This window comes from Tenrec ecaudatus, chromosome 12 (assembly GCF_050624435.1).
Source record: "Tenrec ecaudatus isolate mTenEca1 chromosome 12, mTenEca1.hap1, whole genome shotgun sequence".
In the NCBI taxonomy this organism is placed as follows: Eukaryota; Metazoa; Chordata; class Mammalia; order Afrosoricida; family Tenrecidae; genus Tenrec; species Tenrec ecaudatus.
In genome coordinates this window covers 26034273-26176968 of record NC_134541.1, presented here as the reverse complement: position 1 = coordinate 26176968, position 142696 = coordinate 26034273, and the positions used below count along the sequence as shown (strand labels likewise).

Below are 142696 nucleotides of genomic sequence, written 5' to 3'. Positions count from 1 at the left end.
GGATCCGGAGGGAGGAAACTTCTTAGAAGCAGGGGTCAGGAAAGCCTCCAAGGAGGTGAGGTTCGAACAGAGATGCAAATCAACAGCCAGTAGGGAGTGTGAAGAATGGAGGGGGAAACATGCAGGCAGAGGGAATAGCATGTGTGATGGCCCTGTGGCCACCAGGAGCTGGAGGCGTTGGAGAAATAGCTAACAAGCCAGCCAGAAAGAGGAGGCTGTCATTTTGTCTGAGGGCCAGGGGGGACCCTGAAGAGATTGCTGGAGCCCACAGGCACATTGGTTAAGTGCTCAGCACCTACCCGGAAGGTCTGTGCTTCAAACACATCATCTATTCCGAGGGAGAACGATGTGGCAGTCTGCTGCCGTGAAGATCACAGCCCGAGAGCCCCTGGGGCGGGGGGGCGGGGGGCATCGGGCAGTTTGGTTCTGCCCTGTAGGGTACTATGACTTGGAACCAACCCAACGACACAGGGTTGGTGTTGTGATTCCATCCAGGACTTGTAAAGGGTGGCTTTGTGGTCCTCCTCTGTAGTGCCCTTGTCCTGGGGGTCTAGGAGCCTTCAGTTCTTTGGGTCTGTGTGTCCTTCTGTCTTTTCCGTGTCTTCCACACAAAGATGAGCATTGAGCATGGAGGGCCCTCTGACCTCAGAAGCTCCCACTGAAACTTCAGTGGGATGTGTTTACTCAGCAGCCGGTAAGCAGCCGTCACCACCTGACCCCAAATCCATGCCCCTTTCCTAGAAGCATCCACAGGTACTGAAATTTGGCTCTGACATTGACCGCTCCAAGCGGAGGAGGGGCTCCCCGGCTGGACCAAGGTTGGCCACGGGTGCCCAGCAGCCCAGGGCGAGGGGTGTCCATTCAAGCCATTGCCTGCTATCTTGTTGGCCAAACAACCACTTAATTCAATGGCATACTTTCAACCAGTTGCTATGGACACAGACGAGGGCGGGAAAGAATTTGGACCTTGACTACATCAAGCTAACGGAGCTGTGTGAGATGAAAAGAATCCTGGGAGTTGAGGCTGACCAGCAGGGCTGTGGAGCGTGGGCTCAGGCCTCAGAACAGATTCCCATCCAGCTCCACCCGCTTCCGGCAGCAGGGCCTGGAGCAGGTGACTTCAGCCAGCCAAGCTGCTTTTTAACATCCAGCCTGCATGTCTTGGTTGCCTGTTGGTGCATACAGATCACACTGGAAATGGGGTTCTGTTCCTGGCCTTGTCCCAAATTAAATTACCTCTCCCAGGTTAACAGGTTAGCTCTGGCTCCAAGAGAATCAGGGAGGAAGGCAGGGGCCCCCATTCTGTGAAGGTGTGGGTAGTGGCTGCAGAACCAGAGGCACCATGGGGCAGGGAGGGCTCCCGGCACGGCAGTAGCTCTATGTTGTTTCCATGCAGGCAATGAGGCTTATATTAATGAGCGGTAATGATGGGCACCCGATAGGCCTAAGTATAGCTCAGAGACAAAGGCAGGATAAGGCAGCCAGCTGGTTCCTGCTGTAAGACCGAGGTCTGCCTATTTTAAGACCTCCCCAAGGTGAGGTTCAGGCCACCCTGGGGTGCTGAAGGGGCTGGTGCTCACTGGGCCAGGAACCCCAAGTGAAAGAAAGCTCAGATGAAATCAGTGTGACTAGACCCTCAACCCTTCTCACTGAAACCCTCTGCTCCCAGAGGGGAAACTGAGGCTCACACAGGGGAAGAGGCCAGTCCAAGGTCACAGCAAGTGAATAACACAGCCAGGATTCGAATACTGGTCCAACCCATGCACTCTCCACTCTGCTGGGTAGCACCCCTAAACTGGAAGCCTTGGGTAAAAAGAGCCTGGCTGATCACCAAACAGTAGGTTCCAGAAGCTTCCTGTGACATCACAGCTAATGCTCCCCCAACCCCATCCCACAGCAAGTCCTTCCGAAACCACTTGACCTTCAACAGATCTCCAGCATCCCATTTCTCACACCTCCACAGACCCACCTGGGGCCAGGTCCTCAGGGTGTGTCACCTGGACAACCTCAGTCACCTCCTAACCGATCTCACTGCTTGGGTCCTTTGCAAGACTCCTGCGGTACAGAGATGAAAGGCCACTCTTCTGGTTTGTGTGTTTGCAGGCTTGTTTCCTGCGTCCACCCCTGGCCTTCCTTCTGTCCTTTGAGCAAGGCCATTGGCTCCCACCATAGGGCATTTGCTTTCCTGGGGCCCTCGGCCTGAAATGCTCTTCCCAGTGCATCCGCATGACTGCTCCTTCATTTCATCCAGACTTCAGTGTACAGGCTTCCTCTGCCGAGAGGCCTTCCCTGACCTCCCCATCCAAAGCAGCTCTGCACCTGTCAGCTCCTGTGCTGCACCACCTGTGGTTATGTGGGTAGCCATCTAAGGTACAACTGTTGTTCTCTCCTAGTCCAAAGCAGAATGAAGAAAATCAAGGATGCATGGAAACTATTGGTCCAGAGGACTGATGGATCATGAGAACCCCAGCCTCCACAGCCCTTAGACCAGAAGAACTAGATGGTGCCTGGCCACCATTGCGAACTGCTTGAAAGGGAGCACAGTAGGAGGTGGTGGGGAGAGTGGGAGAAAAATATGGAACAAAACTCAACAAAAAGGCCTGGCTGAGACTTCTGGATGCCCTGAGTCTTGGGCCCTTAGACACCCTTCAACTACACTCACCCCTGTGACTTCACTTTCAGCCAAACAATAGATCGGCCTCCATGTTGTACAAACTCCTTCGAACAATCAACCACATGCGATCAAGAAGGCAACATTTGCCCAGGGCTGGTGTAGTGGTTATACGTTGGGCTGCCAACCACCAGGTCAAGTGTTCAAAACCACCAGGAGAAAGATGAGGCTTTCTACTCCCACCAAGAGTTACAGTCTTGAAAACCTGCAAGAGCAGGTCTACCCTGCCCTACAGGGTTGGCTTGAGTTGGAATTGACTCCAGGGCAGTGAGTTCTTAAGGAGAAAGCTCAAGAGGCGGGGAAAGGCTAGCAAAGGAGTGGGATGGAATTGGTACACCGGGGCCAAGTGGGAAGAGGGCTATTGCACTTCTGGGGATTGATGCACTCAGTGTCCAAAACTAAAACCCATATGAATTGTTGAGTAGAAACCCAATTTACTTTATAAATATCCAAAAATACAGTTAAAAGTTGGAGGGGCGAAAAGGGGTTCATTGGGAAGTCTGGAGACCCTTGGAGAGGCAAGGGGAACAGCCTTAAGTAGAGAGAGGAGTTGAGCAACCATGGCACCACAACCGCTACCGCTCACTGCCGCTGCCAGCTAGTCCGTTCTGTCTTGTGACCGTCGTTCTCCCACGGGGCTAGCTGGTGGATCAAAACTGCAGACCTTGCAGCTCACAGCCCACCTTGTAACCACTATGCCACCAGGGCTCTGAGCCACAGCACAAGGCTCGGCTAACCCTGTGGGCAGCTCTAGGGCTGGGCTAGCCCTTCCAGGTTGTTCTGAACTAGGGCCAGGAGGCCAGGCCTTTGTAATGCCACATCCCCTAGTTACGGGGCACTGCTGTCTCCAGGGAAGGAGCAGCACTTTGGAGGGGACATTTCTCCCTGGCAGAGCAGTTCCCGGGCAGGACCCAGCTGTGACCACCGTCCTGGGTACCAGGGCCTGGGGACTGAACACTCAGTTGGGGGTGGGCGTCAGGGCTGGGCGCTCACCACAGCCCCACATGTGCTCTATTGCATTCATCATCTCACCCATTTAAAGAGTACAGCCGGTGGTCTTCAGTCTTTCCATGGTGTTTTGCAACACGACCTAGTTCTAGAAAATTGCCATCATCCCAAAAGGAATCCCCACACCCATGAAGCAGTCCCTCGTGCCTCTCCCCTCCGCCCACGCCCCCGGGACCACCCCTCTGCTTCGGGCCAGCGTGACTTTCCCTGTGCTGGACGCTTTATAGAGACGAAATCCTACGGTGTGCGTGCGGCCTTTGGGGCCGGCCAGCTTTCATTTTACGTAATGTTCCGAGGCTCATCTGTGTGGCAGCCCTTCAGTTCTTTTTTTAAATCACTCAATAATATTAATTGCGTGGATGCACCTCGTTTTCCATGCCCACTTATCCATTCACGGGCATTTGCACTCTGGCTATTGTGAACAAGCTGCAGTGGCTGAGTTGGAGAGGCATGTGGACAGAGCTTGGGTGTGGAGGCAAGGGTGCCCTTGCATCGAGTGGCAGGGTCAGAGAAAGGAAGGGATTGAGGTGGGCAGCTCCCCCTCTCCACCCACCCCACCCCCATACCACACCACCAGGTGCCAACAAGGAATTCAGAAGAGGCCAAGAATTCTGAGTGCAAGCCTGGTTTTCCAGGTAACTGTGGAGGTACACATACTCATCAAGGTCGCCAAGGGTGCGCACTGCATCTCATAATTTGTCCACTTGATCTGAAGATATCGTAGGGGCCCTTCATCGGTGCTCCGGCCCTGGGCCTCCAGGGTCAGAGACAGCCTAACTGAGATCTGTTCCCTCGCAAGCCAGCCCACGGTCTGACCCTTGTCTGTATTCTCTCTCCAGGATAGCTGCTGCCCTGGAGAGGTGACCCGGGCGCCCTGCTAGGGCGACAGCCCCAGCCCCGAGGACGGGCCGGGATCATGAAAGGCCTCGGTGACAGCCGCCCCCGCCACCTCTCTGACAGCCTGGACCCACCACATGAGCCCCTGTTCGCAGGGCCCGACCGCAACCCCTACCTGCTGTCGCCCACAGAGGCCTTTGCCCGCGAGGCTCGCTTCCCGGGACAGAACACTCCGCCCGGGGACGGCCTCTTCCCACTCAACAACCAGCTGCCCCCACCCAGCAGCACCTTCCCCCGCATCCACTACAACTCCCACTTCGAGGTGCCAGAGGAGAGTCCCTTCCCCAGCCACGCCCAGGCCACCAAGATCAACAGGCTGCCTGCCAACCTCCTGGACCAGTTTGAGAAGCAGCTGCCCATCCACCGGGATGGCTTCAGCACGCTGCAGTTCCCCCGAGGCGAGCCCAAGGCCCGTGGCGAGAGCCCCGGCCGCATCCGCCACCTGGTCCACTCGGTCCAGCGGCTCTTCTTCACCAAGGCCCCCTCCCTGGAGGGCACGGCAGGCAAGGTCGCTGGCAATGGCTGCAAGAAGGGCGCGCTGGAGGACAGCAAGGGCCGGCGGGCCAAGAGCAAGGATCGAGCCAAGGCGGGGGAGCCCAAACGCCGCAGCCGCTCCAACATCTCCGGTTGGTGGAGCTCAGATGACAACCTGGATGGCGAGGGCGGCCCCTTTCGCGGCAGCGGCCCCGCCTCCGGCCTGATGACCCTTGGCCGCCAGGCGGAGCGCACCCAGCCACGCTACTTCATGCACGCCTACAACACTATCAGCGGCCACATGCTCAAAGCCACCAAGAACACCGCCAACGAGCTGACCGCCCCCCCACCCCCACCCGTGCCCCCAGCCGCCTGCCCCACCCTCGGGGTGGGGACTGACACCAATTACGTCAAGCGGGGCTCCTGGTCCACTCTGACCCTCAGCCATGCCCATGAAGTCTGCCAGAAGACATCAGCCACCTTGGACAAGAGCCTGCTAAAGTCCAAGTCCTGCCACCAAGGGCTGGCCTATCATTACCTGCAGGTGAGTCTGGGCCAGAGGAGGAAGGGGGTGCCAGATGGAAAGCCTAAATGGGCCTGTGACTTGGGTGGCTCTATACCTGCTAATAAGGGACTTCCTTCCACTGGCCATGTTCTCAGGAAAGCCACTCCCGGCCATCAAGGTGATTCCATCTTGATAGCAACCCTGTAGGTCAAAGTAAAATTACCCTCTGCGGGTTTCCAAGGCTCCCATGAGCCTCTACGGGAGCACAGAGCCTCATCTTTCTCCCAGGGATGTGCTGAGTATTCGGCTTTGAATTGCTGGCTTTGAAGTTAGCAGCCCAGCTTGTGACCCACTCGGGCTCTTCTGAGCCCAGTCGGGAGAGATGCTGTTGGGGCTGAAAGGTGTCCCTGCCCTTTAGGAGATAGACGCGGAAGCTGTGCCGTGCCAGGCTGGGCTGAGTGTCAGCCTCACGCCTGGTCTGCCTCCCCCACCGGATTAGGGGCTTCTTGCATGTCTCCTTTCATGCAGTCATCTGTCCCTAAGGCCCAGGACAGGGAACTATGAGAGAGGTGGCAGGACTGGATGGACAGATGGACAACAAAGTGAAAGAGTTAGAGATCTCTAAGACACCGTCCTGATTCCAAGGATGCTGGGAGGAGAAAGAGGCTGGAGCAGACCACGGTGTCAGTGTGATGGGGACGCGCTGCTTTCTGATGCTAACATCTGTTGAGGCACCAAGGCCACCGGGTCCAAAGTGCCCAAAGGCTCAGCGAGGCATCGCCCGCTATACACCTCTGAGCAGCTCTCAAGGCCTGAGCATGCCGCTGTGGGCGGGAGTTCCAGGAAGCCAATTCTAGGATACCTCAGGATATGGAAGGATCTGCTTCTGTAGTAGTGAGCACCTTATGGTGGCAATGGCGGGCGGAGGGGAGGGGGACGTCACAGGCAGGCCTGGGCAGCCTTAGAACCCCCAGTAGGCTGCCTTTTGAAGCCAGTGAGCTTTAAGATTTGACAAGTTACTTGTCCTCTAAGAATTCCAGAGACAGTGAGACTATGGGGGAGAAGGCAGGTTTTTTGTTTTTTTGGTATTTTGGTACTAGTGGGGAACTACACTGGGCAATGTTTTCCACCATATTTAGGGCTTTTGTGGTTCTCAGATCCCTTCCTTCGTTTAGATGTAGAAACATCATAGAGGGTGATGTGTGGCCCGAGTCCCTCTCAAAATGGTGTGCGTGGTCTGATGGGGGAAAATGCCCAGAAACACAGTGAGCAGACAGCCCTGCTCAGCTATCAGGACAAGGCCACGTTCTCAAGGGACAGCTGAGGTGATGGGGAATAAGTAGAAGCCACTGGCCCTAATGATGAGCTATTGCCCAGGTGGACCTATGACTTAAAGCACTGGGATGCTAACCACAAGGCTGGTGGTTCAAACCCACCAGCTGCTCCAAGGGGGAACGATGAGGCTGTCTGCACCCCTAGAGAGTTAGCCTCAGGAACTATAAGCAGCTTCACTGTGTCCTGTAGGGTCACTATGCGTTGGAATCCGCTCAGTGGCTGACGGTGAGTAATGATTGCCTCGCCAGTCCACTGGGGTTTCCAGGAGGGCTGAGGGCGTGGTCTCAGAGATGGGAGCATCAGGAAGGGTGCAGCACCTGTGCACGTGTGGGACGAGCTGTGCGTATGTGTGGGTGGTGAAGCATGTGCACCTGGGTGCCCATGAAGAATGTCTACACCTAGCAAGAGGTGAGCACTCTGTAGACATTGAGGCAAGCACACAGTGAGCTGGGGTCATGTGTTCCCTCCCATGCAATGGTTGTGGGTGTGTGTGAGGAGGGGTGTGGCTGTGGTGGGGTATGACTGCAAGGCAGCTGTGGCTGTGAGCTCTGTGACACATTGAGGGGGTGTGCATTAGGGGGCTGCCACCCTTGGTGGGAAGTCCCATGATCTTTTTGTTCTGTTTTCCGTGAGTGTTTCAGAGCCCCTTGTCCATGGTGAAGTGGCTGCCAGTGTGTGTCCTTGGTACACCGTGAGTGCCTGCTGAGGGCGTGAGGGAAGGGGATGCTGGCTCTGTGTTGAGGTGTGAGGAAGCCAGTGTTCCCTCTGACTGCTCCTCTCACTGCTAAAATAGGTGGCGACTCCATCATGAGGGGGATACTCCACAGTATCAATGGGAGGAGGGTGTAGCCGGGGCGCTGCCTCTCAGCATCCAACAGAGTTTGGTTGGGGAGGGTTGGGGGCGCCTCACGGCCATCATCACCTAGAGGACTTGGAGATGAGGGGCCCCAGGCCCCTTGCTAAGGAGCCTTCGTGGCGCAGGGGTTACAAGTTGGGCTGCTAACCATGAGATCAGCGGTTCGAAGCCACCAGCTGCTCCGCAGGAGAGAGACCGGGTTTTCTACTCCCTTATAGTCATCATCTTGGACTCTCACAGGGGCAATTCTACCCTGTAGCTGAGTCGACATCAACTCAATGACAGTGAGTTGAGTTGAAAGCGCCTGCTGTCCTTACAGCTGTGACCTCATCACAGCCCCATTCAGGGCTCAGATGAGGGACCACCCCTTTCTATCTCACCCAGGGGTTGCCTGACACCAGGCTTGGTGCACTTGTGCCGTGAGGAATGTAGTAGGCCCCACAGACCACCCAGGCCCCTGTTGATGTGTGGATCCGGGAGCATACCAACCCTGCAGCCTCCACGCATCAGGCTGCTTTCCGCAGGCCTGCCCAGGGGTGCCTGCTCAGGGGTTCTTTGCACCCCCTGAGAGTGTGGGCACACCGAGGGCAACACAACTCGGGAAGGGCAGTCTCAGTGGACGCTGCTGCCTTCATAGCCCTGGCTCCATGGTGAACTCTGAGGGGGTGAGGGGTGGAGGGAGAAGGACTTGCTTAAGGCCACTCAGGGAGGTTATGGAGAGGCAGCATCAGTGCCCAGGTCGCCTCCTTCCCATCCCAGGGCTCTGTTTTGCTGCTGGGGGTTCAAAGCTGGGGAGCAGGGGCCTTCAGGACTCAGAGTTGGGGGGCTCGCTCCCTGGGCACTCTGCGGTAAGCTGCCCCACCCCACCCCCACCCCATGTCCCCCTTGCTGAGTCCCTCGCGCCATCTGCAGGTACCCGGTGGCGGGGAGTGGAGCACCGCACTGCTGTCCCCTCGCGAGGCGGATGCCACCGTCGAGGGCCCCATCCCATGCCGGCGCATGCGCAGCGGTAGCTACATCAAGGCCATGGGCGACGAGGACAGTGATGAGTCCGGCGGCAGCCCCAAGCCCTCACCCAAAACGGCTGCAAGGCGTCAGAGCTACCTGAGGGCCACGCAGCAGTCACTGGGAGAGCAGAGCAACCCCCGCAGGTGAGCGCGAAGCCCCGCCCCTGGCCCCGCCCCGCCCACAAGCAGTCTGGCCCCAGGAAAGCACCTGTAGCTAAGTCCCATCCCGGAAGAATTCCCTAGCTCAGGCCAGTCCCTGGGAATGAGCCCGCCCCACCAGCAAGCCCTGCCCACTTGTGAGTCCTGCTGCCCCTAGCCGGACCGCCCTTCATCCCCTCCCCAATGAGAAACTCTGGCCTTTGGAGCCCCGCCCCTTCAAGTGAGCCCCGCCCTCACCTGAGCTCTGCGCGTGCAAGCATTGCCCACACAAAATCCTGGTCCCTTAGGTGAGTGCCTCCCAGGTATGCCCAGCTCCTGGGCGCCTCAACTGTGGTGAGCCGCTCCTTCCGAGCCCCCTGCCCTCCTGCCTCAGCTCCAGGTCTGGAGATCCTTAGCACAGCCCTGGAGATCCTTGCCCTCAAGGTGGCTCCATCACTCGATGAATTAACCGCAGAGACCTCTGCCCTTTGGCAAACTACCAATACCCCTCTTCCCCCCCCCCCCCAATACACACACACTCTTAAGTCCCAACCCCTATCCTTTGGTAAGCCCTGCCCACAAAGAGAGTCTGTCTGGTGGCTGATCAAGCAAAACTCTGTCCACAGGAGCCATATCCCCCACGTGAGTTCCTTTATCAGCGAGGAGCTGGCCCCCGGGACCCTCCTCTCCAGGCTAGGAAAGCCCTGCCCTTAGTGAGCCCATCATACCGCTCAGCGCTGGGCTCCGAGATTCTGGCGGAGGGAGAGTGCTGTTCCCGAAAGCAGACAGACAGCCCCATCACCTTCTGCCTTCTGCCCCCAACCTGTTGCTTTGAGATTTGGAAGAATTAGCAGGAACAGAGTTTATTGCAAGTTTGCAAGTTCTTCAATTAACACTGAGCAGGGAGCGGGCAGTGTGGTTAGAACAAAAGTGTAGTTGGCTGATGTGGAAGGCAGTGGAAGGGGTGGGACCCCACTGGCCAGTCGTGGGTCTGGCCCTCTATAGGCCTCAGTATCTCTATTTTAAGGAAGGGGGCTGAGCTAGTTGACCTCTAACACTCCTTCTAATCCCAAGAGCCTAGGATTCTGTAGTGGCCATATCATATCCCTTGAATGACCAAAAAAAACAACCCTCCAAACTCACTGACATTGAGTCAGTGCCAACTCAGAACAACCCTATAGGACAGGGTAGAACTGCCCCTTTGGGTTTCCAAGACTGTAACTCTCTTCAGGAGTACAAAGCCTCCTCTTTCGCCTGCAGGGCTGCTGGTGGTTTGGAACTGCAAACCTTGCAGTTAGCAGCACAACTCATAACCACTACACCATCCGACCCCCTTCCTTGAGTAACAGGACACCAATAATAACCGCAGCTGTATGAGTACCTGCTACTGTGTATTAGCATTTGCTGCACCTTGATCAGCATCACTGATACCTCTCCACAGCCCCAGCGAGCAGCAGGCGGTGCCATCAGGCTCAGCCAGGGGTCACAGCTGGTCGGGATTACCCAGCAAGGGAGCTGGATTCCAATTCATTCTCTTTGGGCCTGAGCTGTTGGCTGCCTGAGCTTTAGCCCCAGAGAACGCCTCTGGTAGGAGGGGTTAGAGAGATGCAGGAAGCAGGGCATGGGGAGAGGGATGAATCTTCGGGGACCTGGTTCTTCAGGGACCTGATAGAGTCCATCTGTGCATGGTGGCAAAACTGAGGCTCTTTGGGCAGCCCTAGGCTGAGGCCAAGATCGACAACCTCTGGGATTGCCTCAGATGGACAGAGAAGACTAATGAAATCTATTGTCATCAACACAGTCGTGACTCGTAGCAACGCCATTGAACAGCGTAGACCTGCCCCAGAGGGTTTCCCAGGAGGTAGTCTTTATGGATCCTCATCTTTGCCACAGGAAGCAGCTGGGAGGTTTGAAAGGCTGGCCTTTTTGACAAGCAGCTTAACTCTTAATTATGGTACCACCAGGGCCTCTTCTGGAAGAAGGCCTGGAGGCTACAAAGTTGAGCTGGGCTGGGTTTGGGCTTGGATGGTCAAATGCGAGCTGGTGCTGCCATCTTGTGGCTGCATCCGGCATGGAAGGTGAGAGCGGCCTCTAGCCTTCAGTCTTCCTAAGCGGGGCCCTCTCTTGTTCTTCACGCCACCGATGTCTGGGCAGGCAGTGACTTCCCTTTGGCCCTCTGCTACCGGATGACTCTGGCCAGTCTTACCCACTCTTGCTGAGCACTGGGTGGGCTGAGCCCCCGTCTGCTCCCCACTCCCCCACCCCCACCAGGAGTCTGGACCGCCTGGATTCAGTGGACATGCTTCTGCCCTCCAAGTGTCCAAGCTGGGAGGAGGACTACAACCCCATCAGCGCCAGCCTCAACGACGCCAGCTGCATCAGCCAGGTGAGGGTGGTGGGCTTCGGAGGGCCCGAGCCTCTGCCCCTCAGCTCGCTGACTCCCACCCTAGAAAGAGACAGGCCTCCAGGCCCCATTGAGCAGCCCCCGATGCTCGCCCTGTGCTTCCCTGTGCTCTTTGTCCTCAAGGCTGCTTGCGTGTGTCAGTCTGCCCCACCTGCTATCCGTGTGGCTGCTGAGCCTGACAGGCATGGCCTCTTGAACAGAGGGCCCTGAAGGAGCGGCCACCCCACCAAGGTTAGCCAGGCTGCGGCTTGAGGCCCCTAGGGCCTTGCTGCCCCTCCTTGGTCTCTGAGGCCTGCATTCAAGTCTCAGTCTTATCTCTGACTGACCATGAGGCCCAGCCTAGGGCTCCTCTCCTCCCTGAGCCTCAGTGTCCTGACGTGGCACCAGAGGGTGGCCTTTCCTGTTAAGAGACCAGAGGAGGGGAAGGACTAAAGTGCTCAGCAGGACACTATTGCGAAGGCCTCCTGTCTGCCTGCTGGGCGACAGCAGAACCCCGTGGCTCTCCTCTTAGTGAGGAAGCTGCACTCTCAGGGCCCAGCCACCTCGGCCATAGGAGCCCGAAGCACTCTGTGCTGCCCTTTGACCTTCCAAGGTATTCACATACCCCTCATCTCCTTAAGCCATCAATATCCTTTACCTCCCCATCCCCCTACCCCCAAGGAAAAAAGCAACCCTACTGCCATGGAGTCAGTTCCAATGCAGAGGTGCCCTAGAGAGGGTTTCTGAGACTGTAGATCTCTCGGGGAGCAGACAGCTTCATCTTCTTCCCGAGGACCAGCTGACGGGTTTGAACCAACCGCCTTGTGGTTAACAGCTCAACACCTCACCCACCGGCACTCCCAGGAGGTTTTACTATGCACATTCCCTTTTTCAGGCAGGAAACTGGGGCTCAAACGAGGCGGTGGGGTCACACCCCTAGGGGGAGGCAGAGCTGGGCGGGTACAGGAGGTTGTCCGAGCCCAAGCCCAACCTGGACCTGGACCCCAGCTGCGTGCAGTGCACAGGACTTGAGGGCTTGCGAAGGGCAGATCTGCCAAGGTTCCAGGGTTCCACGATCTTATGAGTGGGAGAGGAGGCCTGCAGCCGCCAGACACTGTGGGAGGGCCTCAGCCAGGCAGCAGGGTGTCCAGGTACAGACCAGCTTCCTCTGGGCAGGAGCAGACCTCAGGCCCCAAAGGAAGGGGTGGGCCCGTGTCTCCTTGCCTCTCACAGTTCCCAACCCTTCCCAAGGGTTCTTCCCCCCGACCTCAACCCTGGTACTGCCCTTCCCAGATTCCTGAGAGACTGACATCAGACGTGGGGAAGGGTAGAGTGTCCCAATCCACAGGACCCTCTGTGCCTACCACCTTCATTCAGGCCCCATCAAATCTCCCCTGAGCGGCTGCCTGGCCTCCATGCCTGTCACCTGCAGTCCGGGGCCCAGGTCACGTCACTCCACACCTTCCTTTGGCTCCCTTCTCAGCCAGCTGGACCGTCCAAGTCTGACTAAGACATTGATGCCCTATGGTCCAGGCCCTGCCTCCTTCTCAGGCCCCATATCCTCTGAGCTCCAGCCCTCACCCCTCCATTCTGCCCCTCACCCCCAAACACACCACCCTACCCCTCCCACAGGCTCGTGGAGTTTGCTGTTCTCTGGAGCTCTCTTCTCTCAAATCTTGGCGAGAGTCAAATGGCATTACCTCGGAGAGGCCTTCCCTCCTTGGCCTAAATTCGCTCCCACGTACTGTTCCGCTCCCTTGTGTCTGTACTCTCTGAAATGATGCCTTTGCTGATTCACTCAATGGCTGTTTCCCTTTCCCTCCTAAGAGGGCGGGGGCCGTGCTGTCCTGTCCCCATGGTGTCCACAGCATCTGGCTCAGGCCTGATGTTTGCTGAACAGCCATGCCCACCATCGCCCCCCTTCTACCAGGTCCTCCCCCCTTTCAGCCTGGCTGTCTCTGCCTCTCTCTGGTTTTCTCTCTGTGTTGGACTCTTCTCTGAGTCTCTCTAGTCTGTCTCCATCTCCTTGTTTCCCAATCTGTCCCTGACCACACCCCAACTCCTGGCAACGGGGACAGTTTTACCCTTTGAGGATACAAAGCTTGTGGAATCAGCCAAGCTTGGGGCCCCTACGGCTCTCTCCCACTACCCTCTTAGGAACTATGAGCCCACATCCTCTGGCCCTCAGACCCCCACCCCCACCACGTACTTACAACTTGTGCTAACCTGAGCTGTGTATGTGGTCCCCAAAGTTGAAGATGGCCCAGCTTGGGCTGTGTCCATTGCAGAGGGAGCCCCTGCCCTGCCAGGCACTGGACGATGGCTCTGGGCTCCTTCCCTAATCAATAGATCCTGGTGAGTTACAACAGATGGGGTATCCATGGCCCCAGGAGCAGGCCAAGAGAAGGACTTGTATGGCAACATGGAAGTTTGTAGCTAGGCCCTGACCCAGAAGGAGTGAACCTCCTACCCTAGGAGGAAGCCAAGTGAGACATCCTACCATTTGGGTCTTACCCAGTGGGTCCCTGATTTCCTGGTTGCCCAGCCTGAATGCTGCATTCTAACTCCCAACCCTGGACTCCCCATAACCCTCCCCCTCTCTTTCCTGCAGATGTTTGGACAGGCCTCCTTGATCCCCCAGTTGTTTGGCCACGAGCAGCAGGTCAGTATGTTTGCCATTCTCTCATACCCCATGCCCAGAGTCCACAGCCAGGTCTTCTGCTTGCGATCTAAGTGGTCCCAGATCCCCGCCCCCCTCCCCCAGGCAGGTGCACAGTCACCACCAGGAGAGTCACCACCAACGCAGAGAGTGGAGTTGGGGGGTCCACATCAGTCCCCCAATCTGTCCATCCCGATCCAAATCACTTGACTTCTCTGTGCCCCTGCTTCCTCGTAAAGATGGGAACCAGCATGCTGGGCTCTGTGCATGGGACCAGAGGTAACCTCAAGTTAATGGAAGGCACTCCTGAGAGCCTTCAACTCCATCCTCCCCTCCCCCAAAACCCGAGTCAGCCCGGAGAAGGGTTTTATTAGGATGGGTTAGGGCTGGCTGGAGCTGGGGCCGGGGCTAGGGGCTGCTGCTATTGACCTCCCACCCCCACCCACCTTCAGGGCCCCTGATGATTCTCCCTTCTAGGATCCCAGCAGGTGTTTAGGGCCTTGGAGTGTTAGGGTGATTGTGCAGGGTGTTTTACAAGAATGGGTACCAGCTCTGGTGCCCATGGCAGTGTCTGGCTGCCCTGACGATGCTCCTCCCAGCCTCCAGCCCCAAGACCAGAAAATGGGAAAGGAAAGGTGCCCGAACTCCATGCCCCAGGGTAGCATGGAGGGGGCAAGGGGCTTGTCCAAGGCCCTCTGTCCTGCACATCTCCTGATCCCACCCACAGGTGCCCCCGTCATCACTCCTCTGGAACACGTGATTCCAGAAGGTCTTTGGGGTTACCCCAGTGGGCCAGGCAGTGGGGTCTGTTCCCCTCTCTGTGCCCCTCAAAGGGCAGAACAAGACTCAGATCAACAGGCTTGGGGCGAGAACCACGTGTCTGTACAGAAAGCCCCGGGGCCACACCCCATCCCACAGCCTGTCCACGTGACACTCACACTGCAACCCCGGCCAGCTCAGCCCCCACGTATCATATGCAGGGAGCGCTTCCTCTCCCAGACACCGTGCGAAGCGTTGTTTTCTCCTGATAGCAACCCTATGAAATTAGGACTATAATTCGCCCCACTTTAGAGGTTGGGAAACTGAGACACAGAGAAATTAAGTGGCTTGCCCAAGTTCATATTATGAAGAAGGCGGTCTGGCTCCACAGCTGTCAGTTCCTTGCCACTCGCAGAGCCTTGAATGGGTGCCTGGTCACGCTGAGAGAGTGGCCTCTTCGCTCGTTAGTCCCCACGCCAGGCCACGCCACATGGCCCTATGTCAGTGCCTTAGCAGTGCTGTCCAGGAGAATGTCCTTCTGGACTGGCCACCTCCTGCTGTCTGTGTGGTTCACTTAGGTAGCCACTAGGCTTACATGGCTGTTGAGCCAGTGAAATATGGCTAGAGAGACTCTCCCAAAACCACACCTGTTGCCTTGAGTGGATCCCAACTCACTGAGCCCCTAGAAGACAGACAGAGTGGAACTGCCCCAGGGGGTTGCCGTGTCTGTAAAGCATTATAAAAGCACTTCCTCATCTTTCTCCTCTGGAGTGGCTGGTGCCCTTGAGCATCTGCCCTGTGTGGTGAGTCGGGGGGGGGGGGGGGGGGCACCTAACCCTTGACCCTCGGGCCTCCTGGGACAATGACAGTAGCCCCAGGTGGCTTTTTCGGGTCAAATTCATTGAAATAAAGGAAAATTAAAAATTCAGTTACACATTTTAATGAATGTAAACCTAAAGGGCCACCTGTCTCCATGGCTACTACATTGGCCAGCACAGACTTAGACCTTTCCGAGCCTGCCCTCTACATCGGGTGACCATTCATCTGTTCTTTTGATCTGATACTGCCCCTGACAAGGACAGTCAACTTCCATGTCAACTACCTGAGGCAAACCTTACCCCAAGAGGACAGTGATGGCCTGATTTCACAGGTCCCCAGGCCCTGCTTCCATCTTTAGCCCCATATGGTCTCCAGTCTAGCCCTGGACTTCCCCTCGCACCTTCACCCAGTGCCCATCCTTGGCCAGCTGACTCCCCTGGTGTTATACTCTGTGGTCCTCCATTACCAGCCTGGCCTGAGGCATGGGTCCGACAGACCTTTCCAGAACTCTTGGAGAGGATATCTTATAAAGGGGTAAAATAGAGTAGCAGTGCCATAAATTTGAAGGATCCCAAATGGTCACCTCTAGAGTGACACTTAGAAACCCTCGAGCTGAGGTTGAACTACTAGACGCAAGATGAGAAATAGCACACCTGCTGCCATTCTAAATCTTGCATATGGCAGACATCACTAATCAATCCTCACTGCCACTGTCATCATTCCAACCTTACCTTCTTTCATGGGACTGTCGTGTCTGCGTCATCTCTAACCTATTTCTATTTCACAACAGAGCCCCCAGCTCCCAGTCTCATATCTGTCCTGCGCACCAGGTGTGGGTGAATCATTCTTAAACACACATTTGGAGTGTTGGTTCTAGGACTTATTCAAGCCTCTAGCAAGAGCCTTCCCCTCGATGACCTGCTGTTTGTTGGCCTATAAAATGAAGAGCCTGGATGGTAAAGACCCAGCCCACCTGTTGTCCCCTCACTCTAACATTACTCATTGATTATATCCTTCTTTCCTGTTGAACTCAGATATGACCTCAAAGTCTATCGTTGACTAGTGCGGACACACAAGATATCATCTAGTGAACCCAAAACACCAAACTGCTACTGAGTCAGTTCTGACTCATAGTGACCCTCTGGGACAGGGCAGAACTGCCCCTGGGGGTTTCCAAGACTCACTCTTTGCAGGAGTAGAAAGCCTTGTCTTGTTTTCTGCAAAGTGGCTGGTGGTTTTGAACTGTTAACCGTATAGTTAGCAGCCTACTGCATACCCATGACTCCACCTAGGCTCCTATAGCTGAGTAGCATCCTACAATTTTCCACAGTCATCCTCCTCTTTAAAGATGGGCAGATTCAAACCCAGAGACGTGAAATGACTTATGGGTTCTCTCTGCCCATCCCCTGCCTTGAGTGAGATGGAGGGAGGGATGGGAGGTGAGGTTTCATGGCTGTCTACTCCTGCAGCTGAGCCCCTATTCCCAGGAGGGCCAGAGCTGGCCCCTGATACCTGCCTTTGCCGGGACAGGTACGGGAGGCAGATCTGAGCGACCAGTATGAGGCCGCCTGCGAGTCGGCCTGCAGCGAAGCAGAGTCCACAGCAGCAGAGGCCCTCGACTTGCAACTGCCCAGCTACTTCCGCTCCCGCAGCCACAGCTACCTGCGGGCCATCCAGGCGGGCTGCTCGCAGGAGGAAGACAGCGTCTCCCTGCAGTCCATCTCCCCGCCACCCAGCACTGGCAGCCTCAGCAACAGTCGCACGCTTCCAAGTGAGTCCCACCGTGGGGGCGGGGGAGGGGGGCTTCTTCCAGGGGACCCGAGGAGTGCTGGGGAAAAGCCAAGCCGGGTGCCCGGGACTGGGACTAGAGGGATGGCTGGAAACCTCTGGGCTGAACTGCAAACCTGTGACAGATGCCACCTGTGGTAAGGGATGGACCTTCTGCTATACTTGGTAACCCCTCCCACGCAACCCACTGAACTGGTCCAGGGCCTGGGCTTGGAGCAGCCACCTATTAGTGGGCAGGCCTTACTGGAACTCCATTACTACCTGTTTGGAGAATTTGGGTAGACAAGCCCTTAGGAAAAGGCAGAACCTGGAGGTGGGTGGGGCCTGTGGCTGGTGAGTAGGAGGAGCCTTCAGAGTGGGCAGGGCCTGAAGGAGGAGGCCTTCATCTGCACTGAGCTCTCTGCAAGGCCTGAGTTTACAGGTTTGCACCATAATCCATCATAGGAGAGAACTTAACCTTTCCTTCTTCTTCTTCTAAATCCCCTGGAAACAGTACTGGCTGATCAGAGAAGGGGTGGATCCTGAGCCTGAATGAAATAATTAAGCAGACAATCAAGGCTAAGACAAAACATAGGGGGTTTGGGGTTTATGCTCACGAGGCAATTCTCCTTGGCCTGATTTTCCCTCTACAAACTTAGGGGTCACCCGGACCCCGGAGAGCTCTGGGAGATGACACAAGACCATGCAGGGGCGGAGGTGGGTGTGGGAGTTGCACTGGGCCTTGCACATGGTAGCGACTTAACAAGAGGTTGTTGTAATGGCTGGTTCTCAGACTTGGCTGCACTTCCTTACAGCCAGAGCCCGTTGGGGTTGGACTATGAGAGGAAGAGAGACAGGCGTTTCAAGAGCTCAACTGGTGTCTGATGAAATAAATAGATAGATGAACATGAACCCACAGAGAGTCTGTACCCAGGCAGCCAGCTTATGGTCTGAGCCAACTGGTCTTGGCAGGGGACGGAGCCAGGGGAGGGAAAAACAAATATACTTGTTTTTGCTCTTGCTTTTTAAATCCACTCTGCTCCTCCTGCCCGGACTGAATTATGATGGCGAAACCTGTGTTAGACAGGATTCTCTAGAGAGAGAAAACCAGATTGCTGATAATTTTATATAGATAGATAGATAACACAAGAAATGAACAGTTATATTATAAACAGATAATATAATACAAGAGAGGAAGTTAAGTTATAAACAGATTGATATATAATACAAGAAATTAGCAGTTAAATTATAAAGCATACAAATGGCTCAGTGCAACTCACTCCCGTGAGAGAGTTGTGAGACACTGGTCATCCTGTAGTCTTGAGGGCCGTCAGGTAGGCCTCTGTAGCGAGAGAGAACTAGGCTGTCCCAGCACAGGCAGCAAACAGCCAGGCAGCTCACCAACTGTCAGTCCTCAGCTCCGGAGATGTAAATTTCAATCATGTGGCCTTAAAGAGACCTCAACTTACAGTGACACAGTCCACAGGCTAGGCATCCCACAGGTAGTGTGCCCTTTAAATTGAAGCACAGAACAAGCAAGGCAGCTGCACACTGGTCCGATGATTAAAGACCGAGAGACAAGAAAGGCGAGGCTCACTGAGCCACTTAGGTCTCCGCCCTTCCATCAATCCCACTTGTGTTTATCGGCCAGGCTGGCACAATAAACTATCTCAAGCCCCATCAGGCCTCTGTGGGACCCTGGCCTTGTGTTTTCAGGAAGCCCTTTTGACCAGTGGAGAGGCCCTGTTCAATGCTACCAGATTGTCTTTTGATTGTTCGTATTGGGTCCTGCATCCTCACTCCTAATGACGCAGACTGGTTAATGTACAAGGGAGCGTCAAAAAATTTGTGGGAAATTTTCATTCTCTTTCCAGTTCATTTCCCACTGACTTTTTGAAGTACTCTCACACCCCTGGACCTACTTGTGTTCTCTGTTGTGTGCCCCATAGCAACCCTCTAGGAGGAGGGGAACAGCCCCTAGGACTTCCTTGCCTCTGATCTTTAGAGGAGCAGGTTGCCAGGTCTTTTCTCCGCTGTGCAACAGGGTGGGTTCAAACCTCTGACCTTGAAGTTCAGAGTCGAATGCTTAGCCATTGTACCACCAGGGCTCCTTGGACCTACTTCTAGCTAGATAGGATAGTGGTACTGCTAGGCCTACACATGATAGGCAGACTGACCAGGCACAGGCAGCGCAGTGCTTTCCTGGCACCCATCCCCATCCTGTGTGCATACGCCTGTACTCCTGCTCCGGTAGTATGTGTCTCCTTCAAGGTTCGTGCCTCTGCCACACTTGTGGGCAAATTGGGACTCCAGCAGATTGGCGCCACCAAAGAGACATTTGTCATCTGAAGGCCCTTGGGTGGGTGGGTCCTCCCGTGCCACCCTGGCCAGGCCTGCTTCCAGGTGTCCTCAGAAACCACTGCGCCCTTGCTCCTTGCACCTCTGGTTCTCTGGGACTCAGTGAGCAGAGTCCCCCACCTCACATATCTGCAGGCCTGAACCCTGTGCTGCAGCTGGGCTGTGCCCAGTGCACTCGTTTGTGCCGAGTTAGCAAAGCTCACCCTCCTGAAGACATTTAACTGCCACCTGTTAAAAACTGTCAGCATGCACGGCTTTTCTGCGGACAGACCCTGGACTGCCATCTGCCAGAAAATTGATGCAATAATGATCTGAGTCCGTTAGGTCTGTGGTGAACAGCACCCCCACCTCCTTACACTTGGCCTCCTTTATCAGTGTCAGACGTGTACAAGGAGTCATGGTGGTCCTGTCTGAGGCCACCTCCCTCCATTCAGACACCCTCCACACACACACACACACACACACACACACACAGGCCTGCCCTCACTCAGCCACTGTCCTCCTGCAGGGACACCTCCTGAAGCTTCTGCCGCCCCCCAGTCTATTCTGAGCCCTCCAGTTGCTGAGGAGCCTGGAAGCTCTTTGCTGCTCCCACACAGGCACATGTGCACTCCTGCTGTGGAGCGGGTGGGCAGACATGGATGTGGGGTGTTATTGAGGCAGTGGGAGCCTGGCAGGGGCAGGGCTGCTCAGAGGGGCCATGGGCAGGGCATGGAACTGCCCACTCACCCACACAGAGCTGGCCAGCTTCCCTGCTGCCAGCTCCTCCTCCCTCTTTCCCTCCCTCCCTCCCTCCTTTCTGACCCAGATTCCGCATTCCAGAAATAGCTCTGGCAGGTGACTGGCAGGCAGGGGGCAGCTCCATCTGGAAGGGGAAGGGATGCAGCAGCATGGCTGTGTACACACACACACACACACACACACACACACACACACGCATGCATGCATCTCCCTGACCCAGGCCTGTGACCTGCCCAGGGGAGGCCCCCAGGAGGGGCAGCAGGTGCCCCCTCACCTCTCCACCTGCCCCGCATCCTGCTCTCTGCCTCAGGGAAATAAAGAGCAAGTGGGCAGAGGCCGCCCTCCTGCACCTTTCTGTCCCTCTGCCCAGCACACATTAGCCCTGCCCTTCCACCCTCTCCTCCTCGCCAGCCCTTTCTCCCAGCTTCCCGCCCTCCTGCCCTCTCTCCCCTTGCCTCCTTGGCCTTCTCTATGTCTCCTTCCATCTTCTGTTTCTCCTTCCATCACACTCTCCCCGTTTCTGGCCTTCCCCTTTGCCTTCCCTCCCTCCCATCTCTCCCACTCTCTCTGAATCACAAGAGACTGCACATCACCCATGGGCTCAGCACACAAGACAGTGGTTGGTGGTGGGGGTGGTAGTGAGCAGTGGGCTGTGTGGATGTGTGTAACAGGTACTCCTGTGTGGGGTACATAAGGCAGTGGACAGAGCTGGGGTAGATTCTAGGCCTGGGAAATACCCTTGCTGTGTTCTGTTTTCAGCTCTGCTGTTTGACTCTGGGTCGGTCCCTGCCCTTCTCTGGGCCTTACATTCTCCATAGATGTTTAAGGACCTGGGTGTGGGGACCCTTTAGCACATCTCTCTGTGACCATTCAAGATCCTCACAGTGCCCTGCTCCTCCCTTCCTTGACTTCTACCTTCTACCCCCCCTCCCCCAGAGTTTTCTTTGTTGCTTCTTTGATCCACCAATAGATCCAGCAAGGGAAGCTGACAAAACTCCACAAAGTAGGCAACCCTCCAGCCACCCTTACCCCGAAGCACCACCCTCCACTCAGCCCATTCACTACCCAGAGGCGAAGAGGAACCTCAGAGAACATCTTATCCAAAGAGGATGGGTAGATTTCAATCAACTCACCTGTCACCTCTGAGCCCTGGAGCTCGGGCTGAGATGAAGTTTAGCAGAGAAGTGTACCACCATTGATTAGTGATGTCTGCAGTGGTGAGGCGGTCATTCCTGATTTGGCCCAGTTCTTCCTAACATTCATAGCTAGGCACAGACCCATGTGGACAATTCACACTCAAACACTAGAACCGAGGCCAGTGAACTGAGCTTCCCAGGTGGAGGTTCTGCCTGCCTCGAAAGCCAAGCTGTCCTTCAGTTCCATTCTTCTCCAAGTGGGGGTGGGGTGGGGGCAGTCTTCTAAGTTCCTGGAAAAGAGGTGCAGTATGGTCACAGAATCTCAAGGGAATCATTTAGGTGGATGGGCTGGTGGCCACTTAGAGGCTGGGTCCAGACAAGGGACAAGGGGATCAGAGTAAGAACTGTGGCATCTGAGAAGAGTGGGAGGACCCAAGAGGGTGGGGGGCCGACATCCCCTTTGGCCCATCTTGCTGGGACACGCTGCTCCTCCCTGAGCACACTAACTAGAAGGCAGCTTTCTCCAGGGTGCCACCAAGCCCTTGGCCCAAGACATCCCTGGTTCACTGAGCACCAACTGTGTACTCAGGGAAAGGATCATCTCTCGCCTGGGTCTTCTCTTTACTCAGACTGGCTAAGCCTTCTTTGGAGAAATAGTGACAGGGCTTTAAGGACTGGTGGTCAGGCCTCAAAGACTCAGGGGCACCTTCCACTCTTGGAGGGAGAGAAGTGACTGCAATGGAGAAGAGACGGAAGGCTGACATTACAGCGGTGAAGGATCTCTGGGCAGCACAGTGGTTAAGGATGCGAGCGTCACGGTCACGCCCGGGCAGCCCTTTTTCTCAGCAGTGTTCATCAGTCACCTGCTATATGCGTGGCTGTGGGCCCCGGGAAGACATCAGTGACAAAATAGCTGAAACCCCTGCCCGCATGGAGTAGGCATTCTATTTGGGGAGGGGGAGGGAGGGAAGGAAGCCAGCCAAACAATAAAGACAAGGGTAAGTAAAAAAGAATCGTTATTAGAATCCCAGATCATACACGCAGCAGTTTATTCCAAACAAAATGTGCTTAACCACTGTGATCCTAGATGGCTACAGACGAATTCCCCCAGCAATACACTTGTCCTTGTTTCATTTGGTGCCTTTCAAGTGAACGTTAAAAACCATGGTTTTTGAAGGTATCTGCTGGGCGAGTTAAATTCGAGGCAGAGAGGTCAATTCAGAAAGTTCTGGCTGACTGTTTTTTGAGGATCCCAAGGGGAAAATCCCAATAGATTTTCTCAAAGGACTCAGGACGATCACAGATCACAAAGAGCTTCTTAGAAAGATATTTAAAGAAAACTGAAAAATGTATTAGTGAGAAAAAGGCCAGGACCATGTGCCTGCTCGTCCTTCAAGGGTAGCAAGGGCTTCCCAATGAAGCCAGCGTTTCATCAAGAAACATTACCTCACCCACCCACAGCCTGGATCTCACCCTATCAGGTTTTTACCTTTCCCCAAACTCCGCGTTTCCAAGGAACATGATTTGCACCCCCCTGAGGATGCCAGATCTGCACCCACTTGAGTTAAAGCATGTAGAGTGCCCCGGAAGGGTTGGAGATTTGGAAACATCGCTTTCAGAAGTATGTGCACCTAGATGAAGGATATGTCAAGAAACAACAGCTTCTCATTTTGATGTTTTTATTTCATAACGGGTTCTATGTTTTATAGCAAGACTTTTTGACTTACCTTTGTAAGCATATACGTTATTGGGAAATGTTAAAAGCTGTCTTTTAAAAAAACAAAAAAACCCCATAGCTCAGGGTAAGGGTTCCAATTCATAGCAATCTTAGAGAGGGTTTCCTAGGCTGTAACTCTTTCCAGGCACGCACAGCCTCATCTCCCCCTTCCCCCATCCCTGTGGGGTTAAGCTGTTGTTGACCTTGAGGTTAGCTGTCCACCTTTAACCACCAGGGCTCCTTTGTATCCAGTTGCTGCTCCATAAACATCTACGGGACCCTAAAACCTTGCCATTGGCAGGAATCACTGAAATCCCCTAGCTCCAGGAGCCTCAAACTTGATAAAAGTCAAACGCTGAGCCTACCTGAGCTCAGGCCCAGGCGTCTGCATTGCAGCTCATGTCAACCAAGGCCACACTTTGAGAAACCCTGTGCAGGTGCAGTTTCTCTCTGCTGGGGCACAAATGGACCTGAAGAGATGCAGAGGGAAAGGGGCCTCTCCAACATCACAAAGTGACTGCATTTGGAGGCCTGGGGGTGGGATAATGCAGTCTCAAGCTGTGCTGCCTTAGGTTGTCAGCGCCACAAGAATGTCTGCTTGTTTCTAAGGAAATCAGTTTACAGGTAAGTGAGCTCTACAGATATAACACAGTGACTGTGAGTAGCACAGAGTTAAGTTCTAACACTTTTAAAGTACTTAGCCCCAAAATGGCTGAATAACTGTCCATTTTTTAAAAATCGTTTTATTGAGAGCTCATACAACTCTCATTACAATCCATACATACATCAATTGTATAAAGCACATTTGTACATTCATTACCCTCATCATTCTCAAAACATTTGCTCTCCATGTAAGCCCTTGGTATCAGCTCATTTTTCCCCTCCCTCCCTGCTCACCCCTCCCTCACGAACCCTGGATAATTTATAAATTATTTTGTCATATCTTGCCCTGTCTGAAGTCTCCCTTCACCCACTTTTCTGTTGTCCATCCCCCAGGGAGGTTATATGTAGATCCATGTAATTGGTTCCTCCCTCCACCCTCCTGGTCTCACCACTCTCACCACTGGTCCTGAAGGGATCATCCATCCTGGATTCCCTGTGTTTCTAGTTCCTATCTGTACCATCATTGCTACACTGCACCCTGATAACTATCCATTTTTTACTGTAAAAATATTTATAACAAAATATTTGCCAATTCAATAATGTTTACATGTAGTTAGTTCCATGATTGTGATTACATTCATCATGTACAACTGTCACTTCCATATTTTTCAAATTATTTCGCTACCATTAACTGAAACTCAGTGGCCCCTAAGCAGTAAGTCACCCTTTCTCCCTTCCCACCCTCCAATAGCCACTAATAAACTTTGGTCTCTAGATGTTTGCCTATTTCATGTATAGGGGATCATATAAAATATGCTTTTGTGTCTGATTTATTTCACTAAGCATTTTGTTTTCAAGCTTCATCCAGGTTGCAGCATCTATTAGGACTTTGGTATTATGGCCAAGCGGTATTTCATTGGGTATATATGTGTGTAGCACATTTTATTTATCCGTCTGTGGATAGATTTTTCAGGTCGTTGCTGCCTTTTGGCTATTGTAACTAGTACGACAAGGATCAAGTTTGTTTGCATTTCTTCTTTCAATTATGTTTGGTCTATATTGAGTATTGGGTTTTGGGGACATCTGAAAGTTTTTTAAGGAACTGCTAACCTCAAGGTTGGTGGTTCAGATCCATCATTCACTCTGAGGGAGAGCGATGAGGCTGATCTGGTAAAGTCTCAGAAACCCTCAAGAACAAATCTATCCAGGGCCCCAAGGGTCGCTAGGAGCCACAGTCAACTTAATGGCAGTGGGTTTGGGTTCTTTCCGTAGTTTTTTTGTTTGACTTTCCTGTTTTCCACGGCAGTGGTGCTATTTTATTCCATCAGCAATGGATGAACGTTCTAAGTTCTCCATATCTGCTCCACCCCCACCCCCGTTGGTGTTTCTTGTTTGGGTCATTTTCCTCGATTGTCTCTCTTTTTTACCTGTTGCTTTTGCTGTTGTTACACCATCATGCACGCAAAACCCTGACAGTGGCATGGGAAGCACTCCTCTCCAGTCTTAGGGGGTGCCTGAGACGCTTTTCTCCAATTTACAGTTGGGAGTGGCAGGTGCACAGAGGAAAGGACTGGCTCACCCAGCAAGACAGGTCAGGGAACAGAGGACTTGACGTTTGGAGGGCAGGGGGAGGTCATTGTAGGTACTGCCTGGAGAAGAGCCCCGAGAGGAAGTGGCAGAGCAGGGACTGAGCGCGAAGCGGCGACGAGGCTTGGGGATCTGTGGTGATCTGGGAAGAAAGTGACATGTGGACTTAGGAAGCAGCGCCTTCAGTCCAGCTCGGTGCTCGGACTTTGTCCTTAAAGACTTGCTGTCCTTTATGGAGGAGGCCCAACAAGCAGGTCATCCAAGGTCACACAGGCCGCCCGAGTGGTTCGGTAAGAATTCGAGCCCTGTGGATAGAATTCCGGATGGAGAGCAAAGCCGGACCGTTGTGGACATCCAGAACCAGCATGTAGGACGTAGCCTTGTAGTATTTGAGAACCACTGGCGGTTTCAGGCTGCTTTCTCTGAGTTTCGTTTTCTAGCCCCCCCACCCGCAACCCCTTTACAGTGGGGTGTCCGATCTGTGAACGGGTCCAAACTCCCAGTCCGCCTCTCTTTCTGGGAGCATGCGTCCCGTTCCAGCTGGAACCGGTTTGGCGGGGCAGTACGAGGGGCGGAGCCCCCTGTGCTCGGGCATGCGCGTGCCGACGTGGGCGCGCGCTCCCTTTCATGGTCAACCAGCCGGGGCGTGGGCTGGACTGAGCGCCTTGCGCGCTTGCGCAGAGACCCAGCCGCGCGCGCGCACAACGGGCCACGTGCCCATGGGGCTGCGCGCGCCCCCGCCCGTCCCCGGGAGTCCCGGGCGACGCGCGCGCGTCTGACGCGAGAGGCGGGGCGGGGCGGGGCAGGCTCTGGGCTTTAACCCAGAGGCCCCGCCCCTCGGGCGTACAAAACCGGAGCCTCGGGCCGCGTGAGGGAGGAGGGTGAGTGCCCGCCGCTGGCCGCAGCTGCCGCCAGTCCGTCCTTCGCTCCGTCCGTCTGTCCGGTCCACGTCGTTGCCGCTGCCTCCTCAGCCCGGACGCCTGGGGCCCGCCCAGCGCCGCCCGGAGCAGCCGCGGCCCCGCGAGGAGAAGGGCGCCGCCCCCGCCCCGGCCCTGCCCCCGTCCGTCCGTCCGTCTGTGTGTCCACCCGCCCGCCCGCGCTTCCGTCCCTCTGTCCAGCCGCCAACCCTCCGGCCGGTCTCCTCGCTCCTCCTGCTTTGTCTCTCGCTGGATCGCTGTCTCTTTGTCTCTGTCCTCGCGCTCCCTCACAGCCCCTCCCTCGCTCCCCGATCTCGGGGTCCCCGTTCCGCGCGCTCCTCATCCCTCACAGCCTCCCTCTCTGAGCGCCCCTTTCACTCAGAGTGCCCGCAGGTCTTTGGGGATCTCCTCTTCAGAGCACCCTCCGTACTCCCCAGGGCACCCCTCTGCGCTTGCTGCACATCCTTTGGGGGTCCTCTCGTGCCCCCAAGCCCCTGGGGTCTCCTCCTCAGAGTTCTCAGCCCTTCGGGATTTTCCCTCTTCTGGGTGTCCTCCATATCCGCTTTGCTCCCCGAAACCCCTTGGGGTCACCCTCGTAGAGGACCCCAACTCTCCCCTGCACCCTGACTCCCCTTGGCTTCCCTGTCGCTGCTTCTCTGGCCTCCGAGCACCGTCGATATCTGGGTGGCGTCCCCTGCCCTCACATCCGTCTCCGTGGTCCCTACACTGTTTCTTACGCTGAAGACGGTCCCCCTTTGAGCCTGCTCCTTTGCCCAGCGCTCTTGGCTTCCTCGCTTTCTGTGCCCCAGCCCCTGTCTCCCCTTCTCTGCTCCCGTGTCTGCCCCTCTCCCTCTTTCTGTCTTTGCCGGTCTCTGGGTCTCTGACCCCTTCCGGCCCTCATGGCTTTGTGTCTGGAGCTCTTGAAGCAATGTGAGTGGTGGGGTGTCCATGTCGGCCGGAGTGGAGCGGAGTGGCCCGCAGGCTGGCCGCGGCCAAGGCTCCGGGGGGGCTGGCACTGGGGCGAGGGCTGATGCTGGGCGGGGGCTGGGAGGTGTCTCCCAACAAAGGGGGCCTGGGTGGGTGGGGCCAGGCTGTCTGGCAGTGGTGGGAGTGTGGGGCCTTCATGCCCTGAGGCTTCTGCTTTAGTTGCTTGAGTGTGTGTGTGAGGTTGGGGGGTGCCACTAACTGGACACCCCTGCCCGCTTGGCCCTGCATGGCCTGGCACTTTGTGATCGCATGTGGGCAGGCCTGGGCTATTTTGGAGCCTGCAGGATGTGATATCACTTGGGCGTTTATTTAGCCCAGCTTGGGGGTGGGGTGGGGGCTGTGCTCTTGCTAGCTTGAGTAATACCATTTTACAGGGGGTCAGCGTCCTAGGCAGCTGGACCATGGGGTCTGGGCCAGCATCTTGCAGGCCACCCAAGCGGGCAGTCGAGCAAGGTTCAGGGCTGCCTTAGATAGGCTGAGAATCTTGATTCAGGGTGAAGATGGGTGAGAGGTTCTTAATCTGACCACCTTTGAGTTCGGGTTAGAAGTTTGGAGTCTGAGACCTCTGAGGTTGGGCCACCTTACAGCTGTGTGACCTTGAATGAGACTCCACCACCCCAAAACTCAGTTTCCCCATCTGTAAAAAAAGGATGTCTGCCAACCTCCCCCGGTTGTTTGGAAGCATATAGATAGAAAGGCATGACATGTGTTAGTCTTCCTAAGTATCAGAGAAGGAAAGTTGCATGTCCTATGTCCACAGCTAGCAGAGCTGGGACAGAGATCCCCCAGCCTGGCCCTGAACCCGCCACTCCACTGCCCTTGGCTGTTCAGGAATACAGCTCATCCTTTCAATAGATCTGGGACTCACTGTGCCTTATTTAGGACTCAAGTCCTGCTTTCTCTTTTCCAGTTTTAAAGGTAGGCAGGTGTGTCCAGGGATGTGTGGGTGTGCCCACACATGTGTGAGGGAGAAGGAGCAAGCGTGAGTGCGCTGGGAGCCTGTTGGATTGTCCTTCTTAAGGCGGGTCCTGCCCGGCCAGTGGCATTTAGGAATAAAGTCTCTTTCTAGTTGGCTTGCCTGCTTCGCTCTAGAGTTGGTGAACAAAGGCCCCAGCTCAGGGAGGCTCCGCCGACAGCTGAATTCTTGCTGTCAGGGAGCCCAGGATTCCCTACGACTTTGGGGCAGGAATTGAGATCAGCTGTTGTAGCCTCCTTGTCTTACAGATGAGACAGAGGCCCAGAGAAGGACAGGGACCCACAGAATCAAGCCAGGACTCCTGGGTCCATGGCACTGTCTCTAAAGAGATCACTCTCAGGCTGGTGTTACCCGCCCACTGGTGGGTAATGACAGTCTCTTAACGCCCATTGGCCTTTTACTATGTGCCTTGAGCTTCACACATTACGTGATCGTGTGGCTGGGGGTGGGGAGAGAGAACTTGGCTCCTAGTCTGGATGTGAGCATGGGTCAGGGTTCTGGTTCCTACCTTCTCATCTGCTTTTGGAGATGAGAATTCCCCAAACTTCAGTGAGTTGACTTGTAAAATGAGAGCAAGAATCCTTGCTCTAAGCACTGGAAGCTTAAAGAAATGCTACAGGGAAGATGCTGAGGTTGAGGTGAGGTTTCAGACAAGTGTTCAAAACCAAACTGACTGCCATCAAGCCCATTCTGACTCAGTGACCTTATAGGACAGAGTAGAATTGCTCCCTGGGGTGTCCAAGACTAAATCTTTACAGAAGCAGACAGTCTTATCGTTCGTTCTCAGGCAGAGGAGCCTGCGGGTTTGAACCACTGACCTTCTGGTTAACCCATGTACCATAGCTCCTCCTCTTTCTCTCACGGGGTTTCGATTTTTCCATCTGAAAAATGACAGAGTTGATCTCTTGGGTAGCTCCACTTCTGACATCTAAGGAGTCTAAGGTAACTCAAAGGTCACCTGTTTGCACCTGGGTCTCATCTTATTAGTTAAAGATGTGCTTAATCACAGACAAAGGAGTAGTGCTCATGACCTGCGCTGGCACGCTCTGTAGGAGACAGGTCCTGGCTGGGCAAAGGGTCGGAAAGGCTGCCAGGAGAAAGGGGCAGTGTGTGAGCTGGACCGGGATGGCTTTTTAGGATTGGGACCAGCAGAAGGGAAGGGATGACTTAAAGGCCCGTCTCGGCGAAGGGAAGCGTGTGAGCAAAGACAGACCAGGAGCCACAAAGAAACCAACTTCGGTAGAGGAAGAGTAGCTGAAGGTGGAGTTGAAGGCATCTGTTGCAGTCATCCATGTCTTGGAGGGCTGGCTTCAGCTGCCAAGTGGAGTAGCCTGAATTTGGGAAATGCTGCTACCCAGCTGCTCCATAGAAGAAAGACCTGGGGATCTGCTTCCCTAAGATTCATGCCAACCTAAGCCTGTTGTCGTCCAGTCGCTTCTGACCCTTCCTATTACAGGACAGAGTAGGATTGTCCTCAAAGTATCAGTTAGCAGTGGAGCACTGGACCACTATGCCTCAGGACTCCTTTCCGTAAAGATTTCAGCCTGGAAAACCCTGTGGGGCAGTTCTGCTCCATCGCCTGTGGTCACTGAGGTAGAATGGACGCATCTAACAACAGCCATCTAACAATAGCGCCTTTTGCAGAGAAGAGTGACCCCACGGAGCTGGTCTGTGGAGTCCACCTAGACCTGGGTGAAGTGGGAGAGGTGGGGGTGGGGAGCAGATTCGGGTTGAGAGGAAGCATTGCTGAGGGGTCTGAATGGGGCAGGGGGCAGTAGGGGAGAAGGGGGTTGCGCGCTGCAGAGGGCATCTGTTGGGCCAGCTCTTGGCCAGGCCTGAAAATGATACCGCCTGGCTCAGCCCTTCCACCAAGCATGTTATGCTACTGACCCAACTACTACGCTAGGCTGCCTGTGGGAAGCCAAGGAAAAATATGTGTGCATAATTCTGCTCTGGTCTTTTACAAAAGCTTGAAATCTGTGCAGTTCAGGGACTCTACCATCTTAGGAAATAGACCATATGAGAACTCAAACCAAGACTTTGACTCTGCATCCTACTCCTTGCTTTAGGCTTCTTTGGTCAAAAGCCTGACCGCTGGCCCCTCAGACCATTCTGTAACTTCAGTTCACCAAGGTTCTACTGAGCCCTTACCGTTTGCCAGGCTGGAAGACAATGGGGATCAGAGGTGAACAAGCCCTGTAGGGTTTTGATCTGTTGAAAATCACAAGAGATTTCCTGTTCAGAGAATCTAAAACCAAGAGTGCCTATCTGAGAAACATGGCTGGTCACAGCTCATCTCTCGTTAAACTAAAACACCAAACCATTGCCATTGCTGATTCTGACTCACAATGACCCTGTAGGACAGAGTAGAAATGCCCCCTTTGGTTTCTGAGACTTTTAACTCTTTATCTGTCAGAGCGGCTGGTGGATTTGAACCACCCAATGCCTCACCCACCGTTGTCCCCAGGGCTCCTTCAGCACTCTGGTGGGGGTAAAAACAGCAAAGGCTTGGTTTTACTAAACCTCAAGGAGGAGATCCCCTTGCTAATAGTCAAACTGTACTAGAGAGTAGAGTGTGTGGGCGTTAGAGCCACCTGGTTTTAATTGGTTGGCATCACTCACTGCCTGTGTAATCTTGGGCAGATTACTGTCTTTGAGCTTCAGTTTTTCCTTCCCCTAGAAACTCAAGATAATCACATGTACGCTGTAGGATTGAGGGGATTAAATGAGATTATATGTGTATGTACATACATATGGATGTAAGGATAACTGATACATGTGAACTCCTTTCCCCTCCTAGTAATATCTGGGTCACTTCTCTCTCTGTGGAAACAAGACAGGGCCTAGCCTTTCCCCCAACCCGTCTTGGCTGGAGTTCAGGTAACAGGGAAAGCACCTTTGGGCTGGTCTGATAAATAAAGGGCATAATCCCATCTCGAGAGCTGTGTGAGGCATTGTGTAACCTGCCAGGCTCTTTCATGACCCTTGTTCCTAACAATGGTCCCAGAAGGAAGTCAGAAGCCCGTGGAGTTCTCTCTTCATGGGATGAGTAAAGAATGGGGACCCAGAGAGGCCATGCTCCGAGTCCCACAGCAAGGCAGTGTTAGTGTGGGGGGTTCAGAGCGCAGGCGCTTGATTTGTCTTCCCCGCCCCCCAGACCCACAGCTTTTAACTCCCAAGTGCACTGCTTCATGTGCCTGTTAGCCCACTCCTCACACTGCCTTCTCGGGCTTGCCATCTGTTCTGCAAGGAAGGATTGCTGACATTTCCCCAGCTTCTGAGGTCATCACACAGCTAAACTGGCCTAGCTTAGGCCTGAGTGGGGACTAAGTCATCCCCTCCCCTAGCTCTCATTCTGAGCAGCCAGGACACACGACTCCCAAGACCTGCTGGGTGGAGGCACTAGGCTCTGCGGTTTGGTGATGCCCTCCAAGGCCCACACTGTTAAATGCCACCTCCTCCATGAAGTCTGTCACTGCTGGCTCTGGAGTCAGACTTTATTGAGCCCCAGGTGCAGCTTGCTGAAAGTATGTTCTTGGTGGTCACTATTTCTCTGTCCCTAAAGTTCTTCATCTGTACAGTTCAGGTTCCGGGGCTGCCCCCTGAAAGAGTCACTCTGGTAGGTCTGGAGGCAGGAATCAACATTTAAACAGACCCTGGTTTTGATAGCTGCCACCTGGGAAGAGCTGGTGTCCTGGGTTTGTGGTCTAGCTTGGCTTATCTCGGCCGTGTGACCATGGGTTGCCCAAATACCTGAACCTCCGTCTCCTTCCGTATTACCTTGGAATGGAAATACCCACTTCACAGGAAGTGATAGTGTCACCTTTGTTTCAGGCAGTAGCCTTGGTGGTATAGTGGCTTATGAGTTGGACTGCTAACAGCAGGATTGGCAGTTCAAGCCCACCAGCTGATCTGCAGAGAAAAGATGAGGCTTTCCGCTCCCATACAGATTTATAGCCTTAGAAGCCCACAGCAGCAGTCCTCCCCTGCACTATAGGGTCACTATAAGTCAGAAATTACTCAATAGCAGTGTGATTGTTTTGAGTTTTGTGTCGGACAGGATAGCTTGTTTCCAAAAGTTGGCCACCCCACCCCCACTCAGCCCTGGCACCATCTGTCAGACCTGGCCAGGATGAGGGCTGTGGAATTGAACACCTGGGCAAAATGAAATCGAGTCATCAATCAGAATTGAATGGAGGTGGTGAGGTGTGGGGGGCCAGATTTCCAGCCCTGACTACAGTTGGTCCTCCAGTTGGTCCTTCCTGTTGTAGTCCCCTGCTGAGAACATTCTTCTTGTTTTTACTAGAGACACGCTAATTTTACCAGGTACCCAGATCCTAGCAGTGATGCTGGTGCACACAGAAGGCTTGGTTACAATGTAGATTCAGATTTGGTACCTCTTGGGGAAAATGAAAACCAGCTTCAAGGCCCTCTCTCCTCACGCAGCCTTGTTAGCATCAGCTGGAGCCACAGCTGCATTCAGGACAGCCCCAATCCAAATTCTACAGCAGATTCTTGTTTCTGTGTCACAGTAAGGAAGCTGATGCAGTAGGGGATGGGCTGGGGTGGCTGCACTTAGGATCTGAGAGCAAGACCCTTCCAGGGCCAAACTAGAACCTTAGCCCGGGCCCTCCCCCAAGGGCCCCCCCACCCTGAGTGCTGCTAGAGAAGTGAAGAGTTGCCTCAGAGGACAAGTGCAAAAGAAGGCAGCCCAAGTGGTTGGAGCTGGAATGGGCTCGGCCTGGAACTGATTCGGGCTTGAAAAGCACTTTCAGCCCAAGGACCTGCCCCGTCCGCCACCCCTGCCTTCCCCCTTCCCATCCCCACTCTGAGCCAGGCTTCTGAGGATGGAGAGGAACAGACGGGGCTGCTGGCCCTGGGAACGTATGGCTGACTGGGAGACAAGGCTACAATTATGAGAGACTGCATGACTGTGTGTAATTAAGTGTCTGCTGAGGGAAGGCTTTGTCTGTGAAGAAAGACTCCGGAGCCAGAGGAAAGGGAAGCCCTCTTTAGGGGGGCCTGGCCTCTTCCAGGCAGGGGGTGGGGCTGGAGCTCTCAGGATGGTGTGTGCAAAGACAGTGTGGGGGGCGGGCAGCAGGTAAGCAAGTATTTGGGGACACACCAAGGAGGTGAATTTTGCGGATGCAGCAGACACAAGATGGAAAGTAGGGAAGGGGCCAGAAAGTTGCAACCAGTGTTGGATACCAGCTGAAAAGCTGAGGCTTTGGGGAGCCATGGAAGATTCCGGCGCAGGGAGTTTTACCAGTTGAGGAATTGGGCCAGTGAGTTTGAGTTCGAGTGAATAAGAATGAAGACAGGGAGGAGGCTTTGCAAGCATCCAGATGAGAGAAGAGGGCGAGGTTGGGGCGGGCCCGTGGGAATGGGAAGGGCAGTTGGAGAGTGCTGTCCTTCCAGAGGAGAGTGTCCCAGCATGCCAGCTGAAGTCGCCCAGCCCGTGAGAGGGGCTGACTGGAGCAAAGGGAAAGATTTGGGTGTCGCTGGCTTGGGGGGGGGGGGGTAGGAAGTAACAGTCTGAACACATTCTCTATACACCTGCTCTGCCTAGGCTCTGCCAGAGCTTCTACAGGCACCCTCATGAAATCCTCACATCAAGCCCCAGGCAGGTGGCCTTACCATCCCCATTTTACAGATAAGGCCAAATGTGGCGCAAGCCCAAGGCCAACTGACCCCAAACCTGCCTCTTCCCACAGTTCAGTTCTGCTGCTGGGAAAGGGAACAGTTGCTCTCAGGGCACACAGAGGCAGTCCTCAGATCGTGCCCCCCCCCCCCCCACACACACACACCTGCTTTGCCAGCTAGCACTGAGGGTGAGGGAGAGTCAGGGAGGAGCCTGCATAGCAGCGTTGTATGTCACACTGGGAAGACAGCTCCAAAAGTGTCTCCCATTTAGCAGTAATGGGGGCCATGGTAGAACCCATCGGCATTCTCAGCCAGCTTCCACCATCGAGGATGTCCTGGCCCACCTGAGGAGTCCACCGCCTAGAGGCAGGAAGGAACTTGTGTTCCAACCTGTCTAACACAAGCGAGCCTGGTGATGAGCCTGGTTCCAATTTTCCAGACTGCAGTCAGGAATTGGCACTTAGCGAGTAATTGCTGTGGAAGGTGACAGTGGCTGGTTCCGGGGTATGGAAGGAGGCTGATGGCTTGGTCAAGGGCACCCATCCCATCATTCTCCCCTCCCCTCTGTGCAGCACCACCTTGATCATGAGGCAGGGCACCCACATGTCGGACACATCCTCCTGCTCCCTTCACCGCTGCTCCTCCCTCTACTCCACTAACACCCTCAGGGCCCCGTTTGCCAGTGTGGTCTTTGGCAAATAATCTCAGTGCCCAGCTGTCTGTAGTGTACTTAGAGTGGTAACCGTAGCCATGTGTGTCACATTGGAATCTGGACAAAGGTTTTGATGAGGAACTTTTGTGCTTCCTTAGAATAGAGACCTGAGAAAATATACTTTGGACATGGGAACGAACAGTGGACTAGAGTGACCTGTGTGTCTGCTTCAGTTGTAATTCATTTGATCGCTGCTTTCCCGTTTTCTAACTGCTTTCTCGCAGATTTGCTCAGTCTTGGTATGCGCCTTCTTTTTGGTTTAGCCTGCTTTGGATGTGCAAAGCACTCTCACACAACCTCTCTCCATGGCTCTTAGACATCCCTAGGAGGTAATTGCTGTTCTTCTTGCCCTCATTTTCCAGAAGAGGAAACTGAGATTCAGCAGTAGCAAGTGATTTGGCCAAGGGCACTCTGGGATTCAGTGGCTGAGCTGTTCATCTAGTCACCAAAAACAAACGTACTGCCATCGAGGCAATTCTGACTCATAGCCACCAGATAGGACAAGGCAGAACTGCCCCTGGGTTTCTGACACTGTAACTCTTTATGGGAGTAGAAAGCCCCATGTTTCTCCCTTGGAGCAGCTGGTGATTTTGAACTGCCAACCTCGGTGGATTTCGGCCCAGTATGTAACCACTGTGCTACCAGGGCTCCAGTGCATCTATTCGGTCGGTCTCTTAAGGGCTGCCAGGCAGTGCACTAGCCTTGAAGACACAGTGGCAGTCAGAGCAGACTTCATTTCCATCCTCCCAGAACCCACAGCCTCATCTAGCCATGTCCACCCAGGACACCTGCCCTCCATCCTGGACTCTTCCTACTGCAGACATTTAGAGCTTGAGCGGGTGGCATAGATCTACCGTCTTAAGAACCAGTGATCTGTGAGCCCCCCCCCCCCAGCACATCATGGTCAAACAAGCCAAGGCCACCAGTCTGAAAACAGTTATTTCAGAAGCAACAGAAAGGTCTCCAGTCATGACTTAATTATTAACAAGAAGGCGAGGGAGGGTGTCTCGGCAGAAGGCCATATGCTCCTACTCAACCAGAGACAGTCACCCCCAGGCTGCTGTACCTTCGAACCTGGCCTGAATTTTCTGGCGCCTCCAAATGCTTGATTACAGCCCTCACAGCTGTGGACTGTGTGGCCATGTGCTGAGCTGGGGGCCTTGCTCGCCTCCTTTAATATTAAATGAGAGCCAATAAAGGCAGATCTTGGATGTCAGGGCTGAAGCGACTGTAGCTCAGATCCCTCACTTCCCACAAGTGAAAACCAACCTCCGAGGCAAAGGATGGGACTCGTCAGGGATCACATTTTGAGAGCGCCCTTCCCCTTGCCCATCCTCCCAGCCTGACTTAATTTCCCCATTCTTCCTAGTAGGAACCCTCTCCTCCCAGGTGTTCACCCTTCAACTCACTGCCATCGAGCTGATTCCAACCTATAGCAACTCTGCAGGACAGGGTAGAACTGCCCCTTTCGATTTCTAGGACTCGAACCCTTTACAGCAGTAGAAAGCCCATCTTTCTCCTTCACCCTTCAAAGCCTTCTTTCAATCCTCCCTCAGTCCCAAGGTCACACTGCTCCCTAGAATCATCCTGCCCCACCCAGACCACAAAATCCAGGCACTGGAGCCCTGCCTCCTGCCGTCTCGGGAGAAGCTGGGGGGGGGGGGGTGTGGGGGGTGTGGGGTGTGTGTGTGTGTGTGTGTAGCCCTGCCTCCTGCCGTCTCGGGAGAAGTTGGGGTGTGTGTGTGTGTGTGTGTGTGTGTTGTTTTTGCATGTAAACATTACGCATTCATTGACAAGGCAAAACATGTAGTTAAAATTGTCAGACTCTGTTAAAAAGAACCCAGTGAAAATGTAGTCCCCATCTAGCTGCCTAGTCTCTCAATGCTCCATGAACACATACGCAGCTATGCCTGAACAAGGGGTCTTGGTGGGGTCATGCTTAAAGTGCATGGCTGCTAACCAAAAGGCCAGCCATTCAAACCCACCAGCCCCTCGAGGGGCCAATGATGAGGCAGTCTGCTTCCATTCCGCAAGGATGACAGCCTTGGAATTTCAGTTTGGAGCAGTTCTCTGCCCAGTAGCTTTTGAGTTGAGTCAGCAACACTGGGTTTTTGTTTGGTTGTTTGTTTTTCATTTCAGGGTCATCTCCTGTGTCACAGAAGGGTGGTATATTGCCCACACATGGTTCTGCACCTTGCCTCTTTCACTCCGGAGGCCACTCCACCCAGGTGTTGTTGCTGCGGGCAGTGCTGCGGGGCACACTCCCTTAGTACACCTGGGACACACAGCTCTGCCTGTGAGCTTGTCTCTGTGAAGCAGGTCTAGCAAGTGGCGTGGCTGCTTCTGCCTTCACACTTCAGTCATCTCCGCTCCAGACTGAGAATGTATGTTTTGAAAAAGCTCCTTTCCCCCCAGGCCCTGGCTTCTGATACAGTTCCTTGGTTAAGATAGGACAAAACCAGGGAGGGAAGGGGCCTGGCCAGTGTCACTTAGCAGTCCCCAGCCAAGGAGTCCAGTGCAGTGAGTGAAAGGAAGCCCTGGGCTGGAGGTTGACCCAGTGGAGCCAGAGTTGGGGGAGGGGACTTTGCCCCTGCTTTCTCAGTACCCGTTTGTGACTTTGTCTCCAAGGAGAGATGCCCCCGCCCCCATGCCAAGTCCTCTTCAGTGAGCCCCTTTGCTGTGTGTTGCCCCTGCTTGGCAACACTGGGCCAGTGAACTCATTTACCCAGCAAATATTTACTGAGCTGAGTCCCTGCCCACCTCGAAGCCTCCATTTCCCTCATTTCCAAGGTGGGGGAAGTCTGGCCCAGTCCTGGTGGGCTGCTGTCCGTCTTAGCAGATGGCCTCCCACCCCTTGCAAGGGCTGGGACTTCTAGACCAGCTGTTGGCGGTTGCCATCTCTTACTATGCCAGGGAAAGGTCAGGCTTGTGCTGAAGGCTTGCTGAATTTCCTCTGCCTCAGGTTCCCAGGGCCTGCCAAGGTGAGGGAGTTAGAAAGACATGTGGGGACACCAGACAGGCTCTGTATTGCTGCTGCCTCACCCTCTGGGAAGGTTCTTTAGGACCCTCCGCCCTCCCCCCTACCCACGGTCCACTCCTGCAGCTCCTTTTTCACACCTGGTGGCAGCAGAGATACTGGGTGGGAGGGAAGGAAGGAGTAAAGTGCTTTTTGTTTGTTTTTACTTTAAAATGATATTTGAGTAACTAGCCTAGTTCCTCCCTCGATTTTTGTTTGCTGGGGAAACAAAGCTGAACAAGGTGAGAGCTGACTCCATTTCAGATCGGAAGCTAGGTGGCCAGTCCCCCTTTGCCCACAGCCAGTAACTAGCTGTCTCCCAGCATCCCAGGCTGCTTTAGTTTCATTTTGGGGTTAAAAATCAAAGTGAAAGGAAAAGGTGAAGCAGGAAGCAGCAGCTCCTTCAGGCTCCGCCTGTGTAGCTGGGGTGGGGGTGGGGGGAGAGAACCCTCAACCTGTGCCAGCCACACTAGGAGAGTGAGCCTGGGCTACCCACTCCCATCCTTGTTCTGGAGGCCCCCTCGGGGCTCAGCCGCAGGGAGGCGGTGGCCAGTGGCTGTGGCTGTCTGGGAGACGGCCAGTCCGACGGGTTCCCTGATGAAGTCACCCTCACCTGGGTGTGGTTCCAGCCTGGCCCCCAGGTGGGAAGCTGCTGCCTTTTTAACTCCAGCCCTTCCGGGGCAGGGCTGAGCTGGAGCTGGGTCTATGTTGGCTGGGAAGGAAATCCTGCCCTTCCAAATCCAGCTGTCACAGAACAATTCCATGCCCTCAGAAGGTAAGCACAAACGCCCTGAGAAGAGCCTTTAAACTTTCTGTGAGTTCCAGGATGGCAGGAAGCCGTTCTGCCCTGGTCCCTGTTCAGTCCTGAGGACAGAGGCGGGGGGGGGGGGGGGGGGGGGGGAGGGGGGGGGGGAGGGAAGCAGGAGCCTTGGCGCCTCACAGCTCTTTCTGCCGCTGAGTTGTTGGGTGGCCTCGGGCAAGACCCTTCTTGGCTTTCAACCACAGAATCTTCCCTCCGCTCTGCCCCTCAGTGCGCTCTGCTCAGCTCCTGGGAATTGGTTTGGGTCCTAAGAGGCTGGTGAGAGAATAACGTGATCCCAGGTTGGTCGGCCAGCAGATTTTAAAGATTAGCTGTTATCTGACAAGCTGGGGTCTCAAGTTCCTGTTTCTCTGTGCTTTCTCTAAGGAAACGCTCAGCCTTGCCCAAACGGATATGGTATCAGTTTTGTTGCTTCAACAAATGCGATTTTTGTGTTTCTCCCCTGCACAAATCAGAGTCCCCAGGCACAGAGCTGCAGGTTCAAGTCATCTCCCTGAGTGCATAACCTGGGCACACAGTAGGTGCCACCAAGATTAATAGTCCACACCTGGCCAGCTGGGTGCAGGAAGGTGCAGGTGATAGAGCCGGGCTGTGAGTGCTCAGCCGTGCTGTGAGGAACAGCCCACACCACAGAGGTCAGCCAGACCAACAGAGCCCTGTGGTCAAGACAACGGGATCCAGGTCATGGGGGCTGCCGCCTGGAAGCTGAGAGACCTCAGACAAACTGCCCATCTCTCAGGGCCTCAGTTTCTTTACCTGCAAAATAGAGTGCTTGGTGACAGTAATCTTGGTGTGAGAACAAGGGAGAAGGTGTGCCCAGGACTGAGCACGGGATCTGGTATGAAGGGAGCACAAGTTTGCTGCAGTCACTGCTAGGGGTGGGAGGAAGAGGATGCTGAGAGCAGACTTAGATAACGGAAGACTGCTGAGTTCTGAGACTGAAACGCCATCAGTGGGCTGAGTGGGGCTGAGGAGGGGAGTCCGTCATGATGACAGATGACAGGGTTCTTTCTGGTGTGAGGTGTGAAGGGAGTTGAGGCTTTAGAAGGAGGCGACCCACCTTCCCAGCCGGACAGGCTCTAGTGGACAGAGATTAGGGAGGGCTGTGTAGGAAGGAGACCCACTGGACCAGCCAGGCGAGGTCGGCTGGGTTTCCATGGCTGGAGTTCGCAGTCAGAGCCTTCGCTGGGGGGGGGGGGCGGGGGGGCGGGGGGGCGCGGGATGCCGTATTGGGGCCTAGACCCCAGTAAGGTGAGGATTTGGACCTAACTTGAAACCCCATCTTGCCCCTCCCACACTTCCCAGGCTTCTGACGGGTTGTTGCTCTGCCAGGGGCGTGGTGGCAGTCCCTGCCTGTAGCCAGGGTGGAGTCTGGGGAACAGGGGCTTAGTGGGCAGCGCCCAGTAAAGGCAGGGTTGCTATCCACTGCTACTGCTCCTCAGCAGTTTCTTCAAAGGGGACAGCAATGTGTGGGAGCAGTTCCCTCCTTCCTACTCCACCCTTCCACTCTCCCAGACAATCAGCCATTCTTAAACTCCCAAATGGCAATATAAGTAAGATCCTATTCGATTGTGATAAGAGCCCTGAGTACACGAGGTACAGAGAGGGGCTGTTCCAAGGCTGGCTGCGTGGAGAGCTGTGGAAAAGAGACAGGCAGGGCAGACCTGGGAAGAGCCAAGGTGCAGCCCCTCCAGTGAGAGTTGGTAGACTGAGGGGTTGAGGGGCTGAGACTGGTCTGGGGAGCCTGATTGGGTCTGAGGCAATAGCTGTACTCGTAGCCGCCAAGGGCATCCCTGTATTCAGAGGTACAGTGATGAGTGAACTGAGAGTGGTTTTGGTTTTAACTGAACGTAGAACTCTTCCCTTGTATTGACTCTTACCCTGATGCTGTCCTCGGCACTTGGTATGTATTGTGAACTTCCCTTCCCCTACAGGGCCCTCCTGTTACTCCTCTTTTTATGGAGGCAGGGCTGCCGTCCAGGGTGCTGCTTTTAGGGGTAATACAATTTAGTCAGGAGGGCAGGGGTAGAGGGGAGCAGATGCCAGAGTGCAAAAAGATTCAAAGACCTTTTCTCTGTTCACGGTTCTCTGTTCTACCGCAGGACCTCTGCTTAAGGTCAAAGAAGCGGCTGTTTCTTTTTAACGGGTTATTAGCATTCTAGACGGTAATTTATACAGAGCTTATGACATTAGGCCAGCAGGACTGACGTAGCTTCCATTTTCTACAATGTCACAAGACGTGGATAGTAAATGCGGCTTTGTTTTTGTTTTGTTGTGATTTGTATCACCACACAACCTCCGGTCTGGCTCCTTTTCCAAGGTTCTGTGACGCTAGTGCATCCCCAGCCCGCCCCAGACCCCCAGGGTCTTGAACTCCTATTGGGTTGACTCTCAAGGAATTTCACAATGTTTGGTGACTTATAGTTAGGTGAGGGAGGAGTCCTAGTGGTGTAGTGGTTTTGAGTTAGCTGTTAGCCGGAAAGTCAGCAGTTAGAAACCACCCACCGGCTCCGCAGGAGATAGAGGTGACTCTCCATTTCTGGAAAGAGTGAATCTCGGAAACTCACAGGGATGGTTCTACCCTGTCCTACACGGTCCCTGTGGGTCAGAATTGGCTCAACAGCAGTGAGGGTTTTGTGTGTGTGTGTGTGGTTATTTTGGTGAGAAAAAAAAATTGATGCATAGGGCTGGTCCCCATAAGCCCATCTTCGAGAGCTCAGAAAAGACTAGGAAGAGATGGGCTTACGTCTCCAAGCCATGAGCCGTGGCGGTAGAGGTTAACTGCAGTTCAGTGTATGCTGCAGAGCTGAGTTGATGTGGCTGTGTTGCAGGGATTGTTACAGGCTGCGCCTCTCCTGGGAAAGAGCTTCGTCGCAAGCCAGGCTCAGGTCTAGCTTCCGACACGGCTGCATGGCGTGGAGCCATGCACAGCCAGGCTGCGGAGGCAGGACATTGGGATGAGAGGGCTATGGGTCCATCATAGTGTGCAGGCATAAACCTTAACTTTCCTTCGTACTCACTGTACAGTTTGGGCCTCAGTTTCCTCCTCTGGCAACTAAAAACAAAACCAAACCTCAAACTCACTGCTCACAAGTCCATGTACAGGATAGACTTGCCCCTGTGTATTTCCGAGACTGCGACCCTTTACGGGAATAGAAAGTCTAGTCTTTTGTCCTGCACAGTGGCTTGTGGTTTTAAACGGCTGACCCTGTGGATTGAAGCCCAATGAGTAGCCACTATGCCACTAGAAGTGGGTCGATTTTTCCTGGTGGGTGAACCTCCCCAAATCAGTGAGGCAGGTAATGACTGGGCCTTGGTTTGCAGGCTGGAGGAGTCTATTCTGGCATAGTATTGTATGTAGTTAAGGCAAGAAGACCAGGCTTCTGGTTTTCATCTCACAGAAGAAACAGAGACTCGCACACTTAAACAAATTCACTGCCATCAAGTTAATTCTAACGCATAGCAACTTTATAAGACAGAGTAGAACTGCCCTGTTAACTTTCCTAAACTGTCAGTCTTTATAAGAGCAGAGTCTCATCTTTCTCCTACAGAGTAGCTGGTGGGTTTGAACTGCTGACCTTGTGGTTAGCAGCCCAACATGTAACCCACTACACCATTACCACCATTGTACCAGCAAGGCTCCTTCCTCAGTCACTTCACATTACTAGGTACAAATGTCTAGGGCTCACTGTTAGTCTGTTGAAGGTCAGTGACCTGTAAAACAGACGGTAGCTTTTCCATCTTACTGGATTTAAAACATTGTGACATTCTAGTGCCCGTCAGCCTGCGAGGGAGGGTAAGAGAGGGAGGCTTAGCTTGAGAATCGGAGTCAGTGCTTGGGTGTTCTCAGAGTAGAAGATTAAAGCATCTCTCTAGTAATCACCTTCTCTGGGCACAATAAATGGCTCAAATTTGACAGTCCTGTATTGGGGCCAGAACAGACAGCACCAATCAAGCACAGTACTCTCCCACTGAGCCCATACAGCATTTCAGGGCCCTTCTTAACACAGCCATAAACGACCAGTCAGACAGCAGTAGCATGCCCAGTGACACTAGCTAGCACTGTCCTAAACCTAGGGCAGCCCCTAACTTGATGGGTGGCAGTCCTTGGAGGGAAGAGACAGAGTTTGAGGGGCAAGTGATGTCACAGGTCTCTTTATGAGAGCAGAAAAGGATCTGGCAGGAAAGCCTGCACCTGGGGAAGTGACCCAGCATTTGCAAAAACATCAGGGCAGAGCAACTCCTCAAGTGGCAGAAGTTGCGGAGGTAAAGGCCACCGTCATCCTGCGCCTCTAGGAACGTGGCTGTGAGTCTTTGAGAGAGTTCTCTTCTGCTCCTTGTGAAGCTCGTGCATCAGTCTTGTTGCAGCGAAGTTATATTTCTGTTGCCTGTGAGACCGGATGCTTTAAAAGTTGGACTCCAAAAATTGAAATCTTGAGGATTTGTATTCAGCACATAGTGTGACTCGGTGAGCAAATCCCTCAACCTCTCTGAACCTCGGTTTTCTCAGCAGCCTGGGGGGGGTGGGATGGTGAAAACATTCTGAGCAGGATTATTGGGAGGATCAAATCAGTCAGGGGTAAGGTGGCCAGCAACCGCTGAGCAGACGATAAACATCTGGTAACTGCTAACGTTTACCCAGTTCATACTGTCTCTTAACCTGACCGTGTGGGCATGGGATTCTGAGGGCGGAAGGGGGAGATTGGCAAATTTCTCACTGATAAGTGTTCTGTCACAGAGATCTCCCCAAAAGCACACCCTGATGTGCTTGCCAGGGAGGAGAATTGAGGAGGGAGCTTTATGGATTGGGGTGGGGGGGGGAGGAAGCGTGTAGCTGAAACCTGCCCTCGGATCTCTGTGGTTAGTCTCAGAGTCTGACCCCTGATGACCCACATGTGTCAGAGTAGTGTGGGCTCCACAGGGTCTGCAGAGCGGTGGCCTCTCAGGAGATTGCCTGGGAGACATGCTGCATCCTCGAGGTCTTCATGGTGGGCGATCAGCAGGCATTGGCTGGCCCCTCTTTGGGGCTCGGGATGGAGTCTCTGGAGGGGAACAGCACGGTTCCCTATTTTCAGGGAGAAGCAGGAAAGGGAGCAGCAAAGTAGACCTAGCTTATAGAGAAGTGTGTTAGTTAGGTGAGGGGTTGGTGTGGATACATCTACACATGGAGACAGGTGGGGCAGGGGGGGGGCACAGGCTTTGTGGAGGGAGGAGTGGGGCTAGAACAGACCTGGAGAAAGGGGAGGAATCCTTCAAAAGGAAAGTATTCCAAGCAAGTGCAGTGGCCTGGGAGGCTGAGAGTTAGAGGAGTGGTAACAGGAAGAGGGATGGCCGAGAGAAGTTAGAGGTGCTTGACAAGGCAGGGAGGCTAGTGGTCACTCCATTCAAATATTAGTACCATGATGGTCCAAGTGAGGCTTGGGGTGGGTGACAGCTGTCAGTCTTCAGGGCACCCAGCCCTAGAGAAGATGTTCAGTCTCACAAGCATTGGCATCTCTACCTCTGCCCAAGAGCGGAAGCCTCCAGCTGCTGGCCTGTGGCATCCCTGGAGGACCTGTGATTTGGACAGCCAATCTGTTGGCTCTTTGTTCCACAAATGCATGAGTCCTAAAAGCTACTAACAGGACATTTCTTCACCTACCCTCATGTGGCTGAGACCCACAAAGCCCTTCCTCCCAGTGGAGTAGACCACTATTATCATTTATAAATGAGAGGCCACCACTCATCGGTCAGGTTGTCATACTGTGGTGGCTTTCACGTTGCTGTTGATGCTGGAAGCCAGCCACCAGTATCTCACATAGCAACAGAGTCACCTTTGGTGCACTGGTTTCAGTAGAGCTTCCAGACTAAGGGAAGACAAATCTGATCTACTTCTTATAAAACTGGGGCAGTGCAAACTGTATGGATAACAGTGGACCATTGTCTGACATCCTGGGCATTACTGAGTTGAAATGGACTGATAACTGGCCATTTTGAAGTTGGCGATCGTGTCTGCTCTGCCCAGAGGGACAAGGTGAAGAGGAAGGGCATCCCTCATCCCTTGTCACAAAGAGCATTTTAAAGTCCATCCTAAAGGACAGTGCTGTCATTGAAGGGTAATATTCCAACACTATGGGGAAGGCCAGTTAATGCAATGAACTATTACTTACATTTATATACCATCCATTAATGCAGAGAGGAAGAAAATGAACATTTTAACCAACTTCTGCAGTATGAAATTGATTAAACAGAACCAAAGTCTTAATAATTACTGGTAACTGAAATGCAAAAGTTGAGGAAATTATTGATAACTGAAATGCAAAAGAGGAAAGATTGGCAAATGGAAAATTAGAACTTGATGCTAGAAACAACACAGAAGATTGCATGATAGAATTTGGCGAGACCAATGACATATTCACTGGAAATACCTTTTTATTTTTTCCAACAACATGAACAGCTACTACACATGAACTTCACCGGATGGACTGCACAGGAATCAAATAGACTATCTGTGGGAAGAGACAATGGAAAAGTGCAATTTCAAAAGAACAAAGCCAAAGGTCCCCTGTGGAACAGACCATCAATTGCTCATATGCAAGTTGAAGCTGAGGCTGAAGGAAATTAAAATAAGTCCATGAAGGCTAATGTGTGATCTTTTGTATATCCCAGGGCAGAGGTGAGAAGACAGAGGGGAAGGGAAACTAGATTGATGAAAACAGAACAAACAGAGTGGAAAGCAAGAGGATGCTGACAATACTGTAAAAACTGAGACCAGTGGCATGGAACAAAGGGAATCCAGTCTGCGGCATAAGCTGGCCAGGGAATTAGACCAAGAACATGCTGCCTTGGCAGTGTGGTGTTGGTGAAGATGGTGGAATGTATTACAGGCTGCCAGAAGAAGGATCAAGCCTGTCTTAGAAGAAGAACAGCCAGGGTGCTGTACTTGTCTCACGTACTTTGGACATGTCATCAGGAGGCACAGATGAAGGACATCAGACTTGGTAAAGTAAGGGTCAGCAGAGAAGGCCCTCAGTGAGATGAATTAACGGAGTGGCTGCAACAGTGGCCTCCAACCTAGCGAAGATCGTGAGGATTGCACAGGACCGGGTAGTTCGGTTCCGGTGCACATAGCGTTGCTCTGAGTTGGAACCGACTGCAGAGCGCCTACCAACGGCAACAATAGATGGGGGATTGAGGCCAAGGGAACCTAAGTCACACAGCAAATACATGCTAGACTCGAGACTCCTAACCTGCCAGCAGTTTCTATAACATAATGTGTTTGGAGGGGTGGCAAGTGTTGGCTGGTCTTCTGTGCTGGGGATTTATTTTTCATCTCAGGTAGAAATCTGCTTGATTCCCTGATGAAACCCCGACTTTGCCATCTGAGACCCTGGCATTAGTTCTCGGTGTCACTTCCCTGCTTGACATTCCCCTTCTGTCATGTTCTCTGTGGAAAACAATTCTCTGAAGACAAAAAAAAAAAAGTTTTGTGCTACAGATGTCACTTAGAAAGAAGCTGTAGCAGTGTCATGGCCAGAGCTGGGTCTGATGTAGGAGGGCAAAGAATGAGCACCTTAGACGTAAAGAGAATCTGAGTGGTGGCACCTGTGGAGGCTCAGCGTCCTCCTCTTGCCCAGCTGGCCACCTCCCAGGTCCCTCTGCTGCCCAGAAAGCTCCTCCGCTTAATGAGGCAGTTACTTCCCCTTCATAACCTCCACCTGCCTGTAGCCGGTCAGTGGTAGTGCGGCCCTCTGGGGCCACATGTCCATGTATGTGATGGTTTAGAAAACAATGAATAATGTCTTCAAGCACCACAAAGGTTGTGTAACTCAGGCTAGATATCCCAGTCTCTCCTAGTGCCCCATCATCGTGTTTGACTCGGCCTGACTCACGGAGCACATGTGTCACATACCTCATGTGATGAGTCTGGTAATCATCAATCAGCCATGGCATTCTTGTTGAGTCAGACACCGTCTATCCCTGTGGCTGTGACCAGGCATTTTTTAGAGACAAAGACATTTGTTGTGTCCCTTGTGCCCACCCAGGGCCTAGCTCCCCACCCCACACCCCGAACCACAACTCCGTAAATAAGTGAGAGTGGGATGGGTTTGAGACTGCTGTCTGTGTGCACTGAAGTCTCCTCCGCCAGCTCGTTTGAAACCGGAATGAGCATTGCCTGTAGTGCCCAGGACCTCACCCAGATTTCAGTGAGGTGTGCCCCTCCCTAGTCCTTTCCTTGGTTAATGAGGCCTGGTACTATTTGTGCTCACCTGGAGTCACTGTGAAGATCTCTGATACAGTGGGCTTGTGGTACTGTTCACCACAGGTCAGCTGTTCAAGCCCACCAGCCTCTCCAGGGGAGAACAATTGAAGCTGTCTGGTCTTGCATAGATCTACAACATCAAAAACCTAAAGAGCAACTCTGCTCTGTCCCACAGAGTCTGTTACTGTGAGTTCGAATCAACTGTATGTGCTGGGTTCGGGAGTTGCTGAGGCATTTTGTCCGTATGTGATAGAGTTTGCTCGTCTGGAATCATAAACTCAGGAAGATGAGCTCTGAAGCCAGCCAGAGCCTGGGCCACCCTGAACTGAACTCACCGTTTCCCCCCTTCAGACCTGGCCTGTTTCCTTCATTCCATCTCTGGGCTGCCCAGGGTTTTTGGCTCCTGATTCTGACACCCGATATACCACTTGTCACTCTGGGCACAGTGAATGAGCCTGTTACTCGTCTTTCTATTCTAGGATCTGCTTGGTCATTCTGTTTGATCAAAGAGGCCAGTAACTGGGGTGCACAGGGCCAGGCAGCATCTGGCTGTGCACACTGCACACTGGGGCCGGTGAACAGCTTTAAGGAGCCAGGCTTCTGTGACTCACCAGCAGAGTTTCACGTCAGCCCGCTTGAATGAGACCAGCTTTTGGAGGCTCTTTCTAACAAGTGCTTCCCAGACTGGGCTCCTGGGACAACCCCCATGGGGGTGGGTTGCTCATGGTGCCTCCTGTCAAGCTAATTTGGACCCCTGGCAGCCCGACGTGTGCAGAGTAGATCTGCTTACATAGTTGCCAAGGCTGAGACTTTTGGGAATCAGATTGCCAGGCCTTACTTCCAAGGTGCCACTGGCTGGGTTCAAACAGCCAACCTTTCGGTTCTTAGTTCAGCTCGTCACCATGTGTGTCCCTCAAGGGCTCCTTCCTGAGACATTAGGCTTTGGGAAGGCAGCAAAGCAGCCCATGTGCTAGAGCTTGTATCTGAAAGACAGTGCACTTTGTTTATTTAGTAGTGTATATTGTGTTTTCAGTGAAAGCTGACACCACACATGAGGCTCCCATGTGACAGTTTTTGCACAGGTTGCTCGGTGATATTAGTTAGGCTTTTCACAGTGCCCCCCACCTTCTCCTCTAAGGTTTTCTGGTTGTTTCATTCCCAATACTCTAGTTTCCCTGCCCCAGTGTCTTCTCATCTCTACCCAGTATTTCAAAAGGTCCAGTCTTGCCTCTCCCCAGCCTGTCCCGTTTTTGCATTGGGTGAAGCTATAACGACTCTGTGGCTGGGGCAGTCTCCTCAGCGACTCCCACTAGTGGTTCTAGTTCAGGTGTGCAGTGAGGAAATTTTGGCTTAATGACTGCAGCTTGGGAGCTGGCTTCTAAAGCTCAGGCTCCGGGGAGTGACAGTAATAAGATGCCCTGGGGTGGCGGGGCGAGGCCTCTGAGCAGAGCTGTTGGCAGAGCTTGCTTGTCTCAGAGGACAATAAGGCGACATTTGTGGCAGATTCCAGCACAGAATGGGCAGGCAGTGGTGAATGTTGCCTGATGGGTTGCTTACTGGGTGTGGTGGTGGGGGCTGATTTCTGGAAACAGCAGTTATTCAGGGCCCAGTCCTAGGTGGGTGGTGGCTTCCTGAGGACTCTGGGGGCAGCCTTCTCCACCCTGCCTGGTGTGGAAAGGAACAGGTGAGGGGCCTGGCTCTGCCACATCTCCACCTGATCCTCAGGAAAAGCAGGTCCCTTTGCTTCGCTGGTCTTTGGTTTCCTCACTTGTAGTTTGAGGAGCCTGCATTTGTCTAGTGGGTCTCAAAATAGCCTGTGGGAATTCTCTAGTGAAACGAACCGAGCTGCTCTGCTCTGCCCACCCCCCTCGCTAGAGTGAGACAGGAGTCTCCCTGGAACCTAGTTTGAGGATCACTACAATTCAGAGACTCCTCCACCTCCCCTTTCCAGTCTCCGCAGCTAGCTCTGTGGCCTGGGACAAGTGGCCTCGCCTCTCTGGGCCGTACTTTGCAGGCTGGAGCGCAGTTTGGCCAAGTTGGATTAGCCCTGGGTGACTGAGGAAGGAAGTACATGGCAGGGTTCTGGGTTCCGGGTGAGGTGCCTTGCCATATGTCCAGAAGAGGGGACTTGAAGGATTGTGGGCACCAGTCATGGCAGGACAGAGCACCCTTCTCTGCCAGGTGCTGGAGTTCTGGTCCAGGAGACACTGGGGAAATTGTCAACCTTGCTTTGACATTGGGACCCTGACTGGTGGGGAATTGGTCTGGCAGGCCACACTGAGCCCTCAGCCTTGGGGTTCAGAGGCAAATGCTAAGCACTCTGGGGTCTGGAAACCTGAGCTCAGATCATAAGCGTTTCCATTCACTGCCAGCAGTGTTCCCTTGAGCCGTTCGTTTCTCCAGGCCGCAGTTGGGCAATGGGCCTGGAGAGGAGTTGGTGCGCTGGGCCATTGCAATCATGGGGGCAGGGTGCCACGCAGTCCCCTAATCAGCCCTGCGCTGAGTACTAGCTGCAGGTAATTGCTTAGTCCCCTCCCCAGCCCCTCAGGACCAAACACAGCGCACCCTTAACCAGGACTTGGGTATGAGGGAGAGGTTTTCCTAAGGAGCAGCTGCCTCTGGGAGGGAGTAGAGGGTGTTGCCCTAGCAACCGAACTGGTCCCTCTCAGGCAGCTGCTCCAGGCCCAATGGAGCCTGTGGTGGTTGGCATCTGTGCTCTGGATGGGGCTCTCCCACCACCTGTGCCTTGGTGCCGAGTGCCTGCAACCAGGCCTGGCCCTCCAAAGTGCCTCCTGGCAGCCTCCATCTCACAGCTCCCCTGGGCCTTTCCAGAGGGGAGCACACACCGGCCGGCTTCCAGGGATGCAGTGAGGGGGTCGCAGCTCCAGAAGGAGCAACCAGGTCTGAGGGCATCCGCTCCAGTGTTTACAGACTAGGGACACAGCCGTGTACCAAATGTTTCGTAAAACTTTGAATTAACATTATTTTTCAAAATCCAGATTTCTGGCTTCTCTCACACATTAGACAGTTCTGGGATTGTTGGATCCAGGTCTCCATGTGACAGCTGTGTGACAGACTAGAAGCCTGGTCCCCACAGACATTTGAATTCTAGGCTGACAGACTTAGTTTGTCACCAGGAAAACTAAGGCCCCAAAGGGCTCCAGCCCCACACAGGGTGAATGGACTGCCCCAGAACCAGAGCACCACTCTGAAGGTAAAGGGCCTGACCTCCCATCAGTGTGCCCTCTCTGAGAACGTCCCCCTCCCAGAGCTATGTCTGGGTGTAAGACAGGCCTTGGCCAGGCCTCCCTCTGGAATGGGGCTTTTAAATCTGCAGTGTTGCTGGAGGCTTTGTTTGCTTGCTTTCTCTGCCACCTTTCAGAAACGTGGGGTTTTGGGTGGTTTCTTTGTAAGATGTTTTCCCCCGGACATTTCTCGATGCCCACTGCTTTGGATGTGTGCCACTCTTCTTCCCTCGGCCGCCCACCCAGCTTCGCCAGAGTTGCCCGACCGTTTCCCACTCTACCATGCGATGTGTGTGTGAGTGTACTTCGAGATTGGACATCAGTCGTTCTGCTTCCCCAAGCCTCAGTTTATCTGTTAGCTACTTGTATGTCACTGCCATTGAGTCAATGCTGACTCACAGCGACCCCCTGTGGGTTTCCAAGGCTGTCACATTAGAAAAGGGAGGAAGCAGTCCAGTTTGCATTAAAAATAAAATCCTTTGGCTGGTGTTTTGTTTGGAGTGAGATGGTGGGTGGGCTGGGCCAAGGGATTGGGCGCAAGACAGTGGAAACCTGGTCCAGGAGGTTATGGAGGGAGGAAAGGGAGTCTGTACGAGGCGTGGGAATCCCAGGCTTCAGGAGTATGTATGTCACCGAGTGCCGGGGGTCCCCTCGCTGGCGGAACAATGCCTCGAGGCAGGGAAGGCTAGAATTAATTCCAGACACGCTCAGCTTGCGTAGCCTTGCCCTCCCAGACAGAGATGCCTAGTGCCTAGCCCAGGGTTGTTGGTAAGGGGGCGGCGCGCTCTCCCAGCGGCTGTCGGCCTGTGCACTGTGGAATCCTGATGCCAGAGTGGTTTGGAGGAACTTTGTGAGGAGTGTGACTCCGCTCCTGTTGTCCCATTGTCCAAGCAGCCCTCTGGCTTCCTTGCCTCAGGCCATATCTTGTGTCCGCCGGGAAACCACCGCATCTGTCTTGCTTTGCTACTGGCTGCCCTGCTCCTTGCTCACGAACACCTTTGACTTGAATGCCCTGCAGATCCCTTGCCACCCAGTGACTCCGGTCCATCCTGCAGACCCACTCTACCTCTGCATCTTCCAGAAAGGTCCCAGTCTGTCACTCAAGTAGTGACCACTCTCTCCTTCATCCAGAAACCATGCTTATGACGCCCTGGCTGACTGTCATCTCCTTGGCTTTTACCCAGAGCTCACTGGGCGTCACACTGCATCTGTGGATGAAGCAGTTGATTTGCTCAGTGCTGCTGCCTCCCTGGATTGAGTGCAGAGAGGGCTGCACAGGGTCGTGGTCAACCTTCAGGCTGGGTGGAGAGGCTAGGGGGTTCAGGCCCAGCCCCAGCCATTCCTCCTCTTGGAGCCTCATCTGTAAATTGGGGCAAGAGCACTGCCAACCTCACTGGAGCTGGATCAGAGGAGGTCGTGTGTGCATGAGTGCTGGACTCCGGCCTGGCCCTCCGGTGTTCAGTGAGGCCAGCTGCTCCTTCATTGTGCTTACTCACATCCTGGAATGTGTGAGGGCCTGGGGACAGGACAGGCCCCTGCCTCAGTTCTGGGACTCTGCTGGAACCTCTTGACTTCTGTGGACTCTGGGACCTGAGGGCTTCCTGAGTGCCCCACTGCAGGGCTTACTCCAGCTTCTCTGGGTGGGTTGTGGCACCATTGGACAGAGGGATGTGTGGCCTGGGGGCAGGGCCGAGGACAGTGATTTAAGGGAAGAGACCTTTGGGAAGTACCTGGTTGTAGGGACTAATGGTGGATCCCCAGGGGGACTTGGTGGGGTGGGGGTGGGGAGCTATTGAGAGCTTTTGGGCTCTTAGAGTAGAGGGGGGTATGCTACCGGCTGTCAACAAGATGGTGACTGAGAGTAGTCTCCCCCTACCCCTGACCTTGCTGCTGGGGGTTCGCTTCCAGCTTCCCCTCTTTGGGAGAGGAAATGGAGAGAGATGGGAAGACTGGGTGGGGCCTTTGGGTTTTGTTTTTACCTGGTTCAACTGTGTGGTTTGACAAGTTATTTATTGGATGGGAGAGGGACTGGCATATATCCCTTCCATTGATGAGGCCTGCAGAGCCACCCCCGAGGGTTAGGGGGTCATGGTTCTGTTCAAGGTTAGCCCTGCCCTCTTTTTATTTTATTTTCTATTTGTTTGTTTTAGCCTTGCCCTCTGTGGGCCATTGAGCTGAACCCTGCCGCTGCCTTGGCCCCCATACTCTCTGCCCCCTTTGTAGAGGCCCAGCCTCTTCTTCAGCCTCCCCTCCAAACATGGGCCCCCAGCAGCCTGCAGGGTGGAGCCATCCAGGCCTCAGACCAAGTCCAGCCTGACCTCCAAGGCACCTGCCAGGTGGCTAGTTTCCTGGAGCTGCTGGGTCTGTCCACTCTCAGGAGCTAGAGTCACAGCCACTTTGCTGAGCATCTCACTCTCTTTGGCCATCCCTTTGACACTGAAACAAAAATGAGGAAGCAGATTCACTCTGATCCTGGGGCAAAGTCTGGTGGGTGAAACTTTGTTTGGGGTGACAGTGGAAATTACAGTGAGGCAGGGGAGGTCCTAGCACAGGTGAAATGAGGACTGTTGAGCTATGGGGCCAAGAGGCTGGCTGAGTGTCCAGGGCTGCACCGGGCTGCATGGAGGAGGCCTGGACCCCTGGCTCCTGTAGGGCCCAGAGGTGGAACAGGGATGCATATGGCCCAGGAAGGCAGGCAGGTCAGGAGCGCTGGTGGCTGTGGCCCAGCAGACGCCTCTCTGCCTCACTCACTCCCCCTCACTCTCATACTCCCCTATCCTCAAATTCTGTATAAGAATCAGCTGGCGGGGCTGTCAGACTGGAGAGATGCCCATCACCAAGTGGGCATGTTTCCCAGAGGGGAGGAGCAGACGCTTGTGTTTGCTCTTGTACATTGCTGGATGCAGACCTCGCCCCAGGACAGTTATTCTGGAGGGTGCAGGGCTGCTCGGGCCTAACAGCTTGGATCTCTGGGGTGCTTGCTTCCCTCAAAAGTTTAGTCTGCAAGCGATGCCTGCGTGTCCTCTGGGCTGGGCATTTCCGAGAATGCTCTCATCCTGGCACATGGCCATAGCCTGATGCTCCAGCTGATCCTCAAAGGGAGGAGGAAAGGGGCAGACCCTGCCGGGCCAGAAGGAACAGCGGTGGGTGGGATGAGTAGCTCAGAGGCCCCAGGAAGCATGTGCATGCGCAGACTCGGGTGTTTGAGAGTGTGGTGTTGGGGTGGGGTGCATATGGCGCAATGAAGCTGGGGGAGGAGGGAGAGCACGCTGTGAGGGCAAGAGATGACGCTGATGAGCTGGGTGAGCGGGAGCAGCGTGCAGGGCTCAGAGTGTGGGAGGTGGGCTAGAACTTTGGATACTGAGGTGGTGAGAGGTGTCACCTTGACCAGATCGTCTTGAATTTTGACAGCTAAGATGTTGGGGTGAACAATCGTGAGGTTCCTTCCTTTGTTCAGCCTGCCTGGGGCACTACCCTGAGCCTGGACTGTGACCCTCTGTGCCAAGACAGACAGTTTCCCCAGCCCGCCCCACATGCCCAGCCATCCACAGGGAAGCTGGTGTGATGGTGTGTGGAGAGGCTTACCATGGTGCTCTGGGTGTGAAAGTGAGGAGTTGATCAGAGCCTTGCAGACAACAGCCGCATTGTGCAGGGGCGGGCCCAGAGTGTCAGGGATACAGTAGGGTGAGGTGAGAAGTCGAGGTGTTGGCCTGCGTGTGTGGGCGGTCCCATAGTGAGCGCTGTCCTATACACCATGCCCTGAAGGCAGAGGCAGGGGATCTCGCTCATTGCCTGCTGTTCAGGGAACCCTAAGGCCCCAGGATGTTGTCTGCTAGTCAAACATTTACCTGGCGGTGGCCTAGACCCCAGAGACATAGAGAATCTAAGATGAGTTCACATTTCCTCTTATCACGGCTGGCCTGGCCTCTCCCAGGTTCACCTTCCTGCTAATGACTGGCTCCCTCTGCCAGGGCTTGCACCTCAGCCACTGTCTGGAGCAAGAAACTAGAGGCTCAGTACTCTGGCCCTGGCTCGGTTCCACCCCACAGGTGGGGACATGGTGGGGGTTCAAGGACCTGGCCTAGGTCATCCACAACTTCATCCAGGATGAGATTAATTCATGTCCTTCACCCCCACTCCCCCAAAAAACTGCAGCCCCTGAGTTTTCTTCCTTTACAAATTATGCATTTTTAATAAAAAAGTGTCGCTGTTACTGTACAGGACAGAAATCCCACTTCCTTACAGATGTTTAGACCAAATATTTCCAGAGAGGCCTCAGGGAGTCTGACTGCGCACACAGATAGCCACTAGCTTCCGAGAGCTGCCTTGGGGAGCTGCCCTGAGCTGGCCACAGGCAGCCGAATAACAGCGCTTGGCCCAGCTGGGAACCCCACCAGCTCCAGGCCTGGCTTTAGGACTTTTAGCTTCTGGGATGCAGCCTGTGTAACCCCTTCCTCCGTACAAGGAAGAAACCACAGACAGCTGGTAAGCCTTCTAGGTGAGGTTTGTCAGGTTGCACCCCGTCCCCGTACTTCTGGACACCCTCTCCACCCCCACCTCCAAGAATTGACACGAATGGAGAGAAGGGATTCAGGCCTGGGACACACCCCCACCCCACCCGCAAGTCATGGCGATGGGAGATACCACAGGGGAGGGGGGACCTGGAAGAGGGGAGACAGGTGGTGAGAGAGTGTGCAACAGTACATGCATGCTCTGTTAGTATGAAGGGCTGTGTGCTTGCTGACCAGACAAGGGGAATGACCTGAGGAGAAGCCAGGCTTGGAAACAAGTCTGCCTTCCATTTATGCCCCTCCTCCTCCGACAGCTTGCCCCAGGATGCTGTGCAGCCCAGTGATCAGCAAAACCCCCTCTCTTGGAGCCTCCTCCCCAGCAGGGTCAGAGACTGTAGAGTAGACGTAGCTACACATCTCTGGGGAATCTGAGCAAGGTAGTTAACCGCCCTGGACCCTGTGTGCCACATCTGTAAACTGGGAAAAAATGTATCCTCATCTCACAGGGTTATTGTAGCTTAAATGACAAAAACACAAAGGCCACACAAAACCCATCTTGTGACTGAAGAGCTGCTGTCCCTGAGCAGGGCTGTCCATCTTCACCCAGTGGGTGTGACAGGGTAGTTCTGTGGACTGACTGCACACCCCATGCTTGTTCACCTCACCGAGAGAAATGGCTGCCTGCCGCTCAAACACACCCTTCTTGGTTTGGAGAGTCTGAGATCATGTCTTTTTGAGTAGGCTCCCTGAAGCCTGAGCAGGGCTGGGAGGCATGGAACAGCATGAGTGGGAAGTGGGTGCTCAGTCAAGAGCCCCCAGAGTACTTCTTACACCCAGAGCAGTCCGGAAGCAGACAGGACTCCCATCCCCCAGGCCTTTTTCCCTGTGGCCTCTACCTTTGTCCTCCTGATGGGGTTTGAACCAGCTCTCTCACCAAAGCTCCTGTTGCTAGGGCGGTCTCTCTTTTCCTGGAATCAGGGATCAGCGTTGTAGCCGACTGTGAGATGGGCAGGGCAGACAGGTGGATTTTTTTTGGTCTACATTTTTCATTTTTGGATATAGATTGATAAGGAAGTCTAAGAAATAAGCCACAATCATAGCGTTTTGCAAATCTATCACAAGCAGGTTATCGACATAGATACATTCTTTTTTATCTTACTCCGATTGACTGGTTTACTAGTTCTTGAGTTTTGTCGACATCCTGTGGAACTTCAGCACATTTGGGAAGCTCATCTAGCCAGCAGTCAAGAGAGAAAGTTCATTGTCACAAAGACCCCTCTTGTTGCCCCCTTAAAAGCACACCATTTTCTTCTGCTCTCTCCACCATTCCATCTCTTCTCCAGCTCTGTAATTGGTCATTTTTAAGATTTATATAAATGTAATCTTACAGTCTCTAACTTTGGGGATTGCTGTTTTTCATTCAGCATGATTCCCTTGAGACTCTTTGGTGTTGGATTTGTCAAATAGTTCATGCCTCTTACTGCCGAGTTAATGGTCAACTCCCTGGAGGACGGTGGTCTCCAGGCTTCAGCTATGACACAGCATTGTGACTATCCGTGCATATTTTCACTTAATCGGTTTTTAAATTGACATTTTGATTTTGAAAATGGACACACTGGATCATTCTGTCATGTGTACATGTACATTTCAGCGATACTAAGGCCTCTCTTCAAGTTGTGTGATCATTGTCATACTCCTTCTCTAAACTGTCTCCCTTCCATTGAACATGAACTCTGTCCCCTACCTTTCCAATCTAATCTTTCAAGGTGCTGTGGTCAGTTTTCTTTTTTAAAAATTTTATTTTTTTAAATCATTTTATTGGGGTGGTTTTCTTAAAGAAGACTTCAGGGGTCATGTTTGGTTCAAGATTTAAAGATGATCTCAGGGCAATAGCTTCAGGGATTTATCCAGCCTCCATGGCTCCAAAAAGTCTGGAGTCTTTGAGAATTTGTAATTGTGATCTGTATTTCCCTTCCTTTTGATCAGGGTTCCTCTATAGTCTTTCGGATCAAAATGTTCAGGAGCTGGACACCACCCAATTCTGGTCTCCTGACAAAGGAAGTAGTTGTTTGTGGAGGTGAAACCTGAAATCACTGCACTACAAACTGGGAGATCAAACGGAAGCACAAAACACATTAGTGGGCCTTAACCCTGGGATGCCTCAAGCCAACGTGTCTGCATTTTTGTGATACGTTATCATTTCTCTGGGATAAATTCCCACGACTGAAATCACTGGGTTATACCCACGACTGAAATCACTGGGTTATATGAGGGGGCATCTGAAAGTTTGAGGGGGAGATTCCACTATCTTTTCAATGAATTTTTTGAAGTCTTCTCAGATAGTAATTGCATATTTAATTTTACTATTTCAAGAGTAAGTACATGAATGATGTACATGAGCAGTACATGAGTGATGTAGCTCACTGTGGCAAATGGGGTGGGTTTTGCTGTCCCATGAGCACAGCTCTTGTACTGGGCTTCATTTTGTGAGCTTCCATTGAGCTATCTTTACCACCCTACCCTCTCTGACTGGAAGCTCTTTGAAGGCAGGACCTGAACTTACGTATCTATAGACTAGATGAGAAGCTTGATTCAAGTCCTCACTGAGGAAAGGGCAACTTGAGTTAAGGTACAAGAAAAGACATTAAGCCTGATCCAGCCTCTCATAATAATCCACTTCTTAAAAAAAAAAAATAATAATAATCCACTTCTTTTGATTGAAAATCACTGTTTCAAACAAAAAGTTCTCTGCATCTGAGAAGCAAGCAGTGGGCCTTCAGTGCCTGTGCCCCTACTGTGGGTCCGTTCCAGGCCAGGCTGGGAATGGGATTCAGAGAGGACCCCAGTGCCCACTTGTGGCAGGTTGTGATTCCTGAAGCTTGCTGGAGGAGGAGTTGGCCCTGTCCTGGCGGCTCTTAAGGAAGGCGGGCAAGCATGCCAGAGAAGGGGTCGTTAACTGGGCCCTGAAGGACATGTTGGCCTTTGAGCTGACAGACGGGGGCATCCAAGCAGAGAGAACAGGGAGGCCGGGAACGAAGCAGCAGTGAGTCTCTCAGCTTGAAGCAAGCAAGGGTAGTCGTCATCCCTTACTGTGCTTGTAACCTCTGCTCTGTGTCACCACGACCTCAGAGAATGCTGCTTGGAGCCCTTAGGTTAGGTCCTGTCCCGACTGGGTAACGCCTTTGTGTGTGACTGTGTGGTAGAGCGTGTCCCCCCACTAGACTTGGCCTTGGATGAGGTTGGGCAGGATCTTTGTCTGTCTTGGTCACTGCTGTGTCTGATCCTTGTTCTCCTGGGCCCAAACTCCTCTCTGAGGGAATGGTCAAGGTCAGAAGTTGGACCAGGTCAGGTAGGACCTCAGACCTAGAAGGGGCTGCGAGCGCAGCGGGTCTCACCTTCCCTTGTCTTCCTTCTCACCACTCTGCAGGTTCATCATGCCTAGTGGCGTATAAGAAGACCCCGCCACCAGTTCCTCCGCGCACCACATCAAAGCCGTTCATCTCGGTCACAGTTCAGAGCAGTACTGAGTCTGCTCAGGACACCTACCTGGATAGCCAGGACCACAAAAGTGAGGTGACGAGCCAGTCAGGCCTGAGCAATTCATCGGACAGCCTGGACAGCAGCACCCGACCGCCCAGCGTCACACGGGGTGGAGTTGCCCCAGGCCCCGAGGCCCCTGAGCCGCCTCCAAAGCATGCTGCTCTGAAGAGCGACCAGGGGACACTGACCAGCTCGGAGCCCCACGCTGAGGCCATCCCCAAAAGAAAACTGTCGTCGATAGGAATACAAGTAGGGGCCCCTTTTGCACTGCATCCTCGCTCTGTCCCGTGGACCTGCCTGCGTGTAATTACATCTGGCGGGGCCCACTAGGTCTCCTGGGTAAAAGGTGGTCTGTTTGGGAGAGGTCAGCCCAAGTGGCCAAACTTATTCCACCCCTTGCCATGTCTTCCTGTGGTCACCTCGAGGGCGGTAGCCTGCAGCCTCAGGCCCTTGCTCCCGCCGGATTGTCCCAGTGAATGTAGTTACACCCAGACAGCCATTTCCTGTCCCCTGTTTGCCTGTCCACTGTCTGTCCGTCCACCCTTAGCCCTGCCAGTTGACCTGCGGCAGAGGCTGGACTGGCCTAACGGTTCTCTAATCCACAGCCCCACTTGGCGGGGAGCCGTGCGAATCATAGACGCCGGTGGGCTAAGGACCCAAGGCCCTTGGGCCATGGGGGTTGCTCAAGGAGAGCTTTTCCCAGAGCCCTCTCGGGCCTTGGGGACAGGTAGGTGCCTCGAGGCCGCAGGTCCTGGCCAAACTAAAGTGTGACACCGGTACCCGATGCCTCCCTTCACAGGGAAGGATCCGGGCAGATAGTGCCCCAGGACCAAGTGGCCAAAGCTAGCAGACCCTCCTGGAAGCCACGCTCAGCTCACCACACCCGTTGCCGTGGCCGGCAGTGGGCAGCGTGCCAGCTTCCGTCCCACATGCACATCTTTTGAGACTTGGGTCTTCTGTCAGGTGGGTGGGGAAATTTTCTCTAAACTAGAAATGAGAGACCTCTCTCTACTCTAGCCCAGGAGTGCCCCAGCTGCATGCTGCAGGCTGAAGTAAAGCAACTCAGGAGTGAGCAAGGGGCGGCGACCAAGGAGAACAAGACAGTGTACATTTGGCCTGGGGCTGGCAAGGATCCCCATTTCCCTGCAGCCTCCAGCAGTTGGGCTTGGTCCGTGTATTGATAAAGCAGTGTGCTAAGTCTAGGGAAACCTCGTGGGCACAGAGGGGACTAACTGGAACAGGGAGGGAGGGTAGCAGAGAGGGCCAACAACCTGGATTTCTACCCCCAAGAGGTAGCTCTAGGCTCGGTGCCCCCAGAAGTACCAAAAGAAATGTGACCTAGAGGGTACTGTTCTCTGGGCCTGTCTGGTCCATCTAGTGGGAACTTCATAAGGATCCAGCCCAGGGCCTGTACAGTGTCTTAGGAACAGAGTGGCCCAATCTCTGACCAAGGTCTTGGTTTCAGGCGGCCCTCCCAGCCCCTACCCCTACCCCCACTTCCAGACCAGATGCTCTTATTATCCCATCTAACCCTGAACGAGTAGAGGCACTCCTGATTCCGTCCACCCAGAAAACCAAAATGGGGGCATGAGGGCCATCTTGGGCCTCCCTTCCCTGGATCCCCACCACCCCTCCCCCAGCCATGCTCACACTACAGTTCTTGGAGGCAGTGTCTCTTCCTTCCTGGGAAAAGACAAGGAAGACCCTGGAGCTCAGCTTCACTGCTCAGAATCCTCTCTGCTCCTGCCTCTGTCCATGAAGCGAAAAGCCAGTGTCCCCGCTTTCTGATGACGGCATTCATCCGCTCCTCAGTGCCTTGAGCCTAGGCCAAGAGGGAATTTCTCTGGTTCAGCTGTGGGGAGGCAAGCCTGCACCCTTCATGGCCAGGCCTCCCTGGCTCAGCGAAAAGGCAGGCTTGGTCATCACGCTTGCTGTGTTTCTTTCCACTTCATGAAGGGTAGAGAAAAGCTGAGCCGCCCCTCAGCTCACCCAGGTCTGAAGGTGCCCTCTCAGCCAAGTGTAGTTGAGGCTTGGGGACCAGGGATGGCATTCCTTAGCATCGGGCATGGCCAGCTATTGTTCTGATTGTGGTTTTCCAGTCGAGAGCTGCTGTCCAAGGCCGGCCCTTGTGCGTTTCCTCCGGCTGCCTCTGGCGTTCAACCCCAGGGAAAGGGGGGTGGTCTTTGCCTCAAGACAGCCCCCAGCTTCAACTACACTGGATAACGGCTGTGGCTTTGTATGTGTGTGTGTGTGTGTGTTCTTTCTCTCTCGTCGTCGTCCTTTTCTCTCTTCTCTGACGCGCGTAAAGGAGAGGACTAGGAGGAGCGGTTCCCACCTCTCGGAGGACAACGGACCCAAAGCGCTCGATGTGATGGCACCCTCCTCAGAGTAGGGAAAGCCAGTCATCTCCCCCATCCCACCGCCCGCCCACCTGCCCGCCTCCGCGAGAATGAGCAGTGCCCGGCTTAACCTGGCCCGGTCTCGGGCCCACGTGCAGTGTCCGCATGCCTCACGTCTGTCCGTCCGTCCGTCCACGCGTCTGTTTGCGTCGTCCCACTAATGTGAATTTCAGCAGCAAGTGTGGTGTTTGTTTTTATTTTTGTCTCTGTCCCCGTGCCGTTGCTGTCGTTGTCCTTCAATAAGGTTGACTGCATTCAGCCAGTGCCAAAAGAGGAGCCCAGTCCCGCTACCAAATTCCAGTCCATCGGGGTTCAGGTAGAGGACGACTGGCGGTAAGTCGGACAGAGGTGGTGGCTGCTTCTCCCCCGCCCTCGCCCTCGCCCTCCTGCTGCCCTCACCCCTCCTGCACCTTCTCCTCCCGCTCTCCCTGACCCACTTCTCCTTGCTGGATTTCTAACCAAGCTGGGTTTGGGGTGCGGGTGGTGGGGCAGGCGGGCGGCCAGCTGGTGAGCACTTGCTCTGTGAGCTCCATTAGCGGGGGCCATGGCTGGGCTGAGATGTGGCCCCAGCTACCCTTGTGTTGGTGGTCTTCCTGGCCCCACTGCAGTAAACAGCCAACCTTATGACCTTGTCTGTGTGTGCGTGTGTGTGCGCGCGCGTGTGGGCGTGGGAGGGTTGGGGCAAGGGCTGAGCAGAGAATGAGATGGGGCTGTGGGGCCCGCTTCAGGCGCATGGTGAGCAGATAATGCATCCGTTCTCTGTCTCTTGCGTGTCCGGGTTGGGGTGACTCTCACTCCTTCCCGCCCCGATCCTGTTCCACCCCTTTCCACAGAAGCAGCGCCCCCTCCCACAGCATGTCCTCCCGACGGGACACCGACTCAGACACCCAGGACGCCAACGACTCGAGCTGCAAGTCATCTGAGAGGAGCCTCCCGGACTGCACCCCGCACCCCAACTCCATCAGCATCGATGCTGGCCCCAGGCAGGCCCCTAAGATTGCCCAGATCAAGCGCAACCTCTCCTATGGAGACAACAGCGACCCTGCCCTGGAGGCATCCTCGCTGCCCCCTCCCGACCCCTGGCTCGAGACAACCTCCAGCATCCCAGCAGAGCCAACCCAGCCAGGGGCCTGCCGCCGCGATGGCTACTGGTTCTTGAAGCTGCTTCAGGCTGAGACAGAGCGGCTGGAAGGCTGGTGTTGCCAGATGGATAAGGAGACCAAAGAGAACAACCTCTCTGAAGAAGGCAGGTGGTGCATGGGGGCCCGGGGCCAGGGCAGGAGGGCTAGACAGCTAGCTCCCTAGCTTCCTTCCAGCTGCTGAACTGGAGGGTCTCATAGGTCCGGAGACAGTTACAAAAAAGTTGCTGGTTTTTGCAGTGTAGGCTGAGGTCAGCCACCTGAGTTTGGATCCCGGTTCTTGGGACCTCGGTTAACTTCCTCAAAGCGTCAGTGCCCTCATCCGTAAAGTAAGGGTAATGCCACTCTTCAGCCTCATCGATGCTGTCAGGCTTGAACGTGGCCCGTGGAGCTGGCACAGAGGAAGGCAGTGCCACAGTCGTGCCTCCGATGGCTTCTCATTGAGTCTCGTGCCAGCCTCCAGGGATATTGCCAGGGACTCAACAGGTTCTGGAAGAAGACAGTTAATGCCTAGTTCTGAAAATTCTCCTGGGGAGTTAGTGTAAGGTCTAGGAATATGTAGGAAGCCTGGATCCGTCTGTGGTGATCAAAGGGCAGGGGGCAAGCAGGCCACTGGGAAGCTCCAGGTCATTGCCCCAGGAGCCGCACCCGGCACTGACCTGGTTCCGCCAAATGCCCAATTCCCGGTGCGCACCTCCTGGGGAAGGCAGGGTTTCACATGTCCAAACAGGACAGGCCCACCATCCCCCATCCCCTGGACACCTGAGGGAGTGGGGGCTTTGATGACTGAGAGTCGCCATCATTTTCCCTGTCCTCTGGGTCAGTTCCCAGCTCTGATGTCACCCACTGGTGTGTCGGGATCTGTTGTGATGTGTCTTGTAACTTGTCACAATAACAGAATTAAATCACATCAAAGGCGTGGTTCAGAGACTCCGAAAAGGCCTCTAACAGGAAAATGCCCAGCCCAGTGCCCTACCTTAACCTTTCCATGGTTAAACTCTTTCTTTCTCGCTTTGTATTTTAGCATTTGCCTTTTTAAATAGTATTATACCTATGTTTCTTTTCAGATTAATCGTCATTCTGTATGTTGATTTCTCATTGTAGTAGATGAGGTTTTAGTGTGGGTATTGCACCTTCATGGACATTTTGTTGTTCCTAGAATGAACAGTTGTCTCATTTGTCCACATATTCTGCTGCTCACATTCCGACTAACTTTTTGAGCAACATTGCCCTTTATGGCCGCTGAAAGCTGTCTACTGCCCAGCTGTTCTGTGCGTCAATAAAGTGATAGGCAGGCGTGGCAGCAGTGGCTGCAGGGCGTCCCCTCCTGAGCAGACTTCAGAAACCTGGTTTGTGCTGCCCACATGCCGTCCCTCCTGCTAATCTCCCGGAGTCTGCTCTCGGCACTGACCTGGCTGACTGGCTTTCTGGGCCTGCTGCCCTGCTGTGATCCTGATTGCCCCTTTACCCTGGGACCACGTTGCTGTGGACCACATGCCTTCTGCCCCCCCATCCTGCAGAGGCACACCTTCATTTAGCTTTCTAAGAAGCCATGCCTAAAGTGTCGGGGCTTTTTTTAAGTTTTGTCTATCTTTAGTCAGACCTCAGTTTGACTGGATATGACATTCTCAGTTGAAAATACTTTCGGAATCTTAAGAGGTTTCCATTGCTTCTGGTAAAACGTTTAATGCCGTTCTAATTCTCAATCCTTGTTATGGTTTCTCGTCTGGAGGCTTTTAGAATCTTCCTGGTATCGCTCTTGTGAATTTCTCAATGGTACATTGTAGAGTGGGATCTTTTTTTTAGTTTCATTGTGCTAGTAGTGAGTAGCCATTTGTATCTGAAGACTGAAGACTTTGGCTTTTTTATCAATAGTCTTGGCCTGGTGGCACAGCAGGTAAATGCTTGTGGCTAACTGAAAGGTTGATAGTTCAAACCCCCGCCCAGTGGTTCGGTGAGAAAAAGACGTGGCAATCTGTCCCTGTAGAGATGCCAGCCTAGAAAACGCTGGGGGCAGCTCTGCCCTGTAGGGTGTGGTCACTGTAAGTTCACACCAACATAACAGCACCTAACCGTGCTTTAAAATGGTCTTGTCTCCGTTGATTCTGTTTCCTCTTGTGGAATTCCTTTTAGTCAGACGTTGAACTTGCTGAATGATTCCTGTTTCTCATCTTTTTTTCCTCATGCCTCTCTGGTGTACTTTCTAAGAAATTTTCTTTTCACTCTGTAAAAGCTTTATTGAGATACAATTCACGTACCATAAAATGTCTCTTTTCAAGTGTGCTGTTTAGTGGCATTGAGTACACCCACGTGTAGTGAAGCCATCCTCAAGGTCTGATTTCAGAATGTTTTCTTCACCTCTCTGGTGACTTTAGGATTGGTGAGAATACAGCTTAGGCTCCAGATCTTTTTTCATAAAGTTAACCATTTTAAAGTATACAATTTCATGGTACTTAGTTCACACACAGTGTTGTTGCACCAATCACCTTTATTTCACTCTAAAAGGGTTTTATCACTCAAACAAAAGGAAACTCTAGACCGATGACCTGCCCAGCCCCTGGCAACCACTGATCTGCTCTGTCTCCACAGCGTTGCCTCTTCTGGGCAGTTCAGATGAGTGGAATCACCATATGTGAGACTTATTGTGTCTAGCTTCTCTCACTCAGCATAGTGTTTGCACATTTCATCCATGTTCCAGCAGGCTTCCGCAAACCAGACCTTGTTGTGTGTGAACAACAGGGCCTTTCTAGAAGCCCTGGTTGCACAGTGAGTTAAGTACTGGCAGGTTTGAACCTGCCGGACACTGGAAGGGAGAGACGAGGCAGTCCGCGTCAGAGTATTGGTTATTGAATTTTTGATAAAGCTTTCTTTTAGCTATTCACTTGCTGGTAAACATTTGAGTCCACCTCTGGCTGCAGGGATGTTCGTACACAAGTGTCTAAATGCCTGTTTTCAGTTTTTAGCTGTATGTACTTGGGAAATGTTGGGTATATAGTAATTCTATGTTTAACTCTGAGAATCTACCCCACCATTTTCCACAGAGGTTGTACCATCCTACACGCCCCCCCCCCCCTGTTGTATAAAAGGTTTCCAGCTTCCATATGTCCTCAAGAACTGTCCTTTGGATTTTAGCTAGCTAGTGGGTATAAGGTTGTATCTCATTGTAGCTTTGATCTGCAGTTCCCTACTAATGTTGAGTATCTTTTCATGTACTACTTGGGCAGTCGTACAAGGGTGTAACCCCCCAAAAGAAGAAACGGAATTTTAATTTTATTTTTTCCCCAAAGCCATGTATTTAAATTCTTTAAAAAGACAACCGTATCACCTTCAAATACTCTTCATTACACTTAATACAGTAGTCAAATCTGCGATTCCGTTCTTAGAAACATTTTTCAAACTCATCTGTTTGGATGGCTGACAGCACCTTCCTCAATTTTTTCTTCACCTCTTCTACATTGTCAAATCGCTGTCCTTTCATGTCCCTCTTCATTCATGGAAACAAAAAGAACTCACATGGAGGCAGGGTCAGGTGAGTAAGGTGCATGGGGCAAGAGAGGCATGCTGTTTTTTGCCCAAAAGTGGCACACTGAGATGGATGCCGGAGCAGGGGCAATGTCGTGGTGGCAAAAGCAGTCCTCCGTCTGCCACAAATCAAGCCTTATTTGTCACAGTTATGCAATCTTTTCAGAACCTTTAAACAGAAAGCTTAATAGTCTGACCTAGTGGAATGAATTCCAAATGCACTACAAGTCAACATTTTTGTCCATTCAAGAAGTTGACAGACGTCCAGAATGAGGTTTGTCATCAATCGACATTTCACCTTTTTTGAAATAAGAAAACCACTCGTACACTTGATTTTCCCAAAGCATTGTCCTTGTAAGCTGTGTTCAACATCACAACAGTTTGCATTTTTCCTGAGCAGGAAACAAAATTTCACAGCCTCACACTGTTCTCTTAAATCAGCCTTCACACACCAAAAAAACAAGGTTTGAGTGAAACTTTGTATGAAAAGATTCCCTGTGACTAGAGAGAATGTTTCCAGGCAACACCACTGGATGCACTGACTCAGAGCGAGTTGCTTGATGCTTGCCTGCTGGAAGAAATACTTACTTACTACGAAAGCTTTGCTCTGCCCAGTGCAACTGCATTTTCTTTGGGGGGGGGCGTATCCCCTTGTATATCTTCTGTGGTAAAAAATTGCTATTCAGGCCATTTGCCCATTTAAAAAAATTGGTGGTTTGTCTTTTTGACACTGAATTGTAAGAGTTCTTTATGTATTTGGGATGCTGCCCTGGTGCTGTCGGGCAATCTTTGCGCTGCTGATGCAGACCCACCAGCACTCTTTGAAGTCGGGATGGGGAGGCATGGGGTATGTAGTAAAGCAAAGGACGGGCAAAAGTGAGAGGGGCCCTCGAGGCGGTCACTTGACACTCACAATAGACTCAACATTCCAACAGTTAGGGAGGTGACACATGACTGGCCAGAGTTTATTCTGTTATATGAAGGGTTCAAAAAGCTCATAGACAAATTCTTCTCTTTTAATTCCATTCCGTGAATGGCATTCCATTGATGGCAGCTAACATGAGTAAAGTGAGTGCAGGTTGTACACTTTGTACACAGATCATGTACAAAGATCAAGCATTTCTATCTATTAGCAATCCTTTAAAAATGCAAATATAAAAAAAGAATCCACTTTTTATGGAAGCAAAAACTAGTAAGTACCAAGGAATAAGCCTAATGAAAATAAGTAAACTCTGATGGAGAAAGTAATCAAACTTAAATGGAAGAATTATGAGACCTGAGTAAACGGAACTAAACTTTGTCCATGGCAGAAAAGACTCAGTATTTTAAAGATAGCCTTTTTTCCGAATTAACCTGTAGTTTCAATCTACTTCCAATCAACATCCTAGCAATTTTTTCCTGAGGAATTTGACAAATGAAGGCCAAATCAATATTGGAGGGATGACAGTATCAGAATATTGAGTGATCAGTCTGTCAGATGCCAGGCATAAAGCTGGCTTGTTTGATAGCTTTTGTAATTAAAATTGTATTAACACAAAAACAGACAAAAGTTCTAACAAACTGGTGGGCAAAGTACAGTTTCAGTAAAAAGTGCTGTGATAAGTGGTTTTCCATATGGATAAAGAAGATCTAGAATGTACAATCTAAACTTGTAAATACCTAAATATGAAAAGAAAAAAACAACCAAAACCCAAAACTTTGAAGCCAGGGAAAAATCGTTATGCCATTGTAACATGGAAAGTGTTCTAAAGAAAGGCACAAAACATTTAGTATTTCTTCTAAGACTGAGTTATTTACTCTTTTAGCCGTGCACAGTAGACTCTATATTCTTCACCGACACTGCAGCTCAAAGGCTTCAATTCTTCCCACTGAGCTAGCTGCACCTGATTCTTCAAATGAGAGTCTGCTTTTTACACTTTACAGGAAATATTTTGCAAATGTGCCAATGTTTAACTCCTCATTTGATTTCTTGACGGCTGCTTCCATGGATATTGAGTGTTGATCCAAGCAGAATGAAATCACTTACATTTCAATGCCAACGTCAATTTCTTCTCCAAGCAGTGTCATTAGTCTGATTGTGAAGGTTTTTGTTTTCTTCACATTCATGTTTACATTTTTATTAATAATGGCAATTTGTTCTCTCCCTTTCTAGTCCAGTGTCCCAGGCATACTTTATAGCTTTGGGACGAGGACCTGGAGGACAACGTAGAATTAGTAGGATTACACTGACCTGCATTCAGTGAATACCCTGCCTGTCCTGTGCCAGGCACTGTTCTAACAAAACTCCCTGCCCTCGTGGAGCTTAACATTTTGGGAGGAGAAACAAAGCTGTCAAACAAGCCAGCATCTGATTTGCATGATGGTGACAAGTTCAACAGAGGACATGAAGCAGTTTACGGGACCACGAATGCTACAGGAGTGCGGGCAGCGTGTGTGTCCTCTTTAGACGGTCATTGAAGCCCTCCGGTGCGGTGTCCCTGGAGCACAAACCTGAAAGTCGTGTAGAGAGATGAGAAGACCCTTCCAGGCAGGGAGACCTGCAGGAGCAGAGGCATCTGCAGCAGACAAGTACTGGGCATGTTCAAGGCCTCAAACAGGTGGCAAGTGTGGCTATAGCGTAATGAGGAGAGAGGAGAGGTGAAGGTGGGGTGGAAACATGGAGAGCCGCTCACACAGGGCTCACACAGGGCCCAGAGGTGGTTGAAGGTGGCCTGGGTTTTACTGCTCGTTTTGAGTTGCTTTTGAGGGCAGTGGCCTGGCGTTTGTGTTAACTTCCTGTGCACTAAGTGAAGGTAAACAGAGCCAAGCCATCAGGTTTGCATTCATATACCTTCTGCTTCAATTCCTCCTCTGCACTCCCCTTCAGTGTAACACCATTGACCCCACTTTGTGTTTCCTGCATCCATCCCGCCTCTTTTCCCAACTCTCTGAACTTTGACCTTGAGGAAATGCCGTCCTTTTGATGTCAGGGGGTTGATTATTCCAACATGGCGGTCCAGAACCGAGTCCATAGTAGTAGAGGTTCCACCAGACTCCATCCAACCTTTAAGCCTGGTATCGCTCATGCCTCACATTCTTCTCCCACCCTCTAGGACCTAATGCGATCCTTTTGGAGCAGTTGGTACTGGTAGTGGGGCACCATCTGGTGCTTCTAGTCTCAAGCTTGTGAATGTTTATGTGGGCCGTTGGGTCCACTGGACCACGTGTGCCCATGGGTCTTTAGATTTACATCACTCTTCTTTCCTCTGGAAGAGACCAGTTGTTACACCTTATATGGCACGTAGTGGTTCCGCATTGGGCTGCTAACCGCATGGTCAGCAGTTCAAAAACACCAACCTCTCCGCAAGAGAAAGATGAGGCTTTTTACTTCCATAAAGAGTTACTGTCTTGGACACCTACCGGGGAAGTTCTGTTCTGTCCTATGACTTGGAATCAACTTGATGGCAGTGAGAGATGGCTGCTTACCAGCTTTTAAGACCCTAGTTGCTCCTCACCAAATAGAGAATATTGTCTTTATGGACTGTGTCATGCTGTCTTCTTGCCCCTAAACTATGGTCCTGATCCTCAAAGCCATCCAGTGACTGCTAACGTATAAGACATTTTCACAGCGTTACCGCTGTGTGAACCACCACACTCGTGGATCTTGGCAGCAAATAGCCTCTGTCAAAGTGAGATGATTATTCTGGGTAAACTCTTCTCCCATGCCTGCCCCGCCTGTGTGCCTATCTAACCAACCATCTGCATAGATCACCATATGGCAGGGTTGTGGAGATAACAGTCTGGCCTCTTGTCTTTAACTCTTGCACACCTCCCCGTATCGTCCTCTGCCTCCCGTGTTTGCCACCCTTCCCCTTGTTGTACAGCGCCTTCCCCGCCCGCCACCCACGTTAGCACTACTGCTGGTGAGATCCCTCCCTCCTCTCCCTGGTAAACCTCAAAAGTATGCATTTTCGTGTAAAAACCTTGATTTTTACATAGTGGTCTCATACAGCATTGAGCCTTTGATGGTTAATTTCACTCAGCATAATGTCCTCAAGGTTCACCTGTATTGGGTCACCAATAAGGTGTTTTATCATCATTATTTCCCATTGCATACTAACTATCCTATTACATGTATATACCAAAGTTTGAGTCTTTCCACAAATGGGTATTTGCTCCCATCTTTTTGCTTCAGTGAACACGGGTGTGCACATGTATCTGTTCGTGTCGTGGCTTCGATTTCTCTAGAATGTATACCGAGTGGAAGGACGGCTGGGTCATAAGGTTCTCTAACGAGCAGATGCCACACCGCTTTCCACAATGACTCCCCCGTCTGACAGCCCCCCAGCAGGGTGTAAGGGTCCCAGTCTCTCGCCAGCTTTTATTTTTCTATTTTTGAACTCTGCTGTTAATGCTACGGTGAGATGATACATGATTGCTTTGACGGACGTCTCTCTACTGGCCATTGATCTTGAGCATTTCTTCATGTGTTTGTTGGGTGCCTGAAGATCTTCCTTGGTAAAGTGTATGTTCATAATCTCCACCCATTTTAATTAGATTTTCTTGTTAAGGTATTGAAGTTTTCTATAAACTTCAGAGATTAGTTCCTTGTTGGTCATTGCCAATTTTTTTTTACTCTGGATGAAAAAAAAATTACCAACCTTACTTTCCAAGCTTTTTATTGTGAATTAGGTGGGGGTTTACATATCAGATAGTTCTTGAACCCAACAACTTATCAATCCTACTAGTGGCCTGCCCTTGACAGAATATTTTGATGGGCCTAAGTGTCTCATTTTTAGAAGGAGGTCTAGTCATTTAGTTTATCTATTGATAATTGCATTATTTTAAATTTATTTTTCCCCCACTATTTTTGGGAGTGTGTGCCATGTATTAGTAGGGTCCTTAAGTTTGCCCCTGTTTTTCATTAATAATCTTTATAGATCTATGTCTTTTTATCTTGAGTTCATTTTTGTATATGGTGTAAGCTTTGGGGCTTGTGTCATTCTTCTGCAAATGGCTATCCAGTTTTGCCTCAACCATTTGTTGAAGAGACTGTCTCTTCCCCGTTTGGTGTGTGTCAGCCCAATATCAAAGATCTGTAGATGCATGGATTTCCTTCTGGGTGGTTCTGTTCTATTGGTCTACGGATCTGTCATTGTACCGGGCTGTTCTGACTACGAGGTCTGTGTAGTAGGTTTTGAGATCTGGAAGTGATGGGCCTCCAGCCTCCTACTTTGTTCATCTCATTTAATGGTGCTTTGCTTACCTGAGGTCTCCTTCCTACTCATACAAGTTGGTTAGTCTTTCCTTCTCTAAAAGAATCATGTTATAATCGAGATCGGGATTACATTCTATCTGTAGGTCACTTTTGGGTAGAATTGGTGGCATTTTCACAACTGGTGCACTTTTTCAAAGGTTTCATCTGTCTTCTCCGTTCAAGACACTTGGGGTGGCAAACTGGGAAGCACAGATGGAAGCTGGCAATGAATAGACGACAGAGCAGCCCGGGTGTGACGACAGTGGTGGAGGGAAAAGGAGTTAGATTCGGGAGATGTTTTGAAGTAGAAACAGACATAGCCTACTGTGCTTTGAGTGAAAGTTTACAGAACAAATTGGGTTCCTTCCCACTCAACAGTTTGTGACGCATCGCTGTTTTGGTGATGGTGCTTACAATCCCCACAAAATAGCGTTCTTCTCCCCAAGCTCAGCGTTTCCATTAACTCGTCTTTCCTGTCTCTTCCCAGATCAAGATTTGTGACTCAGTTAGTTGGCAGAGAGAGAAAGAACAGAGTAAAATCTGGTTTGGTGTCTGCATGGCGGGAGGAGGGAAGTTGCCACTAGACTAGGAAGACTCTGGAAGCTGTATCTGCAAAGTCAACAGGCAGTTGACTGTAGGAGTCCAGGGAGAAGTCCAGGTTGAAGTTTAAATTGGGAGTCGTCAGTATAGATTAAGGCCAAGAAAATTAGAAGTGGTTCCCTAAGGATGAGAGGAGCAGTGAGATAGAAGCAAGGCCAAGAGAAGTTTCCAGAAGAAGAATCAGCCCTGTGAAGGACTCCTGCTAATCAAATAGTCAGATTCAGAGATAAAGGACAGCATTAGGGGAGAGTGATTTCTCAGCCAGAATTTAGCTTCATCTCGGGACCTGCAAAAAGCTGGGAGCTGTAGTCTTTTAAATTTTTCTGTACAATCACTTCTCGCCCTTTTGGCGAAGATCAGGTGCAAAATTTTTCTGTACAATTTAAAATAGATAGAAACAAAAAATGGTGAATCTTTATGTGCATTCTAGTTCTTAAGTTGGTTACTTGGTGGATATTTAAAAATTAAACATCTTTGGTAGAATGAATATACCTGTGTTAAGCTGGGTTGGCTAGAAAAACAAATCCAGACACTCATGTAAGAAAGAACTTTATATCAAAAAGTCATTATATATCAAGAAAATACCCAAGTCCAGTCCAACATAAGTCCAGTAGTAGTCCATAAGTCCCTCACAAAGCCATATGCAATGGTGCAGAATGGGGAACGTCACTGGCCGGTGGGTGAAGAGTCTTGAGGATCTAATGGTGGTGGAAGAATCACAGGACTCTGGCAGGTTTCCAGGTGGCTCCTCATAGGAAGGGGAAGGCAGAGAGAGGAGGAGGAAGTTCCCAGGATCCTCCTCCTGAGAAGACCACACCTACAAGCAGGCACCATCAGGCTGTGGCCTGATTGATTAAAGGCTAGACTCCACCTGTGTCTTTTTACAAATGCCATGTTGGCACAAAAGAAGTTTACCCCTTACCAACTTGGCACTTGTACACAATCCTTTAGCCACATAAAAATTTTAAAATAAGGACAGTAGTAAATATTTGTGCCTGGCAGGATTAAACTAAAATACATTCAACTCAAAATGCTTCAACCCTATTTAAACATAGTATTCTATAACTGAACAAAACAAATATTCAATGCCTGGAAATAGCATTTATACAACATATTCCCCCACCCATGAATATCTGTAAGCCAGCCACTTCGTGCCTTTATTTTCTCAATTTTGGGTATCCCAATTTCTATACTGCCCACTTGTATCAACCCAGTGCTCTGAAGGGGTCACCATTTTTAAATGTACAGAATCAAACCAAACTAACTGCCACTGAGTCAAGGCCGACTCACGGTGACCCTGTGGAAGTGGAATTGTGGTCTCATTTCTTTCACTTCCCGTGTTTGCAAAGTTCATCCATGTTGTAGGATGTGTGAGCACTGCATTCCCTTTCACTGCCAAGTAACAATCTATTGCCTGGACTGACACCACGTTTTGCATATCTGCTCATCTCTTGATGGACGCTTGAGTATGTGCACATTGAGACTATTGGGAATGGTGCTGTTAGGAACACTGAGTGGACAGGTATCCCTTCAAGCCCTGGTTTCACTTCTTTGGGTATACACACCTAGGAGTAGAACTGCTGAGTCGTAGGACAGTTGTATAATCTTTCTTGAGAAACTGCTAAACTGTTTTCCACAGTAATTGTGCCATTTTGTAGTCCCACCAGTAGTATATGGTGAGGCTTTCATTTACCGACATCCTTGACCTGGCTTTTCCTTCTTGACTTAACCATCTGAGTGGGGAAAATGAGAGTATTGTAGTTCTGATTTATTTTCCTTTGGATAGATAGATATTCAGAATCTTTGTCCATTTTTAAATTGATTAAAGATCATTTTATTGGGGGCTCTTACAGCTCTTAAAACAATCTATACATCAATTGTATCAAGCATATTTGTACATAACGTTGCCATCATTATTTTATTTGCCTCTTTTAATGTATCTTTTTCCTTTTCGATTGCTTGTGCTTTTGGTATCAACCCTAGGAAACCATTGCTAGTTCAAGGTCACAAAGATTTCCACCTTTGTTTTCTTTCAAGAACTTTATATAGTTTTAGCTCTCACCCTTGGAACATTCATCCATTTTGGGTTAGTGTTTTGCATATGGCGTCAAATAGCAGCCTACCTTCCCGCTTTTGTATGGGACTAGCCAGTTGTCCGGGCACTGCTGTTGGAAGATAATTTCATTCCCCTGTTGACTGGTCTTGACATTTCTCAAAAATCTGTGGACAGGTTTATTTCTTGGCTTTCAATCCTATTCCATTCTTGGATACTTTGTAGTAAGTTTGCCAAAGTTGTCTTGGTTATTTTGTGTCCCTTATATCCCCCACATGAATTTTAAAAACGGGCAGCTGGGATTCTGTTTGTTTGCAATCCTACAGTGTAACGCTTGGTCCACTCCCTCTGGATGCCCCATTTCCACTCTTCCTCCTCCTAACCCTTCCTGCCTTCTGAGCTTTCTCCCTCAGCCAACGCTGCCCTTTGGATCTCACGTGGTTCCTTCTTCAAAGGTGTCCCACCTTCGAGTCGAGCTCCAGGCCTGAAGAGAGACTGAGGACCATGCTCGGGGTTCCAGCCATCTCTAGCTGATCAGCAAGCCCAGTCTTTCTCCCACTCTCTCCAGGGCCTTTCACTGCCATACCTTCCAGAGCACCAGCCCGTTCTACGTCCGGGTCAAAGGTTTGGGTGCTCCCATTCCTTCACTGAACTCCTTGAGCCTGGTGGGGAGAGAGGAATCCTCGTGTCTTAGGTGGAGCTCACAGGCTCTTAGACCCTAGTCACCGCTCCCCCAGCTACGGTGGAGAACGGCAATGAAGTTGTTGGTCTTGCAAAATCCTCTCATGCTCTCAAGTTTCATTTCTTTCACCCACATCTTATTTTTCAACTACTTTTCCTTCCTCGCTCGCTCTCCAACTTTTATATTCCAATTTCCAATAAATATATCAATGCATCTTGACTGCATGTTTGATCGGTTTCTTAGTTATTAGCTTTAGTGGTTGGGTTATAAATTTGAATAGCAGTTCTATTGATTAGATTCCCTTGAATGCAGATAGATAGAACCCTGTTAACATTGAACTTAAGTGCTATTGTCTTTTTCGGTGACGGAGTGCGACCCCCTTCCTTTGAACTGTGTCATCCCAACGTAGTTAAGCCGGTCCCAGTCGTCTAAGCTAAAACCTAGTATACTGAGCGATGTGTTACATTTCATTTTTAACAACTTCTGATTTTCCTAGATTCGTACTTTGCACAATTAACAATTGATATTTGCAGCTGTTCCTTCTCATTTTGAGTCTTGCCCCATCAGCAAATGAAGGTCCTGAAGGTTTCACGCCGTCTGCGTCAGTACGGTCACATCTTCTTTAAGAAGGTCGCTTTTCCCCAGTCGCGTGTTGAGTGGCTTCCTGCCCGAGAGGCTCAGGCGCTCTGTGGCCACTGGCTGTTTCCATTGGGCTCTCAGCGGCTAACTGCAGTGGACAGTCCATCCCTTCTTCGTTGTCTGCTCCTAGTCTGGAAGCTCTGCTGAAACCTGTTCACTTTGGGTGACCCTGCTACCTGAAACGCCAGTACCTGTGACAAAGCTGTCAGCAACACATAAGCCCCACAGTATGACACACTGACAGGCAATAGCGGAGATTCAGGGGTTCAGTCAGTTATGGATCTCAAGAGGTCTCAAGTCTGTGACATCTTTTCACTTTGTTCATGGTATTTTTTATGAACATATTAATTTCATTACCAGTATTTCAGTCTTTTCTTTTACCATTTTTATATATCTTAAGGGCCTCTTTTTTTTTAATCACCAGGTCAAAGAGATAACAATACTCTTTTACAGGTTTTCAAGTTTTGTTTTCTGAATTTTAGTCCCTAATCCCTCTGGGGTTGAATGTAATTTTTCCTTACTGAAATCTTCACCTTTACCCTATCTCTGAGCTTGCCAAGGAGCCCTGGGGACATAGTGGGCCCACCCTGGGCTGCGTTCCACAGGGTCGGCAGGTGGAGAAAGACTGGGCTTCCTAAACTCCTGTAGACAGTGACCGTCTCAAACCCACAGAGGTCGCTGTGAGTCAGCACGGACTCATGGCAGAGAGTTTATCAGTTTACCTCTATGTGTAGATCTGTTTTTGAACTTCAAAATGCTTATAGAACAATGAAACTGAAATATCCGTTTTTCTGTGAACTTTTTGAAGCCCCATCATATAATTCAAAGGCGTAACTTAATTTTTGTTGTGCTATGTAACATTTTAGAATCAGCTTTTCAAGTTTCATGTCAATTTTTTACTGGAATTGTATCAAGGTTATTGACACTTCAGAATTGAGTTTCTTTTATTCCAAGAACATAGTATGTCCATTTACTTAAGTCCTATTTAGAGTCTTTAAATTAATTAGATTTCATTACTGAATTATCAATATTTTCCTTGACTAAGAGCCTCTTGGCCTTTGCATTAATTTGTCATTTTAAAATTTTATCTTTAAATAAGGACTTGCTTTTTAATATTATACCAATGAGTGATATTTATTGTAAGATTTGTTTTGGCAGATACTTGTTTAATGGAATTTTTTAAATACCTATATTTCAATAACCACATGGTTTCCCCTCTTAATCTAATAATGCAGTGAATTTTATTAATAGATTTTTTTTCTGTTTTTCCTTGTGTTAAGCTGCTATTATTTCATTAGTTTACCCTAGAGATTACAACCCGTCTGTCCCTCTCGCAAGCTTCATGTAAGTCAGTACTTTGACCAGGTCTGGACCTTGGAAGACTTTATTTCTACTTGCTCTCTGGACTTTGGCACGCTGTCATATATGTTAACTGTATGTTTACATTAGACAAGGCACTGTTTTTGTTGCACAGATTCAGTATGTACCCGCCTCTCTACCTTCCCACTTTGCACTCCACACTAAGGAACCCCGGTGGTTACCACCAGCTGCTGCTCGCTCCACGGGAGAAAAATGGTTGTTAGATACGGAGCCGGTTCCAGCTGATGGTGACTCTGTCCAGTAGAACACATACTGCCCCGCCAGTGCATCCTCACCGCTGTTCTTGTGTTTGAACCAATCGATGCAGCCCCTGTGTCCGTCCTTCCCACTGAGGGCCTCCACCTCACCAAACAGGGTGTCCTCCTCAAGGGGCTGGGCTCCCGATGACACGTCCAAAGGACGCGAGATGAAGGCGCGCCGCCTGCTTTCAGTTTTCTACCAGGGCTGTTTTTCTTCTGCCTGAGGACCTTATAACTTGATAAAGATGTCTTCACCTTTCGTTTTCCATGCGTCTACTGAAGTCCGCTTCTTCCTTTGAAGAGCATGCTGGGTGGCTTTTTCCTCCCCTCTCTCTGCTTTTTAAGGTTTTTATTCTCTTGTATTTGAATTAGCCGTGTGTCTGCCTTAAATGTTGGACCTGCTTTAGAATAGTAGTGCCCGGGTCTTCGAATTCTACTCGTGGCTGCTCCTCTCCTTGGGCCTAATTCCACGTTAGCCTGCTGTGTCATCTATGTGCCTTGTTCTCGTTTCCATTTTCCCCTGTGGGCCTGAGTCTAGGTAGGTGCTTCCTATTTTATGATCCAGCTTAACTACCACAGCCATCTTTTGAGTTAATGCCAGTTACTATATGCTTTAGAATTTCAAGTTCATTCTTTTTGTGGATTGCCCTTCTCTGCTGAGATTCACTTGTTTTCTTCTGGCTGTGGGTAGTTCAGACACCATGTTTTAAAACTACAGAAGTCATTTGAGGGTTAGGCTAATTCTCCCTTTAATCAAAAGAGGGTCTTTCTTGCAAACCCATTAGAGTAAAGCCGGCCCAATTTAACCTAATCGCATGGCAGTGGTGTTGTTGTGAAGACCAGGATATTCTCACTTTGCCCTTAGTCCTGCGGAACAACCTGCAGTGAGTCCTGGGATGAGCCTGCTGACAGCTCAGTTGAACGCACTGTCCTTTATGTGTTAAGTCCTGCTTCCTGTGATTGCTCAAACTCCAATATTGGCTTCCCTGAAACTGCCAGAAGCTCTGCTTAACTTCAATTTCACAAGCTCTTAATCAGCTTCAAGGCTGATTATGTACTAACAGATTGGTGGATGCCTTGAGGGCAGCGGTTCTCAACCTGGGGGTCGCGACCCCTTTGGGGGTCTAACGACCCTTTCACAGGAGTTGCCCAATTCATAACAGAAGCAAAGAAAATAATGTTAGGGGGGTCACCACAACATGAAGAACTCTATGACAGGGCGGTGGTATTAGGAAGGCTGAGAACCACTGTGATATACTGTTAATACATTACTTGATGTGATTTGTTAATGTTATTAAGGTGCTTGGAGTTGCTGCCGACTCATAACAGGCCCTGTACAGTGCAGTGTTTGTGAGGACGTTGCTGTTTGGTAGCGTTGTAGAAAGACGAGGCCGCCCACTCATGGACGTGAGACACTGTGTGGTCAGAATCAACTCCACGCGCCTGAGTGCTTCACTGTTGACCATCTGTGTCCTACCCTCATAAACTCTGAGGTTGTTTTCATGTGAAGCAGTTCATGTACCATTAAAGTTTGTGTATCAACTTCTTAACATCTGCTCCTGTGTGGTTATGCCATGTATTGGGGGAGTGGGGAGGGAGGCTGGTTCTTGATCAAAATTAGTGAAATTTGTTCATTGTATTAGCCCTCTATTACATAGGTTATTTCTTTTTGGACCTGTTGTATTTTACCTTTTGCAACGTCTTAAAATTGAATGCTTAGCACATTCCTTTTTAGCCCATCCTTCTTTTAACACCTAAGTTCTTGGGCATTTGGATTTCCAACAAATACTGCCCGAGCCATACCTGGCAGGGAAGGGTGTGCAGTACTGGAACTTGCACGGCGATGCTTTGGCCAGTGGGGATTTAAAAGTCTGTGTGTGAAGTAGCACGTACTGAGAATCTAGGCTGGGGATGTGGTTTTATTATTTTCTTACCTAACTATGTTAAGTCAGAAAATACAACCTGTGTGGTATTGGTATCCAGCTGAGACTTATTGGGGAATATTTTACGGACTAGAATACTGCAAATACTCTTTTCTGACATCAGTTCTTGAGAGAGACACGGACATTGTGGCCGTCCACTCGCATGGGCACGCTCCGGGGTCTTCTTGCAGCCGGAAGCTGTGCTGGCAGATGCACGTTGGTTGACTTTTCAGTGAATAGTCACCTTTTATCGGTATTTATTTTTAGAGTCATGTGCCACCAGTTTTCATTGATATTTACATGGCCTATCCAGTGTGGTTCTATTCAACAGCCTACGTCATAAAGGTCTGGATTGTGAAAGTTGTTATAATTTATTTAGTTTTTTTGAAATAATTTGAGTTCCTTTTGTTTTTAAATCATTATTGGGGGCTCTCACAGGTCTTGTAACAATGCATACATTAATTTTATCAAGCATATTCGTACATTTGTTGCCATCATTTTCTAAACATTTACTTTCTATTTGAACCCTTGGTAAATTATAAATTGTTTTCCTCTCTTACACCAACCACTGTCTCCCTTCACCCACATTTCTGTGGTTCATTACCCCCACTCCACCCAAGAGGAGGGGGGCCGGGTAGAATTATGCATCCATGGTTAGGATTGAAGATCCCTCTTTTACTAGGTTGGAATACTACCTTTCCTCCTCTTTGTGGTTACCTATTAAACTATATTAGCCTATCAAAGCTATTGTATGCCCTTTCTCTATACACTTAAAAGTTTAGAATAGATGGACTCTAGTCACCAATTAACATAACATTGTCCAGTATTTGAGCTGGATCTTAGGGTATTTTTTTAAATCCTATCTTATGGTTTGAGATGCTCTCTTATGGGTTTATTCTCTCTCCTATATTTTTTTGTATGAAAAGGATCTTTTATGTTAAGGCTCTATTAGTGGTAAAATAAACACTGTCTTGAAAGATCAGTTCCCTGAGATTAGAATTATTTGTTGACAGTTCTTTTCCCTCAGTATCTTGAGCATATTTTTTGGGGGGTGGGGGTGGGGATTGTCCTCCATTGTTGTGGCTGAGAAGTTTTCTGTGTCTCATTCCCTCCCTGAATAATAATCTCAATTACCATTGGCTGCTTTTCAGAGCACCTCTGTCTGGTGAGCAGTTTCACTGTAAGTGGATTTGTTTGGCTTCCTGAATCCAAGGAGTAACATCATTAATGATTTTTGGAAAGTTCTTAAAATTCTTAAAACTATGTCTCATAAAGCAAAGAAAAAGAATATTCCAAGAACCAATTACCATTAATTTATATGGGAAAATAACCTGTATCAGACTAAAAAGCTAATACTATGAGGCTTCGAAACGTTGGTGGAAAAATTCTATTATCTTTCAATTCTTTTTTTTAACCATTCCTTTTTTCATTTTCTTTTTTAAAAACTATTTTCTTTTAAAAGTAGTACAACTCAAAAAATAGTACAATTCTTATCACAATCCATCCATTGTATCAAGCACATTTGTACATTTGTTGCCATCATCATTCTCAAAACATTTGCTTTCTACTTGAGCCCTTGGTATCAGCTCATTCCCCCCCCCCATGAACCCTTGATAATTTATAAATTATTATTTTGTCATGTCTTACACTGTCCAACATCTCCCTTCACCCACTTTTCTGTTGTCTGTCCCCCAGGGAGGGGATTATATGTAGATCCTTATAATCAGTTCCTCCTTTCTACCCCATCTTCCCCTTACACTCCTGGTATCACTACTCTCATTATTGGGCATGAGGGTTTTATCTGCCCTGGATTCCCAGTGTTTCCAGTTCTTATCTGTACCAGAGGGTCTAGCCAGATTTATAAGGTAGAATTGGGATCATGATAGTGGGGGGCATGAAGCATTAAAGAACTGGAGGAAAGTTGTATGTTTCATTGGTGCTACACTGCACCGACTGGCTCGTCTCCTCCCGACGACCGTTCTGTAAGGGGATGTCCAGTTGGCCAACATGGGCTTTGAGTCTCCACTCTGCACTCCCCACAGTCACAATGATATGATTTTTTGTTCTTTGACACCTGATTCCATTGACACCTCATGATCACACAGACTGGTGTGCGTCTTCCAGGTGGACTTTGTTGCTTCTCAGCTAGATGGCCACTTATTTATTTTCAAGCCTTTGAGACTCCAGACACTGTATCTTTTGATAGCCAGGCACCATCAGCTTTCTTCACCACACTTGTTTATGCAGCGATCGTGTTGGGCAGTTCCCTTTCTTCATGGACTTTCTGAAGCCCACTCGTACAGTGGGTGCACAGATTGTGTAAGTCAGCCACAGGATGCTGGCGTTTGCTCTGTGCAAATGTGGAGTCGTGGGAAGCAAACACGAGCTACTTGTATAGACATAGGGTGGTAATTCTCAAAAACACATTTCCTGCCCGCAGCCCTTGTCTCACATCCGCTGCCTTCCCTGCTTCTCCCCAGCGCTGAGCCAGCCGTGTTCCCTAGCCGGTGTGCTCCCAGGCGGTGCTGCACATTTGGAGTGCTCACAGTTTGAGAGACTAGTGAGGGGAAGGGAAGTCACACTGGAGTGAGAAGTCCGAAGTATTGCTGCAGGTGTTCTGGGATCAGCAGATAAGTTCTCTTAGGACCAGTCAGAACAGTGCCTACCAAGGGGATCTGCTGGGCCAGTTCAGGTCAAGATGGCAAGGGCAGCCCCAAAGGTTACGACGGGGACTCGGTTTCTTTTGCATTCCCAAAGGTCATCTAGATAGATCTTTCTCAAAGGATGGTCATGGGGGCTTCTTACGAAGTTAAAGAAATTGTAAAGGGCCAGGCAAGGTTGAATGAAGGCGTTTGGGGTTCCCCTCTTCTCTCTGCCCCCACCCCGCATTATGACAAAGCACTACCTTGCTCATTCTCTGAGGATAGCCATTTGAGTTCCTCAAAGATCCCCGTGTGCTGGTGTCACGCTTCCGGGCAGGATCAGAGAGGTGGGAGGGAGTATATAGATCTGGGAAGAGGCTTCCCATTTTTAATATTTTTGTTAAGTAAAGGTTTCCATGGTTTTGAGGCAATACTTTGGGCTTCACCATATCCCTTGGTTTAATTTTTCTGGAAATTTTTAACATTTTGATCCAGATTTAAAACTTAAGCACTAATGGATGGTGTTTACTTTATGTGTGGTGGTAATATTTTCATAGTATGAGTGACTTAACACACAAACGGAATACAAATGATGATGGTTGAGTTTTAACGCAAAATGAGAGCCTTGACACCCACCCAGCCCTGTGCGCAGCTAACGCGTCTCTTCCTACCTGTTCTTTCTCAGTCTTGGGGAAGGTCCTCAGTGCGGTAGGCAGCGCCCAGCTACTGATGTCCCAGAAGTTCCAGCAGTTCCGGGGCCTCTGTGAGCAAAACCTGGTGAGTGGGGTGCCGCTGGACGGCCTTACGCACCAGCCTGTCTCGTAAGCCATCGTCCGTCTCGCAGAGTGGGGCCACACTCGCATGCCTACTGGATAGGTAACGTGTCAGTACAAGGCCCAGTGCAACAAAAGCAACCCCAAGACTGACCCCTCTGACCTCTAGTGCCTTCAATAAACCTGTACAAACCGCTGCAGGAAAATTAGAGAGCAGTAAGCACCCAGTGTCACACACAGACCCTAGCTTATGTCTAAAAGTACACTCAGCTGGGGTGGGGGGGGGTGTTACTGCTCTCTTACTTGTTAGCAGCACCAGGGGGGGCCCAGGCTGTGTCCCCGGGAGTGGAGATGACTCCTGTACCTCTGGATGGGGGGTCAGTGATGGAGTGTTGGCTTCCCTCACCTCACTGTGGGACCATGGCCCGTCCACCTCCCTGTCATGCAGAGAGACCCTACTTGTGGGCTAGCATGCTGGACCAGCCTCTGCCTTGCTACCCACCCCCCACTGACTTCTGTCTCCCCACAGAACCCTGATGCCAACCCACGTCCCACAGCCCAGGACCTGGCAGGGTTCTGGGACCTGCTCCAGCTGTCCATCGAGGACATCAGCATGAAGTTTGACGAGCTCTATCACCTCAAGGCCAACAGCTGGCAGCTGGTGGAGACCCCCGAGAAGAGGAAGGTGAGCATGGAGCAGTGCGGAGGGCAAGTCCAGGGACAAATTCCTGGTCGGCAGTAACGCTGCCACATCGGTCAGTGCTGCTCGGCTTCCTTCTCCGTGTGTCGTCTTTGAGCTGGGGCTCACGTCCATCAACGCGTGGGGGCCATGCTTGGCACTCGGCCGCATGCCGCTTGCTCTGTGTGGTCGAGGCTGCCCTGCATGTTCAGTCATGACAATTCTGGGAGACACAGGTGACAGTCTTATGACCTCAGCTAGACATCTCCGTTTCTGCGCCAGGGGCCAGGCTGGCAGGAGCAGTCCGGCTGGGCCCACTTCTGCCTGAGGCCACCCCTGCTCCACAGTAGAAGCCAGGGCCCTGTGGAAGCTTTAGACCTCAAGAATAGCATGGGAGATGGGGCTCCAATGCAGGGCTCCTGCTTCTGGGGCCCCTCTCGGACTGGCTGACCCGGGCTCCCGCTGGGCCTGAGGAAGGCTCGGACAGGGCCTGTGCCCGTTCCTCCCTGCTAGAGCGAGCATTCCCGCCTTGCGCTCTCTGTCCCACAATCATTGCTTCGTGTAGCTTCCTGATTCCAGTGTGTCTTGCTTGTGCCTGCCGCGGGGAGGCTGGGATGGAGACGCCAGCGTATGGTGGGGCTAGGTAGTGCCACACAAAACGTGGCCCCTTTATTTTATTTTTGTTTCCCTCGCTGTCTCACTAAAGGAAGAGAAGAAACCGCCCCCTCCAGTCCCCAAGAAGCCAGCCAAATCCAAGCCGGCAGTGAGCCGCGACAAGGCCTCCGACGCTGCGGACAAGCAGCGCCAGGAGGCCCGCAAGAGACTGCTGGCCGCCAAGCGGGCCGCTTCAGTGCGGCAGAACTCTGCCACGGAGAGCGCGGACAGCATTGAGATTTACGTCCCCGAGGCCCAGACCCGGCTCTGAGGCCACGGAGGAGGAGGAAGGAAACCATTTTTAAGTCATTAAAAACACAGACAAACTAAATGCAAATGGAACAACATTTTCTCAACCTTTAGTATGATTGTTCTGTCTAGAGACCCTGAGCCAACTTTCAAATTGACGCATCCAAGGGCTCACAATTTGGCTTTTTGGGGTCCCTCCCAGCTATAGGTTATGAAGACGTCTCACCCACAAATCCAGAAACCTAGAACTTGTTTTTCCTCTTGCTGGCCGTGGTAACTAGATAGATGGACTCCAGACTGCGGTCTTTTTACTCGTTCGATCTAATGGGAACTTAACCTAGCTTGTTTACAAGATGCCGCCTTGGGCCCTGCCGTGTCCTCTCCCCCCAGCTACCCCTGCGCTGGCCTCGAGTTTCCCTCCGGCCGTTTCGAGTCTCCCTTCAGAGCCACACGCGGCCCCATCCCCTTTGCTGGTTGAGAGGACAGACGGACACATGCCCTCGCCGAGTGCGTGCAAGTGTGTGCGCACGTGCACACACACAGACCTAGGTTTCTCACAACCCAGCACCTGCCCTGCCCCAGTCCTCAGCGGTGGCAGGCTGCCTCCAAGCAGATGAGGGGGGATAAGATCCACACTTAACACACTCTAGCCTCCTGTCTTTTTCTTCCCTCCAGCCCTTCCTTCTGCAAAAGAAAAAATATGAGCTGGGTGTGCCCGAGAAGGACCTCTCTTTGCGAGGGGTGTGTGTCCCAAGCCGAGCCTGTGTACAGTCCCGGGGCAGGGCAGCCATGTGTGTACGTCCATGTACATATGCACATAAACCCTTAGAGTGTATATTTAACAGATGCTCATCTGCTCGCCCAGGCCCACCAGCAGCACCACTGTCTCGGGCCCCTGGCAGGAGGTGGGTATGTGAATAGCATATATTTTTACATGTACTATATCTAGGTGTGTGTACAAGTGTGTGTAAAAATATATACCTTGTGTGTAAGCAGCCCTTTTTTTTCCCACCCTCCCTCCCTCCCCCTTTCCCCAATGGGCCCAGTGCCCAACCTGTTTTCTGTTCTGTTCTGTTCTTATAACCCACCTCCTCTCCCCTGCCCTTCACCCCAACCTCCCAGGGTGTCATGAGCCCTGAGCTGCAATGGCCCAGGTTGGTGGGTGGAGCGGGAGGGCACAGGCGGGTGGCCGGCACGGGGGCCTTGAGCAGAGCGCTCGGGGGCTGCTCTATACTGTGTATATGACTCTAGGGCATTGGCGACCTCCTCTTGCTCGGCGCTTGCTGCAGGGGCCCCAGGAGAACCAAGGGCCTGCTCTGGGGCCCCGTTCCAGCTTGGCCGCGTCTGTGACCTTGGGCAAGTCACTTGACCTCTGTGTGCCTCAACTTCCTCCTCTGTAAAATGGGGACAGTCCCTGCCCCTCCCTACCTCACAGGCATGTTGTGAGAATAAATGAGGTAATGTGTACCGAGGGCTCCTGGTGTCTTTGCGGTGGGCTGACCGCTGGGGCGAGGTGGGTGGGAGCTGAGCCTGCATCGGTGCCCATCCTGGCAGGAAGCCAAAAGCTCCAGGTTCTCCTCCTCCAGAAAACGAGGGCACCTTTCCCGGACAGCTTCTCCAGAGAAACAGGGCTCAGAAACGGAGGCAGGAGCCACGCTGGATTGACAGAGACCCCTCTCACAGCACCGACCACGTTCTCCGCGATCTTCCTGAGAGCTCACCCTGGTGGGGCCGCACCATGCACCACATCGACCAGTTTTATGGGGGGAGGGGGCTAGAAATGGAGGCTTGAGAGCAGGCTGTGGGAGCCGGGGGGATGATTCTGTTGAAACACGGAGTGTGGTGATGGGAGCAGCAAGCAGGCGCTCCAGACACACGCGCCCCAAGGTCCCAGGGGCTGGCGCAGGGACGACCCAGAGAAGGTTCTTGGGCTGGACGTCGGTGCCGCCTCCTCCCAACTGGGCCCCAGGAGTGCAGAGCCGCGAGAGCCTCCCTCACGTTGCCTGCCCTTCTTCCTGGGCCAATACTTGGCCTCCGGAGGTCAGCGCAGCTGAACAGATAGCGGCCACTGGGCGCCGGCACCTCCCCAATTCAGTCCTGGAGCCTGACGGGAAGAGGTCTTTGCTGCGGACAGTTCAGCATTTCCGAGGACAGGCAGGAGTGAGCGTGGCTGGAGGGAGGCCCAGCTGCCCAAGTCGCCAAGGGCCCGCATTCCCTGTCATGGAAGCATGGAAGACCAAAGGGAGAGGATGGGTGTGTGCTGGGCAGGATCTCAGTCCCCACCTCCAGCACCCCCAGTAAACTCCTCCTCGTACCACTCTGCCTGCACTGCCCCCTCCTGACCCCATGAGATGGTCTTCTGCCAGCCCGGTGCAGAGGGAGCAAGAAGGCCCCATGCCACCTGGACGCTGCACTCTGGACCCAGCCATGTCTGCAGTGCCGTGACCACAGCTGCCATTCTGAGCCGACTTCCTCATCCAGAAACGGGAGCTCAGCAGGGCCAAGCGCTGGGTCCTCCAACAGAGGTAAATGCCCCCAAAGGTCTGTCCATCCAGGGAGGTGATGCCCACACTCGGGGGTCACCCAGTGCCAGGCTGCAGCCAGCAGGGCCTCCAGGCACAGCCCTGGAGTGGGGGTGGGGAGGACAAGCAGCCACCTGCCTGCCTCTGATGTCTTTTGTGGGGTGCCAATATTAACAATTCAATCAACTGTTACTCTGGAAGCAAAAGAAAGCTAGGTAAAAGCCAAAAGACTAGCACAGCACACACTGAACGCCTTTCATCGACAGTCACCCATCATGCCATGTTCGCTTACAGCATTTGCCACGGCGCACCATGTTTACTTGGGGCACACGGTTCCCACCTCCACCCCCACCCCTGGCATTTCTAAGTTGCAAATAGTAAGATACTTCACCCCAAAACACAACATACAACTTCTAAGAACAAGGACCTGGCTATACAACTGCACCCCCATATCAGTAGAGAACGAAGCCCCTGCACAGGCCCAGGGAGGTCACCCCATTCGGGAGGGGCCTGGGTGCAGTGGTCCTCATGGTTCAAAGCACAGGCCACTCCCTGCTCACACTCGTGGCCTTTCTGCCCTTTTCCACTGCCAGACCCCAATCATTTGCTGCCCTCGTGATCTGCTCCTGTAGTCTTTTCACCTTTCCCCACGGGGGGCGGGGGGGGCGGTGTGTGTGTGTGTGTGTGTGTGTGTGTGTGTGTCCATCAATCTCTTTGAATGTCAGGGAACTTGTTTGTTTCTCATGACTTGATTCAGACCATGCAATGTTGACAAGAACATGCCATCTGAAGTCTCCATCCCCTGCACTCAGAAGGCTGGGCAGGGGGGGGAGGGTCCAAAGCCCAGTCCCTGAAGTAGCTGGAAGGACCCAGCCCAGGGACAGATAGCGCCTCCTGAAGCCACAGAGGGATGGAGAAGAAGCTGAAGGGGAGAGACCATCAGCCACCAGGGTCCTGAGGACCCAGATCTAAGAGGGGAGAAAGCACAGGCTCCCACCCCAGGGGTACAAACTCCCCATCCTGTGCTCTCCAGAGCAGGGAGAAGGTTCCCACGGAGCCTGGAACAGCACTGATGTCATAAACAGGGCAGAGGGCCAGACTGATGCCACCAGTGGCCTGAGGACAGAGCCATGTGGGACCCGTCCACCAAGTGAAGGACACTTCGCCCACCGGCAGAGGAATGGGGTTTAAAATTCTCTCCTGCTCCGAATCTGTGGCAAAAGCAGCATGGTCGCTCCAGCTACCACCCCTCCCCCAGGCCACCCCACCCCACCGCCGCTCCACACAGCAGCCAGCGGCAACATCTCAGAGCCAACAGGGAGCTTGGCCCTCTGCTCTGAGTCCTCCATGGCCTGCCTGCTGTCCCCTGGGGAAAGTGAGGAACCCTCGCCTGTGCTGAGCAGACTCTTGCCAATATCCTGGCTGCAACTCTGATGCGGACCCTCAGCTCTGCTCCAGGCACAGCTCAGTACCTCACACAAGGAGCCTGGCCGTCCCACCAACCTGGGCGCCAGGTTGGTATTTCCTTAGGGAACACTCACAAACACCTGGGCCAGGCCACTGTGAAGCCCCATCTGCACTGCGCCAGAGTCAAGTGGCTTCTCCGTGTTGTCCATCGCTGACGTGAGGATGGCACCGTGTGGTGAGTGACAATGCCGCTGCCCGGAGCTAGTGAGTCCCTGAGGGTCAGGACAGAGGGGTCTGCCAAGCCCAGAGAAGAGCAGCATGAACAGTTTCCTCTGTGGCTGCCCTTGGTTTTCCAGGGCTTCAGAGAGAAGGCAGTATTTGAGCTGGGCTTTGAGGGACGAATAGGAGTCCTCCAAGTAGCAGCAGCAGCAAAGACATGGTGAGCAGAGAGGCACAAATGTGAGCCAGTGCTGTGCTCAGAGAGGGGGTACAGAGGGGGTACTGCCTGTCCAGCCTGAATGCCGAGAATAAGGGTCAGGTTTGGGATGGAGCAGGGCCATGTCTTATCACAGAGCACACCTTCCTGCAACAGAGATCTGCTCCCCTGCCCTGAGTCTCCACGGAGCATGGTACACTCTGGCCCCGGCTAGCATGGGGATCGGTCTCCTATGTATCTAGGGCAGACTGTGGACAACTGGAAACGCCTTAGGGGGCCCTCAGTGCTTCAGGGGCTTAACCTTCAAAGACTGACAAGTCCTACATTAAATCTCAGCCTGTACTTTCCCCTCAACTCCAAATCTGCTGAACAAGGCCTCTCCCCTCAGACAGCGAACCTCAGCGTCGCCATTAAATCACCAGGGGCTATAAAAAGTTGCAGGTGGAAGTTTGATGAGAAGCACATCCTGTCTCAGAGGTTCCTGTCATCGTTCCTGTCACGTTGGTTCCGACCTGACAGCCCATTGAGTGCAGAGCAGACCTGCTCCGTCGGGTTTTCTGAGCTGTGACCTCCAGAAGCAGGTCGCCAGGCCTGTCCCCTGAGGCCCCTCTGGGTGAGGGCAAAAAACCATCTGCCTGTAGACGGGCATCTAATCCACAGCACGCATACATCATTAAGAATCACGTGAGGTGAGAGAGTTCCTTCCTGACGTGTAAACCTAGCAGGCAATGCTGTAGGTGAGAGAGCCCTGCCTTGCGCCAGAGACCAAAGTTAACTTGAAATCAAACTCCTAGAAGAAAATGTAGGTGTCCAGCCTCATGACCCTGCACTTGGCAAGAAAGAGAAAAACCAATAAATTGGACCTAGGGCAAATTTTCAGTTTGGGTGCATCTAAGGACATAAGCAAAAACGTGGGGGAAAGCCGACAGCCTGGGAGGAAATATTGGCAAATCTTCTAGAAAGAACTTAGCATTCCAACCATATCAAGAATTCATAACAATAAAAAGACAAACCAACCCAATTAAGACATGGCCAGAGGATTTAAACAGACAAATGGTCAACAAGCACATGGAAAGATGCCCAACATTGCTGGTCACTTAAAAATGCATTTTGAAGAGACACGAGATACCATGTCACACCCACTGTGTGGCTTTAAGAAATGGAATACAACACGTGTTAAAATGTGGAGAAACGGGAACCCCCTAAAGTGCTGGTAGAAATGCAAAGTGGTACAGGTGATGGAGAACGCCGCAGTCTGGTGGTTCCTCACAACGCTGAGTGTAGAATTACCACATAAAGCCCAGGAGCTCCGCTCCCAGGGGCAGACCCAAGAAGTGACAGCATGTCCACACGGAACTCGGCATCCAAATGCTCAGTCACATTATCCACGAGAGCCAACAGATGGCATACACTCAAAGGTCAACGAGGAAATGCCTGGCTCTGCGCCAAAAGGAGGAACATGGTACCGATGAGGGCGTTGCTGCCTCTCCACTCAAGGCTCCCGTGTGTTACAGGACAGAACCGAGAGCTTCCGCGGGCTTTTCTGGTCATACTCGGAAGCAGATCGCCAGACCCACCTTCCAAGGTGCTGCTGAGTGGATTCAAACCACGAATTTTTCAGTGGGTAGCCGAGTGCAAACGGTGCCACCCAGAGAAGACATACCAAGTCTGAGAAGCCAGACACAAATGTCACTGTGTGTGTGTGTGTGTGTGTGTGTGTGTGTGTGTGTGTGTGTTGCTTTCTGATATAACCAGAATAGACCGACCCATGGAGACAACAGATTGGTGACAACAAGAAGAGGAAAGAGGGGAGAGTTGCTATGGAATGATGGAAATTTTTAAATTAGAGATAGCTAGTGAAATTAAATGCCACTAAATTGTACACCTGGAAAGGTTAATTGCATGTTATGTGAATTCATCGCAATAGAAAAATCTGCTCCAGATTAAAAGAGACTAAAGACATCTGGAAAGATTCCGAAAAACCATTTGACAAACCTCAAAATCCTTTCATTGTAAAAGCGCTGAGAAAGGAAGGGCAGAGGAGCCCTTCCTCAGCCTGATCCAGGAAGAACCCACCGTAGCAGCACGTTAAATAGTAGAAGACTGATGCTTCCCCCCCAAGATCAGAAATATGCTGACTTGCAACATTTCTTTCCAACTCAGTCCTGGCCAAGGCAATTAGTCAAGAAAAATTCAATAAAAGGCACCCAGATAAGAAAGAAAGAACTGGTTTGTTGTATATTGTTGCTTGGTCTTGCTCTGTCTTGTTTTTGTGCATGTTATTATCTCCGCAGGTCTGTCTAAATAAGATAGGCTGGATGAACAACAGGACCAACAGTTCTGGGGGACATGGGAGAGGGGGAAGTGGGGGGAAAGGTAGTGGTATTAACAAACCCAGGGACAAGGGAACAACAAGTGATCCAAATTGGTGGTGAGGAGGGTGTGGGAGGCCTGGTAGGGCATGATCAAGGCTAATGTAACAAAGAAGAACTGCTGAAACCCTGGTGGGGACTGAGCATGATAGTGGGACAGGAAGAAAGTCAAGGGAAATAGAGGAAAGAGCTGGGAGGCAAAGGGCATTTATAGAGGTCTAGATAAAAACATGTATATATGCAAATATATAGGAGGATGAGGAAATAGATCTATGTACATATATTTATAGATTTAGTACTAAGGTAGCAGAAAGACATTGGTCTCTACTCAAGTACTCCCTCAATGCAAGAATACTTTCTTCTATTAAATTGGCATTCTATGATGCTCACCTTCCCACCACAACCGCTGAAGACAAAGGGTGAATAAGCAAATGTGGTGAAGAAAGCTGATGGTGCCCAGCTATCAAAAGATATAGCATTTGGGGGTCTTAAAAGCTTGAAGGTAAACAAGCAGCCATCTAGCTCAGAAGCAACAAAGCCCACATGGGAGAAGCACACCAGCCTGTGTGATCACAAGGTGCCAAAGGGATCAGTTATCAGGCATTAAAGAACAAAAAATTATATCATTGTGTGCTCACCTCTATGATACAATCGCTGAAGACAAATGGGTGCATAAAGAAATGTGAAGAAAGCTGATGGTGCTGGCTATCAAAAAATGCATCTGGGGTCTTAAAGGCTTGAAGGTAAATCAACAGCCATCTAGCTCAGAAGCAACAAAGCCCACATGGAAGAAGTACACCAGCCTGTGCAATCACGAGGTGTTGAACAGATCAGGTATCAGGCATCATCAGAACAAAAAATCTTACCATAGTGAATGAGGGGGGCAGTGCAGAGTGGAGATCCAAAGCCCATTTGTAGGCCACTGGAGATCCCCTTGCAGAGGGGTCTTGGGGAGGAGACAAGCCAGACAGGGTGCGATGTAGCAACAATGCAAAATTCAATTTTCCTCTAATTCCTAAATGCTTCCTTCCCCATCTCCTACCCCCCGCCCCACGATCATGATCCCAATTCTACCTTGCAAGTGTACCAGAGAATATACACTGGTACAGATAGGAACTAGAAACACAGGGAATCCAGGATGGATGATCCCTTCAGGGCCAGTGGTGTGAGTGGTGATACTGAGAGGGTAGAGGGAGGGTGGGTTGGAAAGGGGGAACCGATTATAAGGATCTACATGTGACCTCCCTGAAGGATGGACAACAGAAAAGTGGGTGAAGGGAGACATCGGACAGGGCAAGATATGACAAAAAAATAATTTACAAATTATCAAGGGTTCATGAGGGACGGGGAGCGGGGAGGGAGGGGAAAAAATGAGGAGCTGATGCCAGGGGCTTAAGGGGAGAGCAAATGTTTTGAGAATGATGAGGGCAATGAATGTACAAATGTGCTGTACACAATTGATGTATGTATGGGTTGTGATAAAGAGTTGTATGAGCCCCTAATAAAGATTTTTTAAAAAACACAAAGATAATAAAATGCACCAAAAAAACTCAGTTGGATCACACAAAAAAGGAAGAACTAAGACTATTTCTATTTTCAGTTGACATTATCTTATAAGTAGAAAATCCTAAGGAATACATACACACACAATGATAACTATTATACTAACAAGATTGTAAGATGCAAAGTCAACATACAAAAGCCAACTGGATTTCTAAGCATTAGCAGTGAACGTTTTCTGGCAAAACGATTAAGGGAACAATTTCACTTAACATAAAAAATTAAAATAGGAATAAATGTAACCAAGGAAGTTAAAGACTTGGCACCTCCCCCTACAAAAAACAAACAAAAGCTCTGCTGGGCAGAGCTTTCACGGTACATTTTTCCCACGAGGCGAACATCGAGCAACTCACTCTGAGTTAGTGCACGCAGTGGTGTTGCCTGGGAAGGTTCTCTCTGGTCACGGTGAATTTTTTTGTGAAATCAGTTTTGCTCAAACCACATTTTTTGGTGATGGCTGATTTAAGAGAATAGTGGGCAGCTGTGAAATTCTGGTTCCTGCTCAGGACACATGCCATAGAAATGGTTGTGATGTTGAACACAGCTTACTAGGACAGCGCTGTGGGAAAAACTCAAGTGCACATTTCAAAAAGGTGAAATGCCATCTGATAATAAACCTCCGTTTGAACGTCTGTCAGCTTCCTGAATAGACGAAACTTGTAGTGCAATTGGAGTTCATCCCACCAGGTCAGACTGTTCATCAAGCTTTCTATTTAGAGCAGCGGTTCTCAGCCTGTGGGTCGCGACCCCTTTGGGGAGGGGGGTGTCGGATGACCCTTTCACAGGGGCCGCCCGATTCAAAACAGTAGCAAAATTAGTTATAAAGTAGCAGTGAAAATAATTGTATAGTTGGGGGGTCACCACAACATGAGGAACTGCAGTAAAAGGTCACAGCATCAGGAAGGTTGAGAAACACTGATTTAGAGGTTCTGAAAAGATTGCATGACAGTGTGTGACCAAAAAAGGCCTGACTTGTGGCAGCTGGGGGGCTGGTTTTGCCACCACAACAATGCACCTGCTCACACAGCCATCTCAGAGCACCAGTTTGGATCCAAAAACAGCCTGTCTGGCTTGCCCCACCCACCTTACTCCTGACCTCCCTCCATGCGACTCCTTTTTGTTTCTGAGAATGAAGAGGGACATGAAAGGGCATCGATTTGACAATGTAGAAGGGATGAAGAAGAAAAAAAGGGAGGCACTGCCAACCATGCAAACAGATGAGTTTGAAAATGTTTCCAAGAATGGAATCGCAGATTTGACAAATGTATTCAATGTAATGGAGAGTACTTTGAAGGTGATAAGGTTGTTTTGTGAAAAAATTCCAGTTTTTGTTTGTGGGGGTACCCCTCCTATGTAAAAACACACAAAGATGATGACTGATTTAATTGTGTTTCCCAAAATTGTGTCACCTTGGTTGGGAGTGGCACTTGGTATGAAGTAATGACTCCATCTCTCCACTGGGGATCTGATGCATCACTGTACTATGAGGTGTCAATCTTAGCCTCTAAGACGTTACTGGGTCTGGATTAGAGGCCATTGTTCTAACTGAGGCAGGATAGCCTTTACAGGATTAAGTTGTACATTGCATCCATCTCGTCTGACACATAAAAGTGATTAAATACAGGAGCAGAGAGGAGTTCCTCAGTTAACTGCCAAGAAACAAGCGCCAAGAGTAAAGCGTGCCCTCTGAACCCAGGGAGCCTGCACTGAGAGCCTCCTGGAGCCAGGCAAGATTGGTGCCAGGACATGGGAAATCTCTAAAGAAGACCTGACCCACATGTGCTGAAAGGAGACAAAGGCCTCTCCCAGGGCTGAAAGTGAAAGCCTGTCCTCTAGCTGGCATGAGGAGTTGGGACTTCTAGCCTCCTAAACTGTTGGGATCAAGTTCTGATCAACTAGTGGTATTTCTGTTATAACAGCATTAGATAACAGACAAAGACCCAAATAAATGGAAAGACATCTATGTTCATGGATTAGAAGAAAACATGTTAAGATGGCAGTACTCCCAATTGACGTACAAATTCCACATAATCCCAGTCAAAACGCCCAGCCATTTTTGTGGAAATGGACACGGTGATCGTAAAATTCATATGTGGAAGTGAAATTAGGAACCCAACATAGCCAGGACAATCTTGAAAAAGAGAAGCTAAGTTGGGAAACATACTTGTCAACTTCAGAACTAACTATGGAGATGAAATAATCAACCTTGTGGGACATGAGAATAGACATTTGGATCAATCGAATATAATGAAGAATCCAGAAGGTGAAAAAGCACAAACAAAACCTCAAACATTATGAGCAATTGAATTTCAATAATGTGGCAGAGAAAAACTGGTGTTCTCAACAGATGACGCTGGGACGACTGGAAATTACCTACAAAAGAAGGAAGTTAGCTACTTCCTAACATATGTAACAACTAGCTCAATCAAGACAGTGTGGTCTAATCTGTGCCTCACACCATACAAAAAAATTCAGAATGGACCAACAAATGACCGAGAGATGAATAGTGTCTGGGACTATGCTCTTGTACTACAACAAGCAGCCATCTACGTGCAGTGTTGTTAGGTGGCTAGCTTGGGACAGGGAGGTTGTCCCTCCCATGCCTGCAAAGGCCCCCATAGAGGAGAGGTTGCAAAGAAATCAGGCACCCTATTGGACACCCATGGGAAGACCCAAATTGAGCATGCACAGACGACCCCCTAGGTCCAGGTAAAACCAGTACCTTACCTGCGCACACCCACCTTAGGTACCAGCAAATGACAACACACAGGTGGGCTGAACTCAGCCAATGGGGTCAACCAATACCTTCAACCACGTTTGCCCCCAGCAGGAAGCACATCCCTGCATGCTCTCATGGCACCCCCTCGTGGCCTGCCCCCAGTCTCTTTTTGCTCTGCCCTCACCCCTAAGGAGGGCCTCTAGCGTGGGGTACATCCCACTCCAGAAACCCAACCATATCAGCTAAATACACATAGAAAAAGCACACCAGCCTGTGAGATCCAAGAATTGTAAATAATAAAATTCAAGATTAGAGGAGGGAATAGTATTAGAACTTAAATTCTGAACACCCAGTTTACAAAGACTGTAGATGACAGTGAAAACCTAAAACCCATTTGCCATATCCCCCCGGGGATTAAGACTCCACTGAATTCCCGTGGACCAATGACCAGGGATGTGAATTGCCTTGTCCACAGACAGAGCACACAATCAGGAAGTGAATTAATACAGATATAGTTAGGTTAAAATTTAACATCCTATCATTTGTTTTCCTGTTTGACCCATTTTTATTCTGGTTTTATTTTCTGCTTTCTTTTGGACTGAGGCTTTTCTGCGTTTTCTTTTGTAGTTACTGATTTTTGTTGTCACTGCATGATTTTCTTTATATGAAATCCAGGATAGGCAAAGCTATAGAGATAAAACTAGATTAATAGTTTCTTAAGGTAATGGCAGAGGAGAACAACGGGGATCTGGGAAGATAATAAGGAATTCAAAAATGAAGAAAATATCCTAAAATTGAGTATAGTGATGATTGTACAACTCTTTTGAAAAGATTCAACTATTGAACTGTATGGTACATAAATGTTAATAAAATCATTAATTTTACAACTAGTAACAGTGAAACTGGTATTTAGAAGATGAAGAGGATTGACGGTAAAATACATATAATTTTTAGCATTTATATAAATCTAAACTATTAATTTAGACATCTAGAGTTGTCAATAAAACTACATTTTAAAAGAATATATAGTACAAATATGTTATATGTAAATTTTAAGTAAAAACCACCCATCTTTTAATTAAATGCAAAAAATGGATTAAGGATTTAAATGTACAATTTCAAACCATAAATTTCTCAGAGCAAAATGCAGGGAGCAACATTGTGATGTTTAGCTTTTAATGGATTACCTAATAGAATAACAAGAGCACAAACAGTAAAAGACAAAGTTAAAAATGGGACATCTTCATAAACATTGAATTTTCGCTCGTCAGAAAGATCATAAAAGTAAAAAGCTAACCAACTTCCTGGGGGATTATCTTTGGAGAGCACATATCCAATAAGGATCTAATAACCAAAACAGATATAAAACGTTGGCAGATTAAAATGACAACCCAGTCATAAAATGGGCAAAGTATTTGAATAGGCATTTCACCAAAGAGGACGTTTCCAGTGACCACCAAACAGAGACAGATAACACGTCACTTCTATTAGGATGGTTACAATTAAAAAAGAACTAGAAAATCCAAACCAAATAAGTGTTGGGAAGGATGCGGGGAAATCAAAGCCTTCTTCCACTGCGGGAAGCAGTGCAACATGTGGGAAGCAGCCCTTGTGGGAAGCAGCCCTTGTGGGAAGCAGCCCTTGTGGGAAGCAGCCGTGGGGTATCCTGCAAAGGCCACACAGCCAGCAATTCCACTGAGGAGCAGACCCGCAGCACGGGCGCAGGTCCCACACCAGTTCGCCACCGTGACGGTCGAAAGGCAGAAACAACCTACCTGCCCATGAACCCATGAGATGCACCGATAGATCAAATGTGCTACATGCATCCAACTCAGCCAGCGGGCTATAAACTATGAAAGGGAGCTTGAGGACATGCTGCATGAAGGAAGTCCATCACTCACATATTGGGGTTATGTTCCCCCAAAATATTTTGTAAAATCCTCACAGGAGACCAAGCATAATGGCCTGAGAGACAGATGGAAACGCCAAGATTATGGCCCTTAAATATCCATCCCTTCAGGTAAGAAATGGAACTCACACGGGCATTGGGATAATCAACCATTTAAGATCAAAGGGTCGTAGGGGGGGGGGAGGCGGCATGGAAGCAGGAAACACTGGAGAAGGTGAGATCAGCCATTAAGGGAACCCCAGCAATGGACCAGTTGAAACAAAACGTGGCTGAGCCATTAACCGAGTGACCTGTTCCTGAGCCTTCACCTAATTCACAGGAAAGGTTTCTTGGTTTTGTTTTTAAATCCTACCCTAGAGTTGTAAACCCATTTGGAAATGAGTTGCTTTGTTATGTTAATGAGACAGGGTCAGTGTGGACTATAACTTGAGTCAACCTGAGAATGAGACATAAAGGGACATTAAACAAACCCAACAGAGGGAGCAGAGAGGGGGCAAGAAGCTCTTCCAGAACCAGGAAACTAGATGCTGAGACGGGAAGCTTCCCCCAGAGCTGAGCGCTGTCTTTCCTGAATGTGAATGTCTGGCCTCTAAGCCATGACAAAACAACTCAGTGATGGCAGCACTAAATAAGGAAGACAAGCACAAAAGGACAGATACTGTGTGACATCACTTTATGAAAGAACAGGAAAGGCAATGCTTAGAGACCAGAGGAGGAAGGGACCGGGAAGGGGAGGATTAACAGTGATTGGAAATCACATTGATAAGGGACCTGGTCGGAGAGACGATTAACGTAATTGTAATCAATAGGTTGTATATCTATTATTAAATATAATAATTTTTAAAGATTCTACACCTGTACAAAGTTGAATTGGCAAATGTGTGGTAGATCTAGAACAATGAAAACATAAAGGAGGAGCCTTTGCGATTTTTTAGGTGCGTCCTAAACATGTGGGATTGGGTTCCTTGGCTTGGAGGTGTAGGGTCCTGGTTTCACGGCATCAGTTACTTGGCCTCATCTTGTACTTCCTAGCTCACTGCATGGTACGTGGGGCCTTGTAACCTTGGAGTAAGCACACAAGGCACAGCAATTGGTCTCTGTCCACCGGGAGCAATGAGCCTGAAGGTGAGAAAGGACTAGGAGAAGGTTGTGGAAGTGTGACTCACCGCCTCCATCAACAGTCGATCCTCTGCCATGAGATGGGGACTGGGGAGGGAGGATCGAGCCTGGCTACCATTACTGAATGGTTTAATTGAAAAATGTTATAGAAGTATCCTAGTCTAAAAGAGTGGGGGGATTCAGCCCAGAATTTCAAAATTTCACAGACTCTTAACTTTCTGTAGCCATGGAGTTTGGAAAAACCCCTGAAATTACTGCCCTGCGATAATCTTTAAACCTTAAGCCAGAGTCCCTGAAGTCCTCACGCCTGGCTTAGCGAATCAAAATGACCTGCCTTGAGCATCACGCTCCAGTAAAGAACTATCGCCGTGGGATCTTCTGCCAAGCGGACCAACAAATCTGCCTGTGAAGAAGGATGACCAGGGTGGTCTTCAGAGGCCAGGAGGGCTGGACTGGTCTTACAACCTTGGGGCATGTTGCCAGTCAGGGGAGACCAGCCCCTGAAGGAGGACATCATGCTGGATAAAGCAGAGGGCAGCAAAAAAGAAGGTGGCCCTCAATGACATGGCCTGACTCGGTGGCTGCGACCACGGGCTCTGGCACAGGATGCTTGCGAGCAGGGCGCAGGGCCGGGCAGGGTTTTGCTCTGTGGTGCAGAGGGTCGCTATGAATTGAACGACTTGATGGCCCCAGCAACAACCTAACACAGGGAATCAAATTACTCAAAAGATTCACTGAACCTTATCAGGCAGTAAATCTATATTAACTGGGGAGGGGGGCAACACAAAGGGAAGCTGAGAATGGTTGCCCCCCTCCAAGAGTGTGTGACTGGTGTCACTGAATTATGCATGTTGAAATGACTGAAAGGGTGTATATTCTCAATAACAAATACATTTAAACCAAAGTACAAGCAAGTAGTGAGGTACTAGTCAAGATAAGAGATTGACATCAAAGGGAAATAATTTAGAGTCTAGAAATAAACCCCCAATCTACAGTCAACTGATTTTCAATAAGGGTGCCCGGACCATTCAATGTCGCCCTTGATGTCATCCCACAGTCCTCTGGAAGGGCACAAACGTGGGTCTCTCCCAGGCATTTGGTCAGGGTAGCTGTCTCCAAATGTCTTGACTTAGATGGGGGAGCACTTCCATGTGGGGAACTAGCACTTAGGGAAACATGATGAGGACTGTGTTCCCTCACGCGGAACACAGGGAATCTGGTGTTCCACGGTAGGAAAGCCGCCACCTTGGTAGGTTAGAAAGTCCAAGTACATTATCATGTCTTAAATATTGTTCTCACAGATTCTCCCCTAACAGCTATGCAGCCTTAAAGTGATCACATGGTTGATTTTATGTTCCTATAGAAGCTGACATCCTTTTGCCATCTCTCCCTGCTGTGTCGCCCGGCCTCCCCTCATACCTTCCCTTAATGCAGGTATCAGGCTTCCTCACATGTGAGCTCAGGAGCACATGTAGCTTCCACCCAGTATGAAACTACTGAATATGCATGTCTTATGGTGACCTGTAGATGTCCCAAGACAGTAAAGATGCTCTCTTCTCCCACCTCCATGTGAAGCACCAAGAGGGGCTGAGGTAAACATGCTACCTTAAAATGTGTCAGACTCCCCCCCCACTACCATGATCCAAATTCTACCTTGCAAGTCTGGATAGAGCAGAGGTTGTACACTGGTGCAGATAGGAGCTGGGGGCACAGGAAATCCAGGGTGGATGATACCTTCAGGACCAGGGGTGTGAGGGGCGATACTGGGAGGGTAGAGGGTGAGTGGGTTGGAAAGAGGGAACCGATTACAAGGATCTACATGTGACCTCCTCCCTGGGGGACGGACAAAAGAAAAGGGGGTGAAGGGAGACGCCAGACAGGGAAAGATGACAAAATAATAATTTATAAATTATATCAAGGGCTCATGAGGGAGAGGGGAGTGGGGAGGGAGGGGAAAAAAGAGGACTTGATGTAAAGGGCTTAAGTGGAGAGCAAATGCTTTGAAAATGATGAGGGCAAAGAATGTACAGATGTGCTTTATACAATTGATGTATGTATGGATTGTGATAAGAGTTGTATGAGTCCCTAATAAAATGTTTTTTTTTTTTTAAAGGAGCACTCTGGTTTTATTTCTTCAAAGCCTGATACTTGACTCTTTTTTTTTTTTTAACAATTTATTGGGGCTCATACAATTCTTTTCACAGTTCATACATATACATACATCAATTGTATAAAGCACATCTGTACAGTCTTTGCCCTAATCATTTTTTTCTCTTTTCTTCTTTTACATTTTATTAGGGACTCATACAACTCTTACCACAATCCATACATATACATACATCAATTGTATAAAGCACATCCATACATTCCCTGCCCCAATCATTCTCAAGGCATTTGCTCTCCACTTAAGCCCCTTGCATCAGGTCCTCTTTTTCCCCCCCTCCCTCCTCATTCCCCCCTCCCTCATATGCCCTTGGTAATTTATACACCGTTATTTTGTCATATCTTGCCCTATCCGGAGTCTCCCTTCCCCCCTTCTCTGCTGTCCCTCTCCCAAGGAAGAGGTCACATGTGGATCCTTGTAATCAGTTCCCCCTTTCCAACCCACTCACCCTCCACTCTCCCAGCATCGTCCCTCACACCCTTGGTCCTGAAGGTATCATCCACCCTGGATTCCCTGTACCTCCAACCCTCATATGCACCAGTGTACAGCCTCTGTCCTATCCAGCCCTGCAAGGTAGAATTCGGATCATGGTAGTTGGGGGGAGGAAGCATCCAGGATCTGGGGGAAAGCTGTGTTCTTCATCGGTACTACCTCACACCCTAATTAACCCATCTCCTCTCCTAAACCCCTCTATGAGGGGTTCTCCATTGGCCGACACTTGGGCCTTGGGTCTCCACTCTGCACTTCCCCCTTCATTTAATATGATATATATATACATATATACACATACTTATATACATATACACATACATACACACACTTATATCTTTTTTTTTTGCATGATGCCTTATACCTGGTCCCTTGGGCACCTCGTGATCGCACTGGCCGGTGTGCTTCTTCCATGTGGGCTTATTTGCTTCTGAGCTAGATGGCCGCTTGTTCACCTTCAAGCCTTTAAGACCCCAGACGCTATCTCTTTTGATAGCCGGGCACCATCAGCTTTCTTCACCACATTTGCTTATGCACCCATTTGTCTTCAGCGATCCTATCATGGAGGTGTGCAGTCAATTATATGATTTTTTTTTCTTTGATGCCTGGTAACTGATCCCTTTGGGACCACTCGATCACACAGGCTGGTGTGTTCTTCCATGTGGACTTTGTTGCTTCTGAGCTAGATGGCCGCTTGTCCAGTCACTATCTCTTTTGATAGCTGGGCACCATCAGCTTTCTTCACCACATTTACTTGTTCACCCACTTTGGCTCCAGCCGTTGTGTCGGGAGAGTGAGCATCATAGAGTTCCAATTTAATAAAAGAAGGTATTCATGCATTGAGGGAGTGTTTGAGTAGAGGCCCAAGGTCCTTCCGCCACCTTAATACTTGACCTATAAATATAGACACATAGATCTATTTCCCCATCCTCCTATATATATTTGCATGTACATGTCTTTGTCTAGACCTCCATGAATGCCCTTTGACTCCTAGCTCTTTCCTCCATCTCCCTTGACTTTCCTCCTGCCCTACTACCATGCTTCATCGCCACCTGGGCTAGAGTATACCTCTTCTCTAAGCACCCTTACCCTTGATCATTTCCCACCAGGCCAGCCACTCCCCCTTCTCTACCATTTGGGGTCCCATGTTTTTACTAATAAAATGGTTTTTTTTAAATGTGTCAGACTCCTTTATTCTCTCTCGTGTCGTTCCTAGTCTCTATGACTTTACTATAATCTTTATATATTATCACCGTACAATTGCGCCTACTGGCCCTTTGGATGGTAGAGGCTGGTTTCCTCTAACACTTCCAGCCTTGCCTCCATTTATTGAAATATCTCAATTGGCATTTCGCCAATTCCCGGACTCTTGTGCCAATGCCTTCCCTGCAGCTTGGGCTTTTTCCTTCAATACCATTCATTCCTGATTGTACGCAACCTCCTGAAATGGCTGAACATGAACCAATCCTTTTTGGTCCAGTGATGGTGTATTCCTTCCATCTGCTTTTGAAGCTTCCTTCCTGGTTCACTGTTTTACCCATACGACCTACGGGCTCCCACCACTTCCCTATCAGTTAGAGGCGCCCGAAGCTACTGCTGATGAAGATCAAGGACTGTCACTGGAATTGCAACCTGATGTAAAGAAAACCAAACTCTTTGCAAGTGGTTCAACAGGCAACGTCGTGGTAAGCAGGAACAAGACGAATGTCACGGCATTCATTTTGCTTAGATCCACTATCAATGCTCATGGAAGAAGCAGTCAAGAAATCAAAGTGGGCGGCACTGCCTTGGGCAGAGCTGCTGCACAAGACTTGCTTCTTTAAAGTGTTGAAGAGCAAGGCTGTCACCTTCAGGACGAAGATGCTCTTGATCCAAACCATGGTCTATTCAATCAGCTCATATGCACGTGAAAGTTGGACAACGGATAAGGCAGTCCAGAAAGAAGTGATGCATGAGAATGATGGTATTAGTGAATGTGATAGTTATATAAACATTTGTCCATTTGAGAGGATTAAGAGTGAATGGGCTGGAGTCTAGCCTGTCAATCAGATCATAGCAAGTGAGGCCGCTGTGTGGGCATGGCCTTCTCCTGAGGATTATGGGAACTCCAGTAGTCCTCCTTGAAGGCAAAAGAGTCTGTGTTGCTGTCTCTCTCTCTGTCTCTCAGCTCGGTCCCTGGGAGAGATTGCAGCTAACCAGACACATGGAGACAGGCTGATGGTGAGCCAGATCCTCGAAGTTGGAGAAGCCACATGGACACCCACGCCAGCGCTGAGATGCTTCCACCGCCACTGGATCCAAAAGACTTCCCCCCACTGGCCTGTGATCTTCCTGCATTCGGCGCCATTGCATGTGTTTCATGACTCTGAAGCGGACTTTATAGATTGATACCGGGCACATGGGCTAATACCAGATTTATGGCCTTGATCTGGACTGGGCTGGGATGTTTTCTTAATGTACAATTACTCTTTATATAAAGCTTTTTTTTATACACACATGAGTCTCCCTGGATTTGTTTCTCCAGTCTACCTGGACTAACACAGTGAAGTACCTACATTACCAGGAGCCACCAGCATGTCTGTCTTGGAAGAAGTTCTTAGATGCAAAGAGGGTGAGACTATCTCATCTACTCTGACCATGTTCTCCGGAGAGCCCAGTCCCTGGAAAAAGGCCCTCATGTTTGGGACAGTACCCAACACCACTTCTGACCGAACAGCTCCTGGCAGTCGCCCTGCTTCTTCCCTGACCTCCTCGGTCTATTTTCAACACAGCACCCAGAGGGATTCCACTAAAACCCGGGCCAGATGATGTCACTCTGTCCAGAACTCACCAGTGTCTCAGCAGCGGCCTGGACAAGAAACCCGGTGGCCGTTCCCTCTCAGACCTTACCCACCACCCCTTAGTCTCACTCCCTTAGGTCCTTGACTTCTACTTCTACTTCCCAAAGGACTTAGGCTGCTCGCATGGCCTTCCTTCGCTCCCCAAGCTCCTTCTGGATGGCAGTCACTTCCTCAGGGCCCTTCTCTGACTCTCCTCTAGAAGACATCATACACACACGCACACACACCATCCTGCTCTCTCTCTTTCAAAGGCACAGATCCCTAACACAAGCATCTTCACACAGCGAGTAGCTGTGTTTTCTCCAGAAAGGGCCATGATTGCAGTTCGGGCTGTTTCTCCAGCACCCAGTCCAGGGCCTGGCAGACAGGAGGTGCTCAGTTACTAGTTACAGAACAAAGAATGGGGTGTTGGCATGCTCCCTAGGGAACATCCGTGTTGCAAGGCTGGGAGAGGCAGCAGGGATGAGGGTGACGATCAAAGTGGGCCTTCAGATGCCTAATGGGTGTGTCTGTCCCACCAGCTCTCTCTCCAGTCAGTAAGATAATGTAGGGGTATAATGGCTGGCCCCTCAGCCTCCTGCCCTGTGTGCTGGCTTCTCAGTGGCTCTGTGGCCTTTTCTGCCACTCAGTGACACCTCCCCACCTCCCCCCACCGGACAGGTGAGGGAACTGAGAGCAGAGTTTTTGGGACAAAACAGACAACAGATGCACTCCCATGAGACCCAAGGCTTTACTTACACACACACACACACACACACACACACACACACCCCTCTTACTCACACACACACACACACCCCTCCCTCTCCCCACAAGGGGGCTGCCTGGTGGTCCTGTGGGTGTGGATGGCCCGCTCCAACCTGCCTCTCCTCTCTCAGGCTGCAAAACACCATACTTGGCCTTAGCGCAGGCTGGCAGAAGGAGGCCTCTCACAGGGGTGGGGTCCAGGCGGGCTCTTCCCCTAGCCCATCAGTTTCCCCAACAGCCGGCCCCCTCATCCATCAGCTCCCCCTCCCTACTCTAGAGCCAAGGGGTCGGGGGAGGTCCCTTTGCTCTCGGGAAGTGGTATTGAGGGGGGGAGTGGGGAGCTCACCCAGGCGCCCCCCTCCCAGTTCGTGGGTGGAGGCCAAATAAGGCCCAGAGGACCGGAGGCGCGGCCCCGCCCCGCCCGCCGCGCACACATTCTTCTGCCTTGTAAGGCCCGGCCGCTTGGCCCCGCCCCGGTCCCGCCCCCGCGAGCAGCACCCAGACCCGACGGCTGGCCGGCTGGTGCCCCACACCGAACGCCTGCTCCGCACCAGGTAAGAAGGAGCCCGCCAGCAGCCTGGCCAGGTGGCTCAGGTTCGGGGACCAGGCGCGAAGTCTGACTGTCTGGGGCTGAGATGGGTGTGGCCCCATCCTGATCTGGCTAGGACACGGGCTGGGACCTGGGGCAGGCCCCTGGGAAAGGGATGGGAGGGTCCTCTGGCCACCAACAGTGCACAGTGGTGGGGTGGGGGCTGCCAGCCTGCAGGGTCCAACTGGGATTCTGGCCCAGGGCTGGGCAGCAGAGGCAGTGTCCAGTTCCAGGGATCTGGTCGCCCTCCTCAAGGGGAGGAGGAGGCTGCCCAGCCACTGCGGTGAAGACTTCCTGGGTGGCTTGTGATCTCAGGGCCTGCTCAGGGCAGTGAACCAGTGTGGACCTGAAACTGCTCAGTTGGGGTCCGTGAGAACCTCTCCAGGGCATACTACCCGTTGCTCAGACCAGTTCCCCATAACCTGGGCGAGGACACAGGGACGGCAACCAGGGTACAGAGGTGTGGACTCCCTCCCAGCCGGGCCTGCTGGGTGGAGGAACACAGCCAAGGTCCCTGTGGGCTCACTGCCTGGGGGACCAAACGGGGGCTCGGCATGGGGAGACCCCATCAGCTGATCTGAGTGCCCTCAGAAAGTTGAACAGAGGTGAGTCCACAAGCCAGCAAAGCACCTGGCATTACCTGGTCTCGAGGATGACAAGATAACGGCTCCTGCTCAGGCCTCTGCAGTGACCGTGGGAGATGGCACCACATCACTAGCTGTCTGGTCCCTGGGGTCTGGGACCCCTGGGACTTAGATATCCAGGAGGGAGGGGACATCTGGCTACCTGACTGCAGCCCCCCCAACCGAACCTATAAACTGCCCTGCTCACCGGCCTGGCCACCTGACTCCCAGAGATGCCTGTGGGTGTCTGAGGGCAGGCACTTCCTTCCACGGTCAAGTGGTAAGGGAAGCATGGGTCCAGACTGCCAACTGCTCATCCAGGCCAAGGGGTGGGGTGGGGTGGGGCCGGAGTCAAGGGTCTTTGGCCTCAGTTTTTCTGTCTGCACAGTGGGGATACTCTCACCATACCTGCTTCCAGAAAGGGCTGGGATGGGCATGGCAGCAGATCAAGCCAGTCATGCCAAGGGCCCTTAGGAGAAGGGGTAGGGGTGGGGCAGCTGTGGCAGCAGAGAGGGCTGGTAACTGTTTCTAGCCAGTCAATTCTGGCCTTGGTGTCCTCCTGGCCCCAGCCCTGCAGACAAGGTGGTGGCCCTAGGCGAGGTGACCGTCATAGACCTCTGCTAAACTGATGAACTTGGTGCCTGCGGTGGGTGCCCTGAGCTAAGTCCTTCATAAACACGGGGCTTGTAAACATGGGGCTTAGACATGGGGCTTAGAAGCGTTGCTTTGAGATGCTGGTGAGTCAGTCCCCTCTCAAAACACAGCCCCCTTTGTGCAGCAGCAGGAGATGCTGCCCAGGCCAGGCCATCCTCATAGTTGCCGTTTCATTTGGGACGAGGCCCCTGGAGCCACCTGGGGTAAGGAGGGCGGGAGGACCAGGACCCTAGCTACTGCCCACCCCCACCCCCCCCCAACCCAGGTCCCCCGAGAAGTGGCTGTGGGTCCAGTGGAGCCCAGGCAGCCAGTCCCATAACCTCAAGCAGTGTATCCCTGGGGAGGCGGGAGGGCTCGCCAGATCTGGAAATCTCCAAGACCAGACCCGGTGAATGACTTGCACTCAGCCTCGAGTCTGGAGGGAGAAACCGAGGAGGCGAGAGCAGGTGGAAGGCTTCCAGGACCAGGGCGGGAGGTGGTAGCAGCCCGGGCTGCATCAGGCCCGTGACCTCCTCAACCATGGGCAAAGGGCACTATGTCCTCAGGGCCACAGTCCCCACAAGCTGTGACAAGATTTGGGGAAAGAGTCCTCTGTGAAGTTTCTGCTTCCCACCTGCCCAGAAGAGCAGTAGAATGGCCAAGGTGGCCGTCAGTCCTTCACTGAGCCAACATCTATGAGCTCCCATGGGGCTGCGTAGGTCCCTTGATCTTTAAGTGTCCTTCATCAAAGCAGGGGGTAGGGGCCAGCTTTCAGAGGGAGAGCCTCCAAAACTGGACGGAGAGGGCAGGGTACCCAGGGTGGGGGCAGAGGAGGGAGGTCTGGGGCCTGTGGAGGACAGACAGAGGCCCAGATCCGTGGGACTGCACACCACAGAGCACCAACACAGATGGGGCAAACGGGGTTCATGTGCAGTCTGAGGGGCCCACACTGGCTCTGGGGACTTGAAAGTCTTAGTTTCCAGTCTGGCTCTCTGGGATGGGTGCTGCTGACCAGGAGCTGGGGGAGGAGGCTGGTCTACCTGGGGCAGGCAGGGGTGGTGGGTGGAGGGGAGGAGAGTAAGCATGCCCAGAGCTGGGCCTCCCAGAACCTGTCGAGAGGCCAGGGGGGGAGGGGCCCCAGGGGAGAGGAGGAGGAGGAATGTTAGGAATGCTCAGGGCTAAGAGGTCGGCAGTGGACGCAGCTCTGTCCTTGGGGGCCTGGGAGGGGGCCCTCGCTGCCTGCCACAGGCTTGCCAGCCCTGTCACTTGGAGGGGGAGGGGGCAATGCTAAGGAGGATTATAGGAGATAAAAAAGGTGTAGAAATGGCTGGCACAGGGCCTAGACCTGTTCTACCCCGGACAGACAGGGTCACAGTGGAAATGGTGCTCCCAGACCCAGGGTGTGTCACACCAAGTAATTCTCAGGCGGCGCCAAGGTGGTAATGAGCCTCCACTATGGGCACCCACTTCCCCGTTCCAGGAAGTTGTCCATGGAGGTACAGAGCTGGAGAGCAGGAGTCCCCAAGCCTGGGGGAAAGGGGGGCCCAGGAGCCAGTCTGGGGAAGGTAAGAGGCTTCTGTGTCATGCCTTTGCCCTCTCCCTCCCTCCCAGCCCTTCCTGTACAGTCGCCCACCCACCCAGAGCCAAGATGTCCAGCAAACGGGCCAAGGCCAAGACCACCAAGAAGCGGCCACAGAGGGCCACTTCCAATGTCTTCGCGATGTTTGACCAGTCCCAGATCCAGGAGTTTAAGGAAGCCTTCAACATGATCGACCAGAACCGCGATGGCTTCATCGACAAGGAGGACCTGCACGACATGCTGGCCTCGCTGGGTGAGCGCGCGAGGGGGGGGGGGGGGTAGGCACAAGGGTCCTGAGGCTCCTCTCACAGGGAGTCCTGCCTGCGTGGGTGCCATCACTGTCTCTCCTCCACAGACAGGGAAACCATGTCACACTGCAGTGCTGGACCGAGGAGCCTGCTGTGGTGGGGCAGACAGTCGCCCTTGGCAATGCTGTTTGTTCTCTCCAGACAGCTTGACCTGTACCCACCTGGCCCAACGCTCCACTCTGCAGATGGGGAACGTGGGGTCTGGTCTGGAATACGGGCCCCTCGTTCAGAGAGCACCTGTCCCCGCCTCTCCGAACCTCTCTCACCAAAAGTGGCTTCTCAGAATCACAATCTTTGAGCTGACGGGCCCAGGGAGCAAGTCCAAGTCTCCTTTGGGGAAACTGAGGCCCAGAGACCAAGCTTCCAGATGCTACTCCCCAGCCAAAGCCCTGCCCCCATATCCTTCTGACTTGCTGGCCAAAGACAATTGCCCCCCCCCCCACTCTCCCCCGGTTACTGGTGAGAGCGTGGGGGCACGGGGCCAGGGGATCACCGGCAGCACAGGAGATGTGATCGTCAAGCCACAGGGCTTTGGGGCCAGGCAGCTTAGGTCAGTTCCTGGCTCTGTCCTCACACACTGGGGGACCCCGCTCTCCGGCTGTTTCCTTTCCTGTGGGATGGTGGCCATGGCGCGCACACAGACACACACACACAAACACACACATACCAGGGTGTCTGGGGAGAGGACTGGACAACTTGGGGGTGAAGGGGATCTGACAGGTCAACACTAGCCCCACCCTAGGTGCCATCCCTTTTTCTAGCTTCAGCCCAGACTCTAGAAGGGGTTCGTTCTCCTGAGGAGGATGCTGGGATAGTCACTCGGGCCCCTGCCAGCTTCACAGATAAGGACGGGGCCTGCACTTAGGGTTGGCCCTAAGCACCCAGTTCATGTGAGCAGCGTGGCCCCATCCTCAAGCTCTGCCGTCCAGAAATCCCAGCTCAGGAGGGGGGGTGGCTCATGGTCCCAGGGGGTCTGGAACACGAACTCCTTCTCACGCAGCCCTGGGCCCCAAGCTCCTGTGATGGGGCAACAGGGAAACACACCCATGCTTGGAACTCAGCTCAGTGGGCCCCCAGATCAGTCATGGCCTCTGATTAAAATCATCCTCAGGATAAAAAAATGATTCAAAACAAAACAAACAAACATAACAGCGGGAAATAATAAAACCCTAATGCTGCGTTTGCAGGGTATTATCTTAAATCTCAAAACCGTTCTAATGGGTCGATGTGACAGTCATTCTCACTCTACAAACGCGGAAACAGAGAGGTGAAGTGATTCGTCCAGGGTCACACGGCTACTCCGGCAGAGCTGGGACTGGGGAGCCACAGGGGATCCCAGCAACCACAGGGCGGCACCGAGCACTGCCAGGGGTGCTTACATCCTATCCTACTCCTCAGAGGCAGGAGAAACGGGCACAGGACTGGGGTTCAAACCCAGGCTTGTGCCTAGAATCTACAGTCAGGTTGTCTGGGTTCAAAGGTGGGCCCCGCTCTGCATTCACTGGGTGACGGCGGACCAGAGGATTCCCCTGTATGAGCCTCAGGAAAGACTGGGCTCACAGTGATGAGAGTGGGATGTGGGGGAGCCCCTTATGCACAGGGAGCAGCCGGCAGGCAGGACAGGGCTGATAGTCGTCAGAAGTCATCACTGACCATGTCCAGACCAGAACATCACCCTGGTCAGGGCCGCCAGGGAGTGGGCCTTGTGGCAGGGTGAGCTCGGCCCAGGAGGCAGGAGCTGGGAGGGTCAGAAAGCCAGGCCCCCTGGGCTCAGTGCTTGACACTGAAACACATTGCGCCCCATGGGGAGGGGGGGTGCCTGAGGCTCTGGGTCTCAAGAGGAGAGGGGAGAGGAGGCGGCCTGGTGACAGCAGACCCGTCTGCCCTCCCGCACAGGGAAGAACCCCACGGACGAGTACCTGGAGGGCATGATGAGCGAGGCCCCGGGGCCCATCAACTTCACCATGTTCCTCACCATGTTTGGGGAGAAGCTGAACGGCACAGACCCCGAGGATGTGATCCGTAACGCCTTTGCCTGTTTCGACGAGGAGGCCTCAGGTAGGCACCCGGCCGGGGCCCTGGGAAGGCTGATGGATGCAGTGGGGCCCCTCTATCCCCACAGACCAGAACAGAAACCACCCACTCCCACTCCTGTCACCTTGCTGCCTCCTTGGCCTCTCCCCGAAATGCTCCACCCAACAGCCCCTCCCATTTTCTGGCACCAAATCTGATTTCACCTGCAGTCCCAGTGCACCATCCCTGGGCCTCAGACCTTTCAGATCAGATGGTGTCCTATGCCATCACACCAACCATCCATCCATCCATCTCTCTCACACACACATACACACACCATCCCCCCCCCCCGCCTCATAGCTAGCTTCCCCACGGACAATGAACATGGCAGTAACTGCCGGCAAGGGTCACAGTTCTTGGGGTTCACGAGCAAGTTACGAACATGTTCCAGACTAGATTCACACTCCCCTGCCAGGCTGGCACCTTTTCACCCCACTTTCATGGCAACGGACACTGAGAGGCTAGGAAACTCGCCCAAGTGCTCTGCCTTCCAATTCAGACGGTGCAACTTCAAGCTCTTGCTCTGGAATAAGGCAGACCCTGCCCCATGCCGGGGCCCTGCACTCCGCCCCAGGTCCCCACAGCAGCGTGTCACCCAGCATCCTTTGCACAATCCTTCCCTCTGGGACCAGCAAGTCCTCTGCTCACGTCCTTCGAAACGAGGGGACATGAGGGATGCACGGTTTTCCCAGTCCCTCCCCTCCCACAAGGGCTGACGCGGTCGGTGCTGCATACAGCCAGCCTGAGGCCTGGCTCTCAAAGACCTCCCTCAACCCCCCCCTTCGAGGTTTCATCCACGAGGACCACCTGCGGGAGCTGCTTACCACCATGGGCGACCGCTTCACGGACGAGGAGGTGGACGAGATGTACCGTGAGGCTCCCATCGATAAGAAAGGCAACTTCAACTACGTGGAGTTCACCCGCATCCTCAAACACGGCGCCAAGGACAAGGACGACTAAGCCACCGTGCCCTCCCCAGGCCCTCCTCTGCACCCCCTCACCTGTACCGTCTCCCTGCCCAGGGCCCCCAAGACCTCTCAGGGAGGCCTTCCTCCGAGAGTCCCAATGGAGGCGGGCATTGGACACACAGTTTCAAGGCAAGTGCTCCCTCCACCTGCAGGAGCCCAGAGGTCGCAGGGACACACCGGAAGGGCGGGACACAGGGCGGGGCTCCGCAAGGGGCCGAGGCTCCAGCTTCGGTTTGGCTGCCATGGAGGGGGTCAGATAGGGCCCTGTGTCCGGGCATGAGAACCCTTCCCAGCCACTGCCACAAACACAAGCCTCACTCAGGACCCCTCCCCTACACCCTGCCAGCCGCCACAGCCCACCTCACCCTGGCTGGTACTCCAGGAGATGCTCTCGCGCGGAGTGGAATTTGTGCCAGGAGAGGCGGATCCCCAATAGAAGGCTAAGCACTGCCTCAGGTCTGTGTGTCTGAGGTTGGGTGGGGCCGACTGCGTCGTACATAACACCCTTCTCCCTCTCCATTCGAGCCCCATCTGGAAGGGTCTAGGCCATCATCCCTGAAGCCTTAGGCCCAGGGACCCACTTTGCCCAACCAGTCCCTCCTGCAAATAGGCTCCGTGCTCAACTGAGGCCAGATGGAGGAGAAAGGGAGGGGACGGGAAGTGGGTGCGGAGCACATCACACACACACACACACACACACACACACACGCTCTCTCTCACACACACACCAGGAAACAACAGGAAGCCCTCTGAGGAGGCAGGGTCAAGGTCACACAGCTCCAGGGTTCCCTTTCTAGTCCCTGAAAACTCCAGGGTCAGCGTAGAAGAGACACACCTTGGGGATTGAGGAGGTGGATATCCCTGGAGTTGGGGGTGGGGGCATGAGGATGGAGGAGCAATAAGAGACTTTAAAGACAGGCGAAAAGATTCTCCGAGGTGGGCCCAGGTGCTTCCCTCAAACCCCAGTCAACCCAGGAGTAAGCGCTGGTCTGTGCCCCCAACAACTGGAGGGGCACTAATCCACATGACCAGCAGGGGGCCACCGCTCTCTCTCTCTCTCTCTCTCCTCTCCATTATGCAAGTGAGGTTGCAGGGCTTGGCTCTGGCCACATGGGAGAGATGGGCACCGACAACAGGGCCTGGCACGTGCAGAGGGGTGGGAGTGGATCCAGAGGCTAAAGAGAGTTGAGAGCCGTGCGGGGTCGGCTGAAGCCTCTCAGGAGGTCTGGCGCTCCATCAAAGATCCGGACCCGTCTTGGTCCTTCGATCTAGCCTAAGGGTCACACTCATACCAACCAACCAGCCACGGTGTTGACGAGGGCCAAGGACATACTGAGCGTCAGTCCAGGAGGGTCTTCACCTGGTGCAGCGCTCGGCACTGCCCCAGCCAAGCCCAGAACCAAACCCGGATGAGGGTTTCATACTCTGGGACCCAAATGGAGCCCATAAGCCCCTTGTTTCAACTCCACGTAGCCAACCCCAAACCATTGCCAGACCCAGGAACTGCCCTAGACTCAGTCTTCCATTCCTGGTCCAGAGGATGGGTCCCAGCAACCCACAGGCCAGCCCTGGCCCTCGACGCCTAGAGCCAGCTTGTGGGGTGGTTTGGGGTATCTCTTCCACACCTGGGGTTCCCTCTGTCGAGCCACAGCAGTCCCAAAGGCCTTCCTGGAGGGGGGCAGGGGCATGCCACTGGGAACAAGTTCTCCACCAACTCTAAGCTCCCGCTTGCAGACCTTGTCTGGCCCCAGAGAGATGGACAGGCCCACCCCTCCACCAACTTGGAGAAGGCAGAAGCCAACTCACTGGTCTCCCAGCTGGTCTGAGGACCGGATCCAGTCACTTTTCCAGAAAGAAGAAAGGCATGTGTTCTGGGTATGGAAAGGCAGGGCCAGCTGGCCTGGAGGAAGGTGGCCCAGCAGAGGGCTCTGGGGCATGGGGAAAGGTCTAGGAACAGGTGCACATGGCACGCTTAGAATCAAGTGAGGAACACAATTTCTCATTTCATAAATTGGAATCTAAATCGGTTTTACGGGGGGAGGAAAGCCGAGTGTGTTTTACTGATTGCAGACAGCAGGTAGAACAATGCGGGGCTTCACCGGTAACAGACACGCTCTCCAGAGCTCTCAGCCCGTCGGAAAGGACTGAAGGATTGAACCGCTGAAGTCTAAGCACTTCCGTGGCGTTAAGGACGCCAGGAGCAAAGGAAGACGAGGAGCTCGGCCTGAAAGAAGCTGTTTCACAGCGCAGAGCGTGAAAAGTTACTGTCACCGGCCTGTAGAGACCCTACGATTCCAGAGTCACGTGCAAGGGAGTTCTCAGAAGGAATGCCCACATGCGGTCAACAGCCTTCAGGTGCCTGTGTGTCGCTGTGACAGAGGAAGCCATGCCACCTGAATCTCAGATCCCAGCAGGATCTGTCAACACGGTGGATAGGTTTCAATGGAACATCTAGACCAAGAGCGGGACTAAAGGCCCGGAGCCCTGCCGCAAACATTAGCCAATGAAAACCCCGTAACTCACAAGACATTATCTGACAGGGTGCTAGAAGATCTCACACACACACACCACCCCCCAGTTAGATGGAAAGCATGTCAAAGACAGGGGCTGCCGCTGTGGGCCGGAGCAAACCCACGATCTTGAGGCCACCGCAGGATGAGGCAACACTCTGTTGTCTGTGTGGTGGGCATGAGTCCATGCTGAGTCAAGGGCAACAAACGACAGTACCTACTATGTGCCAGGTGAGCCCTGGAATTCTCCAAAGGCTCAAGTCACAGTCTGATCTTAAAGGAGCTGACAGCATCATGGGGGAGACAGCCCCGAGAGTAGTAACCGGCAGAAGACAGTGTCCTGTAGTTTAGTGCCCCAAGGTCAGCAGGGGGGGGGGGGGCGGGATGCTAGGAGGGGAGGGTGTTAAATAAAGGAAGAGAAGCTACTGGGAAGTGAGAGGGAAATCGGGCCAGGTTCCAGAGGAAACACTGATCCCAGCGGAAGGGTCTTCTGTTCCCAAGAAGACAAAGGCCCTTCTCTTGACCACAGAGGCCTGAGGGAGGCAGACAGAGGGCACAACACAAATCTAAAAGCAGAAATCCTGCCACCATCAAAGTAGTTGGGCCCCTACGGGAGTGGGTGAGATCCAGAGAAGGCAGCGAGCAGCCCAAAGCAGAACACCCAGGAGTGTGCCTTCTTCCCCCCACGACCCAGGACTGCAAGACCCCCTGGATAAAGGTCAAAGACCTGCCCCAAACTCAAACTCCCTGCCATCTAGCCCATCTGGTTCCTGGCGCCCCTGTGGCACAGCGCCCCTGTGGGTTTCTGAGATGAGTTTTTTACCGTCTCAGAAGGTCTCCCGAGATGAACAGGTCATCAGAATGTGACGGGTGTGCTGTGAAGGCCTACTGACTCCGCGGAAGACAGGCCTGAGGATCGGCCCACTGAGGGGCTGGGGAGCAATCGACCAAATACTGTGCCTTCCTAGGGGCTGACGCTGGAAATAACAGACACCAAATGAATGCTCTCATCCAATAACGCCGATGTAAGTTTCAAACACGCACAGACCTTTAACAAGAGGGGGGATTCCTCAATGCAAGCAAACTACCTAAGAGTGGTCCCCAAAATAGCCCTGCAGACCGTCGACCAACTCATAATGGCAGGTGTCATGACGGGAAGACTGGGAAAGGAGGCTGGCAAGTCCCCTTGGATTGGGGCCATGGAAACAGAGTGAGCTGCACTGACAGCCAGACCTGACCCAAGGATTTCCCCGAAGGCAGGCATTTACAATAAACGGATGCGGGGTATCTCACGTTCAAAAGGAACTTTGGCCACCAACTTTCCTTGGTGAAAAAAACAAAGGCATGAAGGGGGAGAAACTTTGTCAGTCTCACTACTAGAGTAGTGAAGACATCGAGCCAGAGCTGAAGAGCTTCGAATGCCAGGTGAAAGGGTCTGGCTTTTTCTTCCTCACCAACCCTCCCCAGAGCATCAAGAAGTCTTTGAAGCTTCTTAAGCACAACAAGGAGGAGCCCAGTGGTGCAATGGTTAAGCACTCGGCTGCTAACTGAAAGCTCGGTGGTTTGAACCCACCAGCAGCTCCAAGAATAAAAAGACCGGGCAATGTGCTCTGGTACAGACTACCTCCTGGGGCCATTCTTCCAGTCCTCTAGGGGTGCTGTAAGTTGAACATCATTCCAAACTATTTCAGTATAAATATGTATTTTTAAAAGACAACTATTTCAACAGTACATCAACCAGATGCTGTCAGAAACACAAGCTGAATTCAGAAGATGTGGATTATGGGACATCCTTACTGATAGCAATTCAAGGTGAATTCACAAGATGAGGAATACGGGATATCAACACTGAGAAGGATGGGGATTCCAGAGCACTTCAGAGGAGGTGGCCCAAGAGGCAGTCATTTGAAAAGCACAATACTTCGTGGCATAAAATCAGGAAAAGGTGCATCCTAACACCATACTTATTCAATCTGTACGCACAACCCAAGAAGCTGGACTTTAAGAAGAAGAATGATGCATCAGGATTCGAGAAAGGCTAACTGACACCTGCAACGTGTGGACACCATCACCTTACCTCTCAAAGAGAGACTTGCTGATGAACTTCAAGGGTTACAGTCTTCATGTGGATTAGAAGGAAAACCAAAATCCTCACAACTAGACCAGCAGTTAACATCATGATAAGCGGAGAAACGTTGAAAGTTGTTAAGGATTTCGTTTTGCTTGGATCCACAACGCTCATGGAAGAAGCAGTCAAGAAATCAAACCGTTAGGTCAAGCTATAGGGACAGTGACTGGGTCAATAGCTACTTAGGGTTATGGCACGGGGTGTTGAGGGACTTGGGAAGCTACAGGAATACAGAAAATGGGGCCGGCCCCACCACGAAACACAACACCCCTCACTGATCCCTGGTGCCATGGAGACAGCACTGGGGACACAGTGCAGGAATTGTACCGGGTCTGACCCACCACCAGAGCGAAACATGAACGGAGCGCGCAACAAAGCAGCAAGGGGAACAACACAATGAAGTCCCCGCGGAATCCTGAAAATAGACTTTGGAATCAGTGGGCAGGGCTTGGCACTTCACCAGCTCCGACTGGAAAACATTCATGTGGGTCAGCAGACAGACCTGGAACTCTCTATAGGCTTTTTTCTCTTCTTTTTTTCATGTCTGTCCGTATAAGATAGGCAGGATAATGGGTCTGACAGTTCTGGGGTGATATGGGAGAAGAGGAGGTGGGAGAAAGGGAGGGGGGGCAAACAAACTGAGGGACAAGGGAACAACAAGAGGTCTAAAACTGATGGCAAGGAGGGCGTATACTACCTGGTGGACAGGAGGAAAGTAAAAAAAAAATAGAGGAAAGAACTAGGGGGCAAAAGACATTTATCAAGGGATAAATATAGACGTATATATGTAAATATATTAATATGTAATGATAGGGATATAGGTCTACCGTATATACTCGTATAAACTGAGTTTTCAGCACATTTTTAATGCAGTTTTGTGGTGAAATTAGGTGCCTCGGCTGATATTCTGGTCGGCTTATACTCGAGTATATACAGTATGTACCTATATTTAAATATTAAGTATTAAGGTAGCAGACAGGCATTGGATCTCTACTCAAATACTCCCTCAACACAAGAACACTTTGTTTTAATAACCTGGCATTCTATGATGCTCACCTTCCCGACACTACCGCTGAAGATAAAGCGGGTGAATAAGCAAATGTGGTGAAGAAAGTTGATGGTGTCTGGCTATCAAAAGAGATAGTGTCTGTTGTCTTAAAGGCTGGAAGTTAAACAAGTGGCCATCTAGCAGGGAAGCAACAAAGCCCACATGGAAGAAGCACACCAGCCTGTGTGATCACGAGGTGTCGATACGATCAGGTATCAGGCATCAAAGAACAAAAAAAAATCGTATCATTGTGAATGAGGGGGAGTCCATAGAGTGGGATCCAAAGCCCATCTGTAGGCAACTGGACATCCCCTTACAGAAGGGTCGTAAGGAGGAGATGAGCCACTCAGAGTGCAGTGTAGCAACTATGAAACATACAACTTTCCTCTAGTTCCTAAATGCTTCCTCTCCACCCACTATCATGATTCCAATTCTACCTTACAAATCTGCCTAGACCAGAGGGTGTACACTGGTACAGGTAGGAACTGGAAACACAGAATCCAGGACAGATGATCCCTTCAGGACCAGTGGTGAGAGTAGCGATACCAGGAAGGTGGAGGGAGGGTGGGGTAGAAAGGGGAAACCTATTACAGAGATCTACATATTACGTCCTCCCTGGGGGACAGACAACAGAAAAGTGGGTGAAGGGAGACGTCGGACAGTGTAAGATATGACAAAATAATTTATAAATTATCAAGGGTTCATGAGAGGGGGGAATGGGGAGACAGGGGGGGGGGAATGAGGAACTGATGCCAGGGGCTTAAGTTGAAAGCAAATGTTTTGAGAATGATGACGGTAATGAGTGTAAAAACGTGTTTTATACAATGAATATATGTATGGATTGTGATGAGTTGTATGAGCCCCCAAGAAAAAGATTAAAAAAAGAGTAGCTACACAAAACTTAACCTAATTCACAATAAAAACCCTAAAAATATATATATCTACCTGAGTTTTACATGACCTTGAATTCTTCACAATGTGTGAACATTCTTATCTTTCCTGTTTGTTTCCACTAATTTACTTTCCCTGCCCTCTCTTAAGTCCTCCTCTTTGTTTTACATTAATTATTGGCCATTGGACCTCACACAAGTGATTTTTAAAAGGCGCATAGTCATAAGTGATACTCTTTTTAAAATTATTTTAAAATTATGGATCAGGTGAGAAAATTTCAGAACACCACCTCTGTATTCAACAGTTCAAACTAGTCATCACCCCGTAATGTCCTATCACCCCCCCCCAACACACACACACACACACACACACACACACACACACACAATTTCTCTTCTCCCTCTCGTGGTCCTCCATCCTCCCTTTCACCAAAATCGACCTGTCAAGCCTCGTCTGTGGTCTCAGCTTCGTTCTTTGCTTTTCGCACCCTGGCAACCTCCAAATCCGTTCCCTGTGGGATGTAAGTCCTATCCTTCCAGTGGTGGCATCGTGCCGTGCTTATCTCAGAGTGCTGGAATGCTCTCCAGGTCTTCCCTAGCATGAGGCGCTTCAGGGTTTCATCACTGGTTTTTGTTTGTTTTGCTTCATCCTTGCACGATATTACACGAGGGGCGTATGTGCCAACGCTTCTTCATCCATTCTTCTCCTGATGGGTATTTGGGCCACTTCCAACTTCCTGCTCTTGTGAGCAGTCTATAGTACAAGACTCTTCTACTATAGCCCATAATCCATGATGAAGTATAGATAGCTGCTTTTCCAGCCCCCCTGGATTGTTCTATTGCATCGCCCCACCCACCCTACCCCCAGGAAGTGGCATGGCCTACTTTCCTGGGCACTGATGTAGACTATTCATCCTGCAGCCTCGTTTCTTCTTTGATCCCTGAGTTTCCTGCTTTCTGCCTTGGTCTAGAGCAGTGGTTCTCAGCCTTCCTAAGGCCATGACCCTTTGAACAGCTCCTCATGTTGTGGTGACCCCCCCCCAACCATAACATTATTTTTATTGCTACTTCATCACTGTCATTTTGCTACTGTTATGAACCGGGCGACCCCTGTGAAAGGGTTGTTCGACTCCCAAAGGGGTCACGACCCTCATGTTGAGAACCGCTGCTCTAGAGGCAGAAAGACCAATAATCGTATTTTAGTTGACCACTCAAGCTTTAAAGGCCCCAGACACTACCCGCCGAAAGGGGTCATAGAAGAGTACTTTATGAACCAGAGTGGGCTGGTTGGCCATGCTGCTCCACAAGACTATGGTCCTAAACTTTCAAACAATGGTTAATTAATTATGCTGGTATTCCTTCACCCGGAGGGTTCTGGGTATAAAAGCTATGCCAGGCGTGGGAAATATCTGACATGTGCCGGGGCCCTTCCTTTAACATCAAAATAAATCTGAGGACAGAAATGTAAGTAGACCACACCTTGAAACAATCCATGCAAATCTCGCCTGAACTCTGTGGCGGTACTCCCATCTCCCTTCTCACCTCACAGGGAGGCTTTAGCCGCCTGAGGTCAGCCAGAAGAGGAACTGGGGCTCAGAAGCATGGGCAAGCTGCCCAAGGTCAGCCATCAACGACCACCTCTACTGTAGGCTTGTAAGACATCCCGTATGTAAGATGCAGTTTTACATGGGACTATTTGGAGAAGAGAATGTTAAGGGCAGACGTAGCACAACGCAGGAATTAATCTAACAGAATGCAGGCTGCAATCCTGACCCTGCCATCTATCAGCTACGTGAACTTGGACAAATTACTGAGCCTCCATTTCCCAGCTATAAAATGGGAAGCGTAACAACTACTTCACAGAGTTGTGTAAGGAAGAAATGAGCTTATAGTTAAGAATTACACAGTCCCTGGTGCATACACAGTACTATTAAACAGTTACTATGTAAAATTAACTTGAAAATATACGTGTTGAATGTGATTTTAAAAGGGATTTAGAGGAGAAAGCATTTTGGTCATGTAAATCCTGTTCAGAGGAATCTAACAGGAAATCGCACGCCCTAGCAAGGACAAAATCACTTCAGATAAGAAAAAAAGGAGGAAAAGAAAGCAAGCAAGAAAGGTCATCAGAAAGCAGAGGCTCCAAGGAGTCGCAGACACGCGGGTTTGCTGAAAGGAAGCTGGTTCTTACCTACGGCGACGTCAGCGCACAGTGAACAGACGCAATGAAAAGAACGAGCTACAGCACAAACTTACTTCACCGGTCCGTGCTCGGCACCAGCAACAAAAGGAAGGCACTATCCACCCAAGGACTGGACAGAGCCGTGAAACCCAGCCTTCCAGGATGCTTTGTGCAGCCGCACTTCACCACTAGGGGCCTCCTAGGAACCTGGGGACAGAATATTCAGAATTCCCAGTTTGCTTTTGGGGGGCACAGGTTGGTAGGGTCCCTGAGTTCCAAGATTTTAGGACCCCAGCAAGGGACCAGCAGCGCCAGGTGATGGAGTGTTCAACACTAAATAATGAGATTCCCAGCCTGGGAGTCCCCAGGAGCCACATTCCGCACCGTTTCCTTCCATTCACAACGCGAGACTCAAAACTCACTGCCGCCAGTCAATGCCACCCATCGGCGAGCCTTTAGGACAGGACAGAACCACCCCTGTGGGTCTCCAAGACTGTGACGCTTTACTGGAGTGGAAAGCCTCGTCTTTCTCCCTCAGAGCAGGTGGAGGCTTTGAACCGCGGACTTGTGGTTAGCAGCCCCACGTGTAGCCACTGTGCAACCAGCACTCCATAAAGGAAACAAGGAAGCTGCTAAATTCACGATTCAGAATGAAGAGATCAATGAGCCTTATGCAAGCAAAATGGTTACTGTCCCCATTTTAGAGGTAAGGAAACTGAGACCGAAAGAGAAAGTAACCTACCCACTATTACACTGCTTAGGGGATTTAAAGTCAGAATTCAAAACCCAGGTGGTTCAGAACCTTATCCCACACGACTATCTCCCACCTCCCCTAGGAGACACACACTCAGCGAAGGCAAGTGTTGGAGGAGTGAGTTCCGTGACTCCTCCCTCAAAGGTCAAGATGACCTCCCTCAAGCCTTCCCAACTGGCTCAAAAGGCCTGCTTCTTTCCCCCATGCTGCTTGCGGGGATCTGAGGCCTTTGGTTCTCCTCAGGACTAGTGACGTAACAGTCAAGGGCTCAGCTGCTAACCAAAATATTGACAGTTCAAACTACAGTTCAGTAACGACCTATATTCAAATTAAAATAAATTGAGAGGTTGGAAGTAAAGAAGCCGCTTGAGCTGGAAAGAGACGAAGCTTCAAAGTTTTATTGGCACATAACCCACATAATGTACAATTCGATAGTTCAATCATATCACGAAGAGCTGTGTAATTTTTACCACTGTCAGTACCCTCGTTTCCCAAATCTCCCCTGCCATTCCCCCAGAAACCATTAATCCAGTTACTGTCTCTAGATTCACCCATCCTGGATTTCAGGTACTGATAAACATACCAAGACAAAAATAAAACAAACAAAAAAGCTATCAATAAAATACGGAAAACCTCAATTGAAAGGCAAGCAGAACATATTCAAAATGAGAGCAACTTAAAAATGGGCCAAAGGATCAAATGGAGAAGTGTTTAACTGCATTTGCTCTAATCCACTCTCCAATCCGCCTTGCATGCTAGAGCAAGGCTACCGACATCCCTGGTCTCTGGTCTGAGGGATTCACCAGAGGCTTAATCCACATGCATCTCCTCCCCGCCCGTTAAATGAAACAACTTCTACATAGGCCAAAGGGAGGGCAGGTATTACATTTTAACCTAAGTACATTATAATCATTTCTACAATTCTGTCTGATAACAAGGTTTAGTGCACACAGTGAAAGGCAGAAATTCAAAATGGTGACGCTGTGGGGAGGTTTAGTAAGGGAGAGAAAAGTACTTGAAGTACACTACTTGATTGGTAGTTACAAACTTAGATCACTGAAAAGTGGGAAGAGCATTACTTGATGGGAGGTTACAAACCCGAGAGCTTCACAAAGCAGGACTTACTGTGGTGAAACTCACAAGGGAGGATTTACTGTGGTGGAGGGAGTCACTGGGTAGCTACATCATAATTACTGGACAGGTGCAGTGTAGCACCCATGAAACACACATCATTCCTGTAGTTCCTGACTGCTTCCTGCCCCACTACCATGACCCAGGTCTACCTTACAAATCCGACTGGAGAACACACATTGGTACAGATAAGAGCTCTCAACACATGCAATTCAGGACAGAAAAAGCCCTCAGGAACAGTAGTGGGAGTAGCAATATCACGAGGGTAAGGGGATGGAGGGGGAAGGGGGAGGAAGGGGGAACCCATCACAAGATTGTATATATGGTGCCCCCCAAAGGGGACGAATAACAGAAATGTGGGTGAAGGGAGACAACAGTGTAAAATACGAAATAATAACAACAATATAATTGATCAAGGATTCACAAGGGTGTGAGGGTGGAGGAGGAAGGGAAAAAAAGAGGCGCATATACCAAGGGCTCAAGTAGAAAATGTTTTGGAAATGATGATGGCAACATATGTACAAATATGCTTGATATAATTGATGGGTGAAATGTTATAGCTGTGTAAGAGCCCCAAATAAAATTATTTAAAAAATAATAATAATTGGACATTCCTTCCTTAGAAACATTTTCTGTAGGTATTTGTATAGCAGATTCTGATAAGGGCTGAGACTGGACATCTCGGAAATATTTTTACACACATAACTTTTTCATAAAAGAGATTATTTCCTTAATTCCTTGATTAGGTCTGCACAAAAGATGGCCGTAGCCAGGGCAAAAACAAGACTCACAAAAATAGGGAGTCAGTCCCAGACCTCAAGTCAGTCATTTCAGATTTCTACCAAAACCACCACCCAAATCACAGCCATCGAGCCCAAGTACCTCAATTTCAGATTCTGGAATACATTCCCTCCTTTTGATCAAAGGTTTTGAGAGAACCCAGGTGGCTGAGTTTCAATGTGAACTCTTCAGTTATTTACATCATCCAGGTGGGAACAGCCGTTTTCTGTAATTGGGAGAGATGAATAGAAAGTCCTAACTCTACCTCAGTGGACGTGTTCACAGCCTAACGAACCTCCCTGGTACTGAGAACTGGTCGATTTAGGCTTCAAAAACTACCAGTCAGCAAACAGAACTAAATCAGGATTTGATGATGGAGGTGGAGGAAATAAGTTGCTGAATTCAGCAGTAACAGAATGTAACTGAATATCAGAAGCTGCCACAAGGAGAATTTCATAAGCTATCCTGCTGAGAGATGTTAACACTGAAGTGGCAGACACCACGGGGGAAATCCAAATGTCAAGGAGCTGCATCTGCCATAGTCTCAAGTCATTTAGTGGATGCACCAACTGTTGTAAGGCATCTAACTAAATATGATGATGACCAATGGGTCTCTGATGTCCTGTGGGTGGACTTCACACAACACTTGTCCCTCCTGCAGTAGTTGTTCTTTTGTGATTGACTAACTTCACGCAGCATCATGTCCTCCAAATCCATCCAAGTCCTGAGGGGTTTCACAGTTCCATCATGATTAGTTAGCATAGTATCCCACTGTATGGTTATGTTTCCATTTTCCCACTGGTGGCACTTTGGTTTTTTCCATCTTCTTCCTATTGTGTGTAGTGCTGTGATGACATGGGTGTGCATTTATCTGTGTGTGCGATGGTCCTTAATTGTGTACGGTATACACCAAGCAGTGCTATTGTTGGATATGATGTTTCTATTCTATTCAGTGTGAGGAAGGGGCCAGGCAGCTTCTCACGTGGTTGTACAGTTTACAGTCCCACCAGTTGTTTTGAACTTTTAAAAATCAGTGCTGGGGTAAAAAGGTGTCTCGTTGTTTTGATTTTTTTTTTTTTTTTTTTTTGGAGTTGAGAAAGATTTTATTGAGGCAGGGAAAGAACTCCCGGGAGGGAAGGGAGAGCAGAGAAGGATGGGGGCATCTTGAGCCCCTGGGCGGTTCCGAGACCCATCGAGTCAGGTCAGGGAAGTTGTGCCTATTGTAGGGCTAGTGATCATGAGCTTTTTCTAGATGGTTGTTGGCCGCCTGAATGCCTTCTTTGGTGAATTGTTCATGCATTTTGCCCATTTTAAAGTTGGGTTATCTTTTCCTTGGAAATAAGATTTTATATTTAGATATGATTTTAGATATGACCTATGTCTGAAAGGTCATTGCTAAAAATTTTTTTTCACAATTTGTGAATTTTTTTACTCTTTTGGTAAAACCCCCCCCAACAAAAATCATTTTATTGGGAGCTAATACAGATATCATATCATTCCATAGTTCAATCACATCAAGTAGTATTATACAATTGCTACCACTTTCAAAACATTCTCTTCCCTCTTGAACTCCTTGATATCAGCTCCTCTATCCTCTCCCCATCCCACTATACCCCCAGGAAACCCTTATTCTACTTTCTGTCTCTACAGGTTTCATATGACAAAAAAACGTATACATAAATACCTGAGTATAAGCCGACCCGAATATCAGGCAAGGCACCTAATTTTACCACAAAAACTGCATTAAAAGTGTGCTGAAAAACTCGGCTTATACACGAGTATATGCGGTAACCAAATTCAAGAGGATTACACTCAATGACAAAACACATCCAAGATAAACCCCAACTTAAAAAAAACAAAAACAACCAACATCACAGAAAACGTTGAAACCAAGATCAGGTTCAACCTGGCAAGGTTTTAGGCATTCAAGTCAGGTTCGTCATTTTCATCTCCTATAATCATCTCTCCAACGCACTCTGGTAACCACTTTCCTCCCATCCTTCTGTTATGGACAGAGGGAGATCACCAGAGCCTTATTTCCTGTGTAGATCCCACAAATACATCTAGGACTTCCACACTCATCCAAAGCCTTCCGCAAACCAGAATCTCACAATTTAGGCTCTGATGCTATTTCCTCCTTCGGCTGCCGATTATATGATTTACAATCCTTCGGTCACTGCTGGTGGTGCGCTTCTTTTGATGTCCCAGTTACCTGTTGTATCCTGTGCTGTATCTGTCATTGTTTGATAGTGGATTTATGCTATATTAGCCCAAGTTTGCCCCTTTCCATTGATACTTTTTATAATTCTATGGCAGTGGTTCTCCACCTGTGGGTCGTGACCCCTTTGGGGTCAAACAAACCTTCCACAGGGGTCACCCAATTCATAACAGTAGCAAAAGTACAGTTAAGAAGTAGCAATGAAAATAATTTTATGGTTGGGGGGTCACACACATGAGGAACTGTATTAAAGAGTTGCAACATTAGGAAGGTTGAGAACCACTGTTCTGTGGTTTACATTCAGGTCTCTAATCCATCTTGAGTTCTTTTATAGAATGAGGTCCCCTTTAATATTCTGAAAATAGAAATCCAATTTTGCCAGCACTATTTCTTGAAGACTCTTTTTACCCATTTAATATAATCCAGTCCTTTGTCAAACTTCAGTTGCAAGTGGATGGATGTATTTCTGACTTCTCTATTCTGTTCCACTGGTCTGTGTCTCTCATCGTCTCAGTATCAGGCTTTGTTGACTACCATGACCATGTAGTAGATTTGGAGGACAGAAAGGAGCAGCCTCCGACATTGTTGTTGTTCTTTCATGTGCCCTGCTTACCTGGCATCTCTTTCCATCACAGAAAAAGTTGGTGATTGGTTTTTCCAGTTTGAAAAATGATGCAGGGATCTGGATCAGGATTAGATTTATAGATTGCTGGATTATATTTATAGACTGCTTGGAGTATTGACATTTTCACAATGTTAAGTCTTCCTATTCATGTCGTGCACAGATGTAATTCTCTTTTGGTTCCTTGTAGTTTTCTTTGTACAAGACTTTTGTTTCTGTGGTTATTTCCTACGTATTTCATCTTGTGAGTAGCTACTGTAAATGACTAGTGCTCCCATGGTTGGTTTCTGGGAGTTTGATTGGTTTTTGTGTTTACTGTATGCCCTGTCACATGACTGAGTTATTTCCAGCCATGTTCTTCTCGAGTCTTTGGGGTTTTCCATGTGTAGAAATGTATCATCTGCAAGTAACAGGGCTCTACTTCTTCTTTTCCAATGTGGATACCTTTATTTTTTGTTGTCCACTAACACCTCTGGGCTGAGACGTCCAGTACAAGAGTGAATCAGAGTAGTGATAAGGGGCATATCCTTGTCTGGTTCTTGATCACAGGGAATGCTGTTTTTCCTGAGTAAGATATTGACTTTGATTTTACATATATGTCCTTTATTATGTTAATGGATTTCCCTTCTATCCCTATTTTGCTGAATTTCTTGATCAAGAATGGTGTTAGACTTCGTCAAATCCCTTTTCTGCATCCATTGCTATGATTGTCATTTTTTCCCTTAAAAAATTACACAGTGGGCTACATTGCTTTTTGAATGCAGGATAAATCCACTTGATCAGGATGTTTTGTTTGTTGATATTCTGCTGGGTTCTATTGGCTAGGATCTTGTTGAAAAGTTTTATGTCTATAATCATAAGGGATATTAACACCTTATTAGTTTTGCTTTATTCAGAGCCCCAAAGTTTCTAATTTACTGTACACATACAGTAAATGAATTAAATCAAATGAACCACAGTAAGTCATTGGTCTCTTAAGTTCCCCTCAGTAAGTTCAAGCCAAAAGTCTAAACCCACTGCTGTCCGGTCAATTCCAAATCATAGCAGCCCACAGGACTGGGTGGAACTGGCTCCATATGGTTTTCAGGACTGCACATCTTCATAGAAGCTGACTGTTATAATTTTTCTCTTGCAGAGTGGTTGGTGGGTCCTAAAGACATCTTTAACGGCTAAAGAGTCTGCTGGATTTTAGTCAGTAGCTGAGTTCTTAACCACTGAGCCACTAGGGCAGTGACTGAGATATAAGATCATACTGGGGCCATAATGCTTATTGATAGAAGATGGGACTCCTGCTTCAGTCTTGGGCAGTGGCATTCCCCATCTCACTGAGAAACCTGCAGGCTTGTTAGGCAGGACTTCCTATAGTGAGGTCACCTGGTAATTACATCATAATAACCAGACAGTTTTTACTTCTAAACAACAGCCTGCTCAAATGGAACTCAGTCTGTGACAGATTCAGACCAGGGTTAGTGCCGAAGTAGAACAAAGGACAGACATTTCCTTAGCTACATGGTTAGGCCGACACAAAAGAGGGCTGTTGCCAGGACAAAAGCAGGACTTGAACCAGATCATGAGCCATTTCAAATTTTAAAGTACCTCAGTTTTAAATATCCTTACACAGAATCCACCCAACTCCTCCACAGTAGAAAGACTTCATGATCCACTTCTGTAAAAATCACAACCAACAAACTCTACAGCAGTTCTAGTGACATGGTCACAAACTCAAAATCAACTCCACAGAACCTCAGAACCTAACCACCTTCTTAAAAGACCTTCCTTTTCCCATCCCCACCCCCCAGAGATGTAGCGCTTTCTTTGTCATTCAACAAGGGCTCGGGAGCCTCAGGGGAGAAATAAGTCTTATCATCAGTCCTCAAACAGGACTGAATTTACTTCCCCCATCCTGACACCAGCACCCCTCTCCTCCTCTAATGCCCGCTCACCCCAAACTCCCAATTTGTCTTCAAAAACTGAGAACACTGTTTACTTAATTGCTTGGCTGAAAAACATGGGAGTCCCTGAGTACTGCTGTTTCCCTCCCCACGTACAGCCTATAGCCAACCCTGCCTGCTCTATGACGAGAATCCGGCTCAAGTCCCCAACTCTAGCCAAAGATTCTTTATCTAGCTTCTGGAGTTCATCTGGATTACTATCATGTCTTTTTGTTCTCCTTTCACTTAAAACAAGTGAAGTATATTTTATATAAAGAAATAGGCATGCATTTCAAACATACAGCTCCACGAACCACAGCAGGACCTGAATGCCCTGAACCCCTCAACCTGCCTCTCAGCCATCCCCCTACAGGTTACTCTTTCCTGTTACTTCTGACCGTACCACTGCCTGGCCAGCACTTTCAAAGTCACTTCAGAATATAGAAGTAGAATTTAAACAGGGGACAGGGGAACAACTGGGGTGCTGGAGTCAATAACAAGGAGGAGACAGGGATCTGAGGTGGGGGTGTGGGAGGGGGGTTTCGGAGCAACAGCAAACTAGCTAAGAGGAGGTACCAAGAGGCAGTAATAAGGGGAAAGGACAGTGGGGCAGGAGGAAGGTAAAAGGAAAGAGGAAGGACCAAGAAAGCAAAGCAATGGATAGAGGTATAAACATAGTGGTGTACACATGCAAATACGTTAATCCACAAAAATAGAGGTACTGGCACATGTGCATATATTTATACAGCAATACACTGAGGTAGGGGATGGACTCTGGGCCACTGCTCACACCCTCCTCAATACAAGAACACTTCGTTCTAACCAATCAGCAGTCTGAGATGTTCACCCTCCTGACACAATCACTGAAGACAAAATGGGTGCATAAATAAATGTGGTGAAGAAAGCTGATGGTGCCCAGCTATTAAAAGATTTAGCATCAGAGGACCTGATGCAAGGGGCTTAAGTGGAGAGCAAATGCCTTGAGAATGATTGGGGCAGGGAATGTATGGATGTGCTTTATACAATTGATGTATTTATATGTATGGATTGTGGTAAGAGTTGTATGAGTCCCTAATAAGATGTAAAAGAAGAAAAGAGAAAAAAATGATTAGGGCAAAGACTGTACAGATGTGCTTTATACAATTGATGTATGTATATATATGAACTGTGAAAAGAATTGTATGAGCCCCAATAAATTGTTAAAATTAAAAAAAAAAAGAGTTGTACTAGCCTCCAATAAAATGATTAAAAAAAAAAAAAGATTTAGCATCTGGGGTCTTAAAGGCTTGAAGTTACACAAGCCACCATTCAGCAGTGAAGCAACAAGTCCACATGGAAGAAGCACACCGCCGGTGCAATCATGAGAAGTCATAGGGACTGGGTAAAAGGCATCAGCAGACACATAACAAACAAAAACATATTGCTGAGAACGAGCGGGGCTAGAGCAGAGATCTAAAGTCCATCTGTAGACATTGGAACAATCTCCCCACAAAGGGACCATAGGGAAGGGATGAGTCACCAGGGTGCAGTTAAGCATCAATACACACACTATAGTCCTCTGGTTCCTTGAGGCTTCCTCACCCCCCACTACCATGACCCCAGTGCTGCTTCTCAATTCAGACTAGACGGGAACATGCACACAGGTATAGAAAGGGATGGGAGCTCACGACACACAGAATCCAGGAACAGGAGTGGGAATAGCGATACCAGAAGGGTAGGGGAAAGAGAGGGAGAGAAAGGGAGAAAGAGGGAACCAATCGCAATGTTCAACACATAACCATACGCCCCACTACAGGGGGAAGAACAACAGAAACCATGGGGGAGCCAGTGGCCGGTGTGAGAGATAAAAATGATAACAATGTACAGTCTATCAGGGGACGGGGGGAGGGGGAAGAGCTGACACCAAGGGCTCAACAGAAAGTAAATGTCTAGAAAAGAATGAGGGCAACATGTACAAACATGCCTGAATCAACTGATGTGTGGATTGTGATGAGTTGTATAAGCCCCCAATAAAATGATTAAAAAGGGGAGAGAGATTCGCTAGTTAAAAGGAAACTATAAAGTTTTTCTAGGTGCTGTGCTGCAAAATGTGTTTTTATGAGCTAATGAGAAAGTAAATTTATAACCTAGTATACAAAGAGGATAGTTTAATTGGAAATGTCAATTATCCCTTCAATGCTTGATTAATCATTTTATTGCTGTTGCTATTCAATCTTTTTTTCTTTACTATTGCTTTGGATGTTCCACAGTTTTGTTTTTTATAATATGTTTTTAAGATCATTTTATTGGGGCTCTTACAGCCCTTATAACAATCCATACACCCATTGTGTTGAGCGCATTTGTACATCTGTTTATGTACATCACTGTTTCCAAAACCTTTTCTTTCCACTTGAGCCCTTGGTATCAGCTCCTCTTTTTCACCTCCCTTTCCCTTTAACAATAAAATTAATCCATTTTAAGTGAACAGTATGATTAGTTTGGTCAAAAGTATATACTCGCTTATCCGCAACAATCGAGATCAGTGGTTCTCAACCTTCCTAATGTCGCAAGCCTTTAATATAGTTCCTCATGCCGTGGTGACCCCCAACCATAACATTATTTTCACTGCTACTTCATCACTATAATTTTGCAACTGTTATGAATGTAATATAAATAGCTGATATGCAGGATGTATTTTCATTGTTAGAAATTGAACATAATTAAAGCATAATCATTAATCACAAAAACAATATGTAATTATATATTGTGAAATATTTATTTATAATTACGAATAAATGAAATTTTGTCTTGAAGCATGGTGTAGCATGGGTAACGTCTTAAATTAACAACAGTTAATTCCATTGCTACTTTTTGAAACAGTATGTGTAAAAAGCCACCATCAGTGCGGAAGTTGAGGCAGCTTCTTTCTCACCAGATCAGAAATTCTCGGGGCAGTCTTTGCAAGAGCACAATGAAGACCACCTTCCACAACAACTCTACTTCTGCATTTAGACTCGATGACCAACAAGCTGGAAAACCCTGTTTCAGAAAGATACATTGTTGGAAATGGAAGAAGGCAGCACAACAAGGTCTCCGACAGACCAGGATATGACTGCAAACACTTGGTCCAGAATTTTGGAACTGGCATTGTAGAGATATCAGTTCTTGTGCTCGCTTCAGCAGCACATATACTAAAACTGGAACGAGACAGAGATTAGCATGGCCCCTGTGCAAGGATGAAATGCAAATTCGTGAAGCGTTCCATATTTAAAAAAAGAAAGAAAGAAAGCAGTTCTTGCTGCATCGCTGTTAATAAGTTCAATGAACTCCTCTTGTTCTGTCTCAGGAACATCTTCAACTTTGACTGAATGAATGGGCTTCTGGCAAGTGCAAATGGGATGTCAGGCAGATTTGGAAAATATGATGAAATTTCATCTGCAAGCATGTGCAAGTGTTCTTTCACAGAAATTATCATCGTAATCCTTTTGCCTGGTTCAATGTCATGTTCCTCAAAGAAAGCAGATAAGGTAGGCAACACGTAAATTTTATTTTTATCCAATTTTTTCTTTTTGCCAAAGCTGAAGTTTCATTTGGAATGATGGGATTTTTTCAGACAAATTGAGGCATGTTGCATTTGGTCCTTGCAGTAATAAATTTAATTTATGCAAGATGGCAAAGATGTCAACCAAGTAAGCTGTTTTCTGCAGTTCACTTTCGTCACTGAAAAGTGCTTTGAACTGCGGTCTTGCTTTCTGATTAAAAAACGTTTTGCGTTCATCACGAAGCTCAAAAACATGTTTTAAAGATTTTCCTCTTGACAACCATCTCGCTTCAGTGTGAAATAGCAGAACATTATTCAACTAATCTAACTCGTTGCACAGTTGTGAAAAAAAAGTCCACTGTTTAAAGCACTCGCCTTTACAAAATTGACAGAACTTATGACGCTTTTCATTACTTCTTGTAAGTCTTGTGGCATCTTTGTTGCTAATATTTGCCGATGAATGGTATACAGTGAGTTCCAATGACTTTTGGTGACTCATTCCCTACCAAACATTGAAACCCAGATCGACATCCTAGCATAGCTGGAGCACCATCCGTGCAAACACCACAAACCTTTTCCCAAGAAATCTTAGGCTCTTTCAGAAATGAACCAACTGTGTCAAATACATCACATTTAGTAATTGACATTTCAAGAGGTTTGCAAGAGAGTCATCTTTAAAAGTCACCATCATTAATATACCTCACGTAAACCAGTCACTGCGAACAGTTTGCAACGTCTGTAGATTCATCAAGCTGCATGCTGAATATTGGAAGTGGAGCAGATTTAATTTCCTGGATTTCCTGATCAAGAATATCAGCAGACATATCATCAATCCTTCTGCAGACAATGTCTTTAGATAAGGAAATTTCACTTAATTTCATAACAAATTCATCTCTGATCGTAACTCAAACAATGTCTTTGGCTGCTGGCAACAGTAAATCCTCAGCAATGGTGTGAGGTTTCATAGCTCCGGGATTCTGAGTGCCACCAAATAAGAAGCTTCAATGGCTGCTACGTTTTGTTTGTGGTGCTTGCCGCCAGTGTCAAGTCTGGCTTTCTTGAGTCCATCAACTTTGCTTCTAAAATAGTTGGTATACTTGCCGGCAAAGCTCGGATGCTTGCTATCAAAATGGTGTTTTAGTTTGTTCAGCTTCCTAGATTTGGCTGATAGAACTTCAAAACAAGTAACATATTGCGGTTTCTCAATTCCTGCTTTAATTATTGAGGTAAAACCATTCTGTAAAAAATCCTCACTATCTTTTTTCTTAACATTCTTCTCTACATGATCCAGTGTCATGGGCTGGTTTGCTAATGAAAATAATATATAACAATAGCTTTAATAATACAAAAGATGATACATGGCATAGTTCAGTCAATACAGTTCATTAAAGTTTCCTATGCTTTACCATTCTCTGTATTGTTTTTTACATACCTATTATTATCACAAGGGGGCAGTATTCACATCAACCACAGCCGAATATAAAAAGACTAATCAGCATCCAGATTAAGTTCCCATGGTACAGATATATTTTTTTGCAGTTGATTTTACACTACATGATTTTACATTACCCAGTAATTATAATTCACGAAGTGTTGTTTTACTTCCAATACTTCTACTTTCAACACAGTAGCTTCTTTTAACAGAATAATTACTTTCAACACAGTAGCTGCTCTCTACACCATAGCAGCTCTTTACACATGTGTGACTGGTTTCTGCATAAATACCTAATGGCACCAATCCTGTCACATACACCTGTATTTGTACGGGGTGTATGTGATGGGGCTGGCATGATTTTGTCATCATGCCAGGTACTATATGTGGCTTATCTGCATGTGGGCGGATCTGCCTGGAGACAGAGGAGCAGTGTCCCGGTTCCATTAGAAATGTGTTTTCTGATGGTCTTAGGCGGACCCTGTGAAAGGGTTGATCCATCCCCAAAGGGTTTGCAACCCACAGGTTGAGAATCGCTGACCAAGATAAAGATGATCCTATCTTTATCATATCCAAAAATTCTCACGGTTTTTAATCAATTTCCACTATCTCCGCCCCTCCCCCCTTACCTTCAGGCTAGAATTGAACATGAATGGATAATGCAATATTGGCTTCTAGAGTTTGTTTTTGGCTTAGTATATACTTTCACGATCCATCTTCATTACTGAGTGTACCAGCAGTTCCTTTTTACTGCTGACAGTATGTCATTGTGTGCATGTAACACTGGCTTGTTCATTTTCTAGTTGGTGAACATGTAGGTTGCTTACATACTTGGAGCTATTAATAAAGCTGTTATGAACAATCATGTACATGTCTTTGTGTGGACATGTGTCTTGTGCCCTGCCCCTCCCCAAAAGACTGCAATGTTTCCTATCATTTAATGAGAAAAATACACATGTTCTCTCTCTTTTTTTACCATGTATTTACTATTTTAATACACCCCTTGCTTTTAAATTTTTTAAAGATCATTTAATTGGGGGCTCTTACAGCTTTTATAACAATCCATACATCAATTGTATCAAGCATATTTGTACATATGTTGCCATCATTATTTTCTAAACATTTACTTTCCATTGAACCCTTGGTATCAGCTTCCCCTGCCACATATTCCCTTGCTATTGATTTACTACAAATGCCTTTCTCATGTGAACCTATATACACATAATACATGTACACACTGTACGTATATAGGCACACGATTTGAGAACCGTGAATTAAATCATTGCAGGAAGTCATGAAAAGTGACTGGCACTAAAGCTGTGAGCGTGAAATGTTTCCTGTGGGTCACACAGCAGGGACACTTTCCCATTCACCCCTCACAATTGCCTTAGGAGGAAGTGGTGGTGTTTTTCCCATTTGGGAAACTGGGCTCTGGGAGGAAGCCGACAAAGTACTCGTAGGGTCAGTGCTGGCAGGGCTGGGCTCTAGGGCGGATGCACCACAAGTTCGCTGGAGGGTCTGCCTGGGGCAACCGTTTCCCTCAGCCACACAGGTCTCTGAGGCCGCTCTGGAAAGACCTGACTTCAGACCTTCTGATCCCACAATGAAAACGTTGGGATTTCTTCCAACCACAGCAGAACATCAAGAGCACAAACATGACCAGGGAACTAGATAGGAAGCTATCTGTCTGCTGACACCCCCCTCCCTCCCCACTCTACTAAAGCTTGTCTAGGTTTGAGAACGACCTTGAGACACCCATCTGTGACCCATGAAGCAGTGACAATAAAACCAGTCATTAAACAGCTTTCTCTGTAAGAGGCTGAAGGAAGGATTTGTTTTTGTTGCAAAGAAGGGTGCTAGGGTGAGGGCACAGACAGGAGGGTCTCAGAGGAATGCAAGTGAGGAGGGGAGACCAGAGAAGGGAGATGCAGATCTTTCCCTGGCCGGGCACCAAAAGACTCCTGTGGAGGAAGAGGGAGAGGGAGAAGCGAAGTCCTCCGTGTTTGTCAAAGGGGCCTTTTTCAGGTGCTCCCATGACAGACGGTTTCCTTCACGCGTGTTAGCCAGGTTTCCCCGGGGAGAACAAGGTGGAGAAAGGGTGCTGGGGCCGTTCAGAACCAGGGTGTGCTTGTGGGTGAGCAGGCAACACACCCCAAGTTATCAGAATGCAGGTTCGAGTAACCTGCAGGGAGCTGGTCTGTTTCCAGATGGCCAGGAAGACCAGGCTGACCAGGCTCACCTGGGTGAGTGCAGCATGCCTGAGCACAGGAGCAACACCTGTAGAGGCCAGGCAGTTGGTGTGGTAAGGTTAGGACAAGGGTTTGGTAGGCAGCTTGCCTGGATTTAAAATTCGATCTCCTCTCAGAGATAGAGGGTCAAAATTATCAGGAAGCTGAAACAACTGTAAATATACAAGTGTAAGTTAAAAAGTGTTTTTAAGGTAACAGTTCATATATGCATGGGGTTATTGCAAGGAAAATGGATTTAAACATGTCTCCCTGAGCAGTTGTTGATTACAGACAATTCTCCACTTGTCCTAGTCTCTCCCCTCAGGGTACCTTCAAAAAAGGTCCAGTCAAAACTGTTGCCTCTGAGGGGAGCTGCTGGGCTAATTCGATTTAAGGCAGAGGGGTTGAGGGTGATCCCTACGGGCTCATCTTGATAAGGTTTTCCTGAAGGACACAGGAGGATCACAAAGTGCTTATTATGAAGAAGTTTTAAGACAACAGAAAATTGCCTTAGTGGAAAAAACAAAAGACCAGGAGAGTTGCCCCAAGGAATTTTGTTTCCTGTGTTGGTGCAGTGACTAGATATTGATTGGCCTGCAAATCACTAGGTCAGTAGTTTGAAACCACCAACTGCTGAACGGGAGAAAGATAAGGCTTTCTACTCCCACAGAGGGTGGCAGTCTTGGAAACACAGAGGGGCAGTTTTGCCCTGTGCTAGAGCGTCTCTGGGAGTTGGAATACTCTCAGTGGCAGTGAGTTTGGCTGGATCACAATAAAGCACCTGTCACTGTTGAGAGGGGCAAGGGCTGTCCTACGAAAATTTCCTTAGGAAACATCACCCCATTCACCCGACTACCATAAGCTTGCTCCTCAGCTTTTGCTCAGAAAACTCAAAGAACATTGAACAGGAACACAATTTGAGTTCCTCAAGAACGCCCAAACTGCCATTTCAATGGTATTTAATCAGAGAGAGCAGAAGTTCTCAAGGATGGGAGAGATGGAAACACCATCTTCAAAATGTTTTGGACCTAAATGGAGGATCTATCTGTCGACACATGAGCTTCATGTTTTTATACTTTTGTTTAATAAGGGTTTCTATTATCTTGTAACAGTACTTTTTAACTTGCCCCTATACGTAAGGGAGCTTTCCTAGGATGCATTTTCCCCCGCTAGGCGAGCATCAAGCAACTCACTCTGAGTCAGTGCACCCAGTGGCGTCGCCTGGGAAGGTCCTCTCTGCTCACAGTGAATGTTTTCATGCAAACAGTTTCACTCAAACCTTTTTTGTGACGGGCTGATTTCAGAGACCACCCCCAGGCTGTAAAATTTTGTTTCCTGCTTGGTAAAAATGCCCCCAAAACTGTTGTGATGTTGAACACAGCTTACAAGGACAGGGCTATGGGAAAAACTCAAGTGCATAAGTGGTTTTCTCATTTCAAAACAGGTGAAATGTTGATTGATGACAAACCTCCTTCTGGACGTCTGTCAACTTCCCAAAGAGGCAAATGTCAACTCGACATGCATTTGGAGCTTGTTCCACCAGGTCAGACTGTTAATCAAGCTTTCTATTTAGAGGTTCTGGAAAGATTGTATAACTGTGTGACCAAAAAAAAAGCCCTGATATGTGGCAGATGGAGAACTGGTTTTGTCACCACGACAACCACCTGTCACATAGCGATCTCAGTGTGCCAATTTTTGGCAAACGACTGCATGCTTCTCTTGCCCCATGCATCTTATTCACCTGACCTTGCTCCATGTGACTTCTCTGTTTCCATACATGAAGAGGGACATGAAAGGACAGCAATTTGATGAAATGGAAGAGGTGAAGAAGAAAATGAGGAAGTGCAATGATACAACTTTCCTCTAGTTCCTAAATGCTTTCTGCTCCCACCTCCCACCCCCATCCCAACTATCATGATTCCAATTCAACCTTATAAATCGGGCTAGACCAGAGGATGTACACTGGTACAGATAGGAACTGGAAACAGGGAATCCAGGACAGATGAACCCCTCAGGACCAATGGTGAGAGAGGCAATACTGGGAGGGTGGAGGGAAGGTGGGGTAGAAAGGGGGAACTGATCATAAGGATCTACATATAATTCCCTCACTGGGGGATGGACAACAGAAAAGTGGGTGAAGGAAGATGTCGGAGAGTATAAGACATGGCAAAACAATAATTTATAAATTATCAAGGGTTTGTGAGGAGGGGAGGGCGTGGAGGGAGGGGGGGATGAGCTGATACCAAGGGCTCAAATAGAAAGCAAATATTTTGAGAATGATGATGACAACAAATGTACAAGTGTGCTTGACACAATGGATGGCTTATATGGATTGTGAGAAGTTGTACGAGCCCCTAATAATTTTTTTTAAAAGGCCTGGAACTATTTATAGGCTTTTCCTTTTTTGTCATTGGCTTTCTTTTTGTTGTTATTTTGTTTTTATTGTTTTGTTGGTTTTATCTTCCTTTGTTTTGTTTGGCTTTGCCTAGTTGTTGCGCTTATTAATGTCTCTGTAAGTCTATCAGATAAGATAGGTGAGATAAGCAATTCAATCGGAGCTGAAAACAACAGAACTGACAGTTGGAGGGAGGTGGGGTATCCAGGAGAAGGGGAGGTGGGAGAAAGGAAGTGGGGGGCAACCAACCCAGGGACAAGGGAACAAAGTGAATGAAAATCAATGGAGAGAAGGGCTTAGGATGCCTAGTGGGGCTTAATTAAGGGCAATGTAACAGCAAGCAATTACTAAACCCAAATGAAGGCCAGACCTGATGGTGGGACAAAAGGAAAGTACAGGAAATAGAGGAAAGAACTAGGAGGCAAAGTACATTTATAGAGGTCTAAATAAAGGCATGTACATATGTAAATATATTTTTATATAATGAGAGGGAAATAGATCTATACTTATATCTATATTTTAAGAATTAAGATATCAGATGGACATTGGGCCTCCACTCAAGTATGCCAACAGAAGAACACTTTGCTCTAATAATACAGTATTCTGTGATGCTCACCTTCCAGACACGATTGCTGAAGACAAAATGGGTGCATAAGCAAATGTGGTGAAGAAAGCTGATGGTGCCTGGCTATCAAAAGATATAGCATCTGGGTCTTAAAGGCTTGAAGGTAAACAAGCTGCCATCTAGCTCAGAAGCAACAAAGCCCACATGGAAGAAGCACACCAGCCTGTGAGATCATGAGGTGTCAATGAGATAAGATATCAGGCATCTAAGACCCAGAACAAAATCATATCAAATGTGAATGTGGGAGTGGGCATGAAGTGGAGACCCAATGCCCATCTGTAGACAATTGGACATCCCCCCCAAAGAGGGATCACAGGGAAGAGATGAGCCAGTCAGGGTGCAGTATAGCACCAATGAAACACACAACTTTCCTCTAGTTCTTTAATGCTTCTTCCCTGCCCCACTATCATGACCTCAATTCCACCTTACAAATTGGATTAGACCAGAACATGCACACTGCTACAGATAAGAGCCCACAACACTGGGAATCCAGGATAGATAAACCCCTCAGGGCCAACAATGAAAATAAAGATGCCAAGAGGATAAGGGGAAGGTGGGGGATAAAGGGGGAACCGATCACAAGGATCAATATACAACCCTCTCCCAGGGGGACGAACAACAGAAAAGTGGGTGAAGGGTGACAGAGGATGATGTAAAATATGAAAATAATAATTTTTAACTTATCAAGGGTCCATGAGGGAGGGTGGCTGGGGGAGGGAGGGGGAAAAATGAGGAGCTGAGACCAAGGGCTCAAGTAGAAAGAAAATGCTTTGAAAATGAGGATGGCAACATAGGTACAAATGTGCTTGACACAATGGATGAATGTATGGATTGTGTTAAGAGATGCAAGAGCTCCCAATAAAAATATTTAATTAAACAAAAAAGTACTGAGGTAACATGAAAAAAAAAAACCAGAACGCAGTGCTGTCAACAGCATGAGTTAATTGACTCACAGTGACCCAGTAGGACAGAGTAAAACTGCCCCATAGGGTTTCCCAGACCGTCCATCTCTATGGAAACAGATGGCTTCATCTCTTTCCTGCAGAGCAGCTGGTCATCAGCCCAATGCTTCATCCAGCAGCAGCAACAGAAAAAAGTGAAGGGAAAATTGACAATTTAACAGTAAGCCACATATCGATGCCCCATTTCCAACAATGAATAGAAATGGGCGGATGATCAACAAGGAAATAAAAGACTTAAACACTATAAGCCAACTAAGAAGCTATAGAATATTCCATCCCAAACACCAGAGTATATAGTCTCTTCTGCCATCCTTCACCAGGACAGACCACAGATTAGGCTATAAGACAAAACTCAATTTGAAATGAGTAAAATAAGGCAAAGTCTGACCTTAGAAAAATGCAAACAAGTCAGCAACAAGAATTTGGAAATTCACAAATATGTAAATATTATATAATGTATGAATCACAAATGAACCAAAAGAAAAATGACAAACAAAAGTAGGAAATATTTTGAGATGAACGAAAATGAAAACACAGCAAACTAAAACTGACGTGGTTCAGCTAAAGCAGTGTCTGGAGGGAAATTTATAGTTAGAATGCCTGTAAGAGGGAATTTCAAAATATACTTGGAAAAATTCCATTAGCTTTCTTTATTCCTTACTTTTATTGGGGGCTCTTACATCTCTTATCACAATCCATACATTCATCCAGTGTGTCAAGCACATTTGCAGCCATCATCAGTTTCAAAACATTCTCTTCCCACTTGAGCCCCCGATATCAGCTCCCCATTTCCCCTCCTTCACAAACCCTTGATAAGTTATAGATTATTATTTTTCACCTCTTACACCATCCTCTGTTGCCCCTCACCACTTTTCCATTATTTGTCCCCAATTCCATTATTTTTTAATTCTACTTTCCTACAAACTTTTTCAAGTCCTCTCAAATTGAAAAGGAAGAAAAATATGAAATCAATAACCCAATCTTCCTAATATAATCAAAATCTACAGAGGAGAATGGTACCAGAGTTCAAATTGTGAACACGTGGTGTGCAAAAGGACATGGGTGACAGTGGAAGCCCAAAATCCATGTCGGGGTCCACACACAGAGGACGCCTCCGGTGGTCCTCTCTGCTCACAGTCACAGTATATGAAGAGCCGTGTTATCACAGAGCACCATAGAGGTGATTACAGTAGATATAATTAGATTAAAATGTAACATCTATTTGGGTTCCCTCTTTTGACCCGTTTAATGTTGTATCAGTTAAAATAAAAGTGAAGGGGAAATACAGGTGGATGAAGCCTCTGGTGAATCCCCTCTGCACACAGACCAGGGATGTCAATGGCTTTGCTATCATGCAGCGTGCGTGCGTTGGAAAGTGGATTATGGCAGATGGAGCTAGGTGAACATTTAACACCTTATCATTTGAGCTTCCTTTTGACCCATTTTAAAACTGTTCTCAATAATTAAAGTTGCTTTTAATATTTTTTGCGTTCTTTTCTTTATTTTTCTGCTTTCAATTGAGCTTTTCCTCTATTTTATTTTGTTATTGTTAGCTTTTTTGTTTGTTTTTTTTTCCCAGTGTATGAAATCCAGGTTAGGTGACTCTATAGAGAAGGATCACTGGTTTCCTGGGGGTCCGTCAGGGGAGGTTGGGGGGAAGTGGGAGCTAATGACAAGGAGCCCAAGAAAGAGGAAAATGTTCTAAAATTGATTGTGGTGATGACTGTACAACTCTTCTTGATGTGACAGAAGTACTGAATTTCCTGATATGCAGATTATGTCCCAATAAAACTCAAAGAACAACAACAGAATAACAACCTTAAAAATGTTCTAAACTCAACTACTGCTCACCGCTGGTATGGCTGCCTGTAATTTGTAGTCCCAAACGAAGCTAACGCCACTGCCATTGGATCAATTACAACTCAGTGACCCTCTAACAGGGTTTCTGAAACGGTCAATCTTTAAAAAGGTAAATGGACTTGTCTCCAATGAAGGTGGTGGGTTTGAACCACCAAACTTTCAGTTAGCAGCCCAATACCTAGCCCACAGCAGCAGCAGCACACCTTTCCCCATCCATTTCCCTACGTTTCCAAACAGCTGACTAACTGTTGCTATTTCTGATTTATGTCCTACGTAAACGATAATTACACCGATTGTGTCTCCATTCTCCAGCTCCAAAGACTCTCCAGCGCTTGTAGCATAAAATGCAAACACTTCTACACAGCCTACAAGGCCCGGCCTGACTGTCCCAGGCAGCCCTCGCCCTGCCGCCCGCAGAACTCCAGCGGCAATGTCCTTCTCAGCGCTACTCACACTTGCCCAGGTCACGGGTTTCCCTGGGTCTCTGGCTGGCTGTTCCCTCGACCGGCAACATCTCCCCACCCACGCAGGCCAAACTCCCAACTTCTGAAAGACTCTATTCAGTGTTATTTCCGGAGCTGCTTCTCCCACCGACCTATCTAAAGCCATTCTTGCCTTGACGCTCCACTCTTTTCATTGTTGCCAGTGGAGGGCCAGTTGGCTTCTTGGTGACCCCATGCAGAAGGGGTCAAGGTTGCCTGTGCCGGGGGACTTATGGCACTGCCCACGAGCTACTGCGGATGGCACTGCCCCAGTGGAATTTGGAAGATCACCAGGCCTTTCTCTCAGTACAGAAGCACTCGACCCCATCAGTACTCGACATCATCAGATTTCGACGCAAAATGTCGAGAAAATTTGGCATCGGAGCTCGAACAAAACTTTGGAATCCAACCTGACGCATGTGATTTCTTTTTGGCATGTGATTTTTGTAAGCAAAAGCAGTTCGTGTTCGGTCACTCGGCATGAGTTGGTGTTGTTAGTACACGTTGCTTAAACCTTTCGCGGCTGTGTTTCAAGCATTTTGCTATAATTTTCCTAGTTTTTGTGGCTTTTTGTACTGTTTTTAAGAAAAAAATACGTGAGTCCCAAGAAAGAGGTTTTTTTTTTTTAAAGAATCATCATGATAAGGAACTGGTTAACTGGGTTGTAAATCTTGTTGATGATAATCTAGTAAACCCTTTTAGAAAGCAGTTAAGGAAATGCCAACAGCAGACCACATTAGACAGATTTTTTTTTTAGAGAAAGCCAGCAAGGTCCTAGTGTAAAAAGGCAAAGAAGGGGAAAAAAACTGAAAAGCAGCTCCCAGTTGCTTTTCTGGAAGGGGGTTCCCCTTCCAAACAATGACTCTCCACATCTCCTCTCCACATGCGTGTCCACAGATCCAGATCCTCATCCATCTCAAGGGATGGGCCATACTGCAGTTGTTAAAAACTTTAGGGTTGTGTTTCTTATTTAAATTGTATTATTTAGGGGGAACTGATTACAGGGATCCACATGTGACCTCCTCCCTGGGAGAGGGATGGCAGAGAAGGAGGGGAAGGGAGACTCCGGATAGAGCAAGATATGACAAAATAACGATGTATAAATTACAAAGGGCACATGTGGGGGGGGGAGCGGGGAGGGAGGGGAAAAAAAAAAGAGGACCTGATGCAAGGGGCTTAAGTGGAGAGCAAATGCTTTGAGAATGATTGGGGCGGGGAATGTATGGATGTGCTTTATACAATTGATGTATGTATATGTATGGATTGTGATAAGAGTTGTATCAGCCCCTAATAAAACGTTTTTTAAAAAATTGTATTATTTAACTTTCAACTTATTTACTTTGAAATTTGTGTAATGTTTTGTATAAAAAAGCAAGGTTAGGGTAAAAACTTGGTGGTTGAGAAGGGATTAATCCATTTTCGGTTATTTTTTATGGGAAAAATTGACTGGGAACTGACTGCATGGCATCTGGATGCTCCTTCTAGAACGGACTAGCATGGAGGTTCAGGGCTCTGCAGTACAGTGAGCCCCCCGCAGGGTCATTCTATCCACCTGCCCTATTGTACTCTTCTTCCTAGAGCACATTCCTTCCCATTGGACATCGCACTTCCGTTGTCCTTCGCCCCTCATTGGAACACAAGCCCCATGAGGCAGGGGCTTTGTGTTCTACCCTGCTTTAACTCCAGTGCCTCCATCAGAGCCCAACACAATCGACTGTGCTCAGTAAGTACTTGTTGAAGCAGAGAGGAGAGCTTAGGACTGGATCCACGGACAATGAAGTGGGGAGCTGGCCCCTCAAACCAGAGAGAGAAAAGGAGATTAGTCGGTCGACAAAGTTGTGGGGCAACTGCGACGTTACCTGGGGAAGAATTTTAAGCTCAAGATGGTCGGTTTTGTCACAGGCATGCAACTTGACTCCTTCCTGAACTCCACTAAAATAACCACCGGCGGAGAACAGAGGAGGGGATGTCAACAGCATTTTAGTAAATTAACGGACAAGCAGTCCCAGAATCCAAGCGAAATCCAAGGCAGGAAGAAGAAAAGGTGAATATTTAACCCAATACTGCCAAATTCTTAAAACACCCCAAAGGTGAGATGAAGGCAGACAAGCAGAAGACTAAGAAATAGTGGTTAAGACAAAAATAGCAGATCCCTTCTCCCCTGGATCCTCACCCTGGTTAGCTGCTCCACCCAGGCCCTGGCGGAGAAGCAGCAGTTTATTTTGGGGAGAGCGTAAAAGAGGAAAACACTGAGCACGAGAGAACTGCTGAGGAAATCCACCCCCTGAGCCTTCTTCCACTCAGCCCAGAACTCTTGGGAGGGGTGCACTGTTGATGGTACTGGGCGCACCTTTATGTCATGTTAATGGGGGCGCACTGTCACACCTTTTTCCTGAAGAGCAGCTGATGGGTTTGAACCATCAACCTTTTGGTGAGCAGCCAGACGCATGACTAGAGCTCCTTACTAAGCCCTTGGCCAGATCAAAAAATGCCCAAGATCATGAAGCAGAGGGAAGTCACAGTGCAATAAGACAGTGGTCTTAAGTGATCACAATTAAAACATAATTATGCAAAAACTAAAAGCAAAGCACATAAAGGGGCTTCAAAATGTTTGTGGGAAAATTCCATGATCTTTCATTCCATTTGTTCCATGAATGCTTTGAAGCCCACCCCCTCCATATTATAACCCAAAAGCCCCAGGCAAAGAGAGACAGACAAGGATCCTTATAGGTCAGATTTCATTAGCTTCCTGGAGGAGAATCAGCCTCTACCTACAGAAATGTCAAAGGCATTTCCTCCTCTGGCCCAAATCTGTCTTTTCCTCCTCTAGACTAGCACCCTCCTGAGGATTACCACGAAAAACTGTCTCACTTAATGCTTCTGAAAAGTTTTAACAGAGAGAAAGGTGTAATAAAGGGCAAGATAAGAAATACTAAGCAATTCACAACAACAAAAAAAAAACATTGTTTTTGTTGGCTTGTTTTTTATCTCACGCTAAGCATTTACTTCCAGTATGGAGTGGTGTTAAAATTAATTTTTTTAATTAAGGAATGAAGAAAAATGTAGGTGAATATTCATTTGATCACTGGGTAGGTTATTCTTTC

At 49.9% G+C, this 142696-nt stretch overlaps 2 protein-coding genes and 1 non-coding gene across 4 annotated transcripts; all 3 read left to right on the top strand.

Annotated features, from left to right (window-relative positions):
• Positions 1–26316: 26316 nt before the first annotated feature.
• On the top strand, positions 26317–84304 carry DLGAP4 (DLG associated protein 4). Of its 2 annotated transcripts, none has more exons than XM_075563678.1 (7): positions 26317–27267; positions 57917–58278; positions 60673–60761; positions 61262–61674; positions 81168–81259; positions 81785–82010; positions 82641–82778. In XM_075563678.1, the coding sequence occupies exons 1-6, from the start codon at positions 27237–27239 to the stop codon at positions 81995–81997; spliced, it is 1200 nt and encodes a 399-aa protein (XP_075419793.1). In that variant the 5' UTR covers positions 26317–27236; the 3' UTR covers positions 81998–82010; positions 82641–82778. The 2 variants fall into 2 exon arrangements, with proteins under 2 accessions (XP_075419793.1, XP_075419792.1); XM_075563677.1 differs by having other exon boundaries at positions 26320–27267; positions 81785–81940; positions 82641–84304.
• Positions 84305–103535: 19231 nt separating this feature from the next.
• Positions 103536–110344, top strand: MYL9 (myosin light chain 9). Its single transcript, XM_075563675.1, has 4 exons — positions 103536–103675; positions 106578–106798; positions 108750–108911; positions 109714–110344. The coding sequence occupies exons 2-4, from the start codon at positions 106615–106617 to the stop codon at positions 109884–109886; spliced, it is 519 nt and encodes a 172-aa protein (XP_075419790.1). The 5' UTR covers positions 103536–103675; positions 106578–106614; the 3' UTR covers positions 109887–110344.
• An 18890-nt stretch (positions 110345–129234) lies between these two features.
• LOC142423552 (U6 spliceosomal RNA) lies at positions 129235–129338 on the top strand. Its single transcript, XR_012779182.1, has one exon. It is a non-coding gene; the product is annotated as a U6 spliceosomal RNA (small nuclear RNA).
• Positions 129339–142696: the final 13358 nt, after the last annotated feature.

Excerpts from the sequence above, each read along its gene's own strand:
- DLGAP4 (XM_075563677.1), top strand. The coding sequence starts at position 27,237 with ATGGCTTTGTGTCTGGAGCTCTTGAAGCAAT. Across the intron at positions 58,279-60,672 it reads TGTCGTCGATAGGAATACAA|GTTGACTGCATTCAGCCAGT; the intron begins GTAGGGGCCCCT and ends TCCTTCAATAAG. Across the intron at positions 81,260-81,784 it reads GCCTCTGTGAGCAAAACCTG|AACCCTGATGCCAACCCACG; the intron begins GTGAGTGGGGTG and ends GTCTCCCCACAG.
- MYL9 (XM_075563675.1), top strand. The coding sequence starts at position 106,615 with ATGTCCAGCAAACGGGCCAAGGCCAAGACCACCAAGAAGCGGCCACAG. Across the intron at positions 106,799-108,749 it reads CGACATGCTGGCCTCGCTGG|GGAAGAACCCCACGGACGAG; the intron begins GTGAGCGCGCGA and ends CCTCCCGCACAG. Across the intron at positions 108,912-109,713 it reads TTTCGACGAGGAGGCCTCAG|GTTTCATCCACGAGGACCAC; the intron begins GTAGGCACCCGG and ends CCCCCCTTCGAG.